Source organism: Haliotis rubra, unplaced genomic scaffold (assembly GCF_003918875.1).
Source record: "Haliotis rubra isolate DU_JTF1 unplaced genomic scaffold, ASM391887v1 Scf788, whole genome shotgun sequence".
Lineage (NCBI taxonomy): Eukaryota > Metazoa > Mollusca > Gastropoda > Lepetellida > Haliotidae > Haliotis > Haliotis rubra.
Genome location: NW_025767510.1, coordinates 52,682 through 196,860, shown reverse-complemented (window position 1 = coordinate 196,860; position 144,179 = coordinate 52,682). Strand labels below are relative to the sequence as shown.

The window sequence follows — 144,179 nt, the reverse complement described above, 5'->3', positions numbered from 1 at the left end:
CAAGCTCTTCTGTTGTGTAACCCAACTGAAAATAGATCTTGTACACTTTAGTGTATACACCATGGATGCCATTGCAGAAATAGGCACCACCTGTAAAATATAGACTTGCCTGGTTCTCCTTCTGCTCAACAAGAGACCTTGTGCTGTTCATTACGATGATATAAACTTCAACTGGTCTGTTGTCCGGATCCAAAAGGATAAATTAGAAAAAGAGTCCTATTCAAGTCTAGATTGACTGGGCAGGTCAAGATGGTCTCTGTTCAAAATGATATATATTGAGGCTTTGAATGAAGAATTGCTCTAGATTCCTTTTGGGTTTAATGTATTTTTGAGCTTATATTATGTAAGAGGCAACTACCAGGATTAGGTGGTCAGGCTTGCTGACTTTGTAGATTCCATAGAAAGATTCTTATGATGTCAATTACTGAATTATCTGGTCCAGACATGACTATTCCCTGTCATTGTATAGTCCTATATGGCAGAATGCAACAACAACAAAAAACCCAAAAATATTCTTTGTACAGAATGAAAATGATGATGCAAATATTTTTAGCAAAAGTGTGCAATTGTTGTTTGTGTGTCCTATTCTGTATTAAAGAAAGTCTGTATAAAAAGGGGAGGTGGGGTAGCCTAGTGGTTAAACCGTTCTCTCGTCACGCCGAAGACCTGGGTTCGATTCCCCACATGGGTACAATGTGTGAAGCCCATTTCTGGTGTTCCCCGCCATGATATTGCTGGAATATTGCTACAAGCGGCGTAAAACTGAACTCACGCACTGTATAAAAAGAAGTAAATACTGCTTCAGTTTCCACCAAGTGTTACTTGTTTACTGTAATGGTTGTTGTTTTGATAAAAGATTTGATATTCAAGTCCATATGTAAATAATGTGTAATAAATTTAAAGTTCAGGAAAATTATCTTTATTCCTTGAGGTAAAAGATTTAGGAAAGATTAAGGAATCAGTTCCTTGAGGCATCTACTTTATGGTTATTTGTCAGTAAACTGTTATCGACATAAATAGATGTCCCACATGATAAACAGACATAATGGTTTCAAATTATATAGTCTAATACATGCTATTCTTGATTCTGTATTCCTGTCATGTAAACGCAACATTGTTTCCACGGAAATGCCAGTATGTGCATTTAGTATTTATGCAGCAAGTTTTTCCTGTGTGTAAACATGCCTTTCGAGAAGAAGGCAGGTATGTATGCACTGTCCACATACCTACCCAGCACATCGAGCCAGAGTCAGTATATTGTTGCTGTAATGGTCATGTTAACATGCAATCTAACAGTGTGTTCAGCCAGAGAGGAATGTGGAACACTGGCCATGACTTTCCTAATCTGTTGACAGTCAGTCATTCTGTGCTGAAGGGCATTTAGTTTTTCTTTGCAACCTTTCTATAATGGTCTATGTTAGACTAATGCTTAGTCCCTGAATACATATAATTTTGATAGTAACAAATAAACTGAAAAGGAGCCCCAGTGAGATGGGAGATTCCCTGAAAATCCTTCAGAGGAAATCTAATGCTTAGTACTTGCCCATTCATCTAGTGAGATGGGAGATTCCTGAACCTGAGGAAATCTAGACTTGCATCTAGGGCTTCAGCATTGCAGGGAGGGCAAGCAGTAGGGAAAATAATGTGGTTCAGGGACTGTGAGATGGACTAGGTCTATCAGATGTGCCTGCTGTACTTTTAAGGAAACAAAAGTAAAACTGGACATATTTATCTGACTTTTATATGTATTGAGTTGGGTGTGGCAGTGTCAGGTTCAAAATCAGAATGCAGGATTAATTTAGGGAAATGAAACCTACTTGCACCTGGTGCAACCTAGGGGAAAAACCTACACCTGGGGCAACCTAGGGAAATGAAACCTACTTGCATGCAACCTAGGGAAATGAAATACTTGCACCATGGGCAACCTAGGGAAATGAAAACAGGTTGCACCTGCAACCATGAGAAATTATAAGTATATGTAATGTTTGATATGAAAGTATTGGTATTGATTTAATTTAAAACGTCATGTTAACAACATTATTCTTGGATTGATAAGATCCTTTTGTCTTGCGTCATAAATTTCATGACATGAAGTCCGTAACAGTCTTCACAGTCACTGCTCCAAGCCAGTCAAACGTAGAACGTTGAAATGTAAGCAAATTAGATTATTTCTGGATAAATTAACATAGTTGGTATCTTGAATATATTAACATGAACTGAGTACAGGTTTGTGTAAACATGGAGTTGCATTTGGCAGTTTTAGGTTCCACCAGTGCAAGTTCTAAATGCTAAAGTGAGCCTTGGAACTGAACATGATGAAACCTGTTTCTAGTTTTGTTGGTCTCACTTCTGGGTGCCTTCTGGCAAAGTGTTGACTTGTTATGCCAAAGTCCAGGGGTGCGGTGGGCTAGCCCAGTAGTTAATGCGTTCACTCGTCACGCCGATAACCTGTTTCCGATTCCCCACATGGGCACAATGTGTGAAGCCCATTTCTGGTGTCCCCCGTCTTAATGTTGCTGGAATATTGCTAAAAGAGGCGTTAAATCATACTCACTCCATCAGTGAAGGCCTCAGGGTTTGATCAACTCTCACTCACTCACTCACTCATGGTCAGGTGACAGAAAACACAACTGGTGTTGTGTAATCGTGAATTGATTCATGAGATAAGATTGAGGTTATGCTTGAAGGAGAACTGGTCAGCTGATCTGGCTATCATCAACTTGATGAGATGAGACTGAGATTAAGATGTTGATCAGGAAATATCGTGACCTTTGAAGACCTCTCGGAAATGATTTAAAGGATGGCAATTTAATTGCAAACAACAGGATGCCATTTGTAGATTATTTCTATTAGTTTGACCTGTCTAATGCCCATTTCTTAGAAGTAAGATGTCCAACAATGCTGATCATTGTTTATATGTATTCAAAAAAATAATTCTGCACCTGTTTATGTGGAGAAAAAATTTAAGCTCTGAAGGGGATTGGCTCGCTGACTTGGTTGACACATGTCATCTTATCCCATTTGCATAGATCGATGCTCATACTGTTGATCACTGGATTGTCTGGCCCAGACTCCCATTATTTACAGAACGCTGCCATATAGCTGGAATTTTTGCTGAGTGCAGCAAATTAAACTCACTCACTCACTCACTCACTCATTCTGATAAAAAATGTTTTGATTTCAAACAAATGGTTGATCCTTTCACCAGCTGACTGGATGAGAAGATAATATGTGTGTTACAATTGTTAGTCCAAGAACATTGAGGAAATACTAGATCCTTCCTGACTGTTATACAGATTAGAAACAGCCTGCAGACACTGTATTAGACTACTGCTTAGTCTCTGAATATATAAATTTTGATAGTAACAAATAAACCCATTTAAATTGAAAAGGAGCCCCAGTCAGATAGGAATTCCAGAGGGAATCTAGACTTACTTCATTTAGGGCTCTAGTATTGCAGGGAGGGCTATAGCCTTGCTGTACTGAATGCTGAGCCCATGGATGTATAGTAATGCTATCCTTCGAAGAGGCAAATCTAGATAAGCAGACAAGACCTCAATCTGTTATTTATTATTTTTTAGAAATTATCATTTTAACTATTCATTTTTACCTTAGAGACTTGCGTAAGTCTAGGAGGGCTAGGCAGTAGGGAAAATAAAAATAATGTGGTTCAGGGACTAACACAGACTAACACTGTATGGACGTCATGGAAGTGGCGAAAAGGAGTGAGTGAGTTGAGTTTTACGCCGCACTCAGCAATATTCGAGCTATAAGGCAGCGGTCTGTAAATAATCGAGTCTGGACCAGACAGTCCAGTGATCAACAGCATGGGCATCGATCTGCGCAATTGGGAACCGGGCGAAAAGGAACCTGTTGCTCCCAGTACAATATGGGTTGTACTGGTCTAATGTTACACACTGCTTAAAGTGGACTTTACACATCATACATTGTGTGATACTAAGCAAGTGGTGGTGTGGTGGGAATATGTCTCTGTGTAATATGACCACATAATTGTGATTGAGCACCTGTTTACATTGGAACACTGTACTGATATCTTAAGTATCATTGAAACTGTATCACAACAGCTGTTCATAATGAGCCTTGTCCAATGAAACGAGTGGTTGATAGTATGGAACCAGACCACATTAGCAAGGTGACATACTCGGCCAGGTTACACAGTTTCTTGTTTGGTTGCCAGGTCCTGGGTTGGTGGAATCTCCACAGGCTAAAGTTCAGTGTTGTAATTGTATGTTACTCTGAAGACTGAACTAAACAGCTGATTATCTGTGTCACTGAATGAACCTTTGTCAGTTCAGGGTGAGGGAGGAATTTCTTATTACATCTAGTATTAATAGAATATTATGCTCTCATCAATTTTTGACATGAATGTTTTGTCCCTCATTGAATATTTTTCAAACTAATTCAGTCAAGACTTAATCTTGATTTTAATCTGAAGCTCTTCACAGTCACAATCAAGGTAAAACCTTGATATTAAATTGAAGCTTGTTTAATGAGTTATAAGTCATTCTGGTATATATTTCACCTTTCTAAATATTAGTCTCATAATCATTCGTTGTTTTGTGCTTGCTTATGATCATAACAGACAATGACAATTTTCCCAAATTAAAACTGAAAAAGATACTCATGTTTGCTACATGATGGTTTAGTGGTGGTTCAAGACCAAATGTATGTAGTTGCATAATCATAGACCATCAAGGGGTATATGGAAGCATGGGCGGATCCAGGTTCGAACCCCCTGAACCACCCATTGGCTCCGCCAACGCAAAAAAATATCTTCAATGTGATCTTAAGTCATTTTCAAAAGGGGTGGGGTAGGGGGTGGGGTTTTTCGAACCCCCTGAACCCCCCCTCTGGATCCGCCGCTGGGAAGGCATTTTGTGTAACAGCTTTGAAAATAGCTTGTTATGTATATCAACACATTCATACACAGTGTTCAGGTGAGGCAGGGCAGAGAGGTCAAACCACCCACAATAATCACGCTCCCCACACCCAACATTTCTGTGTCTCCAACACCCTTCAGTGTATGAAATAAGGCCCGTCCGACCGCCCAAGACAGGTTAGATTTCTGACGGACGGTCAAAATTTACAGCAAGCCAGCCTGATGGTCTGGTAATTTTTTTTAGATGTTCCATACATATGAGTAAATTCACCATGTCTTGGTGTCTGGTCTGGTTAAATTCCATTTGGGCTGGTAACATTTTGAAGTTAGCTGCGTTTCTGGCTTATTTCATACACTGCACCCTTACACCCACAGCATTTTTGTGTCACCCACACCTTGACAAAACAATACCTCCCACACCTTGATTATTCCCACCCCAAGCCCCACCCCACAACATATTTGTGTCTCCCACACCTTGAACAAAGCAATCATATTCCCACCCCCACAACATTTTTGTGTCTCCCACACCTTGAACAAAGCAATCATATTCCCACCCCAAAGCAATCATATTCCCACATTTTTGTGTCACCCACACCTTCAATTCAACAGCAATCATATTCCCACCCCCACACCATTTTTGTGTCTCCCACACCTTGAATAAAGCAATCATATTCCCACCCCCACAACATTTTTGTGTCACCCACACCCTCAACAAAGCAATCATATTCCCACCCCCACAACATTTTTGTGTCACCCACACCTTGAACAAAGCAATCATATATTGAGTTTTCAATATTGAATTCAAAATATTGCTTGTAGCCATTAATGAACAAGTGTGCTGGATGTCCTCAGTTACAGTTCACCGATGTGTCAAAACAATTTTCAGTTCAGTCTGTTCTCGTTTTACACAGACATAATTAGCAGGTGAAGCAGAAATTATAATCTGCTCGAGTGCTGAGAGGAATTCATCAGATGTACACCTGCCCATGTGTTGCGATCAGTGCTGAAGGCACGTACAACAGACATGACCAGGATAAGTACATAGTGGTCACACGTCACGGATCGGTAGCCACGGCGAGCCCCAGTGCAAAAAGTAGCATGAAAAGTGGAGTAAGCGTGCTGCACTTGAATTAAATCGCACATGTTACAGCTCAATAGTAGCTGTTCAATACACCAAGGCCGTGGTGTTTGCCGTGACACACAGTCAGCAGAAGGTCCTTGGCTTCGTATGGATACACTGTATGTGCTGCTGTGTGGAGTGTCAGATATATACATTACCAGCAGGTTGTGGAGCATCAGGTGAGTTGTCGGTTCGACTGGGTTATCAGGGGAATGCGCTGTTGTCAGTTTCAGCTTGGTGAGGGTTGGTTTAAGTATTATGGACTGATACAATGTAACAGGGTTCGTCTATGATGCTTGGAATAGGAGTGCAGAATTGATCATGTTCAGGTAGAAAACCATGTCTGGGGATATCTGGTCCATTATAGTGTTTACTGATGGACTAACAACAACAACAATAGAAATGTTATAATGATAACAGCAATAATGATAAATATTGATGATGATGACCATGATGACGACTACAGATGATGATGATGATGATGATGATGACGACTACATATGATGATGATGACTACATATGATGATGATGATGATGACTACATATGATGATGATGATGATGACGACTACAGATGATGATGATGATGACTACATATGATGATGATGATGATGACGACTACAGATGATGATGATGACGACTACATATGATGATGATGATGATGATGATGATGACGACTACATATGATGATGATGATGATGATGACGACTACATATGATGATGATGATGATGATGATGACGACTACATATGATGATGATGACTACATATGATGATGATGATGATGACTACATATGATGATGATGATGATGACTACAGATGATGATGATGATGACTACATATGATGATGATGATGATGACGACTACAGATGATGATGATGATGACTACATATGATGATGATGACTACAGATGATGATGATGATGATGACTACAGATAATGATGATGATGATGACGACGACAGTGATGATGACGATGACAGTGATGATGATGTCGACTACAGATGATGATGACGACGATGACGACTACAGATGATGATGATGATAATGATAGTGATGATGATGATGACAGTGATGATGAGGACGACAATGATGATGATGACGACAGTGATGATGATGATGATGATGATGATGATGATGATGATAACCATGATTTTAAATGAACAAATACTTTTCAATTTTTATTCAATTTTATTTTCAATTATATTTTTAGAACACAGCACCCTTATGAGCCCTTGTGAATATCGCACAAGGACACCTTGTTGGCTGATAGTACGCAGAAAATATGAAATATATGTTGAGTTATTTCAAGACCAGAATAGTGGAGTTATTAGATAATACACAGTTAACCGAGTTGGTACTGTGTATATTTCTCATTTCGTTTTGAAAGAATCAAATGTAAATAGAGACAATTGTAGCAATGCCAGAAGTCAACAAGAATATATTGATTCTTATCCACTGTTCTAAAACAAGACAATTTTGTAAGTCAGATATCAGTAAATCAGTTTTTAGGATCTAGGATTGCTAGGGTTATTCCTTTGTCCTAACATTGGCCAAAGCATGGAAGCAGTACTCGCAGATAGTCATTGTTATTCCGATGAATCCAGTGTTCATGGCCGTTATGGCTTGATATGCAAATTACTATGACTCACATCTGTTGATGCAAGGATCGTGGAGTCGATTATGGAATATTTCAGAATGGAGACAGCTCACTGACTGTTGTAAAGCAGATTTGCTGGTATGTCTTGAGATTCAAAACAGTGAGCAAGTGTCAGTGAGTGAGTGATTCAGTCAGTCAGTCAGTCAGAGTGGTTTAGCACTGCATGGACAGTTTTCCAGTTGTGTCATGGTGTGTCATGCTAATGCTGGAATTAAGCCTGACGTGAGTATAAGCAGCAGTAAGCTGACCCTTTGATGTTTTGGAACAAGGAACTGACTACTGTTTAAAAGATGGAGGATAAGAAAAATTACAAATGTACAAATCTAAATTGGACCAGTTTTAGATATGCTAGATGCCCTGATGAAATTGGAGGTTGTTTCACAGGTCTTTTTAATATTTATATTTAAGCAGTATTGAAAAAATATTCTGTCCCTCAGCAAAACTCAAGGGTCTCAAGTAAGTACACTTTCACGCGGAGGAAGAATGATATTTTGTTGTCAATGACATTACTGCCTCTTGGGAGGATTTCTTTGACTTGCATAACCGAAAACCACTCACGTGTGAAATGAAGGGAGGGTTCATTTTCTCAGTGGTTTAGTTAACACGCAACTTTACTCACATTGAGTTCACAAAATGTTTTATGTTGGAGAAGTATGTGCAAGGCATGAGAAAGGTGGATTATTTAGCATTCCAGCTCTGATTTACTTTTGTCCTATTTCTCTTTTATATGTGTTATGGGAATGGAAATGGTAACTGGTAATATTTCTCACCAGGCAGGGAAAGATATGGGGTGTCAAACAAAAAGGGAATTCCCATGATAAAATTGTATGAAAGATTGGTCTTTATTTAGCATAAAGGTGATGCAGGGCAAATGCAGTAAGGAACCAGTCTGTAAGTACAGGACTCCTGTTTAGTGTTGTCAGTATGAAACAGAATGTCATTTTGATGACCCGTGAAGATCCGGGGTAGAATAGGTCTTCAGCAACCCATGCTTGCCACAAAAGGCGACTATGCTTGTCGTAAGAGGCAACTAACGGGATCGGGTAGTCATGCTCGCTGACTTGGTTGAGACATGTCATCGGTTCCCAATTTCGCAGATCGATGCTCATGCTGTTGATCCCTGTATTGTCTGGTCCAGACTGGATTATTTACAGACCGCCGCCATATAGCTGGAATATTGCTGAGTGCGGCATAAGACTAAACTCACTCACTCACTCATTTTGAGATCTGAGTAGATACACAAGATTGGAAACCTATAGTTTGTGCCTTGCCTTAGTCTTGTGTATGATCTGAGCAGTGCCCACAGTATTCACCTTCGTAATTGCACAATGGTAAACACTTCATCCTCTTTTTCATGTAGGAATGTATCTAAACCTGCTCAGAGGCTGATGTACAGACCAGATCTCCAACAAATATTAGCAAAAAATACTGCATTACCATAAACCATGTACTACAATGCACGGAAAATCAGAGACCTGTATAGCAGGATTATGTGAGAATTAAAAATATATATATCCCAAACCTCAGTATTCACCTACAACTGATGTGATGGCTTTGTGGATGTGTCATCAGTGAATTTCAGTGACCGAACAAAGGAAGTGTAAGGCAATATTGAAAAATCTCAATTTTGATCACATTTTTTTCCTAAATTTCCTTTTGATAATCCAATAGATCAATAGTTTGGAATCATGAATAAATCCCAGTGTATAGTCAAGAGAGAATACTCAGTGTACATCTCCTCATCTTCAATAAATGAATTATTACGTTTTCATGCCTGCTGAGCATAGTTTGTGACAGTTTATATTTATATACGATGTACCTTCCCTACAGGATATCATGTGGTTGGTTCCATAGCAAACATCTATGCTTCTGTTATATTGTAGCATGATCAGATGTCTTTATTAAATCGATCATCTCTATATGTTCAGCAAGAACTAGTCTTGCTTCTTAACATGACATATTTAACTATGACTGGCGTGACAACCAGCAGAAGAAGGATGTGTTTTTACAGATTCAAGACTGATGGATCGACAGGTCTCCACGTGTTGCTGTTGCCGTCTGCTCATTCCATTCCAATAACTCGTCTCTGTTGAATAGATTTGTGAACCTGTGAATCACTTGGCAAAGTTCACATACTCGTTTGCCTTTTGTCTGACATCTTTTTACAAATTGATGAAATTCTAGTTTATAATGGGACTATTGTGTAAATTTTGGTCTGAAATTGCAACTGCTAAAGGAAAGCATGTGTTGCCATTATTCTAGTTTAAGGTCAGCCATTTTTGGTCAATATCTGCTGGTTGATACCTCAGTGCTTGAAGGTGATGGCAGCAATGACAATGATGCTATATCCCTAGACACGATACACACGCTAACTACAACTGAATATTAATACATGTAGGTTATTGTTGATGCTAGAAACTGCATCAGGACTTACCTTGCCCTACAACACTAGGAGTTCAGGACCCTAAGTAACTAATTTCAAGGGTCCTCACAAGAAGGCACAGGTGACACCATTAGTGGGAGGGGAAATTATATATTTCACCAACATGAGTGAAGAAATTGCTACAAAATGTTACCTGTAGACTAAAAATCATTCTGTTTCCTGTTTTGTAAAATCATGCATCGCATAGCGTGACCTCACTAGTGTGATGTGTGTCAATATAGGGCATGTAAGTCTCGGGAGGTTCCCAGCTCCGTTTGTGTGCGCTAACTTACAATATGAGAGACAGGGCTAAGCTTACTTCCAGTACAAGATATCTGGTGACAAGCATTTATTCAAGGACCAGTTCTGGTTCCAAATTTCACGACAGCCAAATATGACTTTCCTTGTCTGGACCAAGTGTACAACCATGCTCGACTCTCACAGCTGTTGGCAGTCGTTATAGTTGGCTAAGTTGGTGATGGTTAGATCGGAAATTTGTTATTCCTGCAAGGATTGTCGGTTCCTTACCATCAACTGACAATCATGAGACCATTTGAAAAAGTATGAAACATTGTTTGTCACTGGAAGTACTAGGTCTTGCGAAGTGCAGTGACCTACTTACGGGCCCTATTATGACTGAGCACTGTCCCAGGCCTGCTATTAAGTAATCAGAAAAGTTTAACTGTTTTTATTTTCCTCAGATCTTGTTTTCACACCGTGAAATTAAATATATTTCTTTACCATTTCAGGAAATGGCCTATAACAAGAACAAGACTGTTCAAGGGCATAAACTTATGAAGGAAACAAAACAGTAAGGTAGAAGACTAACAGCCAATCAGCCCAATGAAGGACGTCACATGACAAGCTGAGATTGGCGGTCATATTACAAGCAGAACAAGATGGGTGCAGTAAACAGTTGCTGCATACCTCGACGATCGTTCGAGGAATGCAGGGAAAACAAGATCAGTACACCCCGCATCAAGGGTCATCGGCGTAATTTAAACGCCACCTTTAATTTTTCATTTGGCGATGATGATAGCGGAAACAACTACGACCTTGCTTAACATTAACATAGCCACGGAGGAAGAGCTGATGACACTTCCTGGAATAAACAGATCAACAGCACAAAATATTATCGACTACAGGAGACAGATCAGCAGTTTCAAGAAAATTGAAGACCTTGCCTTAGTATCAGGCGTTGGTGCTACAAAATTGAGTCATATTCGATCTGAGATTTGTGTCAGTAGTAAACGCACTCCCAGCTTACACAGTAATTCACCCGATGGCAGTAAATCGGATTTGAACAGCAGCACAACGTCAAGCTACCGTGAGAGGAAGAAGTCAAACGGGACGTCCCCCGTCAAGGTCAACGTGAACTCAGCCAATGTCTTCCAGCTGATGAAGGTCAAGGGTCTTGGTCAGAGTCTTGCTGAAAATATTGTGATATATCGTGACAAAAAGGGTCCGTTTAAATCTATCGATGATCTAGTCAAGGTGAAGGGCATTGGTCCAGTATACTGAGTGCAATACAGCATAGTTTGACATTAGATGACATCGATGCTGCAAAGAAACCAAGTGTGTACACAAATGGAGGGTTGCCAAATCATAGCAATAATGATAGTCATTGTGAAGGTACTGACATCGGAAGGAATAGTTCCAGAGCTTCCATGGAAAATTTGGTGGATATACTCGGTCCACTTTCCAAAAAACCCTTTCGGGCGGAAGTAGCACCGTTTAATTTCAAGTGGAAAAACAGACGAGTGTTTCGTATTGCCAGTTGGAATCTTGAACAGTTTTCTGAGGAAAAAAGCCAGAATCCAGGAGTGCAGGAAGTGGTGGCCATGACCTTGCTGGAAAATGGGTTTGTATTTTGATGATTTTTACACTCATTACAATAGATATCTCATTATACATATACATAGGCAATAAAGTGAAGATACTGTTAGAATTGTCTTCAGCATCCTATGTTTGTATGAGGCGACTAATGGGATTGGGTGGTCAGACTCACAAACTTGGTTGATGCATGCCAGTTGTGCAGATCGATGTTCATGCTGTTGATCACCGGATTGTCTGGTCCAGACTCGATTATTTATGATTGCTATCATTTAGAGAGAGTGGTATTAAACAACATAGGAGAAAGTTGATATGTTTATGTGTGGATCATCCACAAGTAGGAAATGTTTTCAGTCCAAGACAAGGAAAGACATTATTCAAAACTAACTTTAAAAATATTTATCGACAAAACAAATCGAAAGGGAGCCCTGAACAATCCTTGATTTCTGAGTTGAGGCAATGTAGACTTGCCAAATCAATCTAGACTTCAGGAGGGCCCTTCTTTGATATATTCTCTAGGATTTGGGAGACACACATAGCAACTATTAGCCACTGGTAAAAATTCTACCCAGAGACTTTTAACCATTTTTGAAAACATTTCAATCATATAGCATGAAAGGAACCATGAGAGTCACTCCATTTGTGAGAGTAGGGTAAATGCAATAGGGTAACACAGGGCTAATACCAATGCGTGGGTACACACCACACCTAGACATTAACACAGCTTCACCTCTATAGTGTGTATTATAAAGGGTAGGTCACAGTCATGGTGTACACGTACAACAAGTGGGCTAAGGTTTTCCATTGAATGGTGGACCTCAGCATGTTCTGTCATTGACACATTGGATCTCACCTTTGGATCCTGACTGACTGAGTTTGGTTTTACGCAGCTTTTAGCAATATTCCAGCAACATCATCAAGTGGGGACACCAGAAATGGGCTTCACACATTGTGCCCATGTGGGGATTCAACCTCGGTCTTCGGCGTGGACGAAGCCATCAACCACACTAGGCTACCCCATGCTTTGATTCGGTGTATTAGGTTTGATATTTATACAGCTTATACTTTGATATGCTACTTATACCAACTGCAGGTCGACAGATCGAAGGTTTAATGCATACATACCTTAATTATCTAAGGTTGGGGATGTCTATTCATCACTCCAGAGAATAAAAGAAAAAACGAATCCACGGTGATATTATTATTATTCTTATTATTATTGCCTCAGACTGAAATTTGTCACTCTCTTGGTCTAAAATTTCACATGTGTACAGTTTGCACAAACTCCTGTTTGTCTGGAGCAAATCAAAAGTTTGGTATCATACAAATATGTAATTCTTGACTGAGGGTTGGATAGTCTCTCTCCCAGACCCTGGGGAATAAATCAAATAAAAATGACTTGAGTCTAATTTGGGTCAGCCTGAAATTAAGCATCATTCTGGTCTCAATCTTGATAAACAGATAACTTTATTCCTAACTAAATGTTTGACTTGGGGAGAACTTTATTCCTAACTAAATGTTTCCCCTGCCGTGATATTGATGGAATATTGCTCAAAGCGGCATAAAACTAAACACTCACTCACTCATGCCTATAAGGTCCCCCAAATTTGCATTTGGCGCTCCTCTGGACCCTTAGTTTCACAGGGCAAGGTAAAACCTGTTACATTCACCGTCCTGTTGTGGTTGAGTTTCTTGCCAGGAAGTGATTCTTGTAAATCATAAAGTTGGATGCTTATCAATGATCATTTGATCACAGGAAGTCCTGGTTGGTTAAACGTTCAAGAAATGTTTTTGAGTGTACGGCATAATTTAATACTCTTCAGTGTTACTATGACAATAAGCAAACAGGCCCTGCCAGATAGTGCGATGTTCTCCAGATTCATTATCATCAGATAGGCATGTACTCTTCATGTTATAAAGTTAAAAAAGTCGTGAGGACTCCATCAACTCAGGAAGTGCTGTGTCGCTATGACCTTTAATATAGTACACTTAATAAATGGACTTGTCAGAGGAGTGTAGCCTGTAGCTTGCTCCAGTGTTTACAGTTTCCGTGTCTGCGTGATTCACATAAACAATAAATCATTAAATAACATGCACTTTTATGAAGCTCTTTTAAACTACCAATTATTTTATTTATACATGCAGGGTCATTCTGACATAGTATCTCGTGTATATAATGATCAGCAGCTTCTGGTTCTGATGTAACAAAATATGTTGTAAACACATTTATGAGTGAATTTATCAAATTTTTATGGATAGGAGAGAATAGCTGAGAGGATTATTTGAGCCAGTACTCGTACATATCCTTTAGTCACCTAGACTAACACTAAGTCTCTGAATATATATAATTTTGATAGTAACAAACAAACCCATTTAAATTGAAAAGGAGCCCCAATGAGTTGGGAGATTCTGAACCTGAGGAAATCTAGACTTGCTTCATTTAGGGCTTTAGCATTTCATGGAGGGCTAGGCAGTAGGGAAAATAATGTGGTTCAGGACTGTGAGACGGAATCTAGACTTGCTTCATTTAGGGCTTTAGCACTGCAAGGAGGGCTAGGCAGTAGGGAAAATAATGTGGTTCAGGGACTGTGAGACAGAATCTAGACTTGCTTCATTTAGGGCTTTAGCACTACAGGGAAGGCTAGGCAGTAGGGAAAATAATGTGGTTCAGGGACTGTGAGACAGAATCTAGACTTGCTTCATTTAGGGCTTTAGCACTACAGGGAGGGCTAGGCAGTAGGGAAAATAATGTGGTTCAGGGACTGTGAGACAGAATCTAGACTTGCTTCATTTAGGGCTTTAGCACTGCAAGGAGAGGAGCTAGGCAGTAGGGAAAATAATGTGGTTCAGGGATGTGAGACAGAATCTAGACTTGCTTCATTTAGGGCTTTAGCACTACAGGGAAGGCTAGGCAGTAGGGAAAATAATGTGGTTCAGGGAAAATAATGTGGTTCAGGGATGTGAGACAGAATCTATACTTGCTTCATTTAGGGCTTTAGCATTGCAGGGAGGGCTCGGCATTAGGGAAAATAATGTGGTTCAGGGATGTGAGACAGAATCTAGACTTGCTTCATTTAGGGCTTTAGCATTGCAGGGAGGGCTAGGCAGTAGGGAAAATAATGTGGTTCAGGGACTGTGCGACGGAATCTAGACTTGCTTCATTTAGGGCTTTAGCATTGCAGAGAGGGCTAGGCAGAAGGGAAAATAATGTGGTTTAGGGACTGTGAGACAGAATCTAGACTTGCTTCATTTAGGGCTTTAGCATTGCAGGGAGGGCTAGGCAGTAGGGAAAATAATGTGGTTTAGGGACTGTGAGACAGAATCTAGACTTGCTTCATTTAGGGCTTTAGCATTGCAGAGAGGGCTAGGCAGAAGGGAAAATAATGTGGTTCAGGGACTGTGAGACAGAATCTAGACTTGCTTCATTTAGGGCTTTAGCATTGCAGGGAGGGCTAGGCAGTAGGGAAAATAATGTGGTTTAGGGACTGTGAGACAGAATCTAGACTTGCTTCATTTAGGGCTTTAGCATTGCAGGAAGGCTAGGCAGTAGGGAAAAATAATGTGGTTTAGGGACTGTGAGACAGAATCTAGACTTGCTTCATTTAGGGCTTTAGCATTGCAGAGAGGGCTAGGCAGTAGGGAAAATAATGTGGTTTAGGGACTGTGAGACAGAATCTAGACTTGTTGCTTCATTTAGGGCTTTAGCACATTGCAGGGAGGCTAGGCAGTAGGGAAAATAATGTGGTTCAGGGATGTGTGAGACAGAATCTAGACTTGCTTCATTTAGGGCTTTAGCATTGCAGGGAGGGCTAGGCAGTAGGGAAAATAATGTGGTTCAGGGACTGTGAGACAGAATCTAGACTTGCTTCATTTAGGGCTTTAGCATTGCAGGGAGGGCTAGGCAGTAGGGAAAATAATGTGGTTCAGGGACTGTGAGACAGAATCTAGACTTGCTTCATTTAGGGCTTTAGCATTGCAGGGAGGGCTAGGCAGTAGGGAAAATAATGTGGTTAAGGGACTGTGAGACAGAATCTAGACTTGCTTCATTTAGGGCTTTAGCACTGCAGGGAGGGCTAGGCAGTAGGGAAAATAATGTGGTTAAGGGACTGTGAGACAGAATCTAGACTTGCTTCATTTAGGGCTTTAGCATTGCAGGGAGGGCTAGGCAGTAGGGAAAATAATGTGGTTCAGGGACTGTGAGACAGAATCTAGACTTGCTTCATTTAGGGCTTTAGCATTGCAGGGAGGGCTAGGCAGTAGGGAAAATAATGTGGTTCCAGGACTGTGAGACAGAATCTAGACTTGCTTCATTTAGGGCTTTAGCATTGCAGGGAGGGCTAGGCAGTAGGGAAAATAATGTGGTTCAGGGACTGTGAGACAGAATCTAGACTTGCTTCATTTAGGGCTTTAGCATTGCAGGGAGGGCTAGGCAGAAGGGAAAATAATGTGGTTCAGGGACTGTGAGACAGAATCTAGACTTGCTTCATTTAGGGCTTTAGCATTGCAGGGAGGGCTAGGCAGAAGGGAAAATAATGTGGTTCCAGGACTGTGAGACAGAATCTAGACTTGCTTCATTTAGGGCTTTAGCATTACAGGGAAGGCTAGGCAGTAGGGAAAATAATGTGGTTTAGGGACTGTGAGACAGAATCTAGACTTGCTTCATTTAGGGCTTTAGCATTGCAGGGAGGGCTAGGCAGTAGGGAAAATAATGTGGTTTAGGGACTGTGAGACAGAATCTAGACTTGCTTCATTTAGGGCTTTAGCATTGCAGGAGGGGCTAGGCAGTAGGGAAAATAATGTGGTTTAGGGACTGTGAGACAGAATCTAGACTTGCTTCATTTAGGGCTTTAGCACTACAGGGAAGGCTAGGCAGTAGGGAAAATAATGTGGTTCAGGGACTGTGAGACAGAATCTAGACTTGCTTCATTTAGGGCTTTAGCATTGCAGGGAGGGCTAGGCAGAAGGGAAAATAATGTGGTTCAGGGACTGTGAGACAGAATCTAGACTTGCTTCATTTAGGGCTTTAGCATTGCAGGGAGGGCTAGGCAGTAGGGAAAATAATGTGGTTTAGGGACTGTGAGACAGAATCTAGACTTGCTTCATTTAGGGCTTTAGCACTGCAGGGAGGGCTAGGCAGTAGGGAAAATAATGTGGTTCGGGGACTGTGAGACAGAATCTAGACTTGCTTCATTTAGGGCTTTAGCATTGCAGGTAGGGCTAGGCAGAAGGGAAAATAATGTGGTTCAGGGACTGTGAGACAGAATCTAGACTTGCTTCATTTAGGGCTTTAGCATTGCAGGGAGGGCTAGGCAGTAGGGAAAATAATGTGGTTTAGGGACTGTGAGACAGAATCTAGACTTGCTTCATTTAGGGCTTTAGCACTACAGGGAAGGCTAGGCAGTAGGGAAAATAATGTGGTTCAGGGACTGTGAGACAGAATCTAGACTTGCTTCATTTAGGGCTTTAGCATTGCAGGTAGGGCTAGGCAGTAGGGAAAATAATGTGGTTCAGGGACTGTGAGACAGAATCTAGACTTGCTTCATTTAGGGCTTTAGCATTGCAGGGAGAGGGCTAGGCAGTAGGGAAAATAATGTGGTTCAGGGACTGTGAGACGGAATCTAGACTTGCTTCATTAAGGGCTTTAACATTGCAGAGAGGTCTAGGCAGTAGGGAAAATATTGTGGTTTAGGGACTGTGAGACAGAATCTAGACTTGCTTCATTTAGGGCTTTAGCATTGCAGAGAGGGCTAGGCTGTAGGGAAACTAATGTGGTTTAGGGACTGTGAGACAGACTAGTAGCCTCAGACACCATGAATGAAGGACAGCCTGTACATTTTGGGTATGTTCTTCTCAGGTTGTGGGGGAGGTGAAATTGGGGTAAAAGTTACTTTGGGTTTGAGATTTTTGGACTTAAATATCAGCGAGGAACGGTCAGGGGACGATGGGGAGGTGTTTGTCCGTACTAGTGCTGGTTTTGTAGTGCTAGCCTACTGAAATACCATGCTGCACTAAGACTTATGGATATTCCGCTGTGATATGGTATACTGACTCCAAGCAAAACAGTCCTTGTCCCCAGGGTGACAACAAGTATATCATTTTAACATGGGGCGGTGGGGTAGCCTTGTGGTTAAAATGTTTCCTTGTCATGCTGAAGACCCAGGTTCGATTCCCCACATGGGTACAATGTGTGAAGCTCATGTCTGGTGTCCCCTGCAGTGATATTGCTGTAATATTGCTAAAAGCGGTGTAAAACTAAACATTTTAACATTTTTTGGTATAGTGTGGCTGGGGATCAAACCACCGACCTTCTGCACTCAAGGCAGACACTCTATCCACTAGACCAAGGAAGTGATGCAGGCTATTCTGATCTTAACATGGCAAAGGCCAGACCTTTTTGAATGTTATTGTTTGCTAGTTTTGCTAAATATATAAAAATTTAGCTTGGGTTGGTCGAAATAGAAATAAAGTTGTGAGGATTGTTTACATATTTGATTTGGCTTGAAGTTGTTTGGATTGTCGGTTTGGAGGGGAAAATTAAGTTTTTGTTCTGTTTAAAGTATTCTTTTTGTAAAACTAACTCAATTTTACTTGTATAAATCATTACTGGAAATATTTTGATATTTTTCTTATCACTGAAAGATTGACCAAACATGCAAATAATTATACATTTGAAAAAATTGTTTTTGTTTTATTATTCTCATGGTCAGATTCTTCAAATCCAAAGAATCACATATAGAACTTGTCGAACTGAGAAACTTTATGATAGACATGGTAATATGCAATATTAATCTACACATGCTGAATGACGTGGGCAGATCAGTATTCAAGTGTCAACAACACAGGTTGCTGGATTTTATTCAAAATATTCATTTTTGTGACATATTTATAAATTCAAAAACAGGGCGGATGCACCCCCTTCTCTTTCTCTCCCCCTTCCACCTAACCCTTGGACTTCATGATTTATGTGCGCATGCACGCACAATGAAATGAATCTTGAACAAGACATTAGTTTTTATTTCTATTTACCTGTTGTTTGGTATTTGGATATTCTGTTAGACAAAAATTGAATTTGGCTGTGATATGAAAGTAATAAGCAAAGTATCTCACTAGGTGCCCTTTCATCATGTTGATAATAAATATCTGATAAGGTTGTGAATTGGCGATTCCGGTACCCATATTGCAGTACATATTGTGATATATTGGGAACTTACGTGTTTGATAGTGAGTGACACTAATTGTGCATGTCGATCCTATTTTGTACATTATGAGTCCCTAAACATGTATGTTATGGTTCTGATAACAGCAATCTAAAACTTAGGCCGCATAGTCAGGGATTCTATTTTCTTTTTTATACAATTTATTGTATTTCAGTATGCTGTTTTAGCATTGAATAATGAAGAAAAACATTTGTTGTAAATGAACCATAAAAATGATCACAAAACCTTCATGTATGTTCTTTACCCAATATACAGGTTCTCAGAAAAATTATTGTAATATGTGAGGTGAGGTGAGGTGAAATTGGGTTCTACAGAATATTTCCTTCATGTATTGTGGTTTTATAGTGCTTGAGATACCATACCACAGTGTAAGCATGAATACCCCACTCAGACACATTATCTCGAAAGCCAACCAGTCCTTGTTGAAAATGCCGATTAGGCAGGGACCAACAAGTACCATATTTTAACGCATGACGCGGTCGATCGAACCGGCGACCTTCCGCCTCTCGGCGGCGGAAAACACCATGGATCTATTGCAATGTATATTGTGATATACTGGTATACCAGTAATACCGTACAGTCTTTGACTCACTGATAACATACTAAAACTGTTAGGTAGTTTTAAACTTGTATTGTCAAGTGGGGCGGTGGGGTAGTCTAGTTGTTAAAGCTTTGGCTCGTCACGCCGAAGACCCGGGTTCGAATCCCCACATGGGTACAATGAGTGAAGCCCATTTCTGGTGTCCCCGCCGTGATATTGCTGGAATATTGCTAAAAGCGCATAAAAACCAAACTCAGTCAGTCAGTCAGTATTGTCAAGTGTTTATATACTTGATACGAAAGAAAAATACAAAATAATTTTTCAACTTTTTCTGTTTATAAGGCCAGACCAATTTTATTTCATGTTTTACGGATCAGCCAGTCATATAGTAAAATTTTCCCCGCTTGAAAAATAAAATCCTAATGTTAAGATATACGGGAGTGAAACTTCGACTATGCAAGGCAGTTTGTTGGACAGTAAAACAACAGTATCTGTTCTCGGAGTCTTTAAACTGCATTATATAACAATATTTGTGTTAGAAATCAGTGCTTTGAGCACCTCAGCGAGTGTTAACTTGAAAAACAATGCCTTTGAAAAACGTATCAGGGTTTTGCGCTGACTTTAGGTTTTTGAGGACAAAAACTGTGAACAAGAAATATAATTTCTGGCCTGTTGTTTTAACCAGTTTTATCCTTCCTGCCGTTTGTAGGTTTCTTAACTGAGGACAAAAAATCCTTAAAATGGAAATATAAGTTCGTAGGGCTACAAACGTTTCGAGTATAGCTAACCAGTGTCATGAGGGTAAAAACTATAATTATAGCCACCCTTTGAGAGATAAGAGATGTCATTTGATTGTGATGTCACGGTAAGTGTTGACTACAAAGTGATATCTCCTTTGACAACAATGTACATTTGGTAACAATGTCTCAAGTTTTGTTTGATAAACAGTAACTATTATGCAGAGCAATTCAGTTGAATAGCATTTTGGGCTTCTTTCTTTTCTGTTTTGCATTTTTTCCACTCAGGTGGAACAACAGCTCAATTAAGTGTTTCAGTCATGTGGAAAAGCAGTTAAGTATTTATTGTGAACATATTGTATAGTGATGCCTAACCACTGGAGTAATATGTTACCAACCATAGCAGAAGCTTTGAGTATACCTGTTTCAATGAATTATTAAGCAGGTATTCTCTGCAACTGTGTCATGTGCAATCGACATGCAATGTGTTCTGTAGAAGCCAGCCTCGCACAGGCATCTTGTAATGAAAGATTGAAATTAACGAGTTATTGATCTACGTGATATTGGTCTGTGTCTTCATCCTGTACTGGGATGTTGTCCCATGTGTTCAGACTTTCGTAATCAGTTTTGAAAAATTGGTTCTTTTCTTGTCTTGAGAATGATATTGGATTAACTAGTTCTTCACAGAGATACAAAGAGAGGTGGTTAACCTATTTTCAGGTGATGAATGCAGCTTCATTTCTTGAGATTAAAGTAAATTTTCTGCTTGACATTTTCAAAAGATCAGAGGAAGACGTATTAAGGCTGACTCATCGGAAAACTCTGTTTCCTAGCAGTAATCTAATGCTGAATCAGGGTTTTACACAGACTTTTAAAAATGGGAGTCATGGTTACTCACAATATTTATTTTTGGGAGTCATTTTCAATATTTGGGAGTCATGAAAATTTTAATATTTCTGTGTGTTTATCATTCTCAGTATGTAACTGTCTATGTCACACCACCAAATGAAACTACAGCATTGTTCAGTTCAAACAGCCAGGATTACTGTCTCCTCTGAGTTCTCTGGAACAATCTGACAGCTCTGTAAAAGTCAAACTACCATCGAACAAAATCAATTTTTGCTTATCAAATCGATTTTATTGAACTGAATTGTCAGGGCCACCCATAAAACTTGCGTCAAGCTTGACTCGTATGATAGTATTTTGAGAGTCGTTTACAAAATTGTTGCGTCAAGTACGGAGGAATCACGTGTCATGTAAAACCCTGTTGAATATTGCCCTTAATCATTTATTGTGACTATTCAAGGATAAATTCAAACTGTAATTTGGAATCCCAGTAAACTAGCGTAAGTTGAAGTCTTAATAACATTGCTAATACCTCAGTAGTAAGACTGGTGCGTAAGATTTGGTGAGTTTAGTTTTACGACCTCTTTACTTCAGCAATATTCCAGCACACATTGTACCCATGTGGGGAATCGAACCCGGCTATTCAGTGTGATGAGCAACCACTAGGTCACCCCACTGACTCTCACCCCTAAGAAATACCTGTAACTGTGAACTATAACTATATTTTGTGTGCAACTAGTTGTGGAAGTGGCTGAGGTGGCAGGAGGATTGGGTGGTCAGAGGGATCCAGTATTGAAAAATGGGGTTTCTTGGTTAGAACTGATCCCCGGCAAAATGCTTGTTGTACACAAGGCAACTTAAGGGATCAGTTGGCGATGCTTCTTCACCTGGTTGTTTGCATGTCACTGTATTCTCGTAATATCTGTTACTATGTTGTCTAGTGTCCCCCACCGTGAATATTGCAAACGGGCGGTGGGGTAGTCTAGTGGTTAAAGCGTTGTCTCGTCACGCCGAAGACCCGGGTTCGAATCCCCACATGGGTACAATGAGTGAAGCCCATTTCTGGTGTCCCCCGCCGTGATATTGCTGGAATATTGCTAAAAGCGGTGTAAAACCAAACTCAGTCAGTCAGTGAGAATATTGCTAACAGCGATGTAAAACCTTACTCACTCACTGTTATATTGTCTTTCGTGTTTATCATGTTTATAGTTGAGTATGTAACAAGTCAACAATAGAATCATGAACAAAAGTATACAAACAATAATTATAAAGCCTCTAACCCACATTTGAAAATATATTCATTGCTCACTGATGTGTTTCACAACCTTTGTGATAGTCACTGAATACAGCTGCCATACAGCTGGAATATTGCTGAGTGCAGCGTTAAACAACAAACAAACAAAACACTGATTAAAACAAACAAACAAAACACTGAATACAGTATAAATCTGTGTCATTGTGTTTACTAAACATTATACGGTGGGGTAGCCTAGTGGGTAAAGCGTTTGTTCGTCATGCGGAAGACCTTGGTTCGATTCCCCACATGGGTACAATGGTGTCCCCTGCAGTGATATTGCTGGAATATTTTTGAGAGCGGCTTAAAACTATACTCAGTCAGTCTGTATAGGGATCAGTTTGTCAGTACACATACATATGGGTGATAAACAACCAGGGTTTGAAAGTAGTCTTGGGTTTAGTCATAGCTTTAAACATTTAGTGGGTCCCTAGATTCAAATCCTATAGAAGCAAATCTCATGGACCATGTTGATCCAGCTGACAAGTCCGTAGCATGGCCAAGTAAATCTTGAAGCTTTTAGCCAGATGACATTGCTGGGTTCAGTACTGAAACTATATATACAGCGGGTGATTAATACCATCTGTGGTAGGGAGCTGGCTGGTGCATACATAAAGCACATGACACTATAGTGTATGACATACTCAGAGCTGCTGGTGTTGTGGCTGGTGTACGCTTCTGGTAAATAATGCATTCATACGTGTGGATCATGATGATGCTCAACCCTGTAATAATCTGGATCATTACACTCTACCTGTAATACCTCTGGATCATAACACTCTACCCTGTAATCATCTAGATCATTACACTCTACCTAAAATACACCGAGATCAGAACACTCTACCCTGTAGTAATCTGGATCATTACACTCTACCCTGTAATAATCTGGATCATAACTCTCTAACTTTTAATACCTCTGGATCATAACACTCTACCCTGTAATAATCTGGATCATAACTCTCTACCCTGTAATGCCTCCGGATCATAACTCTCTACCCTGTAACACCTCTGGATCATAACACTCTACCCTGCAACACCTCTCGATCATAACTCTCTACCCTGTAATAATCTGGATCATAACACTCTACCCTGTAATAATCTGGATCATAACACTCTACCCTGTAACACATCTGGATCATAACACTCTACCCTCTAACACCTCTGGATCATAACACTCTACCCTGTAATAATCTGGATCATAACACTCTACCCTGTAATTATGTCTGTTGCATATATCTGGCAACTGCGTTTGTTTTGGGGCTTTTTGTGATGTTTGTATGTGTGGTCATGGGGAAAAACTTGCACAAGCCTACCCTAACAGTCACGAGCTTTTAAAGTAATATTCCAAGATTATATTAGATGTCAGAGCAAGTTACCTCTATAAAAGACTGGCCTATTCAGAACTGTCTGCCTAGCCAGACTCTGACCTTCTGTGAGGATAGAATTACTATAGAATTACTATGCACACATTGGCTTATTCAGTGTAGGCTGAGTTTTGTTGACCATGTGATTACATGAAGTATCAACACTGTAGCTGGATTGTACATATGTAGACAGTGTCCTGTATTTATTCCCTGTGTTTATGAAACACCTTGATAAACACATGAGATAACACATTGTGATATCACTGTTTTCATACCAGTTTTCATATCAGTAGGTCGGTTATCGTATTATCATGGTGATAAGTTCAAGTGTTTCCCTAAGTTGGTCAACTAGTTGCTGAGAGTGCCTGTCACAATAACCTGCTGATTATAGCGTGAAGTGGGATGTTGTCTATATGCTACTTGTTCACTTTTTATCAGGGCAGATCCAATGTATGGAGCATGTGCATATCATATCCAGACATGTTGAGCAAGGTCGCTGTGACCCTACAGTACATGCACAGCACTCTGTCTTCAGGATTGTGGGGGTGGTTGTGTAGCCTCGCAGTTAAAGCGTTTAACGTCAAGCCGAAGACCTGGGTTCAAGTCCCCACATGGGTACAATGTGTGAAGCCCATTTCTGGTGTCCCCGCCATGATATTGCTGGAATATTGCACAAGTGGTGTAAAACTAAACTCACTCACTCACTTCAGGATTGTGCATGTGGAATGTCCTGTCTGTGTTAGCATGATTCTACACCCACCCTGCAGTCTTTGTTTTTGTTTTGTTTGTTGTTTAATGTCACACTCAGCAATATTCCAGCTGTATGGCGGCGGTCTGTAAATAATCGAGTCTGGATCAGACAATCCAGTGATCAACAGCATAAGCATCAGTCTACACAATTAGGATACGATATGTGTCAACCAAGTCAGTGAACCTGACACCCGATCCTGTTAGTCGCCTCTTAAGACAAAAAGCATCATCAGGTTTGCTGAGACCAATTCTAACCCAGATCTTCATGGGTACCTAGACTAACAAGACTAAGTCTCTGAAATGAACATATTTTACAGAAAAAAAAGCTCATAGTAAAAAAAATATATATATAATGAAAAAGAGCCCTGAGACGTAAAGCTGTGGAAATACAGTCTTACCACAGTTTCTAGACTTGCGTGGGCTTCCTTGGATATATTTTCTTCAGGGTATGTGTGACAGACTAACGGGTACCTTGCAGTGTATTTGGTGCAGATATTCTTGATTCAGTACAACCTTCTTGTGTGTTAGTGTTTGGGAAATCATAAGCAGCCATGTTCTGAAAAGCTTCCTGTAATAGGTTAATACCATTATAGTTATAACTTGAATTCTGTTTAGTAACTGATCCCTACATGTTGCAACTGACACAAATTGTTTAATGTCATTAAAACAGAAATCACATTTATATAGCCATAACAATACACATTATCAAGATAGGACACATATCTCAAAATAGAGATACATTAGATGTCTTGTGAACTCGACTCTTGTCATGTTATGAGACATTTCTATCATCACCTGAAATGAATAGAAGCATGAGTTTATGTGTGAGACATTTCTATCATCAACTGAAATGAATAGAAGCATGAGTTTATGTGTGAGACATTTCTATCATCAACTGAAATGAATAGAAGCATGAGTTTATGTGTGAGACATTTCTATCATCAACTGAAATGAATAGAAGCATGAGTTTATGTGTGAGACATTTCTATCATCCACTGAAATGAATAGAAAGATGAGTTTATGTGTGAGACATTTCTATCATCAACTGAAATGAATAGAAGCATGAGTTTATGTGTGAGACATTTCTATCATCCACTGAAATGAATAGAAAGATGAGTTTATGTGTGAGACATTTCTATCATCCACTGAAATGAATAGAAAGATGAGTTTATGTGTGAGACATTTCTATCATCCACTGAAATGAATAGAAGCATGAGTTTATGAATATTTACATGTCATCCTTTTATATACTTTCAAAAGACGTTAAAGAAAATATTAACTTGTAAAATGAAAGAATGTGATTCTCTTGAACATCTTTTGAATGTACATATCTATGTTGTTTGATATGAATACATATTGTTATATATGATTCCCATGGCACAGTTTTGTAAAAAACTAAAATCTTGTGAATTGTTGCACCAGTAATAACTAATTTTGAAATTTTTAAGACTAGGTACTAGTGTTGGGAATTGGTTAAAATCTCATAATTGATGATTGGTATATTTCAACCGATCAATCATCGAAAAAAATTGGTTAGCGTCATTAATGAAATTTGTTAATGCACATAAAAATGAAGAAAAAACATGGAGTTCTTTGGGGTTTTTTTGGCAAAATTTCACATCTTTAAAGGATGACTAGTATGTCAGGAACATAGATTTCTTGAAGTCTTTAAGATAAATTCAATCATGACTTGAAACGAGCTTGTAGTGCTTATGAAATGTAACTGACAAAACCAACCTTGTGAAAAATATTGTTTATGAAAACAAGTGTTCCAGAATTGTTTGTGTTCGATTATGAGAAAACATGATCGATTGCTTGGTCGTTTAGTCACTGCGACCAATCTTCGATTATTTCAATTAATCGGACCTGGTCCACCACTAGGTACATCCATGCAGTCTTTGTAGCAATGCGCCACAGTCTGTACAGGTGAAGCATATGTATACATGAATACATTGTCATTATTACAATCAAAATGCATGTGAAATGTGAAATGAAAACCTTTTTTTTATTTAACAGGTTTGGTATAGTTGCACTCCAGGAATTAGCCAGTGAAAACGCCTTAGAAAGAGTGAGTATATTTATGTACTACCTTGTTGAGATGTGTTACATTTGATGTACTGAGTATATATATAAAGATTTATTGTCAATATACCATGTAGATTACAGCACATGTTCATATTGTGTACTGGTGTTAGCTGAGTCAGCACATTTGTGTACTGGTGTTAGCTGAGTCAGCACATTTGTGTACTGGTGTTAGCTGAGTCAGCACATTTGTGTACTGATGTTAGCAGAGTCAGCACATTTTGTGTACTGATGTTAGCAGACTCAGCACATTTTGTGTGCTGATGTCAGCAGACTCAGCACATTTTGTGAACTGGTGTTAGCAGACTCAGCACATTTTGTGTACTGATGTTAGCAGACTCAGCACATTTTGTGTACTGATGTTAGCAGTATTTTGAGACTTTACATATTCACTGATGTTAGCAGTCTCAACAAGTACTGTTTATGCTGTAGATCTGTGATGAACTCAACACTCCCACATCAGCTAACAACAAGAAGTGGGTGGGTCACCGTGGCAACTGGAGATGTTCTGTCTCAGAAGCCACTGGAAGGATGTTCAGGGTGAGTGCAGAGTACTCTCTAAACTGCTTGACACAATAAACACTCTCTCTGTCCAGGTTTTATTTGTTCCGCTAATTGAACAGAGATTTCTCTCATGTATGACTTGAGAGACTGATTTTGACATGCTAGAAAATTCATCTTTTTAAAATTACCAGGCTTTAATCTTACGAAATGCAAAGGAAAGTTATTGATCTCTGTAATCACATATGAACTTTTTGAGGTATTCCTGAAGTAGTTACAGTTGTTAGATGATGTCTACACTTCTTTGACTAAACACAACTATTACATGTAATAGAGAGCATGTGAAATATTCATTTACCTCACCAACAAACAAACAAACAAACATTTTGTAAGCAACACAGGCAGTTGAATTTTGACACAAGACTCCTTTTGTTTCGCATGAGAAAAGCTTCTGTCTAATCAAATCAAATCAAATCTTCCTATTTGAGTATGATGTGTGTTTCAGAGTATGGAATACAATGCGTTTTTGTACGACGCATCACAGAATATTGAGCTAATTAGCTGCTCGCTGTTGAAGAAACCGGCATCAGGGACATTTCCCTTTGTGAGGCGGCCGTTCTTGGGGGTGTTCAAGGTGGGTATTGATTAGTGACGGTATCGACAACAAGATCGCAACACTTAATCGCTTGAAAGATCCTAGGATTGTGTTGGTGTGCGGGCAACAGAATAGGCCGATGATTAGTCTCTTATAATAATTTATTATGAGTGAGTGAGTGAGTATAGTTGTACACCACATTTAGCAATATTCCACCAATGTCACAGCGGGGGACACCAGAAATGGGCCCGACACATTGTACCCATGTGTGGCATCAACATTGGTCTTCGGTGTGAGACGAGCGAACGCTTTAACCACTAGGCTGCCCCCACTGCCCCTTATTATGATGAATTTTAGTTCCTAATTTTGATGAAAACAAGCAAACAGATTGGGGAAATTCAGATCCTATTGAAAATGTAGACTTGCTTCAGGTTTAAGGCACCGCAGTAAGGGCTGGTTGGAACATATATAATATAGACAGAGCAAAAAGGACCATGGGCACTCACTCACTCACTCACTCACACTAAAAAGAAAATGTGTTGAGACAGAATTCCCATTAGGATAACACTACTGCTCAGAGAACATTTTCTCAACAAGAGCTCAGGGATTCCAGCACTGATCCTGCAAATACCGGTACACACTGACAAGGTCTATCCAAAATAGATTTTAATTGAAAAAGGAAAAACTTGCTTATTTATCCATAAATTGCTGGTTTTTGTGTGGGTACATTTGACTGTTTACGTTCTGCACAGTCTTCTATACACTGCATGTCAGTGCTGCTCTGTATGTGTAATCAGTTGTAACCAGGGTCTGTTTGCTATGTGAATTGGGCCTGCAATGTAAATCTAATGCAGGATAGGATGTGTACAATATGGTGGAATTAAACAGAGCTAGATCAGCTCAAACTATTAATTCTGTTAAAATGGTATAATGCAGAGGTATGAATGTTGACAAGTGAAGTTTCGAAAGGTTTAGTGAAGTTGGAAGGTAATTAACCTATTTATAGCTGTAACGATCAATGGCAGCTCATAATAGCCTCCTTTGACATTTTTTTCTCCCAGTCCAAGAATTTATTTTCCTCCATCATGAGTCATTGTCAATAGTGCTCATTTCTGTGTTTAAAAATACTGTCACGACAAGGCAGCATTTAAACAGCAATAAAGCATTTACATTAGAGTATATAACATACTATGTGTAGCATCGTTACAACAACATATAGTATATACAGCGGCATTACATGAATATAAACAGCAACATTACAGCAACATAAAGAATATATAGAGCAGCATTACAACAACATGTATATGAACAGCAACATATAGTATATATACAGCAGCATCACACTGTATATATAGGATCATTACAGCAACATATAGAATATGTACTGCAGCATTACAAACATATAGATATATGCATCATACTGCAGCATTGTATATATATATACAATCATTACAGCAACATATAGAATATGTACAGCAGCATTACAGCAACATATTGTATATATACAGCAGCATCACACTGTATATATAGGATCATTACAGCAACATATAGAATATGTACTGCAGCATTACAGCAACATATTGTATATATACAACAGCATCACACTGTATATATACCGATCATTACAGCAACATATAGAATATGTACTGCAGCATTACAGCAACATATTGTATATATACAGCAGCATCACACTGTATATATAGGATCATTACAGCAACATATATATATACAGAATATGTACTGCAGCATTATAGAATATGTAACAACATATTGTATATATACAGCAGCATTACAGTATATATAGGATATTACAGCAACATATAGAATATACTATTACAGCAACATATTGTATATACAGCAGCATAACACTGTATATATAGGATCATTACAGCAACATATAGAATATGTACTGCAGCATTACAGCAACATATTGTATATATACAACAGCATCACACTGTATATATAGGATCATTACAGCAACATATAGAATATGTACTGCAGCATTACAGCAACATATTGTATATATACAACAGCATCACACTGTATATATAGGATCATTACAGCAACATATAGAATATGTACTGCAGCATTACAGCAACATATTGTATATATACAACAGCATCACACTGTATATATATATTACAGCAACATATAGAATATGTACTGCAGCATTACAGCAACATATAGAATATGTCCCACAGCAATATGACATAGTATATGCAGTGCAGCATCACACCATATGTATAGCAACATATAGAATTTGTGCAGCAACATATTGCATATAAGTGGGTGAGTTTAGTTTCACGCCGCACTCAGTAATATTCCAGCTATATGGCGACAGTCTGTATATAACTGAATCTGGACCAGACAATCCAGTGATCAACAGCATGAGCATCAATCTACACAATTGGGATACGATGGCTACATATTGACATCTACATACAAGCAGCAACATCGTGACATAACACCAGCTGGGTGGCACCTTCAGTGTCCCCCTGCATGAATCGTGAGGGTGTTGATGATATCATGGTGCAGGCTATTGTCAGAAGTAGTTATACATGTATATCTGTGTCAGACCATTTGAAGTGAACATGACAAGTAGCTGAGCGTTATGTTGCCAATAAACACTGTCACTAATGACAAGCAGTGGGAAATGTTCACGTAGATAGTGCAGACCGATACAGTTAATTGTCATGAATGTATCGAGTGTGCAGACAGGTGGCGGAAATAGCTGTCAATAATGCAATGGCTGCTCCGAGATCAATACGTAGCTGTGGTATGCCAGCATGTAGCAAGTGCATCATTGTGAGGCCTTTTATTTCTTATTAGTTGGGCTAATATTTGATGTGGATAGGTGTCCGAGAGAGAATATGACAATAATGATAATTAAATTTATTATTAAATAAATTGTAATAAATATTGGGGGACACACACACACACCCCAAAACCCCCACAACTTTTTTATTAGTATTGCTGATGAAAAACAAGCTTGTAGGTCATGCAATCATGGAAATATGATTGTGAAAAGCTACTGAAAGATAACTGATAAATCGTTTAGTTAGGATGAAGTTTACTTTGTTTTATTCACCATTTTCCTACAAACAGCAGTGATAAAATCTCATAGGTTTTCACCCAAGTCAGATCGAAGAGTTGTGCTTGTTAACCTATTTGATAAAAAATATAAAGACCAAAGATTCCATATTGCATGTATAGGCAGAATTCCAGCTGTATGGCCTATACAGAATAAAGAAGTTGTATATCCATAAAAATAGTCCTCATCCTTCATCTACCCAACTTCTAGAATGCCAATCAAGCCTATACAGAATAAAGACGTTGTATATCCATAAAAATAGTCCTCATCCTTCATCTACCCAACTTCTAGAATGCCAGTCAAAGAAGAAATTATCGTGGTATGCTGTAGTTGCAAAACCACACCCATGCAGACCACACAAACAGACTTCTTGTCTGTGGTGTGATGTATAGGTCCGAAGATACTGGAAAGTGATCAGGAAAAAACTAATGGGCCTCCCTGAATTAATGTCTGAACAGAAGTTCGTGATCTCAGACATAAGGAAATTGTGCTGTGTGATGTCAGTTATGATGTAAATGTCTGATGGAAAAACAAAATATTTGCTGTGTTGTGTCACCAGGGTATAAATGTCTGATCTCAGATAAACAAGAAGCGTCACTATGTGGTGTCAGTAATCGTTTCAATGTCTGATCTCTAATAAACAAGAGGTTTGACTGTGTGGTGGTCAGTGTTTAAATGTCTCTCCTCAGATAAACAAGAAGTTCAACTGTGTGGTGGTCAGTGTTTAAATGTCTGTCCTCAGATAAACAAGAAGTTCGACTGTGTGGTGGTCAGTGTCCATCTGAAGGCAGCAGGACTGCAGGATGAAACGCTGAACAAGACAAAGGATGAAGTCCGCCAAATCCCAGCCCTCATTTCCGCCATAGAGCACCAGCTTCCAGGTGAGACCTCTGACACTAGTCACAGCATTTGGATATCGGTGTACTGGCAAGGTTTGCCTGGTTCAACTGAAGCCTTCCAGGAATGAAACTTTACTAACATATAGTGGACTGTGTCAGGGTCAGTCGTCTGTCTCAGACAGAAACATGTACAGTCAATGAGAATGGTTGTATAAATCATAGCAGATTAAACAATGAGGCTTCCACGCCTGTCCTTTGTCTACTCTCTGGCTTCATCAGCTTTCTGCCTAGCCAATCATGTTAATTATGTTGTTTTCTTTGTTACATTGTTACATCCAGTATATATACACTTCCCCTTCTTCATGTTCCATTATGCTTGACAACGGTACAAGAATCTGTATCGAAACGTCGACACTCACGAATAAAAAGAAGTTGTTATCCATAAAGTTTGTTCTATATTGTACTTCCCAACTTCTAAAATGCCACTCAAAGAAGTTAAACAGTGAGGATCTAGTCCACTTGTTTTATACATGTATTTATATATTATTTAACGTATTTGCTTCCAAAATAATATGTGCATTGTAACATACAAACTTATACACTTCACACCTTTAAAACTAGTCGACTTTCCTTATGATTGGTTCAGGATGGAAGGGAACAAGCAGGATGTAATGATTTCATCAGTGATGTTTCAATGATTTTAGAGCAGCTTCATTCAATATTATGCCTCACTTTGTTTTGAAAGACTAAAATAATCTTATTGATCTTTGTCAACATGCCAAGTAGCTGGGGTTTATTTAAAGTTGTATTCCTAAACTCAATTTGGGAAATATATTTCAGAAATGTAGTGAAAACAGTAGGGAAGTAAAACCGTACTTGTTGATCATTCATTGTGTATGTATGAAGGAAAGTATTCAAAAGAAGTTATAGAAAACTCATTTCTTTCGTATTACTATAGTTACCCTGTCATAGTGTGATAGGCTAGCTGTATTACAATGATAGAATCAGGTGTTCTTTACCTGTTGAGTAGCATATGTGGACTTACCTGTAAAACAGGATCTCAATTGGTCCCGCCTATTTCAACCTGTGATATGTTTACCTGTAAGCTCATCAATTTAATCATATGTTTTATTTATTGCAGGAGAAAACGACATTATCATTGTAGGAGATTTCAACCTGTCCCCAGATTCTGATGGTAAGACTGTCTGTGTGTGATATGTCAGACATGTACTCCCCAGGGAGTTGAGAATGACATTTTAGAGCAAGCTAGTTGTTGACTGGGCATCATCATCTAGCCTTACAGCATTCCACCACTAAACAGGTTTTAGTAACCTAAGTGATGAGTCACTGGATAAGGCGGTCAGGTTCACAGGTTCACTTCAGGCTGGTCGTACTCTGATAGCGTGAGCCGACCTGTGAAGATCCCGGTTAGGATTGGTCTTCAGTAACCCATGCTTGTTGTAAGAGGTGACTAACAGGATCGGGTGGTCAGGCTGGCTGACTTGGTTGACACCATTCGTCACCACTAGCCCCTTTCCGTAACCTCCAAGAAGACTCATCCCCCACCATAACTTGTTATGTGCGAAAATACGACAAACCAATCAGAACGCACGTAAATCAGCGCGGTGCTTTGATAAAAATAATCATGAGTACTTAAATCGTTTATGGCATTATGTCATTGTTTAAAAAATCATGAAAAATATATATCGCCATATTGAAAGTACAAAGAACGTAGCTAACAGGATTATGCTGCCTATTATGAAGTTTTTAATAATAATCATGCTATTGACAGTGAGAGATTCAAATACACGAACGTGCGTTTGTTGACATAACGACTCTCATGGGTCCAACTGAGCGTATTTTTGACGATCTTGCGAGCTTGTTATGGAGATTGTACGTGCGCTTCCAACAATTTTAGGAAATGTAATTATTAATCGCTACCAGTTTCAAAACAATAATATTATATATGTATGTAACTAATCAACTTTAATCTCAAACATTGGGCTTATATTTCACATCTCTGGGGATATTTTAGTCTGACTATTTTTTTTGGTCATTCATATTTGATTACACGAATGTTCAGTTTTAGAAATATATTAAAGTCATTCTTGAGTATGTGCTTTGGGATTTAATGTAGCTGAAACTATTAAACTTTTATTGGCATATTAAAAAAACAATTCCCATTTGTGATTAATTAAACCCTAATTGGAAATACAAGGTTAACAGCTGGTAATAATTACATTAGAATGTGTCTTTAAGAAATATTTGTATTTCTCCTTCTTTAAGTTGTATCAAAGAGATTTAATTCTTTAAAATAAATAAGTAAATAAACCCCCAAAACAACAACCTAGCAATACAATGTATGAGTACTTCGGTGATATTAAGTACCATTGGAATCAAACAGGAATAGAGTTATCGTTCTTGTTTAAAGTAGTTCTGATGTTCATGCGCCAATATGAAATCCTTCCAGAGGGGCACGAGTCGCTATTCGTTTTGTCCCGGAATAACACGAGTTGGTCACGATTGGGTTGACACACGTCATCATATCCCAATTGCGTAGATCGATGCTCATGCTGTTGACAATAGGATTGTCTGGTCCAGACTTGATTATTTACAGACTGTTGCCATATAGCTGGAATATTGTTGAGTGCAGCATTAAACAAAAACCAACCAACAACAGCATGAGCCACAGTCCATAGTGTCAATCATTTGGTTGGCTTTGCCCATAGTCACCACCAAGGGTATACTGGTCCAGAATTTGTCCCCCCTGCCTTTGCCTATTGTTAGAGCTATCTTGAGGATTAGGTGTTAACAATGGTTGACTGTGGTCATGGTAACCTGCTGGGTATCTGATAATCAACTAAAGGTCCTTGTATACTTTCTTTACTCCCCTGGGAAGATCTCAATTTCAAATTGTCTTCAGCAACCCATGCTTGTCTTAAAAGGTGACTTTGTGGATTGAAGGATCAGGTACACTGATTTGGTTGGCACATGTCCTGTATCTCAATTGTGTAGATCGATGCTCACGTTGTCAATCAACGGATAGTCTGGTCCAGATTTGATTGTGTACAGACTTTTGTCATATATCTGCAACATCGTATATTAGGATTTAGGCGCACTACAAATATGAACTTTATTATTATTATTTATCGCTGAGTGTGGCATAAAACAGCAATTTACAGGACATTGTGATGTGGCTAAGATATTGTGGAAAACTCTCCAAGATTGTGGATAGAAAATTGCATGAATGAGAGCTGAAAGCTGAGCAAAGGGGAGTTTTAGGATGTTGTAAATGTGATGTTCTAGGCTTTCTTCATCAGGAATTATGATTATACACTATTTTTGTTCTAAGACTACAAACTGCTGACCTCAAATGGCTACACCCCCTGCATTCCTGCCAACACCGCCACCAACATCAGCAACCGTAACCCCAACGGAACCCGTTGCTATGACAACATTTGGATCAACAGACACACCAAAGACGTGTATACAGGTAAATGAAATCCACTTTTGGTTACATAATGGCTTCAAGAACAAAGTTCTGTTTTCATCACTAATGCCATCACATCATGTTTATCATGGCAAGAGTCAGACTCACTGATGTGGTTGACACGTGTCATCAGTTCCCAATTGCACAGATCAATGTTCATGCTGTTGATCATTGGATTGTCTGGTCCAGACTCGATTATTTACAGACTTCCACCATGTAGCTGGAATATTGCTGAGTGCGGCATAAAACTAAACTCACTCACTCACTGTCATGGCAAGACCTAGGAACGGTTTCTTGCAGAACCAGTTTGTGATTTTAGTCTCAGAAGCTTTAGTCTGATAAAGATTCCTTTCAGTTTTGTGAGCACAGCCTGAACCGTCTTCTGAGATGAAAGCAAGCACTGTGATTCTAATGTACACTGGCTGCACTGGACATTTACTGTCTAAATGCCACATGGTTGGTGTCCATTATTGGAGTCCCCCACAGTGATATTACTGTAATATTGCTGCATACTCACTAAGTGGATCAGTTGTCAGACTCAGTGACTTCATTAATGGCTTGTTGCCCATTAGATCGATCTCTGTGTTGTCTCATAATATCGATCATTGGATTACTTACAGTCGTCTATCAATGGAGTACAATGTGTGTAGCCCATTTCTGGTGTCCCCCGCCATGATATTGCTGTAATATTGCTAAAAGCGGCGTAAAACCATACCCACTCACTAACAATGGAATATTGAGTTGAACAATACACACACACTCACACACACTAAATTTTCTGTCTTTCCCCAGGTCGTTCCAGTGTTGTTCGTGATGGCCTGTCCAGCCCATGGATACCAAACGGCTGGTCATGGGGTGGTGTTGTGAGTGACCACTGCCCGGTGTATGCAGAAATCTGCAGCAACAAAGATTTGGACAATGGAAGCACAAATATCGGATCGGAGGGTGTTGTCTTCACAGTTGGGGGAGGCGACTCTTGACACCAGAAAATAGTGTACTGTGAAAAAAAAGCAATTGGTGCCATCTGTTATTGAGTATTATGGATGGAGTTGAGGCAGGTTATGCACACAGCTGCAGCTTTAGGAAAAAATGCTGTCAGGCGAGACGACTCCTGTCCGAGAAATGCAAATAGAAGGTCAGAGTTGTCTCCATTAACAGTTGATTGGTCAAGGATACCGGTAATTAATGTCAAGATGAAGATATGTGCATGGTTTGATATTTGTAATAAATGACATGGGAATATTCTGAGTGAATATATTTAAAGATTTTTTAGACTACATGTCAGCCAGATAATTCACTCAAGTTCCTCAGGGATGGAGAGATGCACACCAAGAAACCAGTGAGACTGCCCCTCGGGGTTTTGGATAATATTCAGGAGGAAACAGTACCTCCCTTTGAGACCCGTTGTTCATCCGACAATACAGTCAAGGAGGAGGATTACGCTTCATCATAGGCAACACATTTTGCGAAGATTGAATAAACGACTTTGCCTTTATTCACTGCATTCATCACCATCATCTTTTTTTACTTGGATTGTAGTATTTTGAAAAAAAACCAGCCTTTCATTTTGGCAAGTCAGATCATGAAATATTTCTAACTTCCTACAGAAGGTGCATATTTGTCCTTGTCTGATAAACTAGTCAGTTTAAATATATTTATTTAAATGAGTATTGAGTCTATGCACTTACAACGAAGAGTGAACGGAGCGTCATTTTCCAGATCCACATTGAACAAAAAGATTTGTCATTTTTTTTCAAGAGATAATCTTTGTTAAGTGTCTTGATCTCCTTTATAACTACAATATATATTGGAGCCATCCATCGAACCTCCCAATTCAAGTTATCCAAACCAGATGTTACAAATGACTATAGAAATACTAAGTTTGTGACTTTTGAACTAATATCTTATTTTGTATAATTGGACATATTTTTCTTTCTCTCCCTTCAGATTGTTGGCAAAAATATTCAGATTGGGGGAGAAAAATTTCAAAACAAAAACTACCGATCTCAAATATATTTTTGTTTCTTTGAAATGTTAAGTGGGTAGGGAAAAATTATAGTTTGGAGGAATAGGGAAAGAGACAACAAAACTCTGTACGAGATTGATGCAGAGATAGATTATTTTTGTAGTTCTATTAGTTTAGGTCAATTGAATAAACATCCCACTACTTTTTATTTACAATTAAATTTTTGGGGAGTAGGTATATTCAGTAAGTCTAGCCTTGGTGGATGGAAGGTATTTTACAACCTAGTTTCCCCATTTAATTGTAAATTACATTACAAGACTGTTAGTAAACCTTTTTTCGTGGGAGATAGAGAAGTTATATGAGGTTCCCTTTGCAAAACTTACACTCAGGTGCTGGATTGATTTGCATTGGTGTCAAGATTGACAAGATTTTGTTTATCAAGTTCTTGTTTATTTCTTTGCCAATATTTTTGCATTTGTCCGTTTTTTCTGCAGGGTATTTGTTCTGAGATTACGATTTTTTTTATTTATTTATATGATCTAGGGTCTTCCATGAGCAGTTTTGCTTTTTTTTTAAAGACAAGTTTACTCAGATATTCATATAAAGTATAATGTTTTGTGAGTAAATTTGGGATCATATTCTCAAAACAAATGAAATAATATATTTTGATTGATTTCAACTGATATTTAACTGATATTCATGATATCAAGAACGGTCATCAGTGTTGGGGTGTCAGTATATATTGGTCTGTGAAGTTTGTCTCTATCCTGGCAGTGGTATTCAGTTTCCCAAGGAAGATCATATTCATTATTATATTCGTATTTATGAAGGTGAATTCTGCGGGAAAACTCTGCCGCCCGTTAATTTTTGTGATACCAAAAATGCACAGTAACAGAGCCATAAATTGGTATGGTAATGGCAGAAGATTATGTCCTTTCACGCAAATTTGAGATGGTGGTCGACACAAGTAGTCCCATCATCTGAGGCACAGCAGCTGTATTTGCAGAGTTGTGTCCCCTAACTATGACAGGATATGCTGTTTGACGTTCATATACCAGATTAATGCCATCCACGTTCATTGGTTTCGCCAGAGTTGTTAACATGGCTGGCATCATGTTTTAATTCCACTCACATTCATCCGACATGCTGTGATATGAATTAATTACTCAGTAGAATTAAACACAACTGTTTGACTGAGATTATTGCTGCTATCGCTTCCTTACAGTAGGCATGGTAGAGGTTGACAGGAAGAGAGACATCAGCCCCTGCTTGTGGGTTGTGGATTAAATCCAGTGTTTCCCCATTCTGCAGTAAAGTCTTACTGACCGTAACTCCCTTTCCTGGAGATAGACTAAGATCATCATAATTAACATGTTTTATTTAAAATGTTTTCATTTTCATGACATGTTTTAGTCACACTGAAAGTCATATCGCATCCATAAAATGTAAAATAATATAATATAACATAATATAATATAATATATTCGGAGGCCAGACATTCTCTTGTTTGCTTTGCAGATTTTGATAATGAAAAATTTGATCTGTAGGTTAAAAACAATATCATCTTAAGTTTGATTCGGATTGGAAAGGTGATTAAAAAATAAATACAGCATGACTTTCTGCTGGAAAACAGTTTGTCATATGAAAATCCCTTAGATTATTTTTATTTTCAAAGTAATTTTTGCTGTCTGTAGTATCGAAAAAAACTTTTGTTAAAGCAATTTCAGCAGGTTTGTAAAATAAACAAAAGAAAATGTATGGCTATTCTGTCTCATTTGGTTCATTTAACTGAAGAAATGTACACCACTATTTCAACTGGATGTATGAGTGTTGAGAAACACTGTGGATGTATAATGTTACCCTATCAGCTTGTTATCATAGAAACAATTATACAAGTTTTCTCGGTGAAAGATGTCTTACTCAAGTACAGTTTGTTATTTTAAGCTTTCTATGGAAATGTTGGACCTGGCACAACACAAATAGTCTTGACCATGAGAATAAAGGTAACCGATTCCATAATTGTACCCTCAATTATCCGATGTATTATATTTTATTAAATAAAGTATTCAGGATGAAACTGCTGCCATAGCTTTATTGATGTGACCAGTTCTATCCTTCGTCACCACCTCACCGCAGAATTCCTCTTGCTCATGATCTGTAAGTGACCCCTTGAGATATTTCGTCAAATAAAATGAAAGTTATGAATTATTTTTTGTGAGAAAAGTCTTACTTTCCTGTTAAGTATAAAAGCAGACCATGAAGCCCATCTTCAATGAGATTTTCTGGATTTTATATAAAACACCACATAAAAGCCAAATCAAGTCAACTGATATCGCTAACTTGTTTGAGTGGCATTTAGAAGTTGGTGTGATGAACGAGAGGAGAGTACTATGGATATACAACTTCTTTAATATAATATGAGCGACGTTTCGGTGTAGCTACTAACACCGTTATCAAGCAAATGATAATGATAATGGTGTTAGTAGCTACACCGAAACGTCGCTCATATTATATGAAAGAAGTTGTATATCCATAGAACTCTCCTCGTTGTTCAGCTGATATCGCTGTTGTTCAATCATGCAAAAAAGGGCTAATGTGATTGGTTGTCTATTTTTAGCATTTCAATCACACAAGACTCAAATCAAAGTGTAGGCGGCAGAGCGGCAGATATGTATCATTCTGAGCAGAGCTTTAATGTTCTGGATAACTGAGGGTGTCATTTTTTGGTTTGGTTTCCCTTTTTTTAAAAAGAAAATACATCACCAACTGGTCAAGCCTCTTCTTCACAGTCATACCTTTATTTGCTTGAATATTAATTTGCTGTTTAAATTTTGCTCAATGTAGATAGACATTTTACAAACACTAGCTATTATATTTAACTGTAAATATGTACAGACTATTCTTGTGAATTTTGTAAACACATAGCAATATTTTTTCACATTGTCATGCAGATATTGATTTATATAAGGAATACTGAAGGCTGTGTTAATGATAATTATGGAGATGTTCAATATAACAAGTATATTTCAGATATGTATACGCAAGGTGTTTGCGTTATCGTACACAACAGGGAAATGTTGTGATGGCCACCCAGAACCAATACAGAATCCTGATCCACAAGGCAATCGTAGAGCTACGACATTCGTAATCCTATGGTTAACTATAGAGTTACGGCAGGTCGTAAAGTTACGAACACTCTGTGGATTGGGGCGCAGGAGAACAAATTTACACCCATATTTCAAGTTTCTGTGACACAAGGGAGACAGTGAAGAATACATGTAGTTAGATGTTGTGGTACAGGACTGTTTTAGCTCTTTAATTAGACCTGCTTAGAGGCCAATGTTAACATCAAGTCTGCAGCAAATGTCATTTAAGCCTCACAGATTGGAATGATACATTTTCCAATTCATGTTAATGTGTTGACTAATATGATGGCTTGTACAGGTCACTTGTTTTTCATTGGTTTCAGAACCAATAAAGAAGTGGCTTTAATGCCCAGATCTACAATATTTCACTGAATACATTAAGATATTTCTAAAAAATTCAACTTTGAACAGAATATATAATTGTCTGCTTCTAGTCTGCCAGCCAAGGGAACTTGGCCAGAAATCCTGCATTAAACCCTTGGTTCCATAGTCTCAATGTCAGATTTAGGGATCCAAGCCCATGTTTGTTGGTCAGGGGACTCAGTTGTTATTGCTACATGGATGAAGCTTTTTCTTGATTGGGTAGCCTAGGGGTTAAAGTGTTCGCTCATCATGCTGAAGACCCGGGTTCGATTCCCCACATGGGTACAATGTGTGAAGCCCATTTCTGGTGTCCGCCGTTGTGATATTGCAGGAATATTGCTAAAAGCGGCGTAAAACTAAGTACATGCCATTATCAGGGCTGGAATATTGAGAAAGAGGATAAGCTGTCTCACTATTCACTGTTGCCCATGCTTGCTTAAAACCATACAGATGCATTAAGATAGTCTGTCTCCCAGACCCTGACAATTAGTCAAGCATGAGTCAACGTCTAGAAAGATGTGGCAACTCCAGATTGCCTCACAAGAAGAAATTCAGGATTGTTCAGGGATTCATCTGGATTAGTTTTTAAGACAAATATATTTTTTACATTTTTAAATAGTATACTAATAACTGTATTTCTTGGTCTAAATGTCAGTCTAACATCAATAACCCTAGTCTGCAACCGCTCACAACCAAGTAGTTTTGTTTATACTGCTACAATACAGCTGCCATTACAACTTGCCAGTTGTCATCAAATGATCTGATTGAAGTGTTCTTTTATTGTTTCCTTAACAAACAGGGTAAGACACTAAACTAATGACAGATAGGTCCAGATATCATGAAACTGTCACAGGCAGGCAGGTCTTTAGAAGCCAGTCTGTGTTGGATTGACTCACATATGGTCTTCCTTTTCGTAAGACATCAATGCTCGGAGTAGATTTCATTGCCAAACTAACAATGAGCCTTATTGTTATAATTGGTGTCACTGTTTTGCATGAAGTTTCTGTTACGTTTCACTGGACATGGTTTGTTTCACTGTAACACAAGGACAGGAAGTTACAGATATGGGATTTTCAGTGAATAAATACATCGGAAATATGTATCTGTTTGTTGTCATTTGACATTATTAGAGTGTTAACATTTCATCTGTAACAAGAAGACATGGTCATCAATATCTCCTGCCACAGTGTTCTGTTCCTATTTGGTTCCTGGTTTTGAACTCCATGACATTTATGTCCTGAAAGCACATACCACATTTGGTTTCCCTATCTATAACACTGGGTCACTGGTTGTCATTTACGTTAATCATGTAGTTCCATATTTCCAGAATTGTGTGTTTATATCCACATGGTTTAACTAAAAACACTGCGTAGCCAACAGAAACAGTACCACAGACATATGTATACCTGATATCAGAATATTTGCTGACTCCAAACCGGAGACAGTATTAAACAATTTCTCAAAGCAATTTCACTAATGAATGTATTCATTCATCTGATCTGTTTAATGCCAGCTATATGACGGTCTGTAAATACGTGTGTATGGACCAGACATTCCAGAAATGGACATCATAAGCATTTATCTACATAACTGGAATATGATGACGTGTCAACTAAGTCAGCAAGCCAGACTGCCCATGCAGCCCAATTCTGTTAGTTGCCTCTAAATAAGTATGGGTTGCTGAAGATCAATTCTATCCTGGATCTTCACGATTAGGACAAGAAGTAGCCATGAAACATAAATAAAAGAAGTTTTTTTCTGTAAAATATGTCATTGTAATTCAAAATTTATAAAAAGTAGAACTGCTGAAGTTTAGTGGGTGAGCTTATGGTGAAAATACACAGAAATTAAGAGACCCTGGTAGCATTATAACATGTATGACCATACTGTGATTTAAGTTGTACAGCATGGAATTGAAATTTAAAGGTCACATGCAACGAAAACAAAAACACAACTTTGCAGATTCTGATACCTTCGCATGGACTTACCAAACAAAGCGCCAAAATGCAAATTCAACTTATAAAGTTGAAAATAACGCCGATGAAAAAAACGCTAAAATCGAGTTCAAACGTTTCACTAATTTTCCCCAGACTTTTCTGGGGAATACGGGTTTCAACAGCTGGGCTGCCATAGCACGCAGCGCAGTGAAATAGGTTCACGAACTTGGAAGCGGGCTGTCTGGTGAATACCGTGAAGGCTTTGGTGTGAGCTATTTTCATAATGTTTTGTTGATATCTCACAGGCCGAAGCTTTTATATGTTATGACAGTAAATAAACTGTTTATATAATTTCATTTGTCTATTTCACCACACGCTCTTCTTACCGAGTCACTTTCTCAGTTCGATACTTAAAAGCAATGTCATTATTTAGCTGACACAATTTCTAACTGTGATATAGATATGTCGCTGTCACAGACAAAACTCAATGTCTTGTTTTATTGACACCTGTGTGTCTGCCTGCCTGTCTGCTAATGACAATATTCAATACACAACTGCGATCACTGACCACATGCAATTTGAACTTAACACCAATCAGGCTATACACCATAAACAAAACGCATTGATTTATGGCCCGAAGTTCGGTCTCTGTCACATTATGTAATTACACAGACAGGCAGGTGTGATACTTGAACACATGACATGTTATGATGTCTGTTGATTGCAAAATGTTATACACAAAAATGAGCATGTATTTACAAAACCCAACATCTCTATATATACACACACAATGAGCCGCGGAAGGCGGCATCTGCTAATGAACCAGCCGTTACACTTGAGTGCACACCCACCCGCTTCTGACTGGGTTCGTATCCCGCTGCTTCGCTTCGAGGGAGGTAAACCCAAGTACAAAATATTGCACTTTTGATTTGCGACTATATGCTTATAATTTTGTTTATTTGTTTTTTCATAATCAGCAATGCATATTATATGTCATGAAGAAGTGATAATTGTGTTTTAATTATGTTTGATTTTTGGTTGCATGTGACCTTTAAACTCAATTCACAGCCAATCACTCCTTTATTGCTGGCTACAGAATTCATTAAACATAATAAAAATAATATCTATGCATTCATATTGCGCAAGGCTTCAGTGAAAAAATGCACAGATGCACTTCAATGGATTAGGTGAGTAACAGTGCCTTGGTCTTTATATATATTTTCTACCAGAATGAAATCATCTGTTCAAAAACAATGTGGTACAGACTAAATTCAGCTGACATTTTACTTGTGGAGTGAGTATGGTTTTACATTGCTTTTAGCAATATTCCAGCAATATCACAGAAGGGGACACCAGAAATGGGCTTCACACATTGTATCCATGTGGGGAATCGAACTAGGGTCTTCAGTGTGACGAGTGAACACTTTAACCACTAGGCTACCCCTCTGCCCATTTTCTTGTTGACATTTGCATTTGTTGTTAGTGTATGATTAACCCTTCAAGGTCTAGAAAATGGTAAATGACAGAGCAGAATGAATTCCTTGACAGGCTGGGGGACTGGAAGATGATTCACAGAAGTTGTTACCCTTGATCCCATTGTTCTTCGAAGTTTAAAACAGGCTAATTCTTGAAGCGAATATGGGATGGACATAATGTCCGACACAAGTTTGAATTGCTCGGATGTTCGGTTTATTTCTATTTTGTGCATCTCGCTCACCGGCCAGTATCCAACCTTTATGAAGAGCTGCATAATAGCAATGTCAGTCTTTTTCAGAGCAATGAAAAATGCAGTTTCGCCAATATCATTAACAGAATCTAGCGGAATGCATAGCTCAACAATTAAATATCTAACAACTCTATAGTAACCCTCGTTGACAGCCAAATGTAAGGCAGTGTCTCCATCTTGATCACACGCCTCAACATCAGCACCTTGAGAGGACAGGAGTCTCATCATTGACACCTTGCCGAAACGGCTTGCTGACAGAAATGGCGTTCCTCCTCGACTTGAGAGATTAACGTCTGCTCCTGCCTGTATCAGTTCACATGCTATGTTTACACTTCCTGTCCGTGCAGCCGTCCCAAGAGGTGAACGGCCAAAATTATCCCTCAAATTAACGTCTGCACCATAGCTCAAGAAAAATTTACAAAGGTCAGGTTTGTAGTGAACAACGGCTAAAATAAGCGGTGGCATCCGGCCACGATTATTAACATCGGCTCCTGCCTCAAGAAGATATTTGACAACATCGAACCAGTCATTAAGCGTAGCTAGATACAATGGCGTATGACCTTTACTGTCCACACTCATAATGTCTGCATTGTGATCTTCTACCAATGACTGTACAACCGTAAGGTGACCCTCTATGGCAGCATAATGAATCGGTTGTCGGTCTGGGTGGGGCATGAAGCCCAAAGAGAGGAGAGTGTTTAAAACATCAGCATGTCCAGCAATTGCTGCCACAGACACTGGCACTGATGAAGGAGGTAGATTTTTAAAGCAATTCGGATTTATATTGTTCATCCTGATGTGGTGCAAAACATCTTGAGCACTGCCTTTCTCAATCATTGAATTCAGTACACGCAGGTCACTCATTATTTATGAATCTTTCTCATAAATTCATACAAAATTCAAATCCAAACAGATACAGTCGACACTGACGACAGTTGAGATGGATGACCCGGACAGAAGACTGGTTTATTTGCACTAGTTATCCACGGTGTAGGATGTCATTGTCCGTGCATTTTACTTGGTCTACTTGATAAAACGTGGGTCACAGTCTGTCGTATACATATTACTGCCTTATCCATTTCGCGTTTGCCACTTGCACATGATGTTGTTTGGTCTCAAAGACGCTGGGTATAAAATCTCGAATGAGCAACCGTAACATATATAAGGGAGGTAACTCTAAAGTAGGGTCTCTCTTTCCACTTTTACAATATTTTCAATCTAATCTGTAGCTTCGCAGTTCGATCCCAAATGAGGTCATATGGTTTTTTCGTTTTAGGGTTTTGTTTCTTTCGCTTTGCAAAATTATCGATTATAGTTGGCGTAATGTATCATTATTACGCAAGTGATGTATAATAATAGATGGTTTTTTTTCCATAAGCATGCAATTTAGTATGTCAGCATTACAGTAAGTACTCTATGTAGATCCTAATATGGTCAGCATTGCAGAAAAATGTCAGTGGTAAAAAATAGGTCTATGCCATGTGTGCCGAGAGTAAACTCATAGACATGCTTGTGGATGCCCTTTGGATTTTAATTGTGCTAACAAAATGAACAAGAAGAAGAATTGTCATCAAACAGAAATTAGTGTGGTTGTCCCATTTACAGGGGCGAATGCATCTTTATCAATTGCTTCATAAAATCATTATTAGATATTTTTAAGTTTGCAGAAATGTATTTTCATGGTGCTATTATGATACTTACTGTGAAATTGGTTACTCATTTAAATCTTGCTAAGATATCATAAGTAGGTGGGTATCATGTTAATCAATGGATTGTCTGGTCCATAATCAATTACATAATCATCATATAGGTGTAATATTGAGTGTGGTATTAAACATCAAATACTGGCATGATCACATAGATTATGAAGAGGTTCACTAGTTCAAGAGAGTTTAGAAACAAATGTTCAAAGCATATATTTCATAAGGATTTACACATCTACATTGATGATGACGTTGAAAAGAAATGTTCAAAGCATATACATGTATTTCATAAGGATTTTTACACACCTACATTGAAGAAGACGTTGATGAGTCTGTTCACTCATCAGGTCATGTGCAATGTGTGATGATGTAAATGATGCAGATAATAATGGTAATTCAAGTATCTAGGCCCCAGGCTTATTAAGAGAAATTACCCCTCTGGTAATCAAATGATATAACCATAATTAAGGAAAGGGCTTAAATTAGGGAACTGCACATATTGAATGGATCTGGTGTGATTTTTCTCGACATTGTCAAAATTTATATAATAAATTGATCAGCCGTGATTTCACACAACAAATCTGTTAGTTCTGGCTCCCAACAGACAAAAGCTGCAGGTATTTCAAGATCACCTCAAACAAGAGGTGGGATAGCCTAGTGGTTAAAGTGTTCGCTCATCACGCCGAAGACCTGGGTTCGATTACCATGTGGGTACAATGTGTGAAGCCCATTTCTGGTGTTCCCCGCCGTGATATTACTGGAATACTGCTAAAAGCAGCATAAATCTGAACTCACTCACTCAAACAAGAGGTGAGGGATGTGGACAACTTTCATAAGCTTGAACGACAAGAGATGAAAAAATGACAAGAAGATGTTTAATTACAATGTTTTCCAATTAATGAAAAACAAATGAGAGTCATATGCATTTAAGTGGTCTATTTGCATGTCAAGTATCCAACCGATCTCTGGCATCTAGTGTGTTCTGTACACATGGAATCCCATTGTTATGTGAACGTTGTACTGATGTTCAAGCTGTTACCTAGGGACTTCACTCCTAACAATAAAATTGAAGATCTAAAGTTTGACCCATGGGCCTAAAAACAGGAAATATTCTCATTTTAAATCCATGGGCTAAATACTTGAAATCTCTGTATGAGGAAATCATTCTCTTTGATTCCCCTAGACTGATGTGTCAAGTTTCACACGTCTGGGAGGATGATTACGATGGTACTTACCATTTCTGGTGTCCCCGCTGTGACCATTCTCAGTCTTTTGGCTGATTTTCTTCAATGCTCAGTAAATGTACTTTCAAGTGTGTAAAGGTGTTTATGTCTTCAATGTCTGTTATGCGTTAAACTATTGTGAAAGACCAAGGTATGGGTCAATTTCCTCCACTTCAAAACTTGTACATCTATATGTCATTCATTCACATGCCAGGCAATGCTTGCCATAAGCTGCTTCACAGCTTCACAAAACCAAGATCCCTGACTTTATTTGTTGGGGGGAGGAGATAGGGGTGGCACTCCTCTGATTTCTAAAGTTGTACATGTACTTAGCACCATACCCATGCTTGCAGAATTCATAAAAATCTTATGAAAATAATCCTGCATGGTGCACATCTTTAATACCCTCTAACATTAAGCTATTAAATAACAGTGAAATAATGGAGATACACATATAAACAAAACAAACCAAAATTGACATACACACCTTGTTTACAATGCCTGATAAGATGAGAAGTGCTCTGTTCTGGATCATACGGTAAAACAATGCAAGAAAGGTTAATGAATTACTGTCAAATGCTGTCAGAACAAGATGATCTCATTTTTTCAAATAAATACCCTCAAACACATGGCAAAGGACAGCAGTTTCTTCTTTTATTAGACAGATACTGTTATCTACAAAATTCTCAAATATAAAAATACATAATGGAAATCTACTCTGTCATTATAGAAAAGTTAGGTTTTGCCCTGAACTAAAACACTGAAGAACTCAGGAGCACGCATCATTGTGCTTTAACAATAACAATTCAGGGCTAAACTATATTTTATTACCCTACAAATAGGGATACAGCAAACTTTATTTCTTAATTATGATGCAAATCCTGTGTCTAGCATTGGACAACTTCCTCAATAGATGAAGACAATATCCCAATGGTCAGTCTCAGTATAATTCTGTAATAATACACTAATTGTTACTTCTAGACTAGTCTTAGAAATGCCAGAGGCTTATTGTGAACTGTATTCAGTTAGTCCTCCTTTGTAGCTGGTCCTGTTTGAACAAGACAGAAACGTTCACTATCATGACTATGTTTACCCTTTCTGTCAGGTTTATTCAGTTCCATTTTCCAGCAAAACTGAAGCACTGAGACCTGGTTCAGACCACAGACCTCAAATGCTGTCATCAAGGACTACAATCATTGGACTTTTCCTTGTCCTCAGCACTAGTAAGAAGTCTCAGACCAGTATCAATTTTGAAGACAATGGATTTAAACTGGAAATGGACAAGTCTTAAAGATATCATCCCTCATTCACCCGATAAAGCATATCCAAGTACAATATTCTCATTGTTGAGATGATTTAATGCTACTGGTGAACATATTTCAGTTACATAATGACATGTCAAACGTAAAGTGCACAGCAATAGTTTGTGATTTCCAAATCCTTTCATGGTCTACAAGATGGAATGTGACTGAGCCGGATGAAGTTCTTGATTGCCCCTGGTACTGGCAGATGATTAACTGTAGATGTCAACTTTGGTCCTAGCATACTTCGAAGTCTGAAACAGGCCAATTCTTGAAGCAAATATGGTTTTGTCACAGCGTCTATAATAGGCATCAACATCTCTGTTGTATCAGGTGGGAAATCACACAGCATATTTGATGGCCATCTCCCAGCTTTGTGAAACAGAAGCAAAATGTCATAATCTGTATTGTCTAGCGCAATGGAGAAAGGGGATTCACAATCCGAGTTAATTGTACATACAACGCACAGATCAACAAGGAGATATCTCACGATTTCATAATGACCTTCCCGAACAGCCAGATGTAACGCTGTGTCTCTTTTCTTATCAATCGCATTGACATTTGCACCATGGGACTCGAGAAATTTCATCACTGACAAATGACCGAACTGACTTCCTGCCATAAATGGAGACTGTTGATCTGTACATTTTACATTTATCGATGCTCCTGCTTCCACAAGGGTGTGGGCAATGTCTACATAACCTTTTCGAGCAGCAGCACGGAGAGGTGAGCGTCCATATCTGTCTTCAATGTTCACATCAGCTCCATGCTTGATTAAGTAGTCACAGATATGGAGTTGATGGCGAACAACAGCAATGACAAGCGGTGGTATTCGACCTCCAAAGTTGACGTCTGCTCCTCTTTCAACAAGATATTTGACAATTTCCAATTGGCCTTTACGTGAGGCTAGGAACATTGGAGAGTCATTGACTTTGTCTACACACATCACGTCTGTGTTGTGATCTTCCACCAAAGATGTCACCACAGCCAGTTGACCTTGTTCTGATCCATAATGAATTGGGTGTCGGTCTGGGTGTGGAGTAAATCCAAGGGAGAGAAGCGTATTTAGTATGTTCACACGTCCCAGAACGGCTGCCCATGAAATTGTAGCCATCACTGATGACAGATCGACAGCGAGTTCTGGTGTGATGTTATTTGTCCGAATATGATCTAAAATGTCTTCTTCATTACCATTATCGACCAGCTTATTCAACATAACCAACTCATCAGAAATCGACATTTTGTTTTAGCGAATGTGTAGTTATTACATACGTGGAAACGCCGTGAGATCATGTGTCCGGTCCCATTGTGAATTTGGTCATTGATTTTGTTTTCACAACATGGATGTCCCCAATCAGTCGAGGACTAGGAGTCTGAGTCGGAGATACATACTGACAAAACAATTCAAAAACACTGCACGCGTTAGCTTCTGAATTTGTCATCTGTCACCTCGTAGATTGAACCATGCTTCACTTCATTATCGAATATATGTTTAGGGTAGCCGGCTGATTTACCTGTCCACAAACCATCACATTCCCTCAGGACATGACGTTAGTGAACGAAAACAAACTTTAAGGGGAGGTAACTCTAAATATTCTGTGACACCTCCCTCAATACGTGCCAACTGTAATCTGAACATGTTCGAAACCATCGTCGGACTATTGTAACGCTGATATGTTTTGATTAGCTTACAGTCCTTTTTCTTGGTTTTGAAATAAAATATAGAGAGGCTTAGAGAAGATGAAAACAAATATGAAATGTAAAAGTCTCACGACTGAACTGGACTCAGCTAAAGAATAATCACAAAAACGGAAGACATTCAATCCAAGTTAAAAATAGAAAATGAAAAACGTAACGAGATTCAATCGGTTAAAACTGAAGGTATAATGCTTCGATCAAAAGCTAAATCGAATGAAAAGGGAGAGAAACCTACAAAGTATTTCTGATCACGATAGAAACATAACTTCCTGAATAAGGCTATACTAATTTACTAAAGTCAGAGAATGCTAAAGGCGAAACTCTCACAAAAACCAATGATTTATTTAAGGAACAAAACATTTTTATGAAAAGCTGTATACTAAACAAGAACCAGATAACATAGATAAATTGTTTGAAAATCAAGATATACCCAAACTAAAAGAAAAAACAAAATGATCTACTGGAGGGGGAATTGACGTACGATGAAGTGTTAAATGCTTTGAAAAACATATGAAAAATGCTGCAAGCCCTGGCCCTTCTAGTTTCACAGCAGGATTAATTACATGTTTCCCCAAACCAAGGTACATCTAAAGAATATTTAAAAAACTGGAGACCAATAACTCTGTTAAATGTTTCATATAAAATTGCGAAAACAGCGATAGCAAATAGAATTAAACCAATACTACACGTTATTATCAATGAAGGTCAAAAAGGCTTCGTTCCAAATAGATATATTTGGGAATGTACACGTCTCATCATCCTCGATAATCGAGGATGACGTCTCATATACAGCATCATGGACTACACAGATTGCAAGGAAATACAAGGAATCTTTATAGAACAAACTTTATTGATAACAACTTCTTTATTGTGGTAGAATGGGACTTTATTTCGAAAGTAATGGATTTTTTAATTTTTGAAACTCATTCAAACATTGAATACATACATTCTATAAAGACATAAAATCAAGCGTATTAGTAAATGGTTTTATAACTGACTATTTTAGTCTGACTAGAGGCTGAAGACAGGGTGATCCTTTATCCCTTATATTTTTCTGTTATGTGCAGAAATACTAGCAAACATGCTGAGGATTAAGACCAAAATAACATGAATAACCATTGGAAATACGGAATTTCTTGTATCTCCATTTGCAGATGACACAACACTGATATTAGAGGGTACAGGAAAATTGCCTTAAGAACACGCTGCAAATCCTATGACACTATGCATCATTTTCCAGTTTAAAAATTGACACGATCAAAACGCAAGTAGTGAAAATAGGATCCCTGAAAAATTCTAAAGAAATCTTGTACGAAAATGTAACTTGAATTGGAATGAAACTGAAATTGCTACCCTTGGCATCATCTTCACATATAATTTGGCAGAAATGGTGGGAAGAAACTACAAAGATAAATTGAAAGAAGTATGACTGTCGATGTAGAAATGGCCAGCAAGAGGCCATACACCTATAGGTAGAAATGCTGTGTTGAAAAGTCTTATACTACCTAAACTGAATCATTTATTCTCATCTCTCCCAATCCAAATAAAACCTTTATAAAAGAATTAAATTCAGTATTCTTTAAATTTATTTGGCAAAATAAACCAGATAAGATAAGTAGAAAAACACTTAGAAAAGAAAATCAATGGAAAATTTGTGACTGAGAGTACCAAACACAGAACATACAATCAAATCTCAAAAGAGTACATGTACATGGATTAAGAGAGGTTGTTCAAAAACGATTCAAAACTTAAAAACATAATTTTATAATAATAGTAATACAATCGATATGAATTTTGTATGAAAATGTGAACAATATATCAAGGAAACTGTACTGCCGAAGCGAACCAATGACTTTTGGAAAGATGTTTTACTCTCAGGGGGAAATTACATCAATAGTAAAAGACAAAACATCAAGGATGAAGATGATATTCTCACACAACCACTCGGGAACAATGACAATTTACGTATCGGCAACAAGCCAATATGCTATAGACACTATGAAAAGGCAGGAATAAATACTATAAACAATTTGGTAGACGACAAAGGAAACATACTAACATTTGAACAGTTTGAAAATGTGTATAACTGCAAAACAAACATTTTAGAATATGCCGGAATTTCAAAAATGATTAAAAAATATTGTATCGTAAGAAATATCAAACTACACAAAAAATCCTCCATGCCTTTTATTCCTTACCTTTAAGAAGATCCAGTAAACCCAAGCAGAGGATGCAGAATATTTTATAATACACTACAGGCAACTGCAACTCAAAATAATAACAACAAATACAGAAATAAATGGGATTTAGAAGTAAACGAATGTGTACCTGATAATGATTGAAGATATGTCCATGAAATACCTTTCAGGGAGCTTGTTAATGTAAACATCAATGGTTTCGAACCTTTCAGGGAGATTGTTAATGTAAACATCAATGGTTTCGATACAGTATTATCCACAGGTGTTTATCAACTAACGAAACGCTATCAAAAATGAAATTGATTGAAACTAATGCTTGTACTCTCTGTAAAACAAGTGTTGAAACCATAATACACATATTCTGTGAATGTGATATTGTCAAAGAGATTTGGAATAATGTTATGGGGTGGATTTAACATAAAACTGGCACTCTTCTTCACTTTGATAAGAAAAAGGTATTATTTGGATACCCTGAGAAAGGAAATGATGTGCTTAATCGCATCATAATTATCACAAAATACAAATATTTTCAAATCAAGATTTCAAATAGACATCCTAACATTTCACATATTAAAAAAGATGTCGAAATTTCATATAATTTAGATAATTACAACTCGAAGATAAATTTAGAGTAAAATCATTTCTAGACTTAGTCTTCATGCCATATGCTTTACAGATGAAGATGCTATCTATTTAGTTTATTTCATATTCTCTGTACATCTGGAAGATCATTATCAAAATTACAGGAAATGCCAGGAAATAGTGGACTATTCACTGTATGTTGACTTTGTACCAAAAAAATTGAACAAAAATTGAAATGTTATTCTTAGAAACAAAACAGAGGTAAATGTTCATGCACTTATGCTAACCAGTAATACAAAATCCAAGAATTATACAATATATTCAGACCAGAATCTGTTGATTGTTTGGTAAACAGGAAATCGTCTAGTCCTATTACAGGGAAGAAAGATAGGCCACAATGCGATCAAAGTACTGAATCCTTCTATTGACGTGAGGAACATTTCATGGCTGCGTCAATCACAGGATCGTCTGGTCCAGACTAGAGATTTATAGACCGTTGCCATGTAGCAGGAACATTGCTTAGTGCCGCTTTTAAAACAAACATAAAAATACTGATTCCTCTATTACAGTGGGTTTGATCACACTGCGATGTTTGGAGTCCCTCTAATTGAGTCAGGTAGTGGGTGAGTTAGTGAGTTTAGTTTTACGCCGCACTCAGCAATATTCCAGCTATATGGCGGCGGTCTGTAAATAATCGAGTCTGGACCAGACAATCCAGTGATCAACAGCATAAGCATAGATCTGCGAAATTGGGAACGGATGTCATGTGTCAGCGAGCCTGACCACCCGATCCCGTTAGTCGGAAGCATGGGTTACTGAAGACCAAATCTAAACCGGATATTCACGGATAAAGTCAGGTAGGCAACAAAACGATGTATCAAGTTCCTCTATTTTTGTCAGGTGGGCAGCAAGGAGATGTACTGAGTCAATCTGTTTAAGTACAGGAGGTAACACGCAATTTACTGAGTTTCTCTATATAAGTCATGATGGTAACAAATAAGGCGGTGTATCGAATCCCTCTACATAATTAAATCAAATAATTAAATCAGGTAGGCAACAAGGCGATATACTGAGTCCGTCAATTTAAGTCGAGTAGGCCACCTGACAAAACGTCCATTCCTAGCAACAGTTTCACCATAGCCTACTGACAGTGCGCCAGTTTAATTTATCATATATTCTTTACTATGACACGCGGATAAATTGCCATGGTAACAATGCGAATTTTTCCAGGGATATTGTTCATTACTAACGTGGACACATCGTATATATTATAAACTAACCCGGTCCTGAACAGGTATTTAGGGCTGCATGCATCTCACGTCCACCACGTATGTATATGGGTATGACAGTCCATGCACGTCCCCAGCACTGCGCCAGTTGTTGTTCAGAAACCAGAAGGGTGAGTTTTAAAGCAAATTGTTTCTAGAACTGCACATTCTATGTTATTTTCCATAGTCAATAATATATTTAAGTTTTCCCCAACTAGATGGCAAAGTAGACCCGAGGTATGTCGTGATAATTATGGCGTCGATGTATCTAGTGGTTATTTTGGAATCCGTCTCATCTGTAAACCAGCAGAAAGACTTAGTTTCCTCGGTGTATATATATTATAAATGTGTTGGGTTTTAATGCAGCTTAAAATGAAAGGTGGATAGGGCGGGGGAGCGATGAGAGAAGGGATCTATATGTATATGTTACAATGTATAATACCGCTGACTGTCATTAGTAACTAACACGGGTTTGGGTGAGTTGGGTTTTACGCCCCTTTTAACAATATTCCAGCAATATCACGGCGAGGGTCACCAGATATTGGTTCACACATTGTACCCAAGTGGGGTTCGAACCCAGGTCTTAGCGAGCAAATGCTTTAACCACAAGGCTACCAGAAAGCCCCTACCCGAGTATGGTGTCCACGAGCACCAGCCGCATGTTTCAGCTACATCAGCGACGATGAATTCTTAACATTGATCGTAGCCAATGGGTTAAGAATGGGCTTAAGAAGTTCGTAGGCCTACGAATAGCTAGCCTGTTTGGTACACACATGTACATGTAGTGCCAATGAGCGTCATCTATACGCCTGGAAAATGTTAAGCACCCCCAAATTTGCTGACCGCTAACAGAACTATGTTCAAGTTCAGTTAGTGTACAGGAAACCAAAGTACTGTAGGTCCCCATGATCCCCAGTAAGCTGGTCTGGCTTTGATGACTGGTGGTATATAGCTCGTATTTTATTGGTGTTACATGTAATATTGACCTTTGTGTTGAATAAAGTCTTTTATCCATTGAAATGGTTAGTGTTTAAATTCAAATTGTGATAACTTGCTAATGTTGTACTGTCCCTTGCGACAGTTATTTCTGATAATTAAACCAAATGTTTCTCGTCACTATATGGCCGAAAAATTGCCGCTGTGACGTAAAATTTTAACTCACTCACTCACTCAGTTTGTGTATGATGATACGTATAATAACAATGTTCATTTATGCAATCATTGCACGTGTACTTCGTGGAAATTGCCTCCCAAATTCCTGTCCAGAAGCAAACTCACGAATTTTCACAAGTGCCAGATGTCGGTATTTAATCTGCATGGGTTACAATGTTGGATCGTTTTTCTGCCACTATTGTAAGGAGTAGATTATCAGATGGCCAGAGATGCCAGTTCGGTATGTCCGTTAGAGCAACTGCTCGGGAAATTGATGTCCACTACACAGTTGTCAGATAGGCACTATTGAGACTCACTTGACCACAACCATTCGCTACAAGCACTGTTATGAAGCACCACTGGTTACCATTTCGTCTCGCCAAAAGAGAGCCGGATACAACTCAGAAAGGATCATCATACGTCCTCTACTGACCGATCATCACCAACAAACACGTTTGGCTTGGTGTTTATCAAGATAACGCTGGAATCCGAGGACTTGGCGAAGGCTACATTGGTAATACTATGATGCAAGTCGATGGACTCGTGAGAGTTTGGAAGCAGCGAAATACTGCATTTGTAGGGGGAAAAAACATTTAACCAAATGTTGCCTTTGTTGGAAGTTCAGTCATGGTTTGGGGATGTGTCTCTCATCAGTGTAAACTTGACTTGGTGACAATACGTGGGGAACTGACGGGCGTGACCCATTAATAATCCTCTTGCTAAGAGACCTGTATTTATGGATGACAACGCTAGGCCACATCGTTTTTTGTGCAGTGACAGTTTTCATTCAGAATGATCCAGTGACTCACCTTCCAGTCTGGACCTGAAACCCCTGGAGCACATTTGTGACTTTATCGGGCGATGGTTCCAAGCACGTGTACCACCTGTTTAAAATGTGCGTGAGTTGGAAGCAGCTTTGCACCAAGAATGGCAACAGTTTCCTCTGCAACGGATACGACGACTGACGGGGTTACAAGTAGTTATCCAAGCACGTGGAGAGTACGCTAGATGTTGAATATACAACGTTCCCAGGTTACAAATAACGGTTTTTTGTCTCATCACATACACGCCATGTTGCCTGATCCTCTCTCTAGCTTCATAATTGTGAATGTGACAGGTATCATTTTGAGCCAAAACGAATTATTTGACACTTATGTCATATCAACTATTTAAAAGTTGCAGGAGTTTTTGTGTTTTCTTGTACTCAAGACGTGATCTTACAGAAAAAAACATTCAGATTTACCAACGTACTGTACGTGTACACCACTGATATCAGCAGAAACATACAACTTTGTAAATATTACAGGGGCTTCTTACCATTTTCCAGGTATATATATATACACAGTACAACCAGAAATTATTGAGAATTTAAAGATAGTAATTTTTTATATTTTTTTCACACATTACTCACGTATTAAATGTGAATATTAGCAGAACATAACTCCAGGTTCAAAGACAGGTGAACAGTTAGTATTTTGTCAAGTCAGCATGGGCAGCAATGCAGGCTGCAATGCGGCGGGGCATACTACTGATCAAAGATGTTAGAAAGTCGTGGTCCATGCTGTCCCAATATCGGACCACTTATAGACACTTTCCTTGATGAGACCCCAAACATTTTCTATTGGATTTAGGTCAGGGCTATAACTTGGCCAAACTCCTTCGTTTGCTTTTAGAAACAAGAATACCAAGCCGCCTCCTGTCACCGACAGTCAATTTTCTGGGCCTACCTGCGCCTCCCTGGTGCTCAATGCCATATCCATTTGCAATATTTTTCAAAACACGATAAACAGTGGACAAAGGGATGCCTGTTCTACTTGAAATCACTTTAGCTGATCTGATGTCCTTGTTATAATACTCTAAAATCAACTTCCTCTTCTCTAAATCATCCATACTGAGGATCACTGAAAATGTCGCCTGCTAGCAAGTAAACAAAGGGGGATAACTCTTCACAAACTAATGAAAAAGGATTAACGGAGTTGTCTCTCTTGAATGAAACAAAGCACTTGATAGCTGGTCAAGGTTGTTTATACTAGAAATCCAATTAAACATATTCCTAAAATTCTCAATAATTTCTGGCCATACTATATCTTATATTGGAGTGGGGTACTTATTACCATCTATGTGGTACTCGATTATGGTGTATCTCTGTGCCATCTATATGTTACATGGAATTGTTTCCATGGAGATACTATATGTGTAACGAGGGTATATTGTTCATGTATCTTGTCGGTCTTTGCATGTTGGTTGGTTGGTTGGTTAACACCCCACCCAGCAATATTCCAGCTATGTTTCGGCGGTCTGGACCAGACAATCCAGTGATCAACAGCATGAACACCGATCTACCCAACTGGGATACGATGACGTGTGTCAACCAAGTCAGCGAGCCTGACCACCCGATCCCGTAAGTCGACAAGCATGGTTTACTGAAGACCAATTCTAACCCGGATCTTCACGGGTATCACAGGAATGATACACAGGTATAGAGTATTCTATCTGTACACAGGTACGCCATGAAGCTGGTGCGTGGTAACTGGGGGACGAAGGTGGAGTTCATCCTCACCTGTGTGGCGTATGCAGTCGGTCTGGGAAATGTCTGGAGGTTTCCATACTTGGCATTCAAGAATGGAGGAGGTGAGGCACACACTCAAAGTAAACCTCATTGTCATGTCAGCCTTCAGCGTCTAAATTGTTGACAGTCATTTCTCTCCTTGTGCCATCTCAACACACGCACGGATGGATGCACACACATACCCATTCACATACATATATGCATGCATACAAATATGCATACATGCATACATACATACTTACATACATATATACATCATACACACATACATACATACATACATACATACACACACACACACACACATACATACATACACACATGCATGCATGCATACATACATACATACACACATACACGCATACATACATACATACACACACATAAACACACATACATACACACATACATACATACACATACATACATACACACATACATACATACACACATACATACATACATACATACATACATACATACACATACATACATACATACATACATACACACACACATACACGCATACATACATACATACATACACACACATACATACATACATACATACATACATACATACATACATACATACATACATACATACATACATACATACATACATACATACATACATACATACATACATACATACATACATACACACATACATACATATTATATATAAATTATCGCCGACTCAGACCTTTACGAATGCTGATGTGGTGTAAACCTGTGTGTTTCAAGTGATCATGGTCGTTCTCCATACTGCAGGTGCGTTCCTCATCCCCTACTGGATCATGCAGGTGTTCATCGGGATGCCTCTGTTCTTCATGGAGCTGTCCTTCGGCCAGTTCGCAGGACAAGGCCCCATCACCATCTGGAAGGCCAACCCTCTACTTAAAGGTCGATATCACTTGTTTCGTCCCCTCTTCAAATGTTCACTGGAAAGTTGACGTTACAAAATACTTCTGCTGAAATACTTTAATTCCGGTATGACTGTAATTTGTGTTGCAGGTATTGGGATCAGCATGGTCATTGTCTGCACCTTCATCGTCCTTTACTTCACCGTCATCGTCGGCTACATCGCCTTCTACTTCTTCTCCTCCATGCAGTATCCCTTACCTTGGTCTCACTGCGAGCACTACTGGAGTAGTCCCAACTGTCGGGCCGATATAGCAGGTAATCCTACAGTACACCCTGGTCTCACTGCGAGCACTACTGGAGTAGTCCCAACTGTCGGGCCGATATAGCAGGTAATCCTACAGTACACCCTGGTCTCACTTCGGACACTACTGGAGTAGTCCCAACTGTCGGGTCGATATAGCAGGTAATCCTACAGTACACCCTGGTCTCACTGCGAGCACTACTGGAGTAGTCCCAACTGTCGGGTCGATATAGCAGGTAATCCTACAGTACACCCTGGTCTCACTGCGGACACTACTGGTCCCAACTGTCGGGTCGATATAGCAGGTAATCCTACAGTACACCCTGGTCTCACTGCGGACACTACTGGAGTAGTCCCAACTGTCGGGTCGATATAGCAGGTAATCCTACAGTACACCCTGGTCTCACTGCGAGCACTACTGGTCCCAACTGTCGGGTCGATATAGCAGGTAATCCTACAGTACACCCTGGTCTCACTGCGGACTGGTCACTACTGGTAATCCAACTGTCGGGTCGATATAGCAGGTAATCCTACAGTACACCCTGGTCTCACTGCGAGCACTACTGGAGTAGTCCCAACTGTCGGGTCGATATAGCAGGTAATCCTATGCTACACCCTGGTCTCACTGCGAGCACTACTGGAGTAGTCCCAACTGTCGGGCCGATATAGCAGGTAATCCTACAGTACACCCTGGTCTCACTGCAGACACTACTGGAGTAGTCCCAACTGTCGGGTCGATATAGCAGGTAATCCTACAGTACACCCTGGTCTCACTGCGAGCATTACTGGAGTAGTCCCAACTGTCGGGCCGATATAGCAGGTAATCCTATGCTACACCCTGGTCTCACTGCAGACGTTAATGGAATATGTAATTCCATAGTATACACACACTTATCTAACTGCGGTCTACATGACCAATCCCGGCTACCATGCAGATTATACTACGTGACTACCTCTACCAAGGTATACTGAAGTAGGCTACCCATCCCCCGGTCTCACTGTTTGAGTTACTTGACAGGGTGGTAATATCAGACAGTCACTACCTGTAATCAAACTTAACTGATACCACTGTACAAACGAAAATTCGTAGTAGCTGCAAGTTCCAAAATGCCTTGTCACACGGCAGTGAGACGGGAGTAGTCATGGTCATTGTTGATTCATTGAGGATGCTTGTAAACATCACAAACACGTGGATGTATGTTGTTTTACACCGTGTATATGTTCGCAGGTGCTGCTGCTAAAATCGCAACAGGGAATCTCACCATCGGCCCCAACGGGGGAAACTTCAGCCTCATCAACATGAGCCACAACAACCACACCATTTCCCCCACTGAAGACTACTTCAAGTACGTATAACCTTCCCGGAAGGGATTCCTGGCCATAAATGATCCCAGGCACCTATGCTGGTTACCGTGAAGATCCGGGTTAGAATTGGTCTTCAGCAACCCATGCTTATCGTAAGAGGCGACTAACGGGGTCGGGTGGTCAGGCTCGCTGACTTGGTTGACAGATGTCTCGTAACCCAATAGCGTAGATCGATGCCCATGCTGTTGATCACTGAATTGTCTGGTCTAGAATCGATCATTTACGGACCGCCGCCATATAGCTGGAATATTGCTGAGTGCGGCGATATTAGTTACAATGTTTGCTAGGTTGAGAGATGGCAGGTCCTGTTTGTTCCTATCCTCGGCATCCGCGTCCGGCGACGGAAGATAAAATGTGATTGTTAGCAGACACTTGTGCCCGTTTCTCCGTATCTTTTAAACAACAATCTCCGATAAAACTACACATTTTGCCATTTCCAGTACCCCAGTCGCCCTGAATATGTAACATTAAACATACACACAAAACAGTAGAACTTGCGTCAGATATTTATTTTTGGAAGAGTGAGTGAGTGAGTATGGTTTTCGGACGCTTTTAGCATTATTCCAGCATTATCAAGGCGGGCGGAGGACACCAGAAATGGGCTTCACACATTGTACCCATGTGGGGAATCGAACCCGGGTCTTCAACGTGACGAACGGACGCTTTAACCACAAGGCTACCCCACCGCCCACTCAGACATAGCATACCGACTCTAAGCCAACTGGTCCTTGTTTTAACCTATCCCCACCGCCCCGGAAGAAGCAAATGAATTTACTTTGTACGATTAAACCTAGTCACCACCAAGATGAATGTAATCTTCACGATAAATTATGTTCATATTCTTTCTCTATCTCCCTCTCTCTCTACCCCCCTCTCTCTTACTCTGTCTGTCGCATTCTCTGCCTCGCTCTCTGCCACGTGTATTGTTGCAGACATTTCGTCCTGGAGATGACGTCAGGCCTGGAAGACATGGGGACCATCAACTGGAAAGTGTGTCTGTGCTGTCTGTTTGCCGGCATTGTCGTGTTGCTGGTGCTCCTCCGGGGAATCAAGTCACTCGGCAAGGTAACGAAGTGGAAATCACACCAAATATGGTTTACAGATCATAGCGGAGTAGACACCATCTGATGTATCGCCATACAGCTGGAATATTGCTGAGTGCGGCGTTATAGAAGAAACAAAACACCATCCGAAGATGCGGCCAGAGGAAGCGTGTGCCGTTTTGTATTCGCCCGGACTGGCGTTGGTTTAAAGTGCTACTCCACTCAGACATAGTGGGTGAGTTGGGTTTTAAACGCCGCATTTAGCAATAATTCAGCAATATCACGGCGGGGGACACCAGAAATGGGCTTCACACATTGTACCCATGTGGGGAATCGAACCCGGGCATTCAGCGTGACGAGCGAACCCCTTAACCACATGGCAACCCCAACGCCCACTCAGACATAGCATACCGACTCTAAGCCAACTGGTCCTTGTTTTAACCCCTTTTCGGCAAACGTCAGGCAGGGTAACGACTGCCATTGTTTCCAGGACTGGCGCCGGTTTTATGGTGCTACTCCTCTTAGACATAGCATATCGACTCCAAGCCAACTGGGCCCCGTTCCTCAAAGCGATCGTAGCGCTAAGGTGATCGTAACTCCCATACTTTAACATAGACCTACGACTGTCGTAGCGCTACGATCGCTTTGAGGAACGGGGCCCTGGTCCTTGTTTTAACCCCTTCATGGGTAACGCCAAGCAGGGTAACAACAACTACCATGTTGTAATGTCTGCTATGACAGTACTGGGAAAGCACATACTTTCTTTGTGTACTGTCTTCAATTTTACATATAAATCATGCACTTAAATATTACCCTCAGTACGATTCCTGATAATACCTGACAAACTATTACAGTTTACTCTAATTACGACGTCGAACATCCGTTTAGAGGCATTTTAGTCTCTGTCTGCAGTAACCCCCTGCTTGTCGTAAGAGATGACTAATGGGATCGAGTGGTTAGGATCATGGAGTGAGATGGATATAGAGTGAGACACAATTCAACTGTAACGGTTGTTTATGCAGGTTGCGTACTTCAACGCCACCTTCCCGTACGTGCTGCTGCTGTCCCTCCTCATCAACGCCTGTCTCCTCCCGGGGTCCACGGATGGCATCCTGTATTTCCTCACCCCCAAGTGGCACCGCCTGGCAGACGCCTCGGTCAGTACTGTACCTCAAGGACACAATTCTTTGTCTGACAATAGTACCTCAGTATTTCGGAATCCACAAAAAAATATATTTGAAGTGCATCCAATTAGCATATTTTAGAACTTATTTCCTTTTTACATTTATGCATAAATTACAGGGCCCTTTCCACAAAACGATCGTAGCTCTATGTTAGTCGTAAATTATTGTTAAAGTATGGGAGATCACATTAGCGATACAATCGTTTTGTGGGAACGTGGACAGGGCCCCGTTCCTCAAAGCGATCGTAGCGCTAAGGTGATCGTAACTCCCATACTTTAACATAGACTTACGACTGTCGTAGCGCTACGATCGCTTTGAGGAACGGGGCCCAGGGCGAGAAAGGTATGCTATATTATTTACTTATTGACCACTGGTTGGAGTACAATCTGGCGTCTCAAATGCCGGGCAAGGTTATCTCCCTTAGCCGCACCATGAATCGAATTGCTGTGGTTCCGTATCCCACATTTGACGAGTTTTTATCCTTGGTCTGTGAGCGTTATACTGGCAGATTTCTTCTCATTGGCGGTATAACCCAGAAATACTGTTTTAAGCGAGGCTCAGTACAACTCACTCATCAGATACTGGTCTTATTTAACGCCCATAAGCTTGAAAAGGGTCTATGACAACTGAAATCGCCCAGTTAGCTAAATCGTCCAGTCACTCACTAAAACCATCATAACCCTCATTCCCAGGTATGGAGCGATGCAGCAACACAGGTATTCTTCTCTCTCGGAGTCGGCATGGGCGGCCTCAACCTCATGGCCAGCTTCAACAACTTCAAGAACAATTGCCTCAGGTAAGAACACGTTCTTTGCGACAAGTGGTGGACAAACAATAGTAGTGGGATGCTATACTGGTTTCTCTTGTTCATGTCTCTGTCCAAGAACGCCTTATTTATTACACTATTTTCTAGGGATGCCGGGCGTTGAGGTAGCCTTGTGGTTAAAGCGTTGGCTCCTCATGCCGAAGACCCAGGTTCGATTCCCCACATGGGTACAATGTCTGAAGCCCATTTCTGGTTGTCGTTGTACTTGTGTCTGGGGACGCCATCCTGGTGCCATGTATGGACTATTATTGTCGTATTTGTGTCTAGGGACGCCATCCTGGTGCCATGTGTGGACTATTATTGTCGTCTTTGTGTCTAGGGACGCCATTCTGGTGCCATGTGTGGACTATTATTGTCGTCTTTGTGTCTAGGGACGCCGTCCTGGTGCCATGTGTGGACTATTATTGTCGTCTTTGTGTCTAGGGACGCCGTCCTGGTGCCATGTGTGGACTATTATTGTCGTCTTTATGTATAGGGACGCCGTCCTGGTGCCATGTGTGGACTATTATTGTCGTCTTTGTGTCTAGGGACGCCATCCTGTGTGGACTATTATTGTGGTCTTTGTGTCTAGGGACGCCGTCCTGGTGCCATGTGTGGACTATTATTGTCGTCTTTGTGTATAGGGACGCCATCCTGGTGCCATGTGTGGACTATTATTGTCGTCTTTATGTATAGGGACGCCATCCTGGTGCCATGTGTGGACTATTATTGTCGTCTTTGTGTCTAGGGACGCCATCCTGGTGCCATGTGTGGACTATTATTGTCGTATTTGTGTCTAGGGACGCCGTCCTGGTGCCATGTGTGGAATATTATTGTCGTCTTTGTGTCTAGGGACGCCATCCTGGTGCCATGTGTGGACTATTATTGTCGTCTTTGTGTCTAGGGACGCCGTCCTGGTGCCATGTGTGGACTATTATTGTCGTCTTTGTGTCTAGGGACGCCGTCCTGGTGCCATGTGTGGACTATTATTGTCGTCTTTATGTATAGGGACGCCATTATGGTGCCATGTGTGGACTATTATTGTCGTCGTAGGGACGCCATTTATGGTGCCATGTGTGGACTATTATTGTCGTGTGTCTAGGACGCCATTCTGGTGCCATGTGTGGACTATTATTGTCGTCTTTATGTATAGGGACGCCATCCTGGTGCCATATGTGGACTATTATTGTCGTCTTTATGTATAGGGACGCCATCCTGGTGCCATGTGTGGACTATTATTGTCGTCTTTGTGTCTAGGGACGCCATCCTGGTGCCATGTGTGGACTGCCTCACCAGTTTCCTGTGCGGTCTGGTAGTGTTCGCTGTGCTTGGCTTCATGGCGCATGACAAGGGGGTCAGTGTCGAGGAGGTAGCTGTCGGGGGTAAGTCACTTCACCTGGGTAAGTCACTGCACCTGGGTAAGCCACTTCAAGTGGGAGGTCACGAGGCGTGTGTGTTCGTGAGGTCTTTTTGGATGTTACGGATTTATCGTCGTGACCAAATTCATCAAAACATTGCCAGAACAGAAACATAGCAGGACTTTCATTAATACGCTGACGATGGGATACTCGACATAAGAGGTTCAAATATACAGTTAGCTGTACATAGGATGGCGGGATGGTTTACATGGAAGATAGTATAGTTTTCATGATGGTACTACAAAATATGCATAGGTTTTTTTAAAACACTAATTCTTGAAAACTTTGTTCTTTGCAAGATAGGAGTTTAGCCCAGAAACATACAATACGGCATTTGACTGAGATAATTAGGGGCACCCTTTCAAGCTCTCCATATAACATGTATAATGGTGTGTTTCACTTAACATGGACAGATTCGATGACTTTACAGTTTTCTTAACACCCGTGACAATTCATTGTAGGACCTGGCCTGGCCTTCATAGCTTACCCTGAGGCCCTTTCAAGGATGCCAGTTCCCACCCTCTGGGCCATCTTGTTCTTCTTCATGATGCTCATCATAGGATTCAGCTCCCTGGTAGGTTATACAGCAAGTCCTTGCAAAGGGTGAGTGAGTGACTATGGTTTTACGCCGATTTTAGCAATATTCCAGCAATATCACGGCGGGGGGACACCGGAAATAGGCTTCACACATTGTACCCATGTGGGGAATCGAACCCGGGTCATCGGCGTGACGAGCGAATGCTTTAACCACTAGGCTACCCCACCGCCCCTCCTTGCAAAGATGTGTGGGGTGTTTGTGGGTGGCAGTTGTGGTTAGGTGGGGTAAGGGAGGTGGCGTGAGGTTCTCGGAAGTTGCCTCAACATGTTCAGTTTCAGTATCCCTGATGAAGAACGGTGGTAGCCTCACCCTGTGACGTGCATATATGTCATGTGTTATGTCATAATGGCTGAGACGATTCTGGCGTTCCTGTTTGACGTATATATCTGTCATATTTAATCTTACCATGCCGGACACGATTGTGCAGTCGCTCTTAGACTTAAGGTAGCCTTAGTGGCGTATATACCAGTGGCGTTTCATATCAGCATGCCGTTTCAGTGGTGGCGTGCTCTGTGACGTGGTGACCATTTATATCTTACCCATGAAAAACTGGGTGCGTTGTACAAGCGATCTTAGATGACCGTAGCTCCCATACCTTAACATAGACTTAAGGTAGCCTTAGCGCTAAGGTGACCGTAGCTCCCATACCTTAACATAGACTTAAGGTAGCCTTAGTGCTAACGTTGTTTTGTACAGCAGCAGCCTGATCTTCAGCAACACCTGTAAGAGGATGGGGTGGTCGGGCTCGTCCTCGTACCCCAATTGTATAGAACGATGCTCATTCTGTTGATCACTAGATTGTCTGGTCCAAACTCCATTTTCTACAGACCACCGCCATATAGCTGGAATATTGCTGAGTGCGGCTTTAAACACTCAACCAGCGAACATATATATCTGTCATGTTTCAGTTCACGATGACGGAGACGGCAGTGTCCTCGCTCTGTGACGAATACCCTTTGTTGCTGAGGAAGACATGGAAAAGAACTCTCATCTTCCGGGGTATCGTGTCCATTGTTCTCTTCCTGTTAGCGTTGCCAATGACAACAGGGGTACGTAAAAGCTACGTTTCAATGTCCACAAATAATTCACAACCACATGGTAGTACACCTTAATGTTCACCAAAATATACTCTTAAAAAAAATTAGGAACTTGACATAGGACAAATTTGAATTTTAGGAAAATATTTGACACAAACCAATCCATGCTGAATCCCAGGATGTGGGGGAATTGCTGCCGACGACAAAACGTCTGAAAAAAAGAAACGTTGAACAAAAACGTAACGTTACATTCACGCACCCTACATGAAATGCTCGAGCATCATGAAATTGTGTATCACCCTGAGCTGAAGCCTATGAATGTAGGCTTTAAAAAGTCACATCAATGGTACTCCACATGCATTGCTTAAGCCACTATAGACAACAAGAGAATTAAAAGACTGATAGAAGCTCAACGACACAACGCCATCGGCCGTTTGCAAGGACGGACATCGCAGCATGATGTGGCAAGGCACTTCAGCGTGTCCAAACACACCTTCTCAAACTATGGACCCGATACCAAAATACTAGGAGTGTTAATGACAGACCCAGGCCAGGTAACCGCCGCCCAGGATCGCTACATCCGGTTGAGACATTTTCGTTCAAACACCGCGGCCGCATCATCCACAGCAATCCAAATCCCTGGACTGCTCCGAATCTCCGACCAGATGGCTATGGAAAGCCAGACTTTTTGCCAGAAGACCAGTTCAACGTCACGTCGTTCCCTACATCAACTTGATCTCTGGAGCATGACAATGCTCCACCTCACGTTGCACGTGTGTGACAGGTCTTCCTCCAGCAAAACAATGTTCAGTTGTTACCTTGGCCTTCTCGATCACCGGATTTGTCCCCATTGAGCATCTATGGGATACTCTTGATCGACGCTTGTGCCAGCGTCATCCGCCACCTCAGACACTACAAGAACTGCACACAGCACTTCAGTAAGTGTATCAAAACATTCCTGAAGACAACATTCGGCATCTGCTTTCTTCTATGGGTCACCGCTGCCAAGCTGTTATCGATGCTCATGGTGGTCACACCAGATACTGACATTTTACTCTGACCAAGTGGATTTAATAGCCCTCTGTGGTTTTACCAAACACTTTCTGGATAATCATTTTTGGGAAATTTGTTAAAGTGATGATTTTACTGTGACTGAGCAATGATGTCATGTTTGAATCAGTTATATGCACTCAGTAAGTAAACTCTTTTTGTGAAGAGTATATGAACGTAATATCAATATGTGCACATTGCACATGGTATACTCGGTATAGAAGTTTAGGACTTCCCGATATTTTCTTCGATTTTTAACTATAGTTATTCTGCCATGGTACGAACTAACGAGAGCAATATGAAATATATTGTATATATATATATATATATATACTCTCCAAAAAGAAACGCGTAATAAAAATAGCAATTTCATGTAGCAATGAATTAAAACGTGATTCATTCTACAAAAGGTTTTGCTCTGTATATGAGTCCTATGGTGTTTATGTTTTGAAACATCGCAACAAAACGCACCATCCGTAAAATACCCGTATTTAACAGCATGATTTTCAGTTTCGGCGTGTAGTGTCACAGAATACACAATTCCCATGCAATGCACGTGAAAGTTGGGGATCAGATAGTCTCAATGATGGGTATGAAAGGTTGATCGCTGTCTGTCGATTATTCACTGTATTTGGAATATTGTTGACGAACGCAAAATGCCACGTCTAAGTGAAGCCAACCGTCATATCGCCATTGGTTTGCTTGAAGCTGGCCAATCTCAACGTGCAGTTGCCCGACGCATGAATGTTCACCAAAGCACCATTTCACGGCTGTGGGAGAGATATCGCCGACAGAATGCGGTAGCGTAGGCGACCTCGAGCGACCACTGCGGCGCAGGATCGCTACATCCGGGTACATCACCTGCGTCATCGAACAGCTACGGCGACCAGTACCGCTCGACAAATACCCGGATTGAGGAGGCTTTCTGCACAGACCGTCAGGAACAGGTTGAGAGAGGCTGGTTTACGTGCCAGAAGACCTTATTTTGGCCCTGTGCTTCGACAACAACATCGTCGACATCGAGTTCAATGGTACACCAACGTTCAGGCCTGGAACCTACCGAATTGGCGTAGAATCTGGTTCAGTGATGAATCACGATTTCTATTGGAACGACGCGATGGAAGAATGCGGGTGTACAGACGTCGACGTGAACGTTTCGCAGACGGCCGGGGAGGTGTTATGATGTGGGGAGCGATCACCTGCCGTAGGAGAAGTGATTTGGTGATGATCCAGGGCAACCTGACAGCTCAACGGTACTGTGACGAAATCCTACGCCCACACCTCCTTCCAATCATTGATCGCCAGAGGGAGTTGTTTCAACAGGACAATGCCAGGCCCCATACAGCACGTCACGCTACAGACTTCCTCCAGAACCACAACATCAATGTGCTCCCCTGGCCCTCAAGATCACCGGACTTAAACCCGATCGAACATCTGTGGGATGCCCTGGACAGACGGGTGCGACGCCGTAACCCTCAGCCCCAGACACTTCAGCAACTCGCACAGGCACTACAGGCAGAGTGGGCTGCGATTGGGCAACACGAGATTCTGAGACTTATTCGTTCGATGCCGAGGCGATGCCGTGCAGTTCTGGATGCCCACGGTGGTCACAAGAGGTATTGACTTCAGCGCCACCACACGTCTCCATGTGACACTCAAACTGACTTTCCTCGAGTTTGTGCCAAAGACGGATAAGTCTGCATTCCCAGTGTGCAATTTCGCTATATTTCATGACGCATAAAGCCTACAAGATGTTTCAAAATAAAGATAAAAATACAGTTTAAATTCCTATACCCGCCGTGATGTTGCTGGAATATTGCTAAAGGCGGCGTAAAACCAAACTCAGTCAGTCAGTGAAATTCCTATATGCGTTTTTTTGGGGGGAGAGTATATATTGGGTGGTACTGAACATCTTTTGAGCGGGAAAAGTCAGAGGATGAATGGTAAGTAAACGTAATTATAGACAGATGTGTTATATGTGCTTGGACGGGCAAGGTTGCGCCTTCTAAGGTGCGCGATTCGTTGTGCAGAATTGCGTCCATTGGGTTCGACAGAAATATATGATTGTGAGCTCGAATTCAGGTTTCCCCGACTATCTTTCATGGTTGTCAGGTCAATGTCCTTGCTCGGAAGCTTCACAGAAATGATAAATGCCAACATCTGATAGGGTGTCCTCCCACAATTACCTGACACGCTGTTCAAAGTAGCATTGACTCAGTTGAGAAGTATTTGAGTTACTTCCCCTTCCTACAAGGCTGTCTATTGGAACTTTAATGTGTGGTTTTCCATAAGCTGTTATGTATTGTGCATTTGTGAATTGTTTGGTTGGGTGTCCAAGCTTAACGCTGCATGTAGTGATCGGTAACGACGTTGTTTTGCAGGCCGGCATCTACCTCATTGACATCGTCGACTCCTCTGTAGGCGGCTTCCCTCTGCTGATCATAGCCATCTCCGAGATCGTCGCTGTCATGTACATCTACGGTGAGTGACAGTCATGCATTATCAATTCAAGGGCCTCTAGACACAACGGGCACCCGTGAATACGTATTTGCAGTAAGTCGCTCTGTTTAACCAACCAATCAAAACACGGCCTATGTCCGGCGAGAGGGAAACCAGCGGGTGTTCTGACCAATGAGAGCAATGATTACATCCACATTCGGCGGTATGTCTCAGGGTGTGCTTCAGAGGTATCCCAACGGCGTTCTACGTTGATCATGCTATCAAGTACAGGAATCAACCCCCAGATATGTATGAGCAGTGCTCTGCCGTAAAACATCATGCACTCACTTTGCTTCTCACATTCAGGGTACGGAAGGTTTGCCGAGGACCTTCAGATGATGATGGGGAAAAAGGTGTCCGTGTACTGGAAGATGTGCTGGTGCTTCATCGCCCCAGTTGTTCTCGTAGTAAGTATACAAATCAGTCTACTCGAATAATCTTTTCCCAACTACGGGTCGCCCAGTAAGTAGCTGCGCCGCATTTTGCTGAGCAGAGTTGTGTCCCTTGGGCACGCCAGAACCATATGGTTGTGGGTTCGAATCCCGGTTCTCCTCGATTATCTTTCAAGGTTTGTCCACTCCGTTCGTGAGTTTCGCTGAGCAGAGTTGTGTCCCTTTGACATGCCAGAAAAAAATGTTGTGTGTTCGATTCCCGGTTAACCCCGATTATCTTTCTAGGTTTGTCAGTACCATTCCAGTGTTCGCGGGTTTCACCAGAATGTTAGACGTCAGAAACCTGCATCACCTCGGGCTTACGACATATAGCCGACACACCGTGACTTAAAGTAAATACTGTTAGAAGCAGAGGGAAACCCAACTCATTCCCCCGCTCACTCATTCCCTTGCAGGGGGCGGTGGGGTAGCCCAGCGGTTAAAGCGTTCGCTCGCCACGCCGAAAGTACAGGTTCGATTCCCCTCATGGGTACAATATGTAATTTCCATTTCAGGTGTTCCCCCCGCCGTGATATTGCTGGAATATAGCTAAAAGTGGCGTAAAACCCAATTCACTCACTCACTCATTCCCATACACTATTGACGGTTACGAGTTTATGTTTTTGACCGCCTTTCTTTTGGCTTTTGCATTCATACATGATTTTAAATTAGAGAGGGATATGTATCCACTTGTGGGCGTTATTTCCTTTTCGTGGACGAGATATAGGATTTGACAAACATTCTTCACTCAGCTTCTTCAGGGTTTGTCCTGTGTCTCCAGGGTGTGGTGGTTTTCAAGAGCTGCCGAATCCAGCCCCTGGGATATGTAGACTATATCTACCCAGCATGGGCCCAGGTACTGGGCTGGTTGGTCATGACAGTTTGTGTTATCTTCATCCCGGGCTGGTTCGTCGTCTACTTCCTCCGATATGGCGGATGCAAGGTGAGCAACATGACGTTACTAAAGTTAAGTAACACAACATGACGTTACTAACGTTAAGTAACACAACATGACGTTACTAACGTTGACCAACACAACATGACGTTACTAACGTTAAGTAACACAACATGACGTTACTGACGTTGACCAAAACAACATGACGTTACTAACGTTAAGTAACACAACATGACGTTACTAACGATAAGCAAAACAACATGACGTTACTAACGTTTAGTAACACAACATGACGTTACTAACGTTAAGTAACACAACATGACGTTACTAACGTTAAGTAACACAACATGACGTTACTAACGTTAAGCAACACAGCATGACGTTACTAACGATAAGCAAAACAACATGACGTTACTAACGTTAAGTAACACAACATGACGTTACTAACGTTAAGTAACACAACATGACGTTACTAACGTTAAGTAACACAACATGACGTTACTAACGTTAAGTAACACAACATGACGTTACTAACGATAAGCAAAACAACATGACGTTACTAACGTTAAGTAACACAACATGACGTTACTAACGATAAGCAAAACAACATGACGTTACTGACGTTAAGCAAAACAACATGACGTTTCTGACGTTAGACAACAGAACATGACGTTAAGCAAAACAACATGACGTTACTAACGATAAGCAAAACAACATGACGTCACTGACGTTGACCAAAACTACATGACTTTACTAACGTTAAGTAACACAACATGACGTTACTAACGATAAGCAAAACAACATGACGTTACTGACGTTAAGTAACACAACATGACGTTACTGACGTTGACCAAAACAACATGACGTTACTAACGTTAAGTAAAACAACATGACGTTACTAACGTTAAGTAACACAACATGACGTTACTGACGTTAAGCAAAACAACATGATGTCACTGACGTTGACCAAAACAACATGACGTTACTAACGTTAAGGAAAACAGTATGATGTTACCGACGTTAGGCAACACAACATGGCGTTATTGACGTTGAGCAAAACAGCATGACGTTAATTGCGATTCTAACTAACGTTATTTACGTTACTAACCAACCAACTAACTGCCCTCATTTGTTTGTGATTGATTTGAAATATTGAACATGGATATACATTAAGAGCGATTTATCCCTAACAGACATGCGGATATTGTTACAGATGATTAAAAAATTGTCCCGACCGGTTCCTGACTGGGGTCCCCGACTACCCGAAAACAGGACCGGCATATACGCGGACAGTAACACTCCTGCAGACATCCCCTCAATTGTTATCAGCGACGTGGACGACCAGGCTTCTGGCAACGACGTCAAAGGTGTAAGTACCAAGGGAGAAGATGGTTCGAAACACAGGAAGAGCGGAAAGAAACGGGACACACCTACTGGGCGTAAGGCCTCGCCAGCAGGAAGCATGAAAGGCAACAAGGTCGGAAGTGTCAAGGGTACCGGCAGGATCCATGACGTAGGAGCCTCCGAGGAAATAGAACGTATTGATAGCGTTAAAGGTGTTAAAGGGTCACCTCAAGGGCAGTTTGAAAGGGGCATCCGTAGCATCTGTTAAAGTCGCAGCCTCAACCGCTCTGAAAGGAGCGTCTGTAGCCAGTGTCAAAGGGGTACCCGTGACCTGCGTCAAAGGAGATACCGTAACCTGTGTCAAAGGAGCGACTGTAACCAGTGTCAAAGGAGAGACCGTAACCGGTGTCAAAGGAGCGGCTGTAACCGGTGTCAAAGAAGCGACTGTAACCAGTGTCAAAGGAGAGACCGTAGCCGGTGTCAAAGGAGAGATTGTAACCGGTGTCAAAGGAGCGACTGTAACCGGTGTCAAAGGAGAGACTGTAACCGGTGTCAAAGGAGCGACTGTAACCGGTGTCAAAGGAGCGACTGTAACCGGTGTCAAAGGAGAGACCGTAACCGGTGTCAAAGGAGAGATCGTAACCGGTGTCAAAGGAGCGGCTGTAACCGGTGTTAAAGGAGAGACCGTAACCGGTGTCAAAGGAGAGATCGTAACCGGTGTCAAAGGAGCGACTGTAACCAGTGTCAAAGGAGAGATCGTAACCGGTGTCAAAGGAGCGACTGTAACCAGTGTTAAAGGCGCACCTGTTACCATCGTGAAAGGAGCTGCCGCAGCCAATGTCAAAGAGACACCCATAATCAGTTCCAAGGCTACAGACGTCGCCAGTGTTAAAGAAGTATCAGTAACCAACAACCAAGGAGCCCCTGAAGTTCCAGTGATCCAAGACTTCAGTGAAGCGGAGGCCCCTGGTAAGCATGTAGGCTACCTGAAGAAAACACAAGATGGAGATATCGCTGTGTACGAACTGGAGGATGCTGCCATGGCGGATGTGATGCCGGGGCGAAGAGGTCAGTGGTAAGCGGTTGGGTCCCTGGCGATATGTGAGGACTGTAGAACGCAACCAGTCAGCCTCCGCGGAAGATGTCTGAACTCACCATGTAACCTTTGCATTGGCCTATATAAAAAAGGCCAAATTGAAAATACAGGCTGAATTGTATCCTTTTGAATTAAAAAAGGTGCACATTGTTTTGTTATTTCCGGTGAATCCAGCTGGCATGTAGGTTAACAGACACGACCTTGATGCACAAGGTCACTGATCCACACATTAGTACGTTTATTACACACTTCACTCACTGCAGTTAAAACACTGGAAGCAGGACGCCATGTTCCTTTGGATACAAAGCATTTATCAAAGTAGAGTAACCATGGTAACCAGCTTCGGGGAGTAAATTGACGTTCCTTAATCTACATTTTAGATGACGCCAGGCAAAACTGAGTAGACTAATGCGTCTAGGCTCCATCCTGACCTGACATTGACACGCCACCATATACTTGACCTTGACCTACAGCCAATGGTATATATGGTAGATCTTGATAACTCCTATACTACACATGAGCTCCACATTAAGAATTCTTTCCAACCATACTCTTTTCTTTATGCTATATGGAATATTATATACCTTTTATGCATTCGTATATTGTTTAATTTATTAAAAGTCACTTATTTGTACATCTGATATTAGAATATTATTATTATTATTATTATTATTTCACATTTACATTTACATACACATTATTTATGCAATAAACATTTTTATAACACGATCAAGTCTTTTTTTCAAGATCCCTTGGTAAATAAAATTTACGGTTATCAATCAGTATTTTTGCCGCATAAGAAAGGGATAGCTCAATGCGGGCCAAATTAAAACTTCACTTAAAACGATTTTTTGAAAGATGCACTGAAACTACCGTGTCCAGTACACTGTGACCTATTGGGTATTCCACATTGAAATGATTGTCGCCTACATTTACCTGTGTGTGAGAGGCCCGTGTACAGATCCCGTGGTATACTGTGACTTTCATTCTAGATCACACTTTGAGATGTTGACAATGTTCTCGATTCCAATTCTGCAATGTCGTATAGATGGCCGAATACAAAGTCTCCTCCGTTCAAATGTACGAATGATGTTTAACCCTTTGAAGAGAGAGACAAATTGTGATTCGGAATACCTCGTGTTACGACGTAAATTGTAATAAAAACGTACATTGTAATACTTGCAGCAAATTGTAATAAAAACGTAAATTGTAATAAAAATGGACGTAAATTGTAATACGCAAATTGTAATAAAAATTGACGTAAATTGTAATAATTTTCGTTGCGGTAAAATGTAATAAATATTTACGTAAATTGTAATAACAGTTTTAATCACTCGTAAATACGCGTGTGTTTGTTTTTCGTTGCATTTCATACATCAAATAAGCTTGTTAGGGCAATAACTCAAGAAAGAAATGATGGATTTTGTTCAAATTGGGTACCAAGGTATATTGGCGAGCTTCATCGACACAAGTGAAATTAAGTGACCTTGAGATAATTTGCAAGGTCCCAGCAAAATTCTGAGGGTTTTGCCAATATAAAGATTGTTAGCGCAATAACCCAAGATAGAATTGACAAATCTTAGCTGAATGACGAAAATGATATTCGTCCTGACATATAATCGCTATTAAATCTCTAACAGTCCTCTGTATCATGTCTTTTCGCAAATATCTGTTGAGGTTTTGATATGTATACATATAAAGTGGGGGTGGGTTTCTAACGGGTATATCTAAATAGGTATTCAGAGTTCTTTTCATCAATATAGGTGTAAGGCAAGGGGAAAATTTATCGCCTATATTATTTTCATTGTTTATAAATGATAACGTGTCTGACCTCTCTGCTTGCAATGATATTGGCATGACAGTGTTTTACATCAAGCTATTTCTGTTATTATTTGCTGATGATATGGTCTTGTTCAGTGAATCCGTCGAGGGCTTGCAGCGTGGTCCTGGTTTCTTACAGAGATATTGCGACAAGTGGGCCATCACTGTTAATACAGATAAAACTAAGGTTGTTATTTTCAGAAAAGGGGGTAGATTGTCCAAGAGAGAAATCCGGTATTATGGTGATCAGGTACTAGAAAATGTTAATAGTTTCAAATATTTGGGTATTGTCTTCTCGGCAACAGGTAGTTTTTCCCAGGCACAAAAGACTCTATCGGAGCAGGCTATGAAATCCTTATTTTCGTTGTCCAATCCATATATGTCCCCTGCGCAGCAGTATCAATTATTTAAAAGCTTAGTATTGCCAATTTTATGCTATGGCTGTGAAGTTTGGGGATTTATGGAAGCGCCAGCTATCGAAAGAGTCCATTTAAAGTTTATTAAGCAGGTTCTGCGTGTTAAAAGATCAACACCATCAGCTTTTGTCTATGGTGAAATGGGCGTACTGCCATTGATCACTATTAGATTGGTACGCATTGTGAAATATTGGATTAAGATTATCACCCGTGACGGAAACCGATATATAAGCATTATATATAGGGCTCTAGTCGACAATGCTCGGCAGAATCCAACATATACGACATGGGTTGCTCTCATTAGAGACTTGTTTCATTATGGATATGGTTTTATCTGGTTACAACAGAAATTGACTCTAAATTGTACAGCATTTATCAGTGCTTTTAGACAAAGGGTTATTGATATACATTCTCAAATGTGGAAATATAATCTAAGTTCACTTAGTGAAACAAGAATATATTTGCTTATCAAATCATCACTTACCATGGAAAAGTATTTATCTCAAATTGATATTATAAACTATAGGGTAGCTTTGACACGACTACGATTATCTTCTCATTCACTTATGATTGAGAAAGGAAGATGGGCTCGACCAAAACTAGCTTTAGAAAACCGATTATGTCCTTTTTGCAAAAATGACATAGAGGATGAATATCATGTTATCATGGTTTGTCCTAAGTACTTGACATTTAGACGTCGCTACCTACCTCTGGACGTATACAAGTCTCCAAACATGATGAAGTTTATAAGTCTTCTACAAACTAAAGTTGAAGTATTAACCTTCAACTTAGCCAAATTGTTTATCATATATTTCAGGTAAAAGCAAAACTATAATCTGAATTATCCATGAATGCTTATTTCCTTTTTAGTGCTATCTTCTGTCACGAAAGGTCTTTGCAAGTGGGTTGGGTTGGGTGGGGGAGGGGAGGCAAATGTTGGCAATGCGCTTTTGAAAGTATGTATGATGTATTTGTCATGTTGGCCGTTGGCCTATTAAAGAAATAAACACCTCACCTAGAATATGATACAAATGCAGCTGTTTTATGTTTTATTTTTCTACATATTATCTGTCAGCCTCAAGCAAATTGGTGTTGCTATGTTGCAGCCTCACGATCCCCATTTTGTGTGACTTTGTATCTTGGCTTGGTACTCCCCAAAAACACCGTAAAATCTGCAATAAAATGCATCACAAACTTCAGGAAACAAAAGATTGTATGTTTGAGATTGGTAGAAGTCGGCTAGAATCAAACTTAGATATTAAACCGCACAAAAAAGCAATTTGAAACTACAATCACTTGTTCAAATGACTCCTCCTTCTGTTTACTGAAAGAACTCGAGAAAGAAATGATGGATTTTGTTCAAAATTGGTACCAAGGTTTATTGACGAGATTTACCGACACCACTTGAATTCAGTGACCTTGAGTGTGTTAGATATACCCATTCCACTCTCTTGGAATCTCTACAGTTACGTCTTTGAGTCACTGGCGATGCTTTATCACGATTTCAGTCGTATCTCACAGGACGTAAGCAATCAGTTATCATCGATGGGGTAAGGTCTGAGAGCAGAGAATTAAGGTTTGGAGTGCCACAAGTGCCCAATCCTGTACACTGTATATAGCATACCCGTTGGTGATATAGCCCGAGCCCACAATCTTAGTTATCATCTCTATGCTGATGACACTCAGCTATATCTTGGGTTCAAGCCACAAACTGCATCTTCTGTACAGAATACCCTGCAGACAATAACAAATTGCATAGCTGAGATCAAATGTTGGATGAACAGTAATTTTCTGAGACTGACCGATGACAAAACTGAGATTCTCATCATCAGCTCCAAATAAACAAAATCAAAGTTCCAGGTCCCTGGAGTTTGTTCAACCAGAAAGCCATGCTCGAAATCTAGGTGTCATCTTTGACTCAACATTAAGCATGGAAAATCACGTCAGTAACATCTGGAAATCTGCATAATACCACCTAATGAACATCAGACAGATTAGCAGGTACATGGACACGCCATCAGTAAAATGCCTAACCCATGCATTTGTGACATCCCGTCTAGACTACTGCAACAGTCTACTCTATGGAATACAGCAGCAGTGCATGGACAAGTTACAGCGTGTTCAAAACACAGCTGCCGGACTCGTAACACGCACACATATGTATGTGCGCATAACACCAGTCCTGAAGGACTTACACTGGCTCCCTGTAAAAGACAGAGTTGTATTCAAACTTCTTGTGTTTGTTTACAAGTCCATTAAAGGGCTTGCTCCATTCTATCTCCAGGAACTAGTCAACCTTCACAAGCCTGGAAGGTCACTCAGATCAGCTAGTCAGCAAAGCTTAGATGTCCCATCTGTCCAAACCACAACATACGGGGACAGAACATTCAGCAGAGCGGGTACTGTACTCTGGAATGGATTACCTGAAAATGTCAGAAAATCGGAAAATATCAACAGTTTCCGATCTTGTCTCAAAACCATCCTCTTCAAACGAATATTCGACTAAGCGCACATGAGCAGGACACTGGATATGTAGCGCTATACAAACGTCTAATTTGATTTGATTTGATTTGATATACCCGTTAGAAACCCAGCCCCACCCCCACTTTATATGTATACATATCAAAACCTCAACAGATATTTGCGAAAAGACATGATACAGAGGACAGTTAGAGATTTTATATCGATTATATGTCAGGACGAATATCATTTTCGTCATTTAGCTAAGATTTGTCAATTCTATCTTGGGTTATCGCGCTAACAATCTTTATATTCGCAAAACCCTCAGAATTTTGCTGGGACCTTGCAAATTATCTCAAGTTCACTCAATTTCACTTGTGTCGGTGAAGCTAGCCAATATACCTTGGTACCCAATTTGAACAGAATCGATCATTTCTTTCTTGAGTTATCGCCCTAACAAGCTTATATGATGTATGAAACACACGCGTATTTACGAGTGATTAAAACTGTTATTACAATTTACGTAAATATTTATTACATTTTACCGCAACAAAAATTATTACAATTTACGTCAATTTTTATTACAATTTACGTCCATTTTTATTACAATTTACGTTTTTATTACAATTTTACGTCAAGTTTATTACAATTTGCTGCAAGTATTACAATGTACGTTTTTATTACAATTTACGTCGTAACACCTCGTGTTAACTTCCTTTTCGACGTTGCTTGAACATATTCCGACAGTCACTTTCGTGATCAGGTAAGCTCTGATTGGTCTTGTGAAAGGTCGTTCAGCCGGTTGACACACAGAATAACATAATTGGTGTCGTAAAATGTCAAGATGGGCGTACATGTATGTCACCTTTTATTTAAAATATACAGGGGCGGCGGGGTAGCCTAGTGGTTAAAGTGTTCGCTTGTCACACCTAAGACCCGGGTTCGATTCCCCACATGGGTACAATGTGTAAAGCCCATTTCTGGTGTTCCCCGCGTTGCTGGAATATTACTAAAACTTAAATCACTGCTTTTAGATAATATTCTATACATTTAAGGTTTTCGTGTGGCTTAAATGCAGCGAGGAGTTGCGCATCGTTGCTACCGTAGTTTGCCTTCACAGAATGGCTTCCATTATGTAAATGTGATGTTTGCCATATTGACAATAGGCTATTAGTATTGGTTTACACACACAACGAGAACATTTCAGTGTACATTAATCTGCGGAGCATCCAGCAGGCATGAACACTTCTCGTATTACATGGCCTTCCATAAGCTCTGATTAGGATGAAAGTTGTTTTGGTTGTCGTTGACTAAAGATGTAGGCCACAGACATCTGACACATACACGGCTTCCATTTGTTTCGCGCGTCATACACTGGTACACGTCGTCAGCTTCATCAGCGGGGTGACAGGGACGGGTTCCAGTCCTGGGTTCGAGCCCCTATGGAGTAGTTAGGTTTTCTTTCTTGTTAACATACACTTTCCTGTACATGTGCGGAATTCTCTATTGAAAACAGGAGCAGATTTGAATCTTTTGTATTGTGCAATTAGTTTAATGAAACATCTGGCCTCGGTGTCGTTTTGTTTAGATCATCAAAGTCCATGCTTCATTGCAACCCCATCCGTTTGACGGAAGCTATAGTTATGGATTGCGAAAAATGCCTACCCCACAAAAACTGCAAATTTCCTTTAAACATCTTCAATGCAATATGGCCGCCGCATCACGTGACTTTTGACATATGACCAAGAACAGAAATTCTTCAGCCACCAAAGACAACTTCAGAACAAGCGTTTAAAATGTATGAAAATGGAATCCATTCATTTTTCGCAGAGTTGTGACCTTTCTTTTAACCCTATGAAAATCGTCTTAGAAAAAAATTCACCAACTTCCTAGGGCGATAACTCCAAAACCATTCAAGATATCGACATGCCTTGAGCAAACTAAGTAGGCCAGAGTATTGGATGTTGAGATTGCGATTTTTGATTTGCAAAATATTGGAGAATTGATATCCCCTGCTATCGTAACCAAAATTGGACATAATGTCTGTTCATTGAGAATCTGTCGCGATGGCAGCGTTTGCTGAGGCCATTAACTCCCTTGTTTCTCTGTACTTGGATAGCGGACATGGCGCTACTTACATGGGGTACATGAATCCTGCAACGTCACCTTTTGCAGATTATCAGCCCACATAGAGAGGTCTTTAAACGTGATAACGTTACAGGTATAAGACACAGCCCGTGTCGCTGTTGACGCCCTTCAGAGTCAATGTCTTCCCATGACCTTCCAATGTGATCTGAACCCAGTAGAGCATGTGTGGGAACTCGCCAGACGTGCACGTTTACCTACGTCACAGACACTTGCACAACTGACCGGCGCGATTACAGGTGGACTCGAGAATTCCGCAGGGCAGAATCCGAAAACTTCTCCAGTCTGTGTCAAGGACGTGTAGAGCAGTGGTAACAGCACACGATGATCACACCAGGTACTGATCGGAACCCCCCTCGTGGACGTATTTTGTGACAGGACAATCAGTATTGTCATTATGTCTACAGAACATGTGGCTACCACCATGCTAAGTTTCATCCTTGTATCAATCATATTCAATAAAATATGTTCATTTAATTCAACACATTAAACCTTTTCAAAGTTTCCTCTGTGTTTCTTTCTGTCTTTTTCCCCACATGGGTACAATGTGTGAAGCCCATTTCTGGTGTCCCCGCCGTGATATTGCTGGAATATTGCTAAAAGCGGCGAAAAACCTCATTCACTCACTCACTCACTTATATAAGGTTGTTATTTGTGCAGGGGCGGTGAGGTAGCCTAGTGGTTAAAGCGTTGGCTCGTCACGCCGAAGACCCGGGTTCGAATCCCCACATGGGCACAATGTGTGAAGCCCATTTCTGGTGTCCCCCGCCGTGGTGTTGCTGGAATATTGCTAAAAGCGGCGTAAAACCAAACTCAGTCAGTCAGTCAGTGTTATTTGTGCATGGGTCTACAATTCATGAGGTGACCTGGCGCCGTGTTCCAGCCAACACATCTACATGCGGTGGCACACTGGTTCCTTTGTGTCATGGGTAATGTGTTGGTCGTCATGAATAATCCTAGATGTCTGGATTAAGTGTGACGAAAGACTCTGCTGATTTCACTTTGTTTTGCTAGTTTGTTGCTTAACGCCGCCCGAGCTATACAGTAGCCGTCTGTACGTACTCGAGTCTGGACCAGACAAGCCAGTGATCAACAACATGAGCATCGATCTACTCATGTGTCAACCAAGTCAGCGAGCCTGACCATCCAATCCTGTTAGTCGCCTCTAATGCTAAGCATGGGTTGTTAAATATTATTTCTAACCTGGATCTTCACGGGTGTGACTTCACTGCTATTTCCACTACTACCATCACTATTTACAGTACAACCAGAAATTATTGAGAATTTAAAGATTGTAAATTATATATTTTTTTCACTCATTACTCACGTATTAAATGTGAATATTAGCAGAACATAACTCCAGATTCAAAGACAGGTGAACAGTTAGTATTTTGTCAAGTCACCATGGGCAGCAATGCAGGCTTCAATGCGGCGGGGCATACTACTGATCAAAGAAGTTAGAAAGTCGTGGTCCATGCTGTCCCAATATCGGACCACCCTTTTTCATTTCAGCAATATTTGTCAGATTTTTCTTATTGACAGTTTCCTTCATAAGTCCCCAAACATTTTCAATTGGATTTAGGTCAGGGCTATAGCTTGGCCAATCTAATAATGTCATATTTTGGGTCCGAAACCAGGCCTGTGAATGCTTGAACGATGTTTTGGGTCGTTGTCCTGCTGGAAAATCCAAACATTTCCATAGAACATGTGAGCAGATGGAAGTAAATGTCCCTCGAGAATATCTGTGTACCGCTCACTGTTCATATTCCCTTCCAATACACAGAGGGGCGTTGTCCCTAACACAGATATGCCACCCCACACGTTAAATTTCGGACTGTACTTTGGGCGCTGATACAAAGGTTTTTCAGTTTGTTTGGTCCAGTATTTCAGTGTATTAGGAAACAGCCACACATCACATTGTTCCAGTTAAAATTTCTATGCTGTAAGCACCAGTTCAACCTTCGCTCCTTTTGTTCAGGTTTCATGATCGGTCATGGAACTCCTCGACTTTTCTGCCAACCCATTGCATGCAGCTCAGTTCTAATTGTCTCCTTACGGACAGCCACAGTTCCTCTATCAATCATATCCAGCCTTAAGTTTTCTAAACTCCTTCGTTTCTTTTTAGAAACAAGAATACCAAGCCCCATCCTGTCACCGACAGTCAATTTTATGGGCCTACCTGCGCCTCCCTGGTGCTCAATGCCATATCCATTTGTTGTTGTCTTTCTTGAATGAAACCAAGCACTTGATAGCTGGTCAAGGTTGTTTATACTAGAAATCCAATTAAACATATTCCTAAATTCTCAATAATTTCTGGTCATACTATATCAAAGTAGGGTAACCATGGTAACCAGCTTCGGGGAGTAAATCGACGTTCCTTAATCTACATTTTAGATGACGCCAGGCACAACTGAGTAGACTAATGCGTCTAGGCTCCATCCTGACCTGTCATTGACACGCCACCATATACTTGACCTTGACCTACAGCCAATGGTATATATGCTAGATCTTGATAACTCCTATACTACACATGAGCTCCACATTAAGAATTCTCAGATATTATTTCCAACCATACTCTTTCCTTTATGCTATATGGAATATTATATACCTTTTATGCATTCGTATATTGTTTAATTTATTAAAAGTCACTTATTTGTACATCAGATATCAGAAGTGTATTATTATTATTATTATTAAGACTCAACAAATAGCTACTGCGACCACTGTCATTAGGCACAGTACTTTTAACACACTCAAGCTTTTGAAAAGAATATGAGGCTATTTGACATGTTTGTACCAGTGCAACGTGAAATGTTGGCCCCAGTTTAACCTGCCATGTTGGCCCCAGTTTAACCTGCCATGTTGGCCCCAGTTTAACCTGCCATGTTGGCTTCAGTGCAGCCTGACATGTTTGTACCAGTGCAACCTGTCGTGTTGGCCCCAGTGGCTTCCATTAATGACATGCTGCCACGAGTGCTGCCTTAAACTTGCCGATACCAGTGCAGCCCTGAAATACTGACACCGAGGCAATCCAGACACCCTGCATGTGTCCAGTGTTAACATCAGTGAAACCGTGGCATCTGACCACCTCAGACATGCTGAAACTGGCGCAGCTGTGAAATGTACTAATACCCGGGCAGGCTCTAAAGTCAGCCACAGAGGAATTGGTAGAGAGAGACGTACTGGTGCATGAATTCCATATGAATTTATACACTAACCAGTCACGTGTGATGAAAACAAACAGATAAGTGGACCCATGCATCATGTATTCATCATCATCTGAACAATATATATGCAGAGTCACACATTATGGTAATTGTACTACTCAGCTACACGTATAAGACCCTCAGGTGTAGACACAGCTGAAGTCTGCCCAGGTGAGAGCACAGTCACCGACAATGGAGGTACGTTGGGATTGAGTGAATGATGTGTTATGTCGCATGCAGCAATAATCCAGCTACATCACGGCAGTCTCTACTGTGGACCAGGCAAACTAGTGGTTGATAGCAAGAAGTCAGGTGAGGTGACATGGGGTTAACGTTGGTAGTGACAACAACGTTGCATGTCGTGGAGCGACGAAACACGATCAGCCAATTATACAACTGTCGGCTCGATTAGTAGGCAAAGCCTGATGGAAAGCCATGCTGCCCTGAACTCTGCGAGGAGAGGCACGTGGATAATATAGTTCTTGCTAAAGTACATGGTGTATACACAACCTGTTTAGTCATGCCTGGAATCCATAACAGATCCACCGACAAACAATAAGAGGTTTGATTAATATCTATTGTGTCCACCATTTAAGCCGATACATGCACGATGTCTTGATGGCATACCGTTGAGTACCTTGCGTATTGTTACCATTTCTATTCCCGCCATTCCCCCTGAGTACTCACTCAGACTTTATTAGTTTTACGCCGCCTTTTGCAATATTCCAGCAATATATCACCGCGGGAGACAGAAGAAATGGGTTTCACATATTGTACCCATGTAGGGAATCGAACCCGGATCATGTGGGGAAGCGAACACTTTAACCATTAGGCTACCCCACTGCCAATTCCTCCTGAAGATCCGGGTTAGAATTGGTCTTCAGCAACCCATGCTTGTCGTAAGAGGCGTCTAACGGGATCGGTTGGTCAGGGTCGCTGACTTGGTTGACAGATGTCATCGTATCCCCATTGCGTAGATCGATGCTCATGATGCTGATCACTGGATTGTCTGGTCCAGACTGGATTAGTTACAGACCGTCGCCATATAGCTGGAATATTGCTGAGTGCGGCGTTGATAACCAATCAACCATCCTGAGAGTTGCCCTCAGCTGCACCACGATAGAGGGTACAGCGTCTCCGTTTTGCGCTATCTGCCTGAGAACATCTCTGAGAATCTGATGTTCTGAGAATCTGATGGTGGCGTGTCGGGGAGACTTAGCGGACAGTTCCATGTCCGTGTGCCTTCTCGTCCCAGATACTAGGTGGTGGCCTGGGCAAGAGGTGATCTGACATTCCTGCAGGAACAAATTCTGAGGATATGATTGAAACATGAGGAACAACGGCGAGAAGTAAAATTTCGTCAAAATGTCGCTGGTCAGTCCAAAGTCCATTGACAATACCCAGTCAGTTTGCTTGTGAAGTGTGATACTTGGGAGCAATGGTAAGTGTCAGACTTTTCAAGTAACTCCTCGATGTCATGCATAGAGCCGATGGCTAACGGTAGATGTTGACCTTCGCCATGCTGTTATTGCACAGTATTCTATTGATAGCTGAAACCGATTTGCATCGCATAGAGCAAGTAATGCAATGAGACTGTCTCGAGGTGTCGTTTTGATTAGGCCCTGGCGCCAATGTACCGTCACGCTTTGAGGTACTTGTCCCACAGTCGAGAAATTACACTTTTTGATTTGTCAAACAGGGCAAATTGGCATATTGACGTCACTGCATCATCCACCTATCGCCATCGTAAACCATAATCCGCCATTTTCTCTATACACTGAGGCGGTGTCTTGGAGACATTTTAGTTATTTCTCCTCACTTGCATTAGTGATTGTGCTGTTCATAGTGAGTGAGTGAGTATGGTTTTACGCCGCTTTCAGCAATATTCAAGCAATTGGGCTTCACACATTGTACCCATGTAGGGAATCGAACCCAGGTCTTCAGCGTGACGAGCGAACGCTTTAACCACTAGGCTACTCCATCGTCCCTGCTATTCATACATGATGTAAAGTTTCATTTTTATTACGCCACGGTATTGTAAATGTGCACACTCAACGACAGTTGGATTCAAATCATAAGTCCATCATTATTTGTAGGTAGTTACATTTCAACGCTAGCAATATTTTGGGACTCTCCAGTTACTTCTCCCAGTTGTGCCAGGATCCTATGCTCCAGGATTTGATTCCCATATACGTCTTATATTGAATAGTCTTCTGTACGTATCTCGCCCGTGTTACACAGATGGTAAACCTGCAGCAATTCGGACTGTCCCCTTAGTTTAGTAGAACGCATGGCGTAACTGACACGTCATACCAACGCTGTTGTTGAATATGTGAGTAAGTGAGTTTAGTTTTACGCCGCACTCTGCAATATTCCAGTTATATGGCGGCGGTCTGCAAATAATCGAGTCTAGACCAGACAATCCAGTGATCACCAGCATGAGCATCGATCTGCGCAAATGGGAACCGATGACATGTGTCAACCACGTCAGCGAGCCTGACCACCCGATCCCGTTAGTACGACAAGCATGGGTTACTGAAGGTTCATTCTAACCCGGACCTTCACGGGTGTTGAATATGTATTAAGACTATAATTATAAGATTATACTTTGAAGTCCATTCCAACATTGAGATCAACATTCCTAATTCTCTGCTACTTGTATAAATGCAAGATGATTTTATTATCAAATACGGTGGGTTTTTTCGTGACTTCTACAAATATATTCATGGAAACAAATATGGGAACTATGGAATCCTAGAAGGGACATTGTCGCGTTGTCGCATTGTCGCGTTGTCAAAAACAAGTAAAGTGAGGCAAAATAAACCAAAACGCGACACGCGACATCGCGACAACGCGACATTTCGCCTATTTGTCGCATTGTCGCGATGTCGCGTGTCGCGTGTCGCGTTTTGAATAATATTTTTCTATTCCTCCGTGGTGTGACACGCGACATAGCGACAATTTTCAAGGTCAAAATATGTCGCGTTGTCGCGCGTCGCCCTATCTAAGATGTGTAAAAGAAGCCATACTAAAACGACGCGACAATGCGACATTTTATATGTCGCATTGTCGCGTGTCGCGTTTTAGTGAATTTTTAGGCTGTTTAAATGGCATTAATGGGTACAACAAGGACTGGTCGGCTCGGAGTCAGTATAATGTGTCTGAATGGGGTATTCATGCTTCACTGCGGCATGGTATCTCAGTGGGCTAGCACTGTAAAACCAGCTTAAGTCTGGGCTAGTACAAGCAGCCGCACATACACATACACACGCATGCACGTCGTCATATGAGCGAATTATTCTTAAGCACGACGTAAAACCCAATTTCACCTCACCTCACCTTATTTGTTTCCATGAGTATATAAGGGTCCTGTTCATTAGAACCTATTTACGGTACAGTTCTTCATGAAACTGAAAATTCCAGAAGTCGGATCAAGCATCAAAAGATGAGGCCTCTTTGGAAAATGGTGGGGTTGATGCTCCACCAGAGAAGGAAATGATGGAACGCGGCAACTGGGGCGGCAAGCTAGAGTTCATCCTCACCTGTGTCGGCTACGCCGTGGGCCTCGGTAACGTGTGGAGGTTCCCCTACCTGGCCTTCAAGAATGGTGGAGGTAAAATACAGACATCCTATAGGCCTTTACTTTTAAACTGCTGACAGAAAGATATCACGATGGAAACTTGAAAATGGTTGAATTCATGGTGTGTTGTTTGTGAGTGAGTTTAGGTTTACGCCGCTTTTAGCATTATTCCAGCAATAGTGGGTCTGGGGACACCAGAAATGGACTTGAGACATTGTACCCATGTGGGGAATCGACCCCGTGGTCTTCGGCGTGACGTACGAACGCTTTAACCACTAGCTACCACACCGCTCCGATTGAAATTCTTAATTAGATTGTTTACGATGGGTGTATATGAAGGATTCCTGAATAAATCTGACACAGGTGCCTTCCTCATCCCCTACTGGATCATGCAGCTGTTTGTGGGGATGCCTCTGTTCTTCATGGAGCTGTCCTTCGGCCAGTTCGCCAGTCTTGGACCCATCACCATCTGGAAGATCAACCCTCTTTTTAAAGGTAGGATAATTTCTTAAAACTTACACGCTTGAATCGTGCGTGGTCACGTGTCCATTTGGAGATACACATTGTTTGATTTAATATTAGGGTCTATTCAGTATTTGAAACCAGGAAATTGAATTTGAGCTTGAACAAGTCTCCACTGTAATGGTTAACCACATTTCATGTGGTATGGGTGGACAATTTGAAACACTGAATCAGAGCAGGCACCACTTTTATCCAATCAGCGGATCGCTGTACCTTAGTCAACTGGTGAGAGTATTCAAGCTAAGCTGCTTGTGAGCTGATAGAAGGTTTCTGTCTCATCCTACCGGGTACCCCTCTAATGCAGGGCGAACAGTGGCATATCATGAACAACATTCCTTGGACATGTGCTCCATTTGCTTTAGTGGGGATGCGAACTAGAAACTGGTCCCCAGAAACATTTATTAGCGAGGATATCGTTCTTCACTTGAGTGTAATGTAAATGTAACGTCCTTTACTACAGGGCTCGGCTACAGCATGGTGATCGTGTCGGGTCTTATCGGCCTCTACTACAACGTCATCATCGGCTACTGCTTCTTCTACTTCTTCTCCTCGATGCAAGGAACGCTGCCCTGGTCACACTGCAACAGTGACTGGAACAGCCCCAACTGCATCGTTGACAGTAATGTGATTACAAACCATACCAATGGCACCATTTCCAACGGCAGTGAGTGTTCACTTTGAATAGGTGATACCCGTGAAGATCCGGGTTAGAATTGATCTTCAGTAACCCATGTTTGTCGTAAGAAGAGACTAACGGGATCGGGTGGTCAGGCTCGCTGACTTGGTTGAGACATGTCATCATATCCCCATTGCGCAGATCGATGCTTATGCTGTTGATCACTGGATTGTCTGGTCCAGACTCGATTATTTACAGACTGCCACCGTAGCTGGGATATTGTGCGGCGTAAAACAACAACAATCAATTTAAACTGTTGACTATGCAAAGTACATCACGGGTTTCAAAGATGAACCGCCTGCTACGGATTTTACTATCATTCAGAATTCTGAAATCTGTAGCCTGTTCTTATAAACAACCTATGTCCCGTAGCTACGCAGCTACGCAGCTGTATAGTTTGTTACTGTAAACGATTGATAAACGAGGATGAGATATAACAAGTGTTTGTATTTCAGAGGCAAGGATGCTGTTTAAACGAATGTAGTTATCGTTGATGTTGTTATTGTTGCAGCCATGTACAACACCACGATATCACCCAGTGAGGACTACTTTCTGTAAGTAACATTGTACAGAGTGGCGGGTTATCGGTGCGTTCAGCGCCATGTCGGTATCACTCGGGCACATGCAGGTTACAGGTACTTGCTGCAGCTCGTGTACACCAGCTTATGTTGAACATCTGAAGTTGTTTCTGTTTCTGGCACCTGACCAAGTGCTGATGGCATTTTGCAGAAATGAAGCGTATTGGATGTCTCAATTTTGAGATTTTGAACCGCCGTCGGTTCCAAATGAATTCCCGTTCTTCAAATACTCAATAACACCCAGAAATTGGCCAACACCTGATGTTTATCTCCTAAGTAAATGTTGCAGCGTTTACTCAGCATTAATACTACTCCGAGAGACACCTGGTGTTCCCAGAAAGCACATGCTGCAGGTGTTTTCTTTCTAATGAATGTCTTGTGCCTTGGCACCTGGTGTTTCAGGAACTACGTGCTGAAGATGTCTGATGGGATGGAGAACATGGGTGCTCTCAACTGGCGTCTAAGTCTGTGCCTGCTACTGGCGTGGTTTGTTGTCTTCGGCGTGCTCATCAAGGGAATCAAATCGCTAGGGAAGGTGAGTGTCACATTTCGATTTACTGGATGTTACTGAGACCATCATTGTATTGTTTCTTGGTGTCACTGTGATTGGTGTGCTCCTGATCTTGGCGTCACTGTGATTAGTGTGCTCCTGATCTTGGCGTCACTGTGATTAGTGTGCTCCTGATCTTGGCGTCACTGTGATTAGTGTGCTCCTGATCTTGGCGTCACTGTGATTAGTGTGCTCCTGATCTTGGCGTCACTGTGATTAGTGTGCTCCTGATCTTGGCGTCACTGTGATTAGTGTGCTCCTGATCTTGGCGTCACTGTGATTAGTGTGCTCTTGATCTTGGCGTCACTGTCATTGGTGTGCTCCTGATCTTGGCGTCACTTTGGTGTGCTCCTGGTCTTGGCGTCACTTTGGTGTGCTCCTGATCTTGGCGTCACTTTGGTGTGCTCCTGATCTTGGCGTCACTATGGTGTGCTCCTGGTCTTGGCGTCACTGTGACTTGTGGTCTCTTGGTCTTGGCGTCACTTTGGTGTGCTCCTGGTCTTGGCGTCACTGTGACTGGTGTGCTCCTGGTCTTGGCGTCACTTTGGTGTGCTCCTGGTCTTGGCGTCACTGTGACTGGTGTGCTCCTGATCTTGGCATCACTTTTGTGTGCTCCTGATCTTAGCTTCACTGTGACTGGTGTGCTCCTGATCTTGGCGTCACTTTGGTGTGCTCCTGATCTTGGCGTCACTTTGGCGGTCTCGTGATCTTGATGTCACTGTGACTGGTGGTCTCCTGATCTTGCCGTCAGTGTGACTGGTGGTCTCCTGATTTTGGCGTCACTTTGGTGGTCTCCTGATCTTGGCGTCACTGTGACTGTGGTTTCCTGATTTTGGCGTCACAGTGACTGGTGTGCTCCTGAAGCTGGTTTCGCTGGAGGATTCCCTATTCTAGAATCACTATTCCTGGTGTGTTCCTTGTCCTGCCTTGAATGAGACCGGCGTTTCCCTGTCCCAACTTAACTCAGACAATCGTTTCCTCACCTAATCTCCCTGAGACTTGATTCCCCTGCCCCAGCCTGACTGAGACCGGTGCATGTTGCAGGTTGTCTACTTCACCGCCACCTTCCCCTACCTGCTACTGACGGCGCTGCTTATCCGGGGCGCCACACTAGATGGGGCGTCTGATGGCATCAAGTTCTACCTGACACCTAACTGGAGCAGGCTGGCCGACTCAGAGGTGAATATTTTCATAAACTGGATATACTGCTCATGATATGTAAGGAACATACTGTAAGACGAGTGTGATAGATGCAGATTCAAGGGTTGTTTAGATGGCCTTCTTGAACGAACGACTGTATTTTTCAGCCGCATTTGAAAATAATGCAGCATTTGGATCGATGCTCATGTTGTTGATCACTGGATTGTCTGGTCCAGACTCGATTATTTACAGACCGCCGCCATATATTGCTGAGTGCGGCGTTAAACAACAAACCAGCCAGCCAATCATGATATTATCAGAACCGGAGTGTGACAACCGTGTGAATGGTGGACCACCTGTCAAAACCAAGTGGCACTGCAAATGGCCTCAGTGTCTCTCGTACCACAACGCTGTAGGTCCATAAACAAGATATCGTTAGTTGACTGTGATTGAGGGTCTCATTCATTAATGAAAGAAACATAAAGAAACATACAGGTTCGTCTATACTGAAGGCAGGGATTGTTGTTCATATATCTTTACCACGAACTGAATATTAGCACTGCGGCGTTACAGAACATTCATTCATCCCTGTGGTAAGGCGTTGTTTATCGCCGGGTATTGAAATCAGGACTGTGCGGTCAGAACGATTACAGAAGGTGGTGTAGTGTTCCTGTTCTAATTCCGCCTGTGTCCGTGCATACAGATTGCAATTAGTCTCCCTCACAACCCCTTCGGTCTCCCTCACAAGTGACCAGTGATACCATCAATGTATCCGTACCATTTGTATACTGATAAAATAGTTAGGGATCATGGAACCTGAGGACATGTTTTATGAAATGATGTGCTCTTTGTCCGCTGTAAAACATTATCCCCTAACATATTTATGATCGCTAATGTTTTTCGATGGTATAATCCCCATGAAAAGTTTAGACTCACTAGTGTAAATGTAGCCACTTACTTCAGTCAACTGATCTAAACTAGATTTTGCAAAATATTCTTTACAGTTTAAGGGTACTGTTGTAGGCCTACTGTTTACACATGAACTGATGTATCGTAAAACAAATTCGTAACGTTGAAAAGAATATTGTCATGAGTTCAATAAATGATGAAACTCGGTGAAAAGTGGTGAATTCTTAACAAAATTTCACACCAAAACGCAGCTGTTCACATACACGAGACCCGTGAAGATCCGGGGTAGAATAGGTCTTCAGCAACCCATGTGCTTGCCATAAAAGGCGACTATGCTTGTCGTAAGAGGCGACTAACGGGATCGGGTGGTCAGTTTCGCTGACTTGGTTGACACATGTCATCGGTTCCCAATTGCGCAGATCGATGCTCATGCTGTTGATCACTGGATTGTCTGGTCCAGACTCGATTATTGACAGACCGCCGCCATATAGCTGGGATATTGCTGAGTAAAACTAAACTCACTCACTCACTCACTCACATACACGATATTTGCACATGCATTTCAGCAATTTGATACATGATCCTCGTGCAATTCATCTGCATAAGGTTTGCAGTTGGTTCCCCAAAGTAGGTGTACAAATTCATCTTCGACGTAACCACATATTTATACATAACATATAGTGAGTGCTTTATAGTGAGTGAGTCTAAACTTTTGATGGGTAGTATATATATTCGTTGTAAGGTATGAATCAATAGCCAATGTAAAGCAATGTACGAAAAGGGTATTTTGCAAAATGTAGAAAATAACAAACTGAGGTTCTAGGTCAGTGAAGGTTCACTTAACTAAGGAATAAGTATGCAGAAGGATAGGTCTTTATCTCCATTACACGTGTGTGGCGGATTGGAGGGTAGTTAACTTTAGAGTTTAAACGAGCTTCGTGAAGCGTCGGGTGGTTCACGACCCATAATTGTGTGATTCATTCCATACAATTTTAATCGCGACCTTTCAATTTTCAAGATGTCAGTAATTAACTATATTCAACTCTCTCCATTTCGTTCAGCCTTGATGGCTGTCACATTGAATGACATATTATACTATCAAGAAAAGAAACGCATAGGCGTTTTGTATTTTTAAAAATCTATTAATTACCAATTGTGTTTAAACAATCGTCAAAATATGTATCAAACGTGTTGATAACGTGATTTTACACAAGTACAAAATCGACTTTACCTGAAAATGTTGATTTTGATGAGATTTCTTACAAGGATTAAAATAACATCACCACAACGCAACTTGAAATTGTGCAGCAAAGAGCATGCACTGTCTGGCTATAAAAATCCAGATTAGTTTCGAAAATCGGCATTCGTTTAGAAGGCGTTTCAAGGTCAAATCAATACGCCACGTCTTGACGCTGCGACACTGAACATCGCCACTGAAAGAATGCACGCTGGAGATACCAAACCTTCTGTTGCAAGGCGTCTGAGTGTTAGTCCATCATAAGTTCGAACCGTCATAAGAAAATACGTGTTGCTTACGATGCTATATTTAGTTTTAGAAACACCAGTCGATTGAGGGTATCAATAGTGTAAAGTGTAAGCTATCGTACCCGTGAAGATCCGGGTTAGAATTGATCTTCAGTAACCCATGCTTGTCGTAAGAGGCGACAAACAGGATCGGTTGGTCAGGCTCGCTGACTTGAGGGACACATGTCATCGTATCCCAATTGCGTAGAACGATGCTTATGGTGTTGATCACTGGATTGTCTGGTCCAAACTCGATTATAACAGACCGCCGCCATATAGCTGGAATACTGCTGAGTGCAGCGTTAAACAACAATCAAGGAATGTAAGCTACTGGTCCATCTTCATCTTCTGACCATGCTTGCTTCCAGGTGTGGAGTGACGCAGCTACTCAGGTGTTCTACTCCCTTAGTGCATGTTCTGGGGGCCTTGTTCTCATGGCCAGCTTCAATAAGTTCGACAACTTCTGTCTCAGGTAAAATGCTTTTCTACAATTATAGACGTCTAACAATTACGTATGACAGTAAATCGTAAACCTTCTCTCGTGTTGTGGCCCAGGGACGCCCTGATAGTTCCTCTCGTGGACTGCCTCACCAGCTTCTTCTCTGGATTCGTGGTGTTCACTGTGCTGGGCTTCATGGCGTACAACAGGCAGGTCAGCGTAGCCGATGTTGCTGCTGGAGGTAGGTGTTGTTGTTGATGACGCTGAAGGTTGATACATGATGAAATGGTTGTTTGTTGTGAAACACACTATTTGTTAAACACACTATTAAGAAAATATGGAAATCATAATGTAAATACTACTATTAGACGTGACGTTACGAAACATTAATGCAATAACGTTTTATGTCTGCAAAATCTTGTCGTGATAACACACGCTATCATATTCCACTGCCGGTTCTAATGTGTTCTCAAATCGTTCATAATTATCATACAATTATCACTAAAATCAAATATCTCTTGCAATTTTGGAAATCTTACTATATTTCTGAGCATGTCCTAATTTGTATGGTCATATTTGTGTTAATATCCACCATGACAGCACTGTTTGAAAGTCCCAAGGTGAAATGTTTGATTCTAAACACGTTTTGTTTGTGAGCATATTTAGATCCTCATCGTGTTTAGATTTTAAACATGATGATGTTATTAACGCAATTCTTAACGTTTCGGAGACACAAACATGTTTATAAAATAGCGGGATAAGTAACTCTGTGATTGTGCCTGTGATCCTGTGTTAAGGTCCAGGCCTGGCCTTCATCGCCTACCCGGAGGCTCTGGCCAGCATGCCGGCACCCACCGTGTGGGCCATCTTGTTCTTCTTCATGATGCTCATCATAGGATTCAGCTCTCAGGTCAGTTGTAGTCTTTCTTTATGGCAATGTGGACGGTAGGACGTGGAACGTGAATGTAAACGAGGATAAGGACTTGGACGAGGACGAGGGCGAGAACGAGGACGTTAACGTGGACGCGGACGTGGACATGGACGTGGGCGAGGACGTGGACGAGGATGGACATGGACGTGGACATGGACGTGGACGAGAACGAGGACGTGGACGAAGACGCGGACGTTAACACGGATGAGGACGTGGAAGAGAACGAGGAAGAGAAGGAGGACGTGGACCAGGAAGAGGACTTGGACGAGACGTGGTCATCACATGAGATGAGAAATAGAGAATCTCACTTAAGGTTTTTATGGGTTTGAAACTGTTATCGACCAATGTTGACATCTTATCTATCACAAGACGCGAGAATGTGGTTCTATTTAACATCAGCACTTTCAGTTTAAAGACAATGTTCTGAGAAGCCTAGATAATAAACCGTCAAAGGCTCCAACAGTCCTTTATTCTGCGATAAAATGCCACATCCTATGTCCATCATCTCCGAAGTCAATCTTCTCCTATGTCCATCATCTCCCAAGTCTATCATCTCCAAAGTCAATCATCTCCAATATCAATGATCTAGCATGTCAATCACCCCAATGTCAATCATCTTCTATGCCCATCATCTTCCATGTCAATCAGCTCCTATATCATCATCTCTCATGTCAATCATCTCCTATGCCCATCATCTCTCATGTCAATCATCTCCCTATGCATGTCAATCATCTATCAATCATGTCAATCATCTCAATCATCTATGCCCATCATCTCCCATGTCAATCATCTCCTATGCCATCATCATCTCCATGTCAATCATCTCCTATGTCCATCATCTCCCATGTCAATCATCCCCCATATGCATCATCTCCTATGTCAATCATCAATCATCCCTATGTCCATCATCTCCCATGTCAATCATCTCCAATGCCAATCATCTCCCATGTCAATCATTTCAATCATCTCCCCATGTCAATCATCTCCATCATCAATCATCTCTATGTCAATCATCTCCCATGTCAATCATCTCCTATGCCAATCATCTCCATGTCAATCATCTCCTATGCCCATCATCTCCTATGTCAATCATCTCCTATGCCCATCATCTCCCATGTCAATCATCTCCTATGCCCATCATCTCCCATGTCAATCATCTATGCCCATCATCTCCCGTGTCAATCATCTCCTACGCCCATCATCTCCCATGTCAAGCATTATCCTGTGTCAATCATCTCCCATGTCAAGCATCTCCCATGTCAATCATCTCCCATGTCAATCATCTCCTATGTCCATCTTCTCCCATGTCAATCATCTCCTATGCAGGGGCTTGTCCCCAACATATATATACAACCACTGTGTCCGTACTGCCACAATGTTGGCTCAGGATAGCGTTGCATTACATTCGTAATTGAACATTTGTTAAATTAAATTACAGTATCAAAATAACAATCATTAGATAAAAACAATACAAGAAAAACCAAAAATAGATGAGCACTGACACAACACAAACATGCTGTTTATATATTTCACGCAGTCCATTCGTAACCCATGAGTATCTGTAAATGTGTTTCGATATCCGTGCTTCAATTTGCAGAAGCCCCTACATCAGCACTCCACTTGTATTATGCGTTGCCTGATCGGTGTAGCCAATGCATTCGTAATACCCCTGCTTAGAATCACTAAACATTTGCATTGTAGAAAGTAATTGCTGTTTCAATTCGTAACAGATAATTTACTACAGGAACAATAGCGTGACGTCATTCTCATGTTTAAAGTGTGTCAGTAGTCATAGGTTTGAACTTTCAACAATGGAAAAAGGTTGTTATAATTACATGTGCACCTGTGACACAGCGTGGGGTATTTACCAACATACTACAGTCAAGCAAAACGACCGCTGTTGCTCTTCCTTTACCAAGATAGTCCCAAGGCGACGCCAAAAGCCGATAATTCACGTCGGTTACATCATATAGTGTTAACAACTCTGTGAGCTCTTATTTCACTTGCAGTTGACACGGTATCTTAATATTACTGTAGAAACAAAGTAGTAACTAACAGTAGCCATCCAGAAAGAACTTACGTGTTTCCATGAGTGAGTGAGTGTGTTTAGTTTTACGCCACACTCAGCAAAATTACAGCTATATTGCGGCTGTCTGTAAACAATCGAGTTTGGACCAGACAATCCAGTGATCAACAGCATGAGCATCGATCTGCACAATCGGGAACCGATGACACGCGTCAACCAAGTCAGCGAGCCCAACCACCCGATCCCGTTAGCCGCCTGGGTTGACAAGCATGGGTTACTGAAGATCAATTCTAACCCGGACCTTCACGGGTAACGTGTTTCCATGTTTCAGCATGACCCCACAATGCACTTTTATACTAATTTACAAGTCATGTGACTAAACTGATGCAAGTAAATATAAATAAATAGATACAAATCCTACCGGTAGTTCTTGCGATAACTGATAACCACACACTGAAAATATAACGTGATTTTGTTACATTGTGTTGCAAACATTGCTTTGCGAACGTATCCGTGTATGGAAATTATTTGGAACAAACCGTCAGTTAGCCCTGTCCGATGATTTTCAGTTTGAGGCATCAGTTGATTTTAAGTTTTACCAATTCCAAATGAAACACCATGGTAGCGCTAAATTCGGGTCTTTGAATAGTAATGACGAGTGTTCTTTCCCCACATGTCGTGTTCTTGGGCGTTAAAATAGTTCAGGGCCAGACTATTCTTTGTTATACAGTACACAAGAGCATACTACACATGTTTCTAGTTTCCATGTGTAAAAACTAAATCTAACCAGATTTAGTAGCAGATTAGTGATGTCATCAGCATTGTACGTCACAGTAACCGATGACGGCTCAATGCGGTATTGCTTGATCGCACCCAAGTACATGCGTTAAGACCCGTGGAGATCCGGGTTAGACTTGTCTTCAGCAACCCAGGCTTGTTCTAAGAGGCGATTGACGGGAACGGGTGGTCAGGCTCGCTGACTTGGTTGACATCGCATCCCGTTTACGTAGATCGATGCTCATGCTGGTCAAGAGTCGATTATTTGAATATTGCTGAGTGCGGCGTTAAACAACAAACAATCAAACAATCCTTGAGTTCTTGGCGTCATCCTCAACATCTCCTCGTTTCAGTTCTCCATCATAGAGACGGTCATCTCCTCCATCTCTGACGAGTACGACTGGATCCTCCGGAAGAACTTCCGTAACTCCACGTACTTCCGGATATCCCTGTGTGTTGCCTTCTACCTCATGGCTTTACCCATGACTACAAACGTGAGTACTGTCAAGGTGCATGGCTTTACCCATGACTACACACGTGAGTACTGTCAAGATGCATGGCTTTACCCATGACTACACACGTGAGTACTGTCAAGATGCATGGCTTTACCCATGACTACAAACGTGAGTACTGTCAAGATGCATGGCTTTACCCATGACTACAAACGTGAGTACTGTCAAGATGCATGGCTTTACCCATGACTACAAACGTGAGTACTGTCAAGATGCATGGCTTTACCCATGACTACACACGTGAGTACTGCCGTCAAGATGCATGGCTTTACCCATGACTACACACGTGAGTACTGCCGAGATGCATGGCTTTACCCATGACTACACACACGTGAGTACTGTCAAGATGCATGGCTTTACCCATGACTACAAACGTGAGTACTGTCAAGATGCATGGCTTTACCCATGACTACAAACGTGAGTACTGTCAAGATGCATGGCTTTACCCATGACTACAAACGTGAGTACTGTCAAGATGCATGGCTTTACCCATGACTACAAACGTGAGTACTGTCAAGGTGCATGGCTTTACCCATGACTACAAACGTCAAGAGTACTGTCAAGATGCATGGCTTTACCCATGACTACAAACGTGAGTACTGTCAAGGTGCATGGCTTTACCCATGACTACAAACGTGAGTAGTGTCAAGATGCATGGCTTTACCCATGACTACAAACGTGAGTACTGTCAAGGTGCATGGCTTTACCCATGACTACAAACGTGAGTAGTGTCAAGATGCATGGCTTTACCCATGACTACAAACGTGAGTAGTGTCAAGATGCATGGCTTTACCCATGACTACAAACGTGAGTACTGTCAAGATGCATGGCTTTACCCATGACTACAAACGTGAGTACTGTCAATGTGCATCGTAAATGTGGTCCACTGACCTCTTCCCACTGGCAGAACCTCTGCATTCAACAAAGGTGACGTAGCCCACCGAATAGTGTCTGCATGCAGTGAACGGACACTGCTCACGAAATATATGTCTGCGTCCTGCGAAGGGACGCTACCAAAGACTGAATCTAGACAGGAAACTCCCTAAAATATCCGCACTGAGAGATGGGACATTGCCTTCAAGAAGAGTGAAGCTAGTTAGAGGGATTCTTTCAAAGTTGCCTTTACCATCGAGCAGAGCGTAAGAATTTCTGTATCTGGCGAGGAACTCTGCCTCAGAGGATAGCGTCTGCTACTTGCGGGAGGTAAATTTTCCCCCAGATAGAGCCTACATCGTGAACCTGCTATCCTAAGAGCATCTGGATCTTGCCAGGGACATTGCTTCTAAAAGTGTCTGAGAATAATTAGAGGGAAATGCTCCCTAACATACTTTTGCATCCAGCACAAACATCCTACTGAAGAGTGCTTGCATCGAGCAAAGGCGTCTGAGGAGAGTAGCTGCATCTGGACAAAGAATAACGTTTCCTTAAGGAGTCTGCATGTAACAGAGTGAAATTGTCCTTCTACATGTAATAGCAGCTTTATCATGCTCTACACTAAGCGCCAAAAGAAACGTTACCCTCCTACCTTTATGAATTACTTCAAAACTATCAAAGATATGTTAGAAGGTATGAGTTTAGAAGAAAGCTTAACAACACAGCTTTATGCAAATCACGAAATAAAATTCTCAAATGCATTCATATACTCATGCCAATATTCCCCCTTCAATTTTTTAATTTGAGAGGGGTTCATGTGGGGATGGGGTGGGAAGGGGGGTTAGCATGAGTATATTTAGGTGAACTGCATCTTTTTCAGAAGAGTTAAATTGTCCTATTTCGTCCATGCCGAAATAAACCAATAACAGTGATTTAGATGTCCAAATGAAAGGTTGAAATAAAATTCTGCTTTGAGGGGTCACCGTAGACAGACCAAGAAATGGACGTCCACGCATCACAACGCCAGCTGTTACGTAGATAGGTACCTCCGTCATTAAGGAAGGAGGGTAACGTTTCTTTTGGCGTTTAGTGTCTTCTTTTCTGATGCAAAACCCACAAATATTATGTTCATGTAGTTTTATCTCTCACATTCTCATCATATGTCCTTATTGATTGTCAAACATGAAACCGTCATTGTTTGCCAAGTAGGTTTTCTACGGAAATGCATCATTGTCATTATCTCCCTTGCCTGTCACCTGAATGTTGTGTTGTAATTACAAGGGGGGTATATATCTCCTGGACCTGATAGACACTGCTGTCAGCGGCTTCCCTCTGTTGTTTGTGGGTCTCCTCGAGTGTATCGCCCTCAACTACATATATGGTAAGTCCGCCGTGTTAAACAACAACAGGTATTGTGTGGCACTGAGTTGCCTGAGTTTGGTTTTACGCCGCTTTTTAGCAATATTCCAGCAACATCACGGCGGGGGACACCAGAAATGGGCTTCACACATTGTGGGGATTCGAACCCGGGTCTTCAGCGTGACGAGCCAACGCTTTAACCATTAGGCTACCCCACCGTGTGGCACGCATCAAGATGAAGTGTGACAAACACAATCTGTGGATGCTGTTAGAATGAAGTATCACTCGGATGGATTGCAAATTATATTTAAAATATAAATGCAGAATTGAATACAATGGATAAAATATTTTTACGAGGCGTTAACTTTGAAGTGATCTGCTATTTGAGTTGCCAATATATTCTTGCTGCAGGTTACAGTCGGTTCTCCGAGGACATCTCCATGATGCTGGGCAGACGTCCGTCTGTCTACTGGAGGTTCTGTTGGTGCTTCATGACCCCGGCCATTTTGTTTGTGAGTGTCTCCGTTAGCCTATGACCCCGCCATGTTGTTTGTGAGTGTCTGCGTTTGATCCACTCTCCTACCCAGAGTTCGATGCGGCAAGCCAGCATATTACCTCTGCCACAGGCCAGAAATATGTGACGATTCGTCACATCTTGCAATGTCCATTCAATATTATGTACAGATTTCTTTTACTCTTTTATTTTTGACGAGTCTACACATCTAACTAAACATATTTAATAGAATGGTTTAGTTTCACTGAGAAAATATCCAAAAACATGTAACAGTATTTCGATTTGCGTAGCGATCCTTTGTTTACATAGGTTGTACGGCTCCACGTGGTGTCATCGAAGCTGATGGAGAGCAAACGATGCAGCCAGTTTTGATATCTAAATATGTACTGTCATAGACCTTACTGTCGCAGTTGTGGAAGAATATATATGTAACAATGTAAAACATTGTGAAGTGAGCGCCGAAAAGCTTTCGTGAGTCCAGTCTCTTCTTATTATGAATATGCGCGTTTGATTACAAACAAGAGAAAAGTCCGGTCACGTGATATGCAAATTAGCCTGTGGCAGTGATGTTATGTTAAGTCATCGCTGTGCCGGAGTGTGCGTTTGATCATGACCCCCGCTGTGTTGTTTGTGAGTGTCTGCGTTTGATTATGACCCCGCCATGTTGTCTGTGAGTGTCTGCGTTTGATCATAATCCCGCTATGTTGTTTGTGAGTGTCTCCGTTAGCCTATGACCCCGCCATGTTGTTTGTGAGTGTCTGCGTTTGATCATGACCCTGCTATGTTGTTTGTGAGTGTCTCCGTTAGCATATAACCCCGGTCATATTGTGTGTGAGTGTCTGCGTTTGATTATGGCCCCGCCATGTTGTTTGTGAGTGTCTGCGTTTGATCATGACCCCGCTATGTTGTTTGTAAGTGTCAGAGTTCCCGCCATGCTGGTTGCGTGTGTGTTAGACTATGCCCCCGTAATGGTTTTTGTGAGTGTCTGCGTTATTAGAATCCGGTTCCCGTCATGGTGTTTGTTTCTGAGTTTGAGTTGACTCTGATTCCCTTGATGCTTTTTGTCAGAGATGAGGTGTTAGATGAACTGGAACTCCGCTCATCTCGTGTATGTCGGTCTGGAAACGCCGGTTTGGATGTCGAACATTTTCTACTTTGTTCTTCAAAGTGAATTATAACTGGTTCACATGTTGCAGACAGTGGTAGTGTTAACGTCTATTGAGTACACCCTATGTTGCAGACAGTGATAGTGTTCAAGTCTATCCAGTACACCCTATGCTACAGACAGTGGTAGTGTTCAAGTCTATTGAGTACACCCTATGCTACAGACAGTGATAGTGTTCAAGTCTATCCAGTACACTCTATGTTACAGACAGTGATAGTATTCAAGTCTATCCAGTACACCCTATGTTACAGGCAGTGGTAGTGTTCAAGTCGATCCAGTACACCCTATGCTACAGACAGTGGTAGTGTTCAAGTCGATCCAGTACACCCTATGCTACCGACAGTGGTAGTGTTAACGTCTATTGAGTACACCCTATGTTGCAGACAGTGATAGTGTTCAAGTCTATCCAGTACACCCTATGTTCCAGACAGTGATAGTGTTCAAGTCGATCCAGTACACTCTATGTTACAGACAGTGATAGTATTCAAGTCTATCCAGTACACCCTATGTTACAGACAGTGGTAGTGTTCAAGTCGATCCAGTACACCCTATGCTACAGACAGTGGTAGTGTTCAAGTCTATTGAGTACACCCTATGTTGCAGACAGTGATAGTGTTCAAGTCTATTGAGTACACCCTATGTTACAGACAGTGGTAGTATTCAAGTCTATCCAGTACACCCTATGCTACAGATAGTGATAGTGTTCAAGTCGATCCAGTACACCCTATGCTACAGACAGTGGTAGTGTTCAAGTCTATTGAGTACACCCTATGTTGCAGACAGTGATAGTGTTCAAGTCTATTGAGTACACCCTATGTTACAGACAGTGGTAGTGTTCAAGTCTATTGAGTACACCCTATGTTGCAGACAGTGATAGTGTTCAAGTCTATCCAGTACAGTCCTATGGCGTCTGGTAGTTACATCTACCCAGACTGGGCGCAGGGCCTCTACTGGCTTGTGGCTCTCTTCCCCTTGAGCGCTATCCCCGGCTGGTTCTTGTTCCACTTCCTCCGTAATGGCGGCTTGGATGTAAGTATGATAGTACAAGCTAATCCAACTATCTCTCCATTGTATTAACAGTTATTTAAAATCGTTTCTTACTGTCGTGTATCTGTCGATTTTCCCACATCAAACATGCTGTCGTTTACCTTCCGACGTTGGGCATAACCTATAATAACACGAGGTTGGACGGTTGGACGCCGCACTCAGCAATATTCCAGCTATATGGCGGCGGTCTGCAAATAATCGAGTCTGGACCAGACAATACAGTAATCAACATCATGAGCATCGATCAACGCAAATAGGAACAGATGACATGTGTCAACCAAGTCAGCGAGCCTGGCCACCCGATCCCGTTAGTCACCTCTTACGACATACATTGGTTGCTGAAGACCAATTCTACCCCGGATCTTCAGGAGAAATTTGGGCAGTGGGGTAGCCTGTGGTTAAAGCGTTCGCGTTCGCTTCCCCAAATGATCCAGGTTCTAGTCCAAACATGGGTACAATGTGTGAAGCCCATTTTTTGTGTCCCCCCGCTGTGATATTGCTGGAATATTGCAAAAAGCGGCGTAAAACTAATAAAGTCTGAGTGAGTACTCAGGGGGAATGGCGGGAATAGAAATGGTAACAATAGGCAATTTACTCAACAGTATGCCATCAATATATCGGCTTAAATGGACCACTTCTAACCCGGATCTTCACGGGTCTGATACACCCAATTATAGGAGGGCTTTCCATCCATCAGATTCACCAGGTGTCGTCATTGTCACTATTTAACTTTTCACGCCTCATGAAATATGTTGTTCTGAAAAATCGCCAGGAGCGTTGAATTCTTTATTTTACCCAACCACCTTGCTTTGCGGTGTAATGTTAGTGAATATTGGTTAACCCCGCTTTTAGACTGACTGACTGAGTTTAGTTTTACGCCGCTTTTAGCAATATTCCAGCAATATCACGGCGGGGGACACCAGAAATGGGCTTAACACATTGTGCCCATGTGGGGAATCGAACCCGGGTCTTCGGCGTGACGAGCCAACGCTTTAACCACTAGGCTACCCCACCGCCCCCCGCTTTTAGAATACTTACGCAATATCACAGAGGGCTTCACACCATGTACCCATGGGGGGTATGGGCGTAACGAGCGAACACTTTAACTACTAGGCTACTTCCAGTGCTACATCATATAGGACCGCCTCCGTGGTGTAGTGGTTAGAGCGTCCGCCCGGAGTGCGGAAGGTCGTGGGTTCGATCCCCGACTGCGTCATACCAAAAGACGTTAAAATATGGTACCTGTTGGTCCCTGCCTGGCGCTCGGCATTAATGGGTACAACAAGGACTGGTCGGTTCGGAGTCAGTATAATGTGTCTGAGTGGGGTATTCATGCTTCACTGCGGCATGGTATCTCAGTGGGCTGGCACTATAAAACCAGCTTAAGTCTGGGCTAGTACAAGCAGCCGTATATACACATACACACGCATGCACGTCGTCATATGAGCGAAATATTCTCAAGCACGACGTTAAACCCAATTCCACCACCACCACCACATCATATAGACGTATGGACACATAGACTTTCATAACTGCAACAAGATTGTTGAAAACATGCAATTCGTTATATTTTCATTTAGACAAATTCGTTTTCAGAGCATACATTACTAAACCTAACTAAATCAGTTCAATAAGATATATGCCAGCTACCCTTTTTTGTCAGCTACCGTTTCGCTAAATGGGTCATATGTAGAGATCAGGTAATATGATACAGCCGGCCTTATCACCCACACTGCAAATCTTAACCATGTTGGACACCAATGCTTGTCACTCTCCGTTAGTCAAGGGTTAATATTCATGCAGTTGGTAGTGGACAAGTGGACTGTGTTGGTCCAGCAGCGGGGTAAACCTTGTTTGTTTTCGGTAGCCTGATACACTCTGTGGCTAGTTCCATATCGAGAAGAATTTCTGGAGGCTTTGAGGTGTCATTATAATTACAGGATACCACTTTTACTGCTGCCGGGAGATCCTAAAAGATTGGGACTTTTCTAGCATTTGGCCTGGGACCATAGCTTAGTACAATCAAACTACAATTACATCCTACACTATGCATGCACGGTCCATGTGACAAGCTGAACAGAATACAGTAAACCCGAAGGGACTGGGGTTAGATTTGGTCTTCAGCAACCCATGCTTGTCGTAAAAGGCAACTAACGAGATCGGGTGGTCAGGTTCGCTGACTTGGTTGATACGTCCACTAACTGCGCAGATTGATGCTTATGCTGTTGATCACTGGATTGTCTGGTCTAGACTCGATTATTTACAGATCGCCACCATATACATGTAGCTTGAATATTGCTGAGTGCGGCGTTAATAAACAAACAAACAAACTCGAAGAACTACTAAGTTTAGTTTGCTATAAACATAGTTCGTTTCACGTATTTGGACTAATAAATACACCATGGGACCGGGACCAAACAATTTCGCTATACCAATCAGTCCGTTATAAGCGTGTCCGCTTTAAACTTAGTTTACTGTACTATTCCCCTGCTGTTACAGCTCTTAAAGGGACTCTCCTCCCCGCTGCCCGAGTGGGGGCCGTCACTACCGGAGAACCGGACAGGGCGCTATGCTAGCGAATCCTCCAGGGGGACACCGGGAAGGACAATCCAGCGTTCCAGGACAACGACACCCCAGGCAGCCAGGGACACGACAAACCACCGTCTTACTCAGATACTGTCACGACAAAGATGTAGCTAGTAACAGCTGAAGATACAACATGATACATCGATAGTAGAACTACATTCAGCCTTTCAGTATTAACACTTTCTAAAATGTTCCATTATCATTTTTAGCGAAACAAATAAATGATCATATACAGACGGGATCGTGTGAGTTGATTAATGGCTTGCTGGTTTGTTGTCTTATAGCTCATAGGCCAACTTCAAACGCTCCGTATATGTACCTGATTAGAAATGGCCAGTGACAACTATTTTTTATGAATTTAGAGTTCATGAGTTCTTCCAGCAGCTGCTACTAGTTTTACGTCGCTTTTAGCAATATTCCAGCAATATCACTGCGGGGAATCCAGAAATGGACTTGATACATTGTAACCATGTGGGAATCGAACCCGAGCCTTCCGAGAAACGAGCGAGCGCTTAACCACAAAGCTACCCCATCGCCCCAGCTGTTACTATTTTCGCAAGATATTACCCTACAGGTTCAGTGGCCAAATGGCTTTTACAACGTAAATCAGATCGCAAAGATTCTTAACGTTCAGTGTGACATCCGTTGAAGTATAGATCGCATTTAAGATATGCTGGTGCTGTTACATAGCTGTTGGGTCGTCTGTGCACAGAAAGAACAGAACGCAAACACATGTAGGTAAATCTGTGTAGAGGGTACTTATATCATGGTACATGACGAATGTGATACTTTTCATACACGTAAGAATTTATTCTTTCTTAAAGGTTCATACATATTAGTCGAGACTGCTAAATATGCATCCATATAGATCTTCCTTGAAATGTGATAATATTATGTTGCGTTTTGACAAAAGAAACTGGAAAAAAATACCAACAGCTCTGGAGAGATGTCGATGTTTTTCGCTAAACTATTGGTTCAAACAGAGCGAATTTGTCTGTGATATACTTTAAATAAAGTTGAGGACGAATATCATTTCCTTTTGAATGAGTAGCATATGCATCCTTACAGAATACGTACATATCAGAATATTACTTTGTCCATTCCATTGTTTTTTCAAATCGGAATCCTTTGATCCTCCACAGACACAGGAACTCTGAAGTAATGTCTAACTAATCAAACAATCAGGTGTGGACACATTTTTTCACAGATCTGGTTAAATGTATTTCTACGATTTTCTTACTATCATACTCCAACTTTAGTACTAATCACCTTTATAGAACACTTTATTCTGAGCTCGTTCTTTGAACATACCGAAATTACATGTAACAGAACCACGCGTAATCCAAAGCTATTATTCGGTGTTGCATCGTTAATTGGTCGAAGATTTTCTGAACACAAAAATAGTAAAACAATCAGACCTTAACACAAGCACTGACTGTGAAAGTTTCTAATTTAGTCGAAGATTTTGTCAACACAAATAACAGAACTGATATTATTGTTCATTCCTCTGTCGGAGACTTGTTTAACAGCAAGCGGCATCTGTAACGTCAGTGTTACAGACTTGCCTACCCCCTTTTAAAGAAAATAGTAAGATCAGCTAAAAAATAGTAAGGCAGGTGCATTTGATAGTAAGGCATGTTAACGTCAAGAAATAAAGGAATAACATAGCTGGTTAAAATCTTAATAAAGCGTATAATAGTCAAATGTGGTGCCGATCTAATTGACGTTTTTTACAGTCTTTCACTTTGAAATAAACTTTACCGCACTGTAAGATGCAAAGATTATTTATTTATAATGTTTTTGATGCGACTCCTGTTTTCAATACTGTATGTACCGTAAATGACTCTGTAAATAGCATGGGCATGTCTATATCTAGTCTTCTACCACGTATTTGTAGAAGTCGTAAGGAATTTTAGTATGATCGTAAGGTCGTAATTTAGAACCAAACATAGTAAGCCTTACGCCAAAATCGTAAGGATAGGCAAGTCTGGTGTTATTCAACTACTATCCAGAACGTCATTCAGCTCTATCCAGAAAGTCGAGCGCTCCCGACATCACTGTGGGACATTACCTACATCTTGGTAAATGACTCCTGGTAAGAAGGGGGCTCGTCCTTAGTAAACCCCGGATTGTCCAGTCCAGCACTATTGTCCAACTTGTCCTGACCACCAGCCTTCGGATCATAGCCGTTCATTTCTCGACTTAAGTCCTTCCCGGCTTCAGGCTCTACCTGGACCTCTATCGTAGCAAGCTGACGAGTTCCTGCGTACCGGAACTTCCGGTTTTCCTCAAGGGCAGGACCCCACTCCGGAAGTGGGGTTGATAGCTGCCTAATCAACTGAAATATTGACACATGTCCAATGTAAAAACGAAAAAACGTACAGATGGAATAAGAATAAAATACTAAAATACATGCAATTAGTGTAAATGTAGTCACATCTGTTGTGGCTTGCTGTTCAGGTCATCGTAGACCTCCTGTTCAGTATGCCTCTGTTTAAGCCGCTGGGACAAGCGATAGACAGTTCTTGGAAGCATTGGGAATCAGCCTATGTAACGGTATCCAACCTTTTGACTATTTTGCGAGTTTAACAATTTTACCATATGCGCAACAACTTTATTAAGAATTTTCCCTGCGAACCAGAAATGGATAATATTTCACAAACTTCATAGATAAAACATTTCAGCTGAAATAATAACATTTTAGCACTGCTAAGCAGCACCAGAGAAGCTGAGATTCTGTGGCACAGCGAGGAGCGACAAATAGATCGGGTTGTCTGGTTCGATAACTTGCTGAACAGCGGGTCTTCTTTCTCCGACAGCGGGAGTCGTTAATATCAATTACTGGATAATCGGGACCACACTCGATTATGTACAGGATACCGCCGTACAGTCCAGGATATTGTCTTAGAGTGGCTTTAAACAAAAGAAAATCAAACAAACCTTATGTATGAGTGAGTGGGCCCGTGGAGGTCCGGGTTAGAATATTGGTCTTCAGTAACCCATGCTTGTCGTAAGAAGCGACTAACGGGATCGGGTGGTCAGGATCGCTGGCTTGGTTGACACATGTCATCGGTTCCCAATTGCACAGATCGATGCTCATGCTGTTGATCACTGGATTGTCTGGTCCAGACTCGATTATTTGCAGACCGCCGCCATATAGCTTGAATATTGCTGAGTGCGGCGTAAAGCTAAACTCACTCACTCACTGATTGAATTTAGTTTTACGCCACCTTTAGCAATATTCCAGCAATATCACGGAGGGGAGCTCCGGAAATGGGGAAATGAGGAATCGAACATGGGTCTTCGGTGTGCGACGAGCGAACACTATAACCACTAAGCTACACCACCATCCCAACATTATATGTTTCAGTGGCAAATATTATCAAGAAGGCGACCATGTGTCGATGGTTAAGATATCGTGACTTTGTCCTCGTGAAGTCGATAGTGTAGGTGTGTAACGTTGGTACTTACATCCCAGCCGCCATTGCGAAGCAGATAGTAGAGAAACCAGCCAGGGATAGCGCAGATGGGAAACAGAACCACCAGCCAACCGAGAGCCTGCGCCCATTCCGGGTAGATGTAGTCGCCATACGTCAGTGGCTTGTACTGGATAGACTTGAACACTATCACTGTCTGTAACATAGGGTGTACTGGATAGACTTGAACACTATCACTGTCTGTAATTTAGGGTGTAGTGGATCGACTTGAACACTACCACTGTCTGCAACATAGGGTGTACTGGATCGACTTGAATACTATCATTGTCTGCAACATAGGGTGTACTGGATCGACTTGAACACTACCACTGTGTGTAACATAGGTTGTACTGGATAGACTTGAACACTACCGATGTCTGCAACATAGGGTGTACTGGATAGACTTGAATACTACCACTGTCTGTAACATAGGGTGTACTGGATAGACTTGAACACTACCACTGTCTGTAATTTAGGGTGTAGTGGATAGACTTGAACACTACCACTGTCTGCAACATAGGGTGTACTGGACCGACTTGAATACTATCATTGTCTGCAACATAGGGTGTACTGGATAGACTTGAACACTACCACTGTCTGTAATATAGGGTGTACTGGATCGACTTGAACACTACCACTGCCTGTAACATAGGGTGTACTGGATAAACTTGAACACTATCACTGTCTGTAATATAGGGTGTACTGGACAGACTTGAACACTACCACTGTCTGTAACATAGGGTGTACTCAATAGACTTGAACACTACCACTGTCTGCAATATAGGGTGTACTGGATAGACTTGAACACTACCCCTGTCTGTAACATAGGGTGTAGTAGATCGACTTGAACACTACCACTGTCTGCAACATAGGGTGTACTGGATCGACTTGAATACTATCATTGTCTGCAACATAGGGTGTACTGGATAGACTTGAACACTACCACTGTCTGTAATATAGGGTGTACTGGATCGACTTGAACACTACCACTGCCTGTAACATAGGGTGTACTGGATAGACTTGAACACTATCACTGTGTGTAACATAGGGTGTACTCAATAGACTTGAACACAAACACTGTCTGTAACATAGGGTGTACTGAATAGACTTTAAAAATACCACTGTCTGTAACATAGGGTGTACTGAATAGACTTCAACACAAACACTGTCTGTAACATAGGGTGTACTGAATAGACTTGAAAAACTACCAGTGCCTGTAACATAGGGTGTACTCAATAGACTTGAACACTACCACTGCCTGTAACATAGGGTGTACTGGATAGACTTGAACACAACCACTGTCTGTAACATAGGGTGTACTGGATAGACTTGAACACTACCACTGTCTGTAACATAGGGTGTAGTGGATAGACTTGAACACTACCACTGTCTGCAACATAGGGTGTACTGGACCGACTTGAATACTATCATTGTCTGCAACATAGGGTGTACTGGATAGACTTGAACACTACCACTGTCTGTAATATAGGGTGTACTGGATCGACTTGAACACTACCACTGCCTGTAACATAGGGTGTACTGGATAGACTTGAACACTATCACTGTCTGTAATATAGGGTGTACTGGATAGACTTGAACACTACCACTGTCTGTAACATAGGGTGTACTCAATAGACTTGAACACTACCACTGTCTGCAATATAGGGTGTACTGGATAGACTTGAACACTACCCCTGTCTGTAACATAGGGTGTAGTAGATCGCCTTGAACACTATCACTGTCTGCAACATAGGGTGTACTGGATCGACTTGAATACTATCACTGTCTGTAACATAGGGTGTACTGGATAGACTTGAACACTACCACTGTCTGTAATATAGGGTGTACTGGATCGACTTGAACACTACCACTGCCTGTAACATAGGGTGTACTGGATAGACTTGAACACTATCACTGTCTGTAACATAGGGTGTACTCAATAGACTTGAACACAAACACTGTCTGTAACATAGGGTGTACTGAATAGACTTCAACACAAACACTGTCTGTAACATAGGGTGTACTGAATAGACTTGAAAACTACCACTGCCTGTAACATAGGGTGTACTCAATAGACTTGAAAATACCACTGTCGGTAACATAGGGTGTACTGGATAGACTTGAACACAACCACTGTCTGTAACATAGGGTGTACTGGATAGACTTGAACACTACCACTGTCTGCAACATAGGGTGTACTGGATAGACTTGAATACTACCACTGTCTGTAACATAGGGTGTACTGGATAGACTTGAACACTACCACTGTCTGTAATTTAGGGTGTAGTGGATAGACTTGAACACTACCACTGTCTGCAACATAGGGTGTACTGGATCGACTTGAATACTATCATTGTCTGCAACATAGGGTGTACTGGATAGACTTGAACACTACCACTGTCTGTAATATAGGGTGTACTGGATCGACTTGAACACTACCACTGCCTGTAACATAGGGTGTACTGGATAGACTTGAACACTATCACTGTCTGTAATATAGGGTGTACTGGATAGACTTGAACACTACCACTGTCTGTAACATAGGGTGTACTCAATAGACTTGAACACTACCACTGTCTGCAATATAGGGTGTACTGGATAGACTTGAACACTACCCCTGTCTGTAACATAGGGTGTAGTAGATCGACTTGAACACTACCACTGTCTGTAATATAGGGTGTACTGGATCGACTTGAACACTACCACTGCCTGTAACATAGGGTGTACTGGATAGACTTGAACACTATCACTGTGTGTAACATAGGGTGTACTCAATAGACTTGAACACAAACACTGTCTGTAACATAGGGTGTACTGAATAGACTTTAAAAATACCACTGTCTGTAACATAGGGTGTACTGAATAGACTTCAACACAAACACTGTCTGTAACATAGGGTGTACTGAATAGACTTGAAAACTACCACTGCCTGTAACATAGGGTGTACTCAATAGACTTGAAAATACCACTGTCTGTAACATAGGGTGTACTGGATAGACTTGAACACAACCACTGTCTGTAACATAGGGTGTACTGGATAGACTTGAACACTACCACTGTCTGTAACATAGGGTGTAGTGGATAGACTTGAACACTACCACTGTCTGCAACATAGGGTGTACTGGACCGACTTGAATACTATCATTGTCTGCAACATAGGGTGTACTGGATAGACTTGAACACTACCACTGTCTGTAATATAGGGTGTACTGGATCGACTTGAACACTACCACTGCCTGTAACATAGGGTGTACTGGATAGACTTGAACACTATCACTGTCTGTAATATAGGGTGTACTGGACAGACTTGAACACTACCACTGTCTGTAACATAGGGTGTTCTCAATAGACTTGAACACTACCACTGTCTGCAATATAGGGTGTACTGGATAGACTTGAACACTACCCCTGTCTGTAACATAGGGTGTAGTAGATCGACTTGAACACTACCACTGTCTGCAACATAGGGTGTACTGGATCGACTTGAATACTATCATTGTCTGCAACATAGGGTGTACTGGATAGACTTGAACACTACCACTGTCTGTAATATATAGGGTGTACTGGATCGACTTGAACACTACCACTGCCTGTAACATAGGGTGTACTGGATAGACTTGAACACTATCACTGTGTGTAACATAGGGTGTACTCAATAGACTTGAACACAAACACTGTCTGTAACATAGGGTGTACTGAATAGACTTCAACACAAACACTGTCTGTAACATAGGGTGTACTGAATAGACTTGAAAACTACCACTGCCTGTAACATAGGGTGTACTCAATAGACTTGAAAATACCACTGTCGGTAACATAGGGTGTACTGGATAGACTTGAACACAACCACTGTCTGTAACATAGGGTGTACTGGATAGACTTGAACACTACCACTGCCTGTAACATAGGGTGTACTGGATAGACTTGAACACAACCACTGTCTGTAAAATAGGGTGTACTGAATAGACTTGAAAACTACCACTGTCTGTAACATAGGGTGTACTGAATAGACTTGAAAACTACCACTGTCTGTAACAAAGGGTGTACTGGATAGACTTGAACACAACCACTGTCTGTAACAAAGGGTGTACTGGATAGACTTGAACACAACCACTGTCTGTAACAAAGGGTGTACTGGATAGACTTGAACGCTACATAGCGGGGTCATAATCTAACACAGACACTCACAAACAACATGGCGGGGTCATGATCAAACGCAGACACTCACAAACAACATGGCCGGGTCATAGGCTAACGGAGACACTCACAAACAACATGGCGGGGTCATAGGCTAACGGAGACACTCACAAACAACATAGCGGGGTCATGATCAAACGCAGACACTCACAAACAACATGGCGGGGTCATAATCTAACACAGACACTCACAAACAACATGGCGGGGTCATAATCTAACGCAGACACTCACAAACAACATGGCGGGGTCATAATCTAACGCAGACACTCACAAACAACATGGCGGGGTCATGATCAAACGCAGACACTCACAAACAACATGGCGGGGTCATAATCTAACGCAGACACTCACAAACAACATGGCGGGGTCATAATCTAACGGAGACACTCACAAACAACATGGCGGGGTCATAATCTAACGCAGACACTCACAAACAACATGGCGGGGTCATAATCTAACACAGACACTCACAAACAACATAGCAGGGTCATAATCTGACGCAGACACTCACAAACAACATGGCGGGGTCATAATCTAACGGAGACACTCACAAACAACATGGCGGGGTCATAATCTAACGCAGACACTCACAAACAACATGGCGGGGTCATAATCTAACGCAGACACTCACAAACAACATGGCCGGGTCATAATCTAACACAGACACTCACAAACAACATGGCGGGGTCATGATCAAACGCAGACACTCACAAACAACATGGTCGGGTCATAGGCTAACGGAGACACTCACAAACAACATGGCGGGGTCATAGGCTAACGGAGACACTCACAAACAACATAGCGGGGTCATGATCAAACGCAGACACTCACAAACAACATGGCCGGGTCATAGGCTAACGGAGACACTCACAAATAACATGGCCGGGGTCATGATCAAACGCAGACGCTCACAAACAACATGGCCGGGTCATAGGCTAACGGAGACACTCACAAACAACATGGCGGGGGTCATGAAGCACCAACAGAACCTCCAGTAGACAGACGGACGTCTGCCCAGCATCATAGAGATGTCCTCGGAGAACCGACTGTAACCTGCAGTAGACACCACACTGTCAGAGAATTTCATTCTATTATGTTTACAAACAATTCCCTAGACATATAGTCTAAATATGAACTGGTATATTTTCTCACTTTAAGGACGGGCAGATGAAGATTGAATTAGTTATTGAAGGAGTTTATTTTTAAGAGTAAACACGGGTTTGTCTTTGGAAATAGATCTTGAAAAGATTGTTTTAAGGAAAATGATACTACATAGTATTTGGGGTAAAAGTACAGGCTGTCATTTCGGAGAAAAGTTAACAGTATTAAATGTTAAGTGAAAGGGGTTTGGTGGGTGAGTGAGTTGTGGACGTGGGGTGTGTGGGCGTTTTATGGATTGAAATAGATATTGATTTGTCTTTGAGAGTCGATATAGGTGCATGAGCACATTTTAATTCTGTTTCTTTTAGAGTACCTAGTGACAGTGCTGCCTGTGAGTGCTTGCATTAATGGTATTAATTACGAAGAGGAGAGAGAAGCTTTTACCGTAGATGTAGTTGATGGCAATACACTCCACCAATCCAACAAACAGGAGTGGGAAGCCGCCGACGGAGCTGTCTAATAGCTCCAACAGGTACACCCCACCCTACAACATCAACAGCAACCATTACCGTCAACAGTCAGTAAAACTTCTTATAAAACTGAGTATATTATACATAATATAGATATAATTAATATATACTGAACAAGAAATGTTAGGGATTAGTCCATTGTATTATGTATTTTCGTTCAAAGAAATTGGAGATTAGCAACAGCATGCATATTCTGAAACCACTCACTACACTTAACATAAAAAGCAATGTTTCCAATTTTTCCAAACATCCCATTGGCGGCCATCTTGGATTTCAAAATGGCCGCCATATTCAATAATGTGCAACCCTTTCTTCACCTTTAAATGCTATTCTGTTTCTAGTTCCACTATTGAAAAATATATATGCTGTTAAGGATTACTTGTATACACCAACGTACCTAAGACACAGTTACTGTGTATACATGAAGGGAACATGTTACTATAATGTAGGGTTTTTTTCACTTTAAGAGAAAGTGAAAATTTGGAAACATTGTTTTTTGCAGAAAGTAAACCCTATAGAGTGTACAAAACCACACAGAAACAAATCTCCAATTCTTTTTAACGACAAATTAAAAGTGAACTAGATAGATCATGAACATTTTGAGTGAGTGAGTGAGTTGAGTTTTACGCCGCTACTAGCAATATTCCAACAATATCACGGTGGGGGACACCGGAAATGGGCTTAACACATTGTACCCACATGAGGACAGTTTCCTTACAGGACATTTATTCGGAACTAGCAAGACAGCTAAATAAAATAATGGTAAATAAAATAAGTTTGGAGTAAAATGCCAATAATAAGAAATGCTGACATACTCGTTAGACTTTCTGTCACAGATGTAAGTTCTTGTGACATGTACAACACGAAAACTTAAAACATTTGTTGTTTATTATTTCCCATATCCTATAAATGTGTTCTGTTTCTCAAAATAGTTCATTATCTCGGAGGGTTTTTGTTTAGAGAATACGCACGTAGGCCCTTTAGTCTGATACTGGCTGCTTGGTAATAACACCTGGCACTGTGAACGGTGCGCATAAATCAGATCAGATCAGCGTTGAGAATAAATGGAAGGCTGACAACTTGACTCCTGGGAGGGAGGGAGTGAGTTTAGTTTTACGCCGCACTCAGCAATATTCAAGCTATATGGCGGCGGTCTGCAAATAATCGAGTATGGACCAGACAATCCATTGTTTAACAGCATGAGCATCGATCTGCGTAGTTGGGAACCGATGACATGTGTCAACCAAGACAGCGAGCCTGACCATCCGACCCTGTTAGTCGCCTCTTACGACAAGCATGGGTTACTGAAGATCAATATTTGTTTTTTTTGGGGGGTCCATTTTAGTTTTTTTGTTTTGTCTTGTTTTTTTGTTGTTGTTTTGGGTTTTTTGTGGGGAGCGGTTCTATCCTACACAGAAACACATGTATCGCTTTAGCAACTGATTTGTTCGGATTTTGCATCCGCCTAGCAGTGAATGGGTACCCGATAGGATGAGATTGTATCAGTTAACCTTGGGTTGGACACTCCGAAGGGAGCTGAGAACGAAATTCGACTCAACATTGATACATTGCCCAGGATAAAGAAAAGTAACGCTGTAAGCAATATAAACAGTGCTATTTTTTATCCAACGCACAGTATAAGTGGTTTTGAAGTACTCATGTCGGTTAACATGGACGCGGGTGAAATATGATCTCAAGAAGGAAGAGGACTATGGACCACATTTACCATGCACCTTGACAGTACTCACGTTTGTAGTCATGGGTAAAGCCATGCATCTTGACAGTACTCACGTTTGTAGTCATGGGTAAAGCCATGAGGTAGAAGCAGACACACAGAGATATTCGGAAGAGGGTTGAGTTACGGAAGCTTTTCCGGAGGATCCAGTCGTACTCGTCAGAGATGGAGGAGATGATTGTTTCGATGATGGAGAACTGAAACACATAGGCGATGGTCTTACATGGTGAGGTTCAGGAATTACAGTCTGGTCACCTGCAGTTGTAGCTGTAGCTGCTGACAGTGAATATTGCTGTTTGTTGTACCTGTAGCGTGAGTGAATATTGCTGTTTGTTGTAGCTGTAGCGTGAGTGAATATTGCTGTTTGTTGTAGCTGTACCGTGAGTGAATATTGATGTTTGTTGAATATTGCTGTATGCCGTGAGTGAATATTGATGTTTGTTGTAGCGTACCTGTTGTAGCGTGAGTGAATATTGCTGTTTGTTGTACCTGTAGCGTGAGTGAATATTGCTGTTTGTTGTAGCTGTAGCGTGAGTGAATATTGAATATTGTAGCGTGTTTGTTGTGAGCTGTAGCGTGAGTGAATATTGCTGTTTGTTGCGTGATCTGTTTGTTGTAGCTGTAGCGTGAGTGAATATTGCTGTTTGTTGTAGCTGTAGTATTGGTGAATATTGCTGTTTGTTGTAGCTGTAGTATTGGTGAATATTGCTGTTTGTTGTAGCTGTAGTATGGGTGAATATTGCTGTTTGTTGTAGCTGTAGCGTGAGTGAATATTGCTGTTTGTTGTAGCTGTAGCGTGAGTGAATATTGCTGTTTGTTGTAGCTGTAGCGTGAGTGAATATTGCTGTTTGTTGTATATGTAGCGTGAGTGAATATTGCCGTTTGTTGTAGCTGTAGTATTGGTGAATATTGCTGTTTGTTGTAGCTGTAGTGTGAGTGAATATTGCTGTTTGTTGTATCTGTAGTATGGGTGAATATTGCTGTTTGCTGTACCTGTAGCGTGAGTGAATATTGCTGTTTGTTGTAGCTGTAGCGTGAGTGAATATTGCTGTTTGTTGTAGCTGTAGCGTGAGTGAATATTGCTGTTTGTTGTAGCTGTACCGTGAGTGAATATTGCTGTTTGTTGTAGCTGTAGCGTGAGTGAATATTGCTGTTTGTCGTACCTGTAGCGTGAGTGAATATTGCTGCTTGTTGTAGCTGTAGCGTGAGTGAATATTGCTGTTTGTTGTAGCTGTAGCGTGAGTGAATATTGCTGTTTGTTGTATCTGTAGCGTGAGTGAATATTGATGTTTGTTGTAGCTGTAGTATTGGTGAATATTGCTGTTTGTTGTAGCTGTAGTATGGGTGAATATTGCTGTTTGTTGTAGCTGTAGCGTGAGTGAATATTGCTGTTTGTTGTAGCTGTAGCGTGAGTGAATATTGCTGTTTGTTGTAGCTGTAGCGTGAGTGAATATTGCTGTTTGTTGTATATGTAGCGTGAGTGAATATTGCCGTTTGTTGTAGCTGTAGTATTGGTGAATATTGCTGTTTGTTGTAGCTGTAGTGTGAGTGAATATTGCTGTTTGTTGTATCTGTAGTATGGGTGAATATTGCTGTTTGCTGTACCTGTAGCGTGAGTGAATATTGCTGTTTGTTGTAGCTGTAGCGTGAGTGAATATTGCTGTTTGTTGTAGCTGTAGCGTGAGTGTATGTTGCTGTTTGTTGTAGCTGTAGCGTGAGTGAATATTGCTGTTTGTTGTACCTTTAGCGTGAGTGAATGTTGCTGTTTGTTGCAGCTGTAGCGAGAGTGAATGTTGCTGTTTGTTGTAGCTGTAGCGTGAGTGAATATTGCTGTTTGTTGTAGCTGTAGCGTGAGTGAATGTTGCTGTTTGTTGTAGCTGTAGCGTGAGTGAATGTTGCTGTTTGTTGTACCTGTAGCGTGAGTGAATATTGCTGTTTGTTGTAGCTGTAGCGTGAGTGAATGTTGCTGTTTGTTGTAGCTGTAGCGTGAGTGAATGTTGCTGTTTGTTGTACCTGTAGCGTGAGTGAATATTGCTGTTTGCTGTAGCCGTAGCGTGAGTGAATATTGCCCACACCTGATAGAAGTCATATTACATATGAGTCATGACCGTCTTTATGTAATCTCGTCCAGGCAAACCAGTTGTCTATAGTTCAAGCGGGGGACACAAAAAACGGGCTTTACATATTGTACCCATATGGGGATTCGAACCCGGACGGGCGAACGCTTTAACCACTAGCCTACCCCACCATCCCTGATCACCCCGAACGGTAAGAATCATGCATTATAGACTTGATTCTACCTATTTTAGCGTCAGTTCTAACCTGCGAGCTGAATCCTATGATAACCATCATGAAGAAGAACAGGATGGCCCAGACGGTGGGTGCCGGCATGCTGGCCAGAGCTTCCGGGTAGGCCACGAATGCTAGCCCTGGACCTGTCAGGGATAAAGTCTGGAAGTCAATAACTAGCAGTGACTGGGACACATCGGAATTATGTTTTCATGATATTAGTGAGTGAGTGAGGTTTAAAGCTAACCTGGTATATGTAAAATGTTATAAATATAGTGTTTCGACACACAGCGCCATATCTTAACGAAAGGTGGAAAGTTTAATGCATAATTTGTTAAAGCATTCTATTACTTAAAGCATATTATTCCGTACACAGGTATACATTGTGGAGATTATTTGATGCACATGAATTTAGATATAAAAAAACTCTAAAAACTATTGAGCGAACTTCTACCTAACCAAAAGTGAGCATTTTTCTCTCCTTCATCGAATCCTACCCAGCCAACACTACTTATTTTCTCAACTTAAGCGAACTCCTACCTTACCAACAGTGAGTATTTTTCTCAATCCTACCTTACATACAATGAATAGTCGAACACCTGGCTAGCTATTCTCGAACGTTCGTAGCCCTACGAACTTCTTTAGCCCATTCATGACACTTTGCCTACGATCAAAGTTAAGAATTCTTAGGGCTACGAACGTTTCGAGAATAAGAACCCTGGTTCACCTGCGTAACACCTACCCCGATGTAAAGCAAACACCTGTATTGGATGTTGTGAATCTGTCTTACCTACATCAACATCTGCATCGACACTAACATCACGTACCTCCAGCGGCAACATCGGCTACGGTGACCTGTTTATTGTACGCCATGAACCCCAGCACAGTGAACACCACGAACCCCGAGAAGAAGCTGGTGAGACAGTCCACTAGAGGAACGATCAGGGCGTCCCTGGGAGGGACAGAAAACGGTTGTCAAGTGAACGTAGGGAGGCTCATATATAGGGCCTAGACGTGTGGAACAGTTACATCGTTCATGGGGAAATCATGTTGAAATTAATTAGGACGAATACGGGATTGAACCCGCAGCGGATCCTGGCATCGCTCAATAGCCCTGACACACACCTCAGACAATTGTTGTCGAACTTGTTGAAGCTGGCCATGAGGACCAGGCCCCAGAGCACGCACTAAGGGAGTAGAACACCTGAGTGGCTGCGTCACTCCACACCTGGAAGCAAGCATGGTCAGAGGACGAAGATGAACCAATAGCAGTTTACCGTAATATACTATGATATACTATATATTATGTAAATGAATAAATCCCAGAGCTACGCACATGCCAACAATTATCATCTATTAATATTTGTTTGTTTATCAATCAGATCATCTGTTGTTTTTAGGAACAATAGATCGCAACGTTTGGAACATTTTGGAACGATTCTGCTTTGCGAGCCTATAATGCACAGCATCAGCATTACCTCTGAGTCGGCCAGCCGTTCCCATTTGGGCGTCAGATAGTACAGGATGCCATCAGACGCCCCATCTAGTGTGGCGCCCCGGATAAGCAGCGCCGTCAGTAGCAGGTAGGGGAAGGTGGCGGTGAAGTAGACGACCTGCAGCATACACCGGTCTCAGTCAGGCTGGGGCAGGGGAATCAAGTCTCAGGGAGATTAAGTGAGGTCACGAGTCTGAGTTAGGCTGGGACAGGGAGTAGAGCAGACTCATTCAGGGCTGGACAGGGAACACTCAGTCACAGGGCAGGGTACGGAACAGAGCAGTCTGATGCAGGGCTGGACAGGGAACACTCAGTCACAGGGCAGGGTACGGAACAGAGCAGTCTGATGCAGGGCTGGACAGGGAACACTCAGTCACAGGGCAGGGCAGGGAGCAGAGCAGCCTCTTTCAGGGCTGGACAGGGAACACTCAGTCACAGGGCAGGACAGGGAACAGAGCAGTCTGATTCAGGGCTGGACAGGGAACACTCAGTCACAGGGCAGGACAGGGAACAGAGCAGTCTGATTCAGGGCTGGACAGGGAACACTCAGTCACAGGGCAGGACAAGGAGCAGAGCAGTTTAATTCAGGGCTGGACGGGGTACACTCAGTCACAGGGCAGGACAGGGAACAGAGCAGTCTCATTCAGGGCTGGACGGGGAACACTCAGTCACAGGATGACAAGGGGCAGAGCAGCCTCTTTCAGGGGCTGGACAGGGGACACTCAGTCACAGGGCAGGACAGGGAACAGAGCAGTCCCATTCAGGGCTGGACAGGGGAACACTCAGTCACAGGGCAGGACAGGGAGCAGAGCAGTCTCATTCAGGGCTGGACAGGGAACACTCAGTCACAGGGCAGGACAGGGAGCAGAGCAGCCTCTTTCAGGGCTGGACAGGGAACACTCAGTCACAGGGCAGGACAAGGAGCAGAGAGCAGTCTCATTCAGGGCTGGACAGGGAACACTCAGTCACAGGGCAGGACAAGGAGCAGAGCAGTCTCATTCAGGGCTGGACAGGGAACACTCAGTCACAGGGCAGGACAAGGAGCAGAGCAGTCTCATTCAGGGCTGGACAGGGAACACTCAGTCACAGGGCAGGACAGGGAACAGAGCAGTCTCATTCAGGGCTGGACAGGGAACACTCAGTCACAGGGGCAGGACAGGGAACAGAGCAGTCTGATTCAGGGCTGGACAGGGAACACTCAGTCACAGGGCAGGAGGACAAGGAGCAGAGCAGTTTAATTCAGGGTTGGACAGGGGTACACTCAGTCACAGGGCAGGACAGGGAACAGAGCAGTCTGATTCAGGGCTGGACAGGGAACACTCAGTCACAGGGCAGGACAAGGAGCAGAGCAGTTTAATTCAGGGTTGGACGGGGTACACTCAGTCACAGGGCAGGACAGGGAACAGAGCAGTCTCATTCAGGGCTGGACGGGGAACACTCAGTCACAGGATGACAAGGGGCAGAGCAGCCTCTTTCAGGGCTGGACAGGGGACACTCAGTCACAGGGCAGGACAGGGAACAGAGCAGTCTCATTCAGGGCTGGACGGGGAACACTCAGTCACAGGGCAGGACAAGGAGCAGAGCAGTTTAATTCAGGGGTTGGACGGGGGTACACTCAGTCACAGGGCAGGACAGGGAACAGAGCAGTCTCATTCAGGGCTGGACGGGGAACACTCAGTCACAGGATGACAAGGGGCAGAGCAGCCTCTTTCAGGGCTGGACAGGGGACACTCAGTCACAGGGCAGGACAGGGAACAGAGCAGTCTCATTCAGGGCTGGACGGGGAACACTCAGTCACAGGGCAGGACAAGGAGCAGAGCAGCCTCTTTCAGGGCTGGACAGGGAACACTCAGTCACAGGGCAGGACAAAGGAGCAGAGCAGTCTCTTTCAGGGCTGGACGGGGAACACTCAGTCACAGGGCAGGACAAGGAGCAGAGCAGTCTCATTCAGGGCTGGACAGGGAACACTCAGTCACAGGGCAGGACAAGGAACAGAGCAGTCTCATTCAGGGCTGGACGGGGAACACTCAGTCACAGGGCAGGACAGGGAGCAGAGCAGTCTCATTCAGGGCTGGACAGGGAACACTCAGTCACAGGGCAGGACAGGGAGCAGAGCAGTCTCATTCAGGGCTGGACGGGGAACACTCAGTCACAGGGCAGGACAAGGAGCAGAGCAGCCTCTTTCAGGGCTGGACAGGGAACACTCAGTCACAGGGCAGGACAAGGAGCAGAGCAGTCTCATTCAGGGCTTGGACGGGGTACACTCAGTCACAGGGCAGGACAGGGAACAGAGCAGTCTCATTCAGGGCTGGACAGGGAACACTCAGTCACAGGGCAGGACAGGGAACAGAGCAGTCTAATTCAGAGCTGGACAGGGAACACTCAGTCACAGGACGACAAGGAGCAGAACAGTCTCTTTCAGGGCTGGATAGGGAACTCAGTCTCATTCAGGACAGGACAGGGAGCAGAGCAGTGTCGTTCAGGCAACGACGGGGAAAACACACCAGCCACCGTCAAACTAGGACAGGGAACAGAACAAAATTGAATTTGCTGCTATTAGAACATGACGAGTGGCTATAACATGATGACTGGTTGAATTCCTTCACTTTGATACATCACTGAAGAGGATGGAACGTAGTCCCGAAGGGGCCTTTAGTGACACTTATGTCGACACCCACTCTTATCGTACATAAATAACTCAATCGTTCTTCAGTGGTCCCTGGTGTTCGCAGTATTGAGACTCTGATATCACCTCACAGTTTGTTACTTGTCACATATAACAGTGACATGATGAAACTGTAAAACTTTATTTTTTCAGAATAGTTTGTTAACAGTATAACATATACTATATGCAGCTACCTTTCCCAGTGACTTGATTCCCTTGATCAGTACTCCGAAGACAATAAACCACGCCAGCAGCAGGCACAGACTAAGACGCCAGTTTAGGCCACCCATGTTATCCATTCCGTCGTCAGACATCTTCAGCACGTAGTTCCTAAAACACCGGGTGTCAGGGTATGAGACATCGTGAAAGAGATGTCACCAAACGTAGTTTTTGGTAACTCACTTTGTTAGAAAATACCAAATAAAGCATAGATGCTTGCAGAATGTATAATTTCATGAACTCCGGGTGTCGTGATGCTGACAGCTGTAGTACAAATGCTAGTATACGTGGTTATTTGCAGTAAGTGATACGGGAACCCCGTGTGTCACAAGAATGACAAATTCAGATACGTGTGTGCGATGTATATATTGAAGGACCGTGACTGAAAAATGTATTAAAAAATGTAACAGAAATTATTCAAATTCTAAATTAATTACCCATACCCTTGTCGGGTTGTTGCAAAACACACACATTTGAGAAAGCGATCACATGATATTCAATATATAGTAATATGTCAAACTGTGTGCATCTGTTGAAATGGCGAAAGGCGGCATTTGTGATAAGAAACAATTATAACTAGCGGCTATGCGTTCTATTGTCGGGTCATGCTCCCAATGTCTGGATGATTGCCAAAGGAAGATTTTTACACGCTTCAGTAAGAGCATTGCCGAGTTTCGCTTGAGTTGCCTGACGACATCGTGAGAGGGCGACCTGCAACTCGTTCGGGGCGAAGTCTATTGACCGATCTGGCCACTCCATGCAACCAGTGGTCACTCCCTCTCTCCAACATCAACGATCCAGGCACGATGAGGCTCAGCGTTATCATACGTAAGGATGAAGTCCGTTCCAGTTGCTCACGAATACTGTTTCACGTAAATATCTAGAATGTCATTCATTGCCGCACACCTGTATCGTTGATGTAGGACGTGGAAGTCGTTTCCTCTAGCCTTACCGATCCAATCAAGACTGAGCTCCATAGTGGTCATATTCAGGTAGTTCGAATCCAGAAATCTGAAATCTATTGGAATCTTGGTCTGTCCGATTGACGTGATCTTCAGTCCAATCCAAACGTCCCTGTCTGTAATGTCGGGTCGATAGGATGCGAATGCATGCCCTCCGTGACGGAAAACCAGCCTCACGGAGACGATTACACACTGTCTGATTAGAAACATTGACGCCGCTTGCGTTCCGCAGGTCATTTCTGAGTGTGATGGAAGTCACGAACTCATCACGTCCTGTTGCATCAGGATAAACCTGCCTTCCTGCTGTGTTGTGGAACGGTGTCGACAGCCTTTATATGGCTGAGTAACTGATCAACACGTCTGGTATCAATTCTATGGCCTGTTCATCAGACCTTGGCTGACCAAAGGCGTTCAGAACGTGACGGTGTGTTGACCCAGTGTCAAGCACGCCTGTACGTCTGCCTTATATGAATATCGGCATTTCAGATATTTTGAAATAACTCCCAAGTGACACTACTACGCATTCAGACTGACTATTACACCACCCCACTTGACCTAAATTGGTTACACTTCACAATCCACGGCTGTCAAAACAGTTGTTTATGGTGACAGTGTTATTTACAATTTGCATGAGAGCAGACTACAATCCCGATCTGTAATTTTGATCAACAATAACCTTGTTAAAATTAACCTACTGGCAAAGTCTCATTGTCATCGGGGGCGTTGGGGTAGCCTAGTGGTTAAAGCGTTCGCTCGTCACGCCGAAGACCCAGGTTCGATTTCCCACATGGGTACAATGTGTGAAGCCCATGTCTGGTGTTCCCCGCCGTGATATTGCAGGAATATTGCTAAAAGCAGAGTAAAACCATACTCACTCACCTCTTGTCAACGGAACTACCCTGAATTATGTCTGAATCAGTATTTTCCGACAAGAAATAAATAAGGGAACATATGAATGTACAAGCGTTCCTTTATTCTTTGTGACTGTGGATGTTCATGATTTCACGGTTTCAGATGACACCATGTGATGGGAGTGGGACCGTTTGTGACCCTGACAGTGGGTGAATCCAGGGTGATGTATGTTTAACGTAAGTGTGGGTGTTCGGAAACAGATTCCACCATGCTTGATAGACTGCTAGCGGTATCCATTAATGTATGTGTCGGTACCTTCGTTATCAAATATGTCGCTCGTAATTCCACCGTGACGCATTTTGTGTATAAAGGCTTTTAATTGGAATTGAATAACTGTTTTTCAGGTTGCTTAGAATTACTAGAATAAAACTTTATTCGGTATCATGGTGACATTAAAGATAGCTGAATAGCACTAAGTCTTTGATTGTGAAACATTTAACAAACAGAATTGCCTTACACCAGATGCAGAATCATACTCACACAAAGAAGTCCTCGCTGGCTGAGATCGTTGTGTTGTACATCGCTGTGGGCAAATTGTGACAACAATGTTATACCAGCACATTGCGACTAGACATGATGTTTTGAATTCAGGCTATTAAGAGGGACTGTCACACCAAACAATGGTTAAACCCAACCTATGGACACAGACACAGACACAGACAAGATGGATCCTCCACCAGATAATGGTTCAACACTACCTACGGCCACATCCAAGGTGGTTCCTGCACTGGACAATGGTTACACACTACCTACAGCCACATACAAGGTGGTTCCTACACTGGACAATGGTTACACACTACCTACAGCCACATACAAGGTGGTTCCTACACTGGACAATGGTTACACACTACCTACAGCCACATCCAAGGTGGTTCCTACACTGGACAATGGTTACACACTACCTACAGCCACATACAAGGTGGTTCCTACACTGGACAATGGTGACACACTACCTACAGACACATACAAGGTGGTTCCTACACTGGACAATGGTTACACACTACCTACAGCCACATACAAGGTGGTTCCTACACTGGACAATGGTTACACACTACCTACAGCCACATACAAGGTGGTTCCTACACTGGACAATGGTTACACACTACCTACAGACACATACAAGGTGGTTCCTACACTGGACAATGGTTACACACTACCTACAGCCACATACAAGGTGGTTCCTACACTGGACAATGGTTACACACTACCTACAGCCACATACAAGGTGGTTCCTACACTGGACAATGGTTACACACTACCTACAGACACATACAAGGTGGTTCCTACACTGGACAATGGTTACACACTACCTACAGCCACATACAAGGTGGTTCCTACACTGGACAATGATTACACACTACCTACAGCCACATACAAGGTGGTTCCTACACTGGACAATGGTTACACACTACCTACAGACACATACAAGGTGGTTCCTACACTGGACAATGGTTACACACTAGCTACAGACACATACAAGGTGGTTCCTACACTGGACAATGATTACACACTACCTACAGACACATTCAAGGTGGTTCCTACACTGGACAATGATTACACACTACCTACAGACACATACAAGGTGGTTCCTACACTGGACAATGGTTACACACTACCTACAGACACATACAAGGTGGTTCCTACACTGGACAATGATTACACACTACCTACAGCCACATACAAGGTGGTTCCTACACTGGACAATGATTACACACTACCTACAGCCACATACAAGGTGGTTCCCTACACTGGACAATGATTACACACTACCTACAGCCACATCCAAGGTGGTTCCTACACTGGACAATGATTACACACTACCTACAGCCACATACAAGGTGGTTCCTACACTGGACAATGATTACACACTACCTACAGACACATACAAGGTGGTTCCTACACTGGACAATGATTACACACTACCTACAGCCACATACAAGGTGGTTCCTACACTGGACAATGGTTAGACACTACCTACAGACACATACAAGGTGGTTCCTACACTGGACAATGGTTACACACTACCTACAGCCACATACAAGGTGGTTCCTACACTGGACAATGGTTACACACTACCTACAGACACATACAAGGTGGTTCCTACACTGGACAATGGTTACACACTACCTACAGCCACATACAAGGTGGTTCCTACACTGGACAATAATTACACACTACCTACAGCCACATACAAGGTGGTTCCTACACTGGACAATGATTACACACTACCTACAGCCACATACAAGGTGGTTCCTACACTGGACAATGGTTACACACTACCTACAGCCACATACAAGGTGGCTCCCTCAGCTAACAAGACCCGTGAAGGTCCGGGCTAGAATTAATCTTCAGTAACCCATGCTTGTCGTAAAAGGCGACTAACGGGCGGTCAGGCTCGCTGACTTCGTTGAGACACGTCATCGTATCCCAATTGTGTATATCGATCCTCATGCTGTTGATCCTTGGATTTTCTGGTCCAGACTCGATTATTTACAGACCGCCGCCATATAGTTGCGTAAAACTAAACTCACTTACTAAGCTAACAACAACTAAACCCTACCCACTGACAGGATGGACAATGGCTAACCTCTACCTACAGACACTGACTAGGTGGTGCCTACACTAGACAATGGTTAACCTCTACCTACAGACACTGACTAGGTGGTGCCTACACTAGACAATGGTTAACCTCTACCTACAGACACTGACTAGGTGGTGCCTACACTAGACAATGGTTAACCTCTACCTACAGACACTGACTAGGTGGTGCCTACACTAGACAATGGGTAACCTCTACCTACAGACACTGACTAGGTGGTGCCTACACTAGACAATGGTTAACCTCTACCTACAGACACTGACTAGGTGGTGCCTACACTAGACAATGGGTAACCTCTACCTACAGACACTGACTAGGTGGTGCCTACACTAGACAATGGTTAACCTCTACCTACAGACACTGACTAGGTGGTGCCTACACTAGACAATGGTTAACCTCTACCTACAGACACTGACTAGGTGGTGCCTACACTAGACAATGGTTAACCTCTACCTACAGACACTGACTAGGTGGTGCCTACACTAGACAATGGTTAACCACTACCTACAGACACTGACTAGGTGGTGCCTACATTAGACAATGGTTAACCTCTACCTACAGACACTGACTAGGTGGTGCCTACACTAGACAATGGTTAACCTCTACCTACAGACACTGACTAGGTGGTGCCTACACTAGACAATGGTTAACCTCTACCTACAGACACTGACTAGGTGGTGCCTACACTAGACAATGGTTAACCTCTACCCACAGACACTGACTAGGGTGGTGCCTACACTAGACAATGGTTAACCTCTACCTACAGACACTGACTAGGTGGTGCCTACACTAGACAATGGTTAACCTCTACCTACAGACACTGACTAGGTGGTGCCTACACTAGACAATGGTTAACCTCTACCTACAGACACTGACTAGGTGGTGCCTACACTAGACAATGGTTAACCTCTACCTACAGACACTGACTAGGTGGTGCCTACACTAGACAATGGTTAAACTATCCTACTGACATTTACAGTAGTGAGTCCTACACCAGGGAATGTTTAAAGGGAACATACTCATGTTGAGGGTAGCATTAGAGTTGTTAGCGCTCCTACTGTCAACGATGCAGTTGGGACTGTTCCAGTCATTGTCGCAGTGAGACCAAGGGAAGCGTCGACTGCATCGAGGAGAAGAAGTAGAAGAAGCACCAGCCGATGATGACGTTGTAGTAGATGCCGATAAGACCCGACACGATCACCATGCTGTAGCCGAGCCCTGTAGTGAAGGACGTCACAGATGCCTTCTATACTCATGCCAATAATGGTTGTCACCCCTCCCCACCCCAACCCCACACACACCTCACCCCCACCCCTCTCCAATTTATAAATTTGAAGGGGTGACAACCATTATTGGCATGAGTATATATCAATTACAGTCAGTATTGGATATAACGCATACAATTTCAAAAACATGCTTGACAATTATTTTACATGCACCTATCACACAGATACAACAGACTACATGTGAACTATGTTTCACATGACAACAGAAAAACCAAGACTACATATACTGAGGGAAATAAATAAGGGAACATATCAATGTACAAGCGTTCCTTTATTCTTTTCCAGGTTACTTCTCAAGCTTTGTCTTGCATTGTGGGTGAAATTCTGGGAAGATATAAAGGAACATTGCGATGAAGTGGTGTTCTCTTTTTTGTTTCCTTCAGTATATGAGATACGTTATACATGCCTACAGACTGCATAGAATGTTACCCTATGTAGGCCTACAGACTAAACAGACTGGATGTGCTACATGTGCCTACAGACTGTACAATTATCCAACCTTTAAAAAGAGGGTTGACCTTCCACACAGTGATGGGTCCAAGACTGGCGAACTGGCCGAAGGACAGCTCCATGAAGAACAGCGGCATCCCCACAAACAGCTGCATGATCCAGTAGGGGATGAGGAACGCACCTGTGTCAGATTTATTCAGGAATCCTTCATATACACCCATCGTAAACAATCTAATGATAAATTCAACCATAGTCAAGTATCCATCGTGATATATTTCTGTGTTTAAAGGTCTATAACATGTCTGTATTTTACCTCCTCCATTCTTGAAAGCAAGGTAGGGGAACCTCCACACGTTACCGAGGCCAACGGCGTAGCCGACACAGGTGAGGATGAACTCTAGCTTGCCGCCCCAGTTGCCGCGCTTCATCCCTTCCTTGTCTGTCTCGGAGGCAGTCACGCCCTCTTCCGCCGTCATCTGAAAGAGTGAATGAGTAACTTTTAGTCGACGCCGTCTACTTTCGTCTATACTATACTCTCCCAAAAAAGAAACGCATATAGGAATTTCAACTGTATTTTTATGTTTATTTTAAAACATCTTGTAGGCTTTATGAGTCAATGAAATATAGCGAAATTTGCTCACTGGGAATGCAGACTTATCCGTCTTTGGCACCAACTCGAGGAAAGTCAGTTTGAGTGTCACATGGAGACGTGTGGTGGCGCTGAAGTCAATACCTCGTGTGACCACCGTGGGCATCCAGAACTGCACGGCATCGCCTCGGCATCGAACGAATAAGTCTCAGAATCTCGTGTTGCCCAATCGCAGCCCACTCTGCCTGTAGTGCCTGTGCGAGTTGCTGAAGTGTCTGGGGCTGAGGGTTACGGCGTCGCACCCGTCTGTCAAGGGCATCCCACAGATGTTCGATCGGGTTTAAGTCCGGTGATCTTGAGGGCCAGGGGAGCACATTGATGTTGTGGTTCTGGAGGAAGTCTCTAGTGTGACGTGCTGTGTGGGGCCTGGCATTGTCCTGTTGAAACAACTCCCTCTGGCGATCAATGATTGGAAGGAGGTGTGGGCGTAAGACTTCGTCACAGTACCGTTGAGCTGTCAGGTTGCCCTGGATCATCACAAAATCACTTCCCCTACGGCGGGTGATCTCTCCCAACACTTCCCCGACGGAATCTGTCCACCTGGGGAACGCAAGCGTCGGCGAAACGTTCACGTCAATGTCTGTACACCCGCATTCTTCCATCGCGTCGTTCCAATAGAAATCGTGATTCATCACTGAACCAGATTCTACGCCAATTCGGTAGGTTCCAGGCCTGAACGTTGGTGCACCATTGAAATCGATTGTCGAAGCACAGGGCCAAAATAAGGTCTTCTGGCACGTAAACCAGCCTCTCTCAACCTGTTCCTGACGGTCTGTGCAGACAGCCTCCTCAATCCGGGTAATTGTCGAGCGGTACTGGTCGCCGTAGCTGTTCGATGACGCAGGTGATGTACCCGGATGTAGCGATCCTGCGCCGCAGTGGTCGCTCGAGGTCGCCCACTACGAGGGGCATCTGCTACCGCATTCTGCCGGCGATATCTCTCCCAGAGCCGTGAAATGGTGCTTTGGTGAACATTCATGCGTCGGGCAAGTGCACGTTGAGACTGGCCAGCTTCAAGCAAACCAATGGCGATATGACGGTTGGCTTCACTTAGATGTGGCATTTTGCGTTCGTCAACAATATTCCAAATACAGTGAATAATCGACAGACAGCGATCAACCTTTTATACCCATCATTGAGACTATCTGATCTCCAACTTTCACGTGCATTGCATGGGAATTGTGTATTCTGTGACACTACACGCCGAAATTGAAAATCATGCTGTTAAATACGGGTATTTTACGGATGGTGCGTTTTGTTGTGATGTTTCAAAACATAAACACCATAGGACTCATAAACAGAGCAAAACCTTTTGTAAACTGAATAACGTTTTAATTCATTGCTACATGAAATTGCTATATTTATGATGCGTTTCCTTTTTGGGAAAGTATATTATTTTGTGTTATCATTGAGTCATGGGTGAAAATAACCCCAGGTCAGCAACACATAGGTTATGTCTGAAGACAACTAATTCTATCAAACTTTGAAAGTTCCGTGTTACATCTGGTCTTCAGCAACCGATGTTTGTGGTATCAAAGCTCCAGATTCGATTGTTTAAACACGGTCGTCATAAAGCTTTGTGTGACGTTAAACAAATATCAGCGTCTTCAAAAAACGTATTTTTTTTAGATATACATGGTGTAAGTGTTCAGATAACATGTCGCTGGATTATCCCAACAAAAAAACATTGAATATTGTTAAGTGACACTTTTAAAAACTGTTGGCAACGATCACGCCTGCCATGTTCTCAAACAAACCCCTTAGTTTGAAAGCACAACAAGTTTAGTTGGGACTTTCGACTTTCCGCTTTGTAAATACACAACCTTAAGGGTTCTTGGACTTTTCTAACAACTTGTGTGTAATGTCTAGGCTTTTAACGAATTGACAGGTCTAACGCCAATACGATCCAAATTGATGTTTAACGTACAGTATTTAGCACAAATTAACAGTTCTTATCCGCCAGTAAATTAGTTTCATCTATGTATATTTAGTGTTTATTCAACTGTCGACCATACATATATTTATGGCTTTCGTTATCTTCCAAATGACATTTGAATATGATCACACCCTCTTTGGCTGTCTGTGTTTTATCGCCTTTATCCCGCTGGATGATATACACACAGATTGTCTAGGCTGAGGAGCTACCTCGGGTGCTTGGTACAGCTTGTATACCATGTCATAAATCCATTCCATTGTTCCCATACAAGCACAATGACGTAAGCACCTTCTGATCAATGTGTTGCTTTCATGTGTATGAAACATACCCGCCAATGAAGAATCATTCCAAAATGTGGTGTTAAGAATATTGCTTTATACAAGGGTGTTTCAAAACTATAACTGCATGCATGTTCCTATAATATTTATTCCATTCTATATATCTCGCGTAACCTATTATGGCTTCCACTACAGTAAACTCTAGTTTAACTCGTTTATTTCAATTATTTATCCAACAAATCCATCTGATTCTTTACTTTGATCTAATTTTGTTCGTAAGCATGATTAAGAAATACGTTTTAATGCATCCTGAAGTACATGAATGCCAAACAATTCCAAGAAAATCAGAATGAGGAAGAAGGAAGAAATTAGAACAACAGTTACGGTATACGCTGGCATCAGCCATCCTTACTACACAGACATATCATACAAACATCATCTTATCTTCCGGTACAAATTAATGAATGTACAAAACAAAATTGCTTGATTTTACATATAATTATAGTTATGGCATGCTAAATATAAAAATACCAGTACTTGAACCCAGAACCAGCAGATTCTGAAAACTGAGGTTGAAGTTTTCAATAATAGTGATTATTCATTGTTTCATGCTAATATCGACGAAAATATGTGATTTGTGTCACAAACATTTATACATTTGAAATTCAGTTTATGATATTATTCAAGCCTATTCTTATAACGATTATGTATTCTGCAGCCCCCCAGATACTTACAGATAATATTGTGCCATATCACTATAATCAATGTAAAGGAATTTTCGTGGTCTATTTTCTCAAGAGAATGTTGCCAAGTTTTGTTACGCCGTCATCGTTTTCTCATCGTCATCGTAATGACCCTCTCTCTGAACATTTATTTTCATCAGTTTAGTTTTTATCTCAAACTTCAGAGTAACATTACATCCCACAGGGGCGTAGGAACAGGGGGGCTTGTCCCCCCCTCCCAATCCCCCTCCCAATTTTTTCAAGACGAAACCATATATCTACCTTACCATAACTACAATTTCATTTTGATTTTACTTTTCATAAATTACACCCACCCCACCCACCCCGCTCTGAAAACCGTTCCTACGCCTCTGTTCCAAGATATTATGCATTGACCTTTGTACTAAGAATATGTCGTAACATTAATGTCGTAATATCTCCCTACGCCTTCTTTCATTCCTACCTCCGTCATGGTTACACCAGCTGTTCACTCGGGACACCTCAGTAATTCCACGGGCACCTGCTCACTTCGGACACCTCAGTACTTCTACGGGCACCTGCTCACTCCAGCAACCTTGGTGCTATTACGGGCACCTGTTAACTTGGGACAAATCAGTGCGTCCACGGGCGGCTGCTCACTCGCGACAAATAATTCGAGGAACACCTGCTCACTCGAACACCTCAGTACATTAAAGGAACCTGCTCACTCGGACACCTCAATATTCCTTAGGAGCCTGCCCGCTCGGACACCAAGAAATTATACGCGCCTGTCTGTAGCGGCACCAGGTGTGATAAGGAGCGAGTTGGGGGATGTGTGCCGACACCTGTAGCTCCCTCCGTGTACTGTCGGAACCCGCAGCCTACTGCCCATGGTCCATGCCAGAAATCAAGAGGGGTATAAATCAGGTCTAAATAACAGGTAGTGCTTGAGTATAACAGGTACTTTGAATTAGGGTGCACAGCGATTACCAAGCGAGAGAGACGGAATGGCGGGTGTGGTAGGTGGTAGGGGTGTTAACCTAGTGGTTGAAGCTAAAAGACTCGGGTCCAATTCCCCACATGGTTACAATGTGTGAAGCCCATTTCTGGTGTCCCCCGCTGTGATATTGCTGGAATATTGCACAAGGCGGCGTTAAACCGTACTCACTCACTCACTTGATAAGATCAACAGTGACGTGAAACCGTTCAGTGTAAGGACAGAAAGTTGATAATCGTTGTTTCACCGAAACACTGTTCAAAGCGGCCTTAAAATCCTTTATTACTTTTTGTAACAGTTTATATATGTACGTTTATTTCTGTTAAAGAAGATATTCAAGTTATCAAAGTCATAAGACTATATTCAAAACTAGTTAAAAAGAGCCTATTCAATATGTCGAAGTATACTATATACTCGCACATACATATATGTTTCAGTAAATGTGTCAAATCAGGAAATGTGTAAATTTCCTGGAATATTTAGGAAATTAACACATTTCCTGATTCACTCAGTAAATGTACACATTTCCTAAATATTCCAGGAAATTAACACATTTCCTGGTTTTAGGGCCTGATTTTGTTACACATTTCCTGATATGAAGTTTTTGCTTAATTTGCAATGAAAACAAGAGAATGGGCCAACATATGCTAATTATTTAAAGCTAGGGCGGGGTATTGCAGAGAATTTTCATATTGCAATATATTGCGTTGCGAAAGCATATAATGCGATATGTATTGCAATATATTGCAAGAAGGTCTTTTTTAACAAAAAACTACCTATAATCGAGTTAATGCTTGATTTATAAAGCAAAAACACAACATGTAACCATGCTTGATTAAGCTTTGATAAAAACTTTTAATCATGACAAAATAAAAATGTAAATAGTATTTGGCACAAATAATAAAAGGAAAGGAACAATTTATAAAACGGAAATATCCGAAGATTTCCGAGTGGTACGAAGTCTTTTCGAATGCATGTCAAAATACCGGTTTTCAATCAGCGTATCGCAATACGTATCGTTTTCATGTCTGAACCGGTATATACCGGTAAACCAGTTATATTGCGCAGCCCTATTTAAAGCCAGTCACAGAACATACAAGTCAAAACGAAGCAGTGAGGATAATTATTAGGTTATAATAACAAAGCGTTTAATCCTGTTGGTAGGAAATGTGCTAATTATTTGAAGCCAGTCACAGAACAAACAGATGAACTTAATCTTTTGACATCAAAACGAAACAATGACAATGTTAAGAGGATGATAATTAGGTTATAATAACAGCAGCCATCCCTCTGGAATCAAGCAGTCACCTTTCTGAGCCCTGTTTGGGAGTGAGCCGAGAGTAGGTCTTCGTTCTTCTACCCTTACCCCCTGAAATACTGAAGATGACCTCCATGCAGCATTCGAGCCGTCTACGGACCGCCTCCGTGGTGTAGTGGTTAGAGCGTCCGCCCGGAGAGCGGAAGGTCGTGGGTTCGATCCCCGACCGCGTCATACCAAAACACGTTAAAATATGGTACTTGTTGGTCCCTGCCTGGCGCTCGGCATTAATGGGTACAACAAGGACTGGTCGGTTCGGAGTCAGTATAATGTGTCTGAGTGGGGTATCCATGCTTCACTGCGGCATGGTATCTCAGTGGGCTAGCACTATAAAACCAGCTTCAGTCTGGGCTAGTACAAGCAGCCGAACATACACATACCCACGCATGCACGTCGTCATATGAGCGAAATATTCTCAAGCACGACGTTAAACCCAATTTTTCACCTCACCTCGAGCCGTCTACAACACCGCCAGCAACACACCAGCAGGACCATCCATCCTCTGCAGAGTCATCATCATCAGAGATCTCACAGATTGAGAAGCAGCATGTAAACAACCAGCTTAACCGCAAGGAAGCTGCTGATGGACAGTTTGCTCACGCTGAACGCAAGGTGAAACGCAGTCGTTTGGAACATGTTGCTGGAAATCCAGGTGATAATGTGACAATACCAATCCCCCTTGTAGATCGTGGCAAAGGGGACCCCCGAAATATCATGGGTGTGATATTGGATAGAAATGAGAATGACTTGTATCGAGTTGCTGTGAGATCTGGTATCCTGAAGGAACGCTACTGCAGAAGTCAATTTGACTTGTGCGCTCAGAACCTTTTGTCCATAGTTGATGTAGAAACTGACAAAGAAATTGGACTGTGTCAAGCTGTGCAACAAGAATCAATCTGTGGTGGTCAAGGATACACTAAGTGCAACTGTGCGCAAAGTGCTAAGGAGTGCAAAACCATCAAATGTAAATGTTACAAAGCAGGACTTACGTGTAATAGCCGTTGTCATTCAAGCTTGAATTGCCACAATAAATGAGTTCGTGTAAATTGATGATTTTGTTTGTCCTTTAAATCGAAGCTGTATTATTTGTGATAGCAAGAAAGTCATATCAGAAAATGTGTAAAAGAATCAGGCCCTTCAATCAGGAAATGTGTAAATTTCCTGGAATATTTAGGAAATGTGTACATTTCCTGAGTGAAATGTACACATTTCTTAAATATTCCAGGAAATTTACACATTTTCTGATTGACTCATTTACTGTAACATATATACATTCCCCGCCGTGATATTGCAGGAATATTGCTAAAAGCGGCGTAAATCCATAATCACTCACTCAAATCATTTCATAAGGAAGTGTCTTCACGAACACAAGAACGTTTAGATTTACAAGCTTGTAAATGTCATGTACTGTTAAGATTTACAAGACATTTACAGTTTTGTAAAGATGAGATTTAAATATTTACAATTTTGTAAATATTCGCAAAGGGAGATATAACTATGGCATACTTTGTAATATGTATATTATTATATTTATAATGTAGTGTTATTCTGTCACAAAAACTATGTTCGTAGTATAGCGATAAGCAAACTGAAATCCTTCTTCGTGGCTCATTATTTCACATACTCACCATGAAAACCGGCACGATAGTAGTGTAGAATCTGTGAAATTACCTTGTGCCATGCATGATAAATATAACAGCGCAGAGGACCTTGGTATCGCCCATGACCGGCATGACAAACATTCACACTGAATTATTCATGCAGCTAAAATATTCGTTACCTTGGTGTTGATATCATAAAGTTTATCTAAAATTACTGTTTGGATGGATTAATAGCATCAGTTAATTTAATAATATCATTAATTGATTTGATATAAACGTTTATCATTGTTTAAGACCACCGTGCGTTCCTACTGACGTGTTTATTGTCGGTTAAATTTAGTTGGTGCAATCATTACATGAATAACTGAAACAATTATATCCCTAAGTCTTTCATTTTATATACTTCCCATCAAAAGTGTAGACTCATTTAAAACACTCACTATATGTTATATATATATATATATATATATATATATATATATATATATATATATATATATATATATATATATATATATATATATATATATATATATATATATATATATATATATATTGTGGAAATATGTGGGGTTCACATCGAAGATAGATTTCTCCACTAACTTGGGGGAAGCAACTGCAAACATTATGCAGATGAATTGTACAAGGATCATGCATCAAATTGCTAAAAAGCATGTGCATATATCGTGCATATGAACAGCTGCGTTTTGGTGTAATGTGTTGTTAAGAATTCGACAGTTTTCACAGATATTTATCATTTACTGAACTCATGACAATTATCTTTTCAACGTTACGAATTTGTTTTACAATAAATCAGTTCATTTGTAGACAGTACCTTTAAACAGTATAGAATATTTTGCAAAATTTAGTTAGAACAGTTGCCTGACTTAAGTGGCTATATTTACACTAGTGAGTCTAAACTTTTGATGGGAACTATATATCAGTTATTCAATTTCAAAATGCCATTAATTCAATAAATTCATTAACAGATATGTCATTAAAAGAGTCAGATTCAAGACTGAAGAAGGGACGTGTGCATGTTATACCCAAAGAACAGTTAATGTGAGGTGTCTGAGAAAAGGTTGACTGAGGCATTCTCTTGAACATGGCTGAGTATTTTATGGCGCCAGTGCCTACTGAACAGTGAGCGAGTATGCGTTTGCGCCACTTTTAGCAATATTGGAACAATATAACTGCAGGCAACATCCAAAATATGCTTCACACACTGTGCCCATAAGGTTAATTGAACCCGGATCTACGGCGTAACGAGCGAACGCTCTATCCAGTATGCTCCTCCACCGCCCTGATGAATAGTGACAGGTAACAGCGCACTTTACACAAAATATCCCCTAATCAACACGCGTAAGTTTGGCTTATATGGCTCCTAGCAATATTTCAGCACTCACAGTCTGGACATCAAAATGACCTCCCCACGTGGGGTATCAAACCAAGGTCTTGCCGTGAAGAACCAACGTTTTCTACTACTGGGCTACCCAAGCGCGCCCTTAAGGTCGCAGTTCATGATTTACTGTTAAGTTACATGTTTATGGGTTTATTGCTTGGGGGTATGGAATGACTCGGCGTTTTGTTTAACAGTATAACAGTAAACTCCAACCATGATGCTGATCACCATGGGTCGGATTGTTGTCTTCTACACGAGAGAGATTCGATACACACACGCATAACAGCACGTGTATAGGCGTCAGAACTTTACATACTTGATAAAGAGAATATATAAATATCCCGGCGTGAATACAATAACGCATTCAGACCCCCAGCATGTCGGCACATGGCATATAGGTTCAGACACTCAGTGGCTGAAGTCGGTACATAGTGTATCTGTTCAGACACTCAGTGGGTGAAGTCGGTACATAGTGTATGGATTCAGATACTCGGTGGGTGAAGTCGGTACACAGAGTATGGGTTCAGATACTCGGTGGGTGAAGTCGGTACATAGTGTATGGGTTCAGATAATCGGTGGGTGAAGTCGGTACACAGTTAATGGGTTCAGACACTCGCTGGATGAAGTCGGTACACAGTGTATGGGTTCAGATACTCGGTGGGTGAAGTCAGTACACAGTGTATGGGTTCAGATACTCGGTGGGTGAAGTCGGTACATAGTGTATGGGTTCAGATACTCGGTGGGTGAAGTCGGTACATAGTGTATCAGTTCAGATACTCGGTGGGTGAAGTCAGTACATAGTGTATGGGTTCAGATACTCGGTGGGTGAAGTCAGTACACAGTGTATGGGTTCAGATACTCGCTGGATGAAGTCGGTACATAGTGTATGGGGTCAGACTCTCTGTGGGTGAAGTCAGTACACAGTGTATGGTTTCAGATACTCGGTGGGTGAAGTCGGTACACAGTGTATGGGTTCAGACACTCGGTGGGTGAAGTCGGTACATATAGTGTAATCGTTCAGATACTCGGTGGGTGAAGTCAGTACACAGTGTATGGGTTCAGATACTTGGTGGGTGAAGTCGGTACACAGTGTATGGGGCCATTTGACACAACTCCGCTCCGAAAATGGAGGCGCCATTGACGTCTGCGCCACCAATTCCCCGACAAAGCTTTGAAAATAGGTTAGGTGAATCTGTCAGGTGTTCGTCGTTATAGTGAGTGAGTGAGTGAGTTGGGTTTTACGTCGTTTTTAGCAATATTCCAGCAACATCACGGCGGGGACACCAGAAATGGGCGTCACACCCGTCGTAATAAATAACATCTGATCACTGTAGGTCATGGAAATATTACTAAACCAGTCACATATATTTTATGACGTCCGTGACATGATTCTCTATACACCATAGCAAAGATATATATATTGGCAGGTGTTGAATTACAACACCAATTCTCAGAGAGAGTGCCCAGTTGCCCAGTTCTTATGTCGTTTTGATTTGTACTTGTTTAACAGACGAATAAACACCAATAAAAGTCTAATACGCATCCAGTACTACCAAGTAAACATGGTATAATTCATAGAAATCAACTGGTAATCGCTATTTTGTTTGTAACAACCAAAATATACTCTCCCAAAAAAGAAACGCATATAGGAATTTCAACTGTATTTTTATGTTTATTTTGAAACATCTTGTAGGCTTTATGAGTCAATGAAATATAGCGAAATTGCACACTGGGAATGCAGACTTATCCGTCTTTGGCACCAACTCGAGAAAAGTCAGTTTGAGTGTCACATGGAGACGTGTGGTGGCGCTGAAGTCAATACCTCGTGTGACCACCGTGGGCATCCAGAACTGCACGGCATCGCCTCGGCATCGAACGAATATGTCTCAGAATCTCGTGTTGCCCAATCGCAGCCCACTCTGCCTGTAGTGCCTGTGCGAGATGCTAAAGTGTCTGGGGCTGAGGGTTACGGCGTCGCACCCGTCTGTCCAGGGCATCGATCGGGTTTAAGTCCGGTGATCTTGAGGGCCAGGGGAGCACATTGATGTTGTGGTTCTGGAGGAAGTTTCTAGTGTGATGTGCTGTGTGGGGCCTGGCATTGTCCTGTTGAAACAACTCCCTCTGGCGATCAGTGATTGGAAGGAGGTGTGGGCTTAGGATTTCGTCACAGTACCGTTGAGCTGTCAGGTTGCCCTGGATCAACCACCGGTTGCTGTCACATGATCGCATCACTTCAGTGACATTTCACGAAATTCAAATTTGGAAGTAAACTTCATCTTTATTCGGGTAATTCCCCATGAAACAGGTCAGAATGTTTGTTAATTTACTTCATTGGAGAGATGTAGTTTCAGAATATTTCAAAACAATTGTTCTACTGTTGAGAAATTCTTCGGTAGAAGCATTTGGAAATGATCACTATATTTGGGTGTCGGTGGCCATAATTTCAAAAGATTGATAGAAGTTGTATTTCGTGAAGCATGTATCAATTGTTTTATTATCACATAGATTTTTTAGATATATTGATCTTAACCCTAAACATATGATATTTCGATCTCTTAAGAAAACTGCAACATATCTTTCCCCTCAATTTGGTACTCGTTCCTCAAAGTATGGTAACGTCTATTGCAATAAATCAAGTAATACCTTCATAGCTATCACATGTTCCGGTAACTGTTATGAATATTTTATTTATTGCTCATCAAGTAGCAATAATGACTTTCATCTATGGTAAGTTGTTGTAAAATCAGTCTATATGAGGACAAGTATTACGTTCAATGAAGAAGTTTGTAAGGTAACGTAGATTACAGTTTTGTAACGTAGACTACAAAAATATCATTGTTGAATTCTGACAGAATGGGCACGACTCATGCAGGGATCCAGCGGGATTACGGACAAAGGAATAATAAAAAAAGAAGAAATGAATGATATTCATCTGAACAAGTGTTTTTGTGCAAATCTGTAATCTACGTTACAAAGGCATTCATTGACAACCTGATCAATAATATTACCATTTCTAAATGTTGTATTGTCAGTGAAGTTCATGATATTACCTCTCAGATGTCGATTCTTTTCGTCGTCTTCTTTTGCGTAAAAGATTGCATTTAACAGTATAACATAAAATTATATTTTCAAGAGCTTTGACTTGATAACATTTATTGTTATAATGCTAACAAACACATCTGAGTGGAAAGGATGTTACATGTAATGTTGTTTTCTTAACGAACCACAACTTTGGGATTAACGACTGAACTTTGTGAATGATATCTCCCTTCAATGTGTTATGCAGCCATCATAAAGACAGTCACAACGAACAGTCACAACGATCGTGCAGGGTGGTATTGCATGAGATGTGATGGATTTTTTACAAGCTCCCCTTGAGTGCTACAATTTCTCATATTCGTTCGTGACACTTTCTTCAATAAAACAGCAACAAGTGACAGAAATATTGTCAGTCTTTATTTTTTTACGATTTGTGTCTTTCAAATTGGGCATTCTCTGTGAGAATTGGTGACAAGTGTCAAAATGTTTAACAGGTATGGAATCGGAATGATTAAAGCCTCAGACATACAGACACGAGCAGAGACATAAGCAAGTAAGTAGTGAGTGAGTGAGTGAGTGAGTGAGTGAGTAAAGAAGATGCCTTTGAGTCTATAAAAATTGTTATGACATCTATTGATTATACCAAACGAGCTCCTGTGTAGTGCCGACTTAAGAGAACCAATGAATAGTTCTGGTATATGACGTGCGAACGTACCGTTAAGTCAAATGAACCTAGCAAAATAATTCTTCCAAAACCTCAAATATATTAAGCGTTATTGCTATTAAACTGTGGTATCCTCAATGGACGAGGAATATAAAAACACATTATCTGAACATGGCTTCCACAGGAGACAACCATGCATCCGAACTATTCGCTCGGCTCGTAAAATACGTAGCACACGGCAGCTCGTTCATCTAACCGTATATAACTATTTCAATATTAGTGATATATCCATACATTGATAACAACTTATTATTTATTTATTATGCTAATTTATATTTATATATTTTTACTGTGGCGTGTAAATAGGCTTATATAGATGCGATCCACAGCACAGGGCAGTTGAGTTTAACAGAATAACTGAATGTCGAAACTTAGTAATTTAGTCCCATACAACGGTTGACCTTTAGAATTCAGTGATCCATGGTGCTACCGCAGCGCCAAGGTCATCATATATGCTGATGGCCAAAAGAAACGTTGCACTGTAAATATTAAATATTTTCTGAGATTCAAACTGTAAATTGATTTCAACTCCTAAAATAGCAACCCGTGAAGATCCGGGTTAGAATGAACCTTTAGTAGTGAGTGAGTTTAGTTTTACGCCGCTTTTAGCAATATTCCAGCAATATCACGGCGAGGGAGACCAGAAAAGGGCTTCACACATTGTACCTATGTGGGGAATCGAACCCGTGCCTTCGGCATGACGAGCGAACACTTTAACCATTAGACTACCCCACCGCCCCGAACCTTTAGTAATCCATGCTTGTCGTAAGAGGCGACTAACGGGATCGGGTGGTCAGGCTCGCTGACTTGGTTGACACGTGTCATCTGTTCCCAATTGCGACAAATGATCATGCTGTTGATCACTGGATTGCCTGGTTCAGACTCGATTATTTACAGACCGCCGCCATATAGCTGGAATATTGCTGAGTGCGGCGTACAACTAAACTCACTCACTCACTAAAATAGCATTCCCCACACACTGCTCACAGAATCGACGAGAAGATGCGTGAAAACATGTCACCTTGAGGTCATATAGAGTTCAAATTTGATTTCATGATTTGTGCAAGTTCTGCTAAAACAGTCAGTCAAAATCATTCGATTGTATCCCATGATAAAATATCCCAACACAACTATGCCGAGACTGACTGCAGTTCAACGAGAAAGAGTCGAGAAACAGGTTCATCCCAGTCACGTCATCAGCAATTTAAAGGTATGCTCTGGGTCACGTCATCAGTCGACAAACTGTGTCAAGGCGTTTGAGGGCTGCAGGTATTGGATCACGTCGCCCTTATCGTGGACTCTACCTATCACGTCAACATTGTATCCTCGTGAAACCATTCTGTCCCGTAAAATGAAATGTACCCCCTACTTGTTTGTTTTCTTTATTTCCTCCTAAGCTACTAAGCGTTCAGCGGCCAAATGCTGTTGTAACACCATAAGATATTGTTAATGTCACATCATTTTGAGTCATTGCGATATCTATGATATTTTGTAAGTGGTTGACCTTCACACATCATGCAACGTTTCTTTTGGACACCAGTTTTATAACTCCAAGTATTTAAGCGAGCGAGTGACTTTGGTTTTACGCCGCTTATAACAATATTCCAGCAATACCCCCGCCCCCAACCCCCCACTTCCGACTAACGTTGAGCTACGATCGCTTTGTGGAACAACCCTGTAACAAACCCTATGACGTAAACACTTCGAAACATTTGATATTTAGCAAATCAAAAGGTGTAAATTCTAGACTTTGTGACCAGTGCATTTAAACGGGTTTTGGTTGATCTGAGACACCGAAAAGACACCTACATGTACACAATA

General features: G+C 41.6%; 6 protein-coding genes and 2 long non-coding RNA genes across 9 annotated transcripts; 4 read left to right on the top strand and 4 right to left on the bottom strand.

The window, feature by feature from the left end:
• Window positions 1–5,926: 5,926 nt before the first annotated feature.
• Window positions 5,927–36,780, top strand: LOC124261062 (endonuclease/exonuclease/phosphatase family domain-containing protein 1-like). The gene is given in 11 exon segments (XM_046695382.1): window positions 5,927–6,199; window positions 10,846–11,151; window positions 11,153–11,606; window positions 11,609–11,957; window positions 26,695–26,746; window positions 27,193–27,300; window positions 27,767–27,895; window positions 31,690–31,828; window positions 32,928–32,981; window positions 35,139–35,279; window positions 36,069–36,780. Coding segments are annotated over 10 exon segments (1,770 nt in total). The 5' UTR covers window positions 5,927–6,199; window positions 10,846–10,995; the 3' UTR covers window positions 36,257–36,780.
• LOC124261064 lies at window positions 18,869–38,707 on the bottom strand. The gene is made up of 3 exons (XR_006894248.1): window positions 38,614–38,707; window positions 27,141–27,152; window positions 18,869–18,880 (listed from the first exon to the last, which is right to left on the bottom strand). It is a non-coding gene; the product is annotated as an uncharacterized LOC124261064 (long non-coding RNA).
• Window positions 38,708–39,673: 966 nt separating this feature from the next.
• On the top strand, window positions 39,674–41,849 carry LOC124261063. The gene is made up of 2 exons (XR_006894247.1): window positions 39,674–41,240; window positions 41,283–41,849. It is a non-coding gene; the product is annotated as an uncharacterized LOC124261063 (long non-coding RNA).
• A 1,900-nt stretch (window positions 41,850–43,749) lies between these two features.
• LOC124261075 (2-5A-dependent ribonuclease-like) lies at window positions 43,750–46,276 on the bottom strand. The gene has a single exon (XM_046695395.1). The coding sequence runs from the start codon at window positions 45,276–45,278 to the stop codon at window positions 44,187–44,189; it is 1,092 nt and encodes a 363-aa protein (XP_046551351.1). The 5' UTR covers window positions 45,279–46,276; the 3' UTR covers window positions 43,750–44,186.
• A 1,697-nt stretch (window positions 46,277–47,973) lies between these two features.
• Window positions 47,974–50,214, bottom strand: LOC124261074 (ankyrin repeat and KH domain-containing protein 1-like). Its single transcript, XM_046695394.1, has one exon. The coding sequence runs from the start codon at window positions 49,879–49,881 to the stop codon at window positions 48,784–48,786; it is 1,098 nt and encodes a 365-aa protein (XP_046551350.1). The 5' UTR covers window positions 49,882–50,214; the 3' UTR covers window positions 47,974–48,783.
• A 7,835-nt stretch (window positions 50,215–58,049) lies between these two features.
• LOC124261068 (sodium- and chloride-dependent glycine transporter 1-like) lies at window positions 58,050–74,024 on the top strand. Its single transcript, XM_046695389.1, has 15 exons — window positions 58,050–58,170; window positions 58,883–59,014; window positions 59,126–59,290; window positions 60,505–60,622; window positions 61,574–61,706; window positions 62,707–62,841; window positions 63,561–63,664; window positions 64,931–65,055; window positions 65,553–65,665; window positions 66,598–66,738; window positions 70,158–70,257; window positions 70,582–70,682; window positions 71,488–71,649; window positions 72,815–73,139; window positions 73,312–74,024. Exons 1-15 carry the CDS (start codon window positions 58,050–58,052, stop codon window positions 74,022–74,024), a joined length of 2,688 nt encoding a protein of 895 aa, XP_046551345.1.
• Window positions 74,025–84,240: 10,216 nt separating this feature from the next.
• On the top strand, window positions 84,241–106,038 carry LOC124261078 (sodium- and chloride-dependent glycine transporter 1-like). Of its 2 annotated transcripts, XM_046695399.1 has the most exons (16): window positions 84,241–84,287; window positions 87,513–87,702; window positions 88,033–88,164; window positions 88,652–88,855; window positions 89,379–89,421; window positions 89,848–89,980; window positions 91,040–91,174; window positions 93,937–94,040; window positions 94,124–94,248; window positions 94,805–94,917; window positions 98,095–98,235; window positions 100,408–100,507; window positions 100,897–100,997; window positions 102,592–102,608; window positions 103,049–103,193; window positions 105,711–106,038. In XM_046695399.1, the coding sequence occupies exons 1-16, from the start codon at window positions 84,282–84,284 to the stop codon at window positions 105,909–105,911; spliced, it is 1,890 nt and encodes a 629-aa protein (XP_046551355.1). In that variant the 5' UTR covers window positions 84,241–84,281; the 3' UTR covers window positions 105,912–106,038. The 2 variants fall into 2 exon arrangements, with proteins under 2 accessions (XP_046551355.1, XP_046551354.1); XM_046695398.1 differs by lacking the exon at window positions 102,592–102,608 and having other exon boundaries at window positions 103,032–103,193.
• Window positions 106,039–107,868: 1,830 nt separating this feature from the next.
• On the bottom strand, window positions 107,869–130,141 carry LOC124261061 (sodium- and chloride-dependent glycine transporter 1-like). The gene is given in 16 exon segments (XM_046695381.1): window positions 107,869–108,135; window positions 109,269–109,426; window positions 114,419–114,523; window positions 115,016–115,115; window positions 116,893–117,033; window positions 119,159–119,271; window positions 119,953–120,077; window positions 120,251–120,302; window positions 120,305–120,353; window positions 120,604–120,738; window positions 123,480–123,615; window positions 125,859–125,901; window positions 128,997–129,087; window positions 129,089–129,195; window positions 129,763–129,894; window positions 130,027–130,141. Coding segments are annotated over 16 exon segments (1,869 nt in total).
• Window positions 130,142–144,179: the final 14,038 nt, after the last annotated feature.

Coding starts and splice junctions, on each gene's coding strand:
- LOC124261075 (XM_046695395.1), bottom strand. CDS start 45,278: ATGAGTGACCTGCGTGTACTGAATTCAATGATTGAGAAAGGCAGTGCT.
- LOC124261074 (XM_046695394.1), bottom strand. CDS start 49,881: ATGTCGATTTCTGATGAGTTGGTTATGTTGAATAAGCTGGTCGATAAT.
- LOC124261068 (XM_046695389.1), top strand. CDS start 58,050: ATGAAGCTGGTGCGTGGTAACTGGGGGACGAAGGTGGAGTTCATCCTC. Junction 59,291..60,504: donor CTGTCGGGCCGATATAGCAG/GTAATCCTACAG, acceptor ATATGTTCGCAG/GTGCTGCTGCTAAAATCGCA. Junction 65,666..66,597: donor TCATAGGATTCAGCTCCCTG/GTAGGTTATACA, acceptor GTCATGTTTCAG/TTCACGATGACGGAGACGGC.
- LOC124261078 (XM_046695398.1), top strand. Junction 94,249..94,804: donor AGCCGATGTTGCTGCTGGAG/GTAGGTGTTGTT, acceptor TCCTGTGTTAAG/GTCCAGGCCTGGCCTTCATC. Junction 98,236..100,407: donor CTTTACCCATGACTACAAAC/GTGAGTACTGTC, acceptor TGTAATTACAAG/GGGGGTATATATCTCCTGGA.